We start from the raw sequence: 144,179 nt of genomic DNA on the forward strand, positions 1-144,179 counted from the left end.
TACTCTCCATTTCGTTTTCACTGTTGAAAGGTCATCTTGCCCATAGGACAGAATGGGGGAGGCTGTGTAATATGTTTCCAGCCTATCTTCATAAATGCTTAAGATGAAGAGGTGACGTTTAGTATGCCTGAACTCACAATTCAGTAACATGTCTTTTTGTGAAGGTGTTTTTTGCAATGTGTGTTTAGAAACCACTCTTTTAGAAGTTGCTGGGTTTTTGTGCTCTAACATTTCTGTGTGTCTCTGCTTGGTTGTGGATTGCCTGCCTGGATCTGAAAGTGAAAGGTTCTGGGGAATATCTTGACCCAGGGGAGGAGGTGAGACAGCAACAAGCTGACCTGCATTTGGAGTGGAGGGGGGAGGAGTAGCTCCTGAAGGTGAAGAGGCCTGGGCTGCAGCCATAAAACAATGGCTTCCACCCCTGCTGAGTGATTAAGGATCCTGACCCACACTATCAAAGGAAGAAGGTGTCACTGGCAGGGAGGCACCCAGAACTGGTTTGGACAGGGGTCAGGGCCCCACTAAACACAAAGACTTCAAAGACATTTAGGGGTATAACTATGAGAGCTGAAACCCCTGCACGGGGGCATTGGATTGATCAAGACTGAAAAGAATTGAAAACGACTTTGTGCTCAAAAGGAACCTCTGCCAAGGAAGAAACAGCTGAATAAACTGAAGGAAAGTACTGTCCCTTGCTGTGTGTTCTGGGGCTGGCCTGTAGTTTGCTGCTTTAACCAAGGATGAGGCTGAAGGGACTTTGCTGTGTGCTGTGTCCCCTTACTTGAAAGGACTTTGCTGTGTTGTGTCCTGAAGTAACTTAACCCCAAGGGCCCGAGGTGAGCTGGCTCCCTGTTGTGGAAACTCAGGAACACAAAAGTGTTACTTTGCACTTTAAAAGGGACTTTACTAGTAAGACAAACATACCAATCATGGACAACCAATTACCATTACACTTTACACAGGGAGCACTTGCACTTTGACACTGATCAGCAGTGGCAAAGTGCCCAAAGCATCTAGGTTGGCTATACCATGTCAGAAAAAAGGTCTAGGGGGAAAGCAAAAAGTTTAGGGAACTTTAGCCAAAAAGGGCCAAGTCCAACACAACCCCCTCTAGGCCTAAAGCCAGGGTAGACCAATCAACTACCTTGATGGACTTCTTTGCTTGGGGCAATAGAACACGGTCCCAGGCCTGCTATCACAGGGACACCCTCCGGTTTTATATCTTCCTGATCCGAAGTGGTTCTCTTGGTCACTACTCCCTGGGCCAACTATGCTGCTCCATGGGTACTTCCTGGCAGTCGGGGCCCTCCAGGGGTGCTGGTCCCTTGCCAACTCCCACCTAGAGCAGTACCCCGAGAAGACCCATTGGTCAGGATACTATCTCTAGTTATCCTGTCCTCCAGGCTAGAGGTGGGTTTACCCCAGTCACTTCTAGGGGACCTAGCACGACTGGCTGGGCACTGTCCCACGGGTTTTTCCATGAAGGACACTTCCTTCTCTTAACCTTCCATTTAGATTTCCGTTTCTGCCATTTAGGAATGGCACCCACAAACATTAGGACTGTGGGAGCTCTGGTTACAGATGCCCCACGCCCTCCTGACGCTAGGTTTTCTTCCTCACACAGCTGGCAAGAATAGGCACTAGGCCTCCAACTTGGCGCACCTCTAAGGAACCCTCCAGTCTCTGGGGTGGGGTGGTGAACCCCTGGGGACGCTGCTCACACTCACTCCCTCTCCTTTGAGACTGGGCGCTAGCCCGCAGGCCCCCCCCTCACTACTCTGGGACCTAACTGCTCTACTTCGTTTCTCTTCCCTCTCTAATGCCTCCAGAGACGCTCTTGGCCACTCCCCTTCTGGTAGCGTGAGCCTCTGTCCCAGCTTTTGTCGCGGCCCGTACATGCCAAGGAGTGTACCGGGCCGGAGCGTGGAACTGCACTGTGGTTTACACCAGATCCGCGTTGGGGCATATGGGGACGGAAACGGACAGCGAGTCAGTACGAGGGGCATATATAGCGTCTGGAGCACCATGATTGGTGCTGGAGTGTATTACGCATTGCATTCGTTTGCAGAACAAACTACCTGATTGTTGCATTACGCATTGCATTATTTCTGCATAAAAAACGGTCTGATTGTTGTATAACGCATTGCATTAGTTTGTAGAACAAACTACCGGATTGTTGCAATACAAATTGCATTATTTCTGCATAACGAACTGCCTGATTGTTGTATTACGCATTGCATTAGCTTGCAGAATGAACTACCTGATTGTTGCATTACGCATTGCATTATATCTGCATAACGAACTGCTGGATGGTTGTATTACACATTGCATTAGTTTGCATACAAACTGCATTATTTTTACATTGTAAAGTGCCTGATTCTTGCATTAAGAACTGCATAGCCTTGCATTAGGACTACATAGGATCACCTGGAATTGCTCATTAATACCTCCAGAACTTACAAGAGCTGGCTAGGAGGTATAATACAAATAGGCATATGTTGGATTTTTTATTGTGTGGTCTCATCGTAAATCTTTTTTTATAAACTTATACTTGTTTTTATATGAAACTCATGTGGAGTCCTTTTGTGGTGTCACCATTGGGTAACTGGGAGCGTGGTTGCAAATACTTTACACATTTGCCTTGAAGATAACCCCGGCTGCTTGTGCCAAGCTACCAAGGGGGTGAGAAGGGGTTATCTGAGAAGGTGTCCTTCCTTTCCCTGACGTAGAAGCGAGGGTCCCTACTAGGCCTAAGGTACCTACCTCAGCCAACTAGGGAATCCCGGTTCTAACACATGGATAGATACTTTTTCAGTTTTTTGGGGGGTATAAAATCAATAGGGCAAAATGCGAAGTATTTCCAATGTCAAGCGCCACCACTAGAGACATAATTGTTGGATTCTACTTCCAACAGGTAAGTCGTAATCTTAAATATACAGAGTTTCTGCTATAACAGACCTGACAAGACATGCTCAATAAACCTATTCGAGTTGAACAAAGATAGACTACTTAGTATGATACTCCAAGTTATAAGCACACATCATGTCGAGAGCCCTCAGACTTCCAACTATGGTGAGTTACCAAACAGCCCAACAAATATCATAGTTACCATACTTGATAGGGTGAACAACAACATCATCTCTTTATTGGGCAAAATTAGAGCAGAATAACTTTAAGGAATATTTTGGTTCAGACTATATGTAACACACCTTGATTAAATTGCTAGTGCAGAAGGTTAACCCTGTGACCAAGTCTCTATTGACCGTCTGTGTGACTATATATAAACGCATGAAAATACATCCACAGCTAGATGCGGAGTCTCCAGTTTTAACATTGCTAAAATAAAAATAGGTGACTGTCCAATATTCTGGAAACGTTTGGTTGATAAAGGGATAGTGTCTATCCACCATGTTATCAGACCTTGTACATGTATTTAATATTTTTTTATTTTATTTATCTCAAGGAGTAAACATATAAGCCATACATCAAAAAATGATATTGTACAGCACAGCACATATGTCAAGAAATATCTATACATTGAATAAATAAACATGTGGGAAATAAGCAAAAAAAATACGATAGCACATTAATACCCAGCACTTTTACATTCTGATTTTAACATGGGCCCCAAATTTTTCCGAAGCGGACACCCTTGTGCTTAACAATAGCCATCTCTCTTTCGAAAATCTCCCTTAGCATTGCCCACCATTCCAGAGCCCTGGTTGTTATTTTAGATATCCAAGCGCGGGCAATGCATAATCGTGCTGTTGTTATAATAATAGATATAAAATATCTTAATCCTAGGACAGCATCTGATTTACAGCCAATCATAATCTCTTTCTCCGTTAATTGTATCTTAATCTTTAAACTATCAGCTATTATATACAAAGCATCTCTCCAAAAAGCGGCCAGAACTGAGCAGATGACAAACGTATGCAAACTATCGGCAGCAACCAATCCACATTTTGCACAATTTCATTTATCGTTCGTACTTATGCCATTAGAATCTATCCACCTGCCTATTCGTTCTGGAGTATAGCAAAGAATACATACTGATTTAAACTGTTGCAGCTTAAGATTGATAGAATATACCGCAGTGTCTAAGATCTCTAATGCCTGTTCAATATCCCCTGGACTAATATCTTGTCCCAATAGCTCACTCCATTTTGATGCTAGCTTTAAACTGTCATTCTCTCAGAATTGAGAGAGTAACTGATAGGCCTTGCTAATAGTACATTTTTCCTCTGAATGTAGATAGGTCAATATATCTGACCCCATAGGTTGTCTTCTATCTCTACGCCTTCATAAACAATCACTAATCTGTAAATATTTATAAAATATATTCCTGGGGATACCAGATATCGTCTGTAAATTTGAAAACATGCAGAACCCAGTGGTGTTATATAAATGACTAAGTTGTCTCATACCTTATCTGTCTCAGGATTTAGCTTGCGTATCGCGGAAAATTTCTCGAAGCATAGGGTTATGCCATAATGGCATGCTAAGATGCATCAGAGACAGAAAGCATTTAGCTCTGATCTCACGCCAGATATACGTTATACCGTTGAAAGTCTTAAACCATACTCTTTTAAAATAGTTTGGATCATTAATCCTATGCTGAAACATAATGCTATCACTACCATTAGCAAGGCTATAGCAACAGTGTTGTCTACTAGGAGAGAGGAGGTCTCGTAGGCGTCCAGCGAAAGAGGCCCAAAAATATAATTTAAAATCAGGTAATTGAAATCCTCCATATCTGTAAGGAAGTTTAGAATATCTTATAGCACGTCTCGATTACTAATAACTCCATATAAAGCTACTAATAGCCCCCTCAGGTTTTTTTAAAATAATTCATAACTCGCAGTAGTATGGCCCTAAATAAATAAAGAAATTTAGGCAAAACAATCATTTTTATAATGTTGCAGCACCCTAGAATACTAATAGGTAATTTATGCTAGTCCCTAATTTTAGAGATCGTAAGCTTAAGTAAAGAATCGTAATTCAGTTTTATGATCTGTCTCAAATCTGCAGTAATCCGCACACCTAAATAGGTTGCTGATGTACAGGCCCCGAATACCTGCCTGTCTGCTTGAAAATTAAGAATGGTCTGTGTCTTATTGACATTCAGTTTGTATCCGGAAAAATTCCCAAATGTACTAGCTTAAATCTGGATAGCCTCTATAGCTCTAATTGGGTCCATAGAGAAAAAAGCTATATCATTGGCACATGCTGTTATTTTCAATTCTTCAGAGCCTAATAATACTGGCGGAATAGATAGATTAACAAGCAGTGAGCTAATAAACAACTCTATGTATTAGGCAAAAAGTAGAGGTGATAGAGGGCACCCTTGCCGAATGCCCTTCAGTATCATAAAGGGAGCAGACTGATAGTTTAGGTAGTTAATTTTGCTCTTGGGCATTTATATAAAGCTTTATCCAATCATAAAAACGGCAGTGGATATTATACACCGTAAGTATGACCCAAAGACAATCCCACGTTACACGGTCGAATGCTTTTTCCGCATCAAGCATGACCATCCCTATGTCCAGATTTAATTTCGAAGCAGTATCAAAAGCAACTAAAGCATATTCATGTGTGCAGTCATATCCCTGCCGGGTATAAATCCATTTTGTTGATCTGAGACTAATTGTGTTATAAAAGACGCAAGACACGTTGCCAATATTTTTGAAAAGATTTTTGCATCAATATTTATTAGTGAGATTGGGCGGTATGACTCACACTCTTCTTTCGGCTTATTCTTTTTTTTTTTTAAAGAAGACATTGTTTGTCATATCCCATGAGCTGGGTACCATCCCACTCACACTAATATAATTCATAATTCTAGACATATATAAGGATGGCCAACGTTGGTGCTTATAACAATTAAAACACGGTATCCGACGATTATAGGCAAACTATTGCAATACCTGACTTCTTCTCTGGATCATGAATATGTCATACACTGGGGAGATACAAGGGGTTTATTTTATGACTCTAGAATACAATTACCCCAGAACAGTACTCCAGCCCCATACAACAGGCTCTGCGAGGGAAGCAGCAAGAACTGAGAACAAAAGAGAAATCTGCTCCTTCTTGCTTGAAACGTATGACAGAGGGTTGCGTGAAATGAGAGTCAAATTTACAGCATGCAAAGTACTGCACAAATGGCACTGGATATCATCCCTTCTGAACAAAGCTGGGACCAGGTGTGATTCGAGAAATTGTAGGAGCATTGTGTCTTATCCTAGCATAAATATCTATTTGTCAGATATTTGGGACACTTTATCAAAATACAGTGCCCTACCCCCGTGTGACTAGCCCTCTTACACTACTTTAGTCACATCGACAAGGTATCTTCTTTGTGGTGTCGATGGATGGTAACTTCTTTTTAATCACGAGGTATACATTCTACACCACCGGAAATCCACACAACTGCACACTCAAGAGTAGTTGAAAGTACTTTTTAGATTAACCTCCTATGAAATGTCCATTTACAGGACACATGACACAATGGCCATTTTTTAAAAGGTTTGAGCACCATTACTGGAGAACGGATGATATTCTATAGTTTGTTTCTTCTGTAGTTCATTAGGTATAACATTTCCATTAGTAAGGTTCCAAGTATAGCCCACTTGTTGCAAACGCTCCCTTAAGAAATCAGACCTGAAGTGTTTTGACTTGATGCTACTTGATTTTGATTGTGCACACCAAATAACTCGATTGATGCTAAGGAACATATTTTTTAAGTTTCCCTCTAACCACCTTCTTCTTCACTCTTTCCCTTTTTTACAGTAATCAGCGTTGTATAGGGCAGACCATTTGACTGCGGTTGTGACTAATTGCATTTAGTGTTTTACTGGCTGTAATGATCATAACTGATCTAACAGCTTGAGATGCTGTATTAGGTTGTTGAGATTGCGTATGTATTTCCTTAGACTTGCAGAGACATGCAAATGTTTTAAAAAAATTGGATTGTGAAATTTTTTCTGAAAATGTATGATGGTGGCTATGTTGGAGTATGATGGTGGTTGCTTGGACATCTGTTGGTGGGGGGTATTGGTATTTGACTGTTGGTATGTTGATATATATTTGTTGTGTATGTATGTTATTTTGATGGCATATTGGCATCTGATGTTCGTTCTGAGGACCTATGGTGGAGGGTGTATGTGTTGACATCTAAATGTGGATATGTTGGTGTATGTTGTTGGTTGTGTTTAGTGACAGGCTACTCATTGTAAATATAGCACTCTGCTGTTGTCTGTCATTCGTGCAATGTAGAGCAGTGTAGTTTTTTTTCAAGTGAAAGATAATAAACTTGAGCCAATGTGTGTTGATGCCAATTGGCTTGTGTGTGTGTGACAGTGGGTTTGTTGGAGTATGATGGTCACTGTATTGTGACATATGTTGTGTGGGCGTACAATAGTTGGTGTGTTATTAGAATTAAGTTTATGTATTGTGGAAGTTGTACTGGCCCATGATCGTGGTTATTTGAATACATGAGGTGAGTGAGTGGATTTATGATGTTGGCTGTTTGACGGCAGGCATGCTGGTGTACTATATTGGTTGTGTGGGCGTATGAAGGGGTGTTACTATATAATGTCGATGGTGTGGCTGTATGATGGTGGAGCCACGGGTCTCTATCATTTTTGATACTGCCATTTACACCTCATCTGCGGAGTCAAAACAACCTGAAAGAAGAAGGAACGTTTTTGTGGTTTGGCTCAGCTTGGCAGGCACAGAAGAGAATGCCGACCTAGCGACAGGTATACCGCTCACTGGCCTGTCTTCATGGCATCACTTGTCTCCTGCTTTGACTTTCCACACATGACTGAAGACATGATATTCTTTTTACAAACTCATCTGGATATCAGTACTTACTTGTAATATGAACATAACTGATAGATATTTATTGGAAGATTACACTCTCTTCAAAAGTAATTATCACACTAAACTGCAACTTTCTATAGATCTTAAATTTTTGGTAAAGGTGTATATACAAAACAATCATTGGAAGACTTAACTATATATTTTCTGTGCAGTCATGCACGTTTGGTAGCACCATCTCAGTAATTTTATTTATATCTCTTCTTTTATGGTGTGACCTAACATCCCACCCCATACTTCCCACATGTCTGTTTGTGCCAAAGATGTGGTTATGATTTCATAATAAAATATTTACTTCAATGGATCGTTTACGGATCTCGATTTCTCTAATTATTTACTTCACATCTTTACGGTTGTATTGTTTTTTTAATCATTTCATTTCAGATGTGAGAGAACTGAAATATTTCACAGAGCTTCCATCAAGTAATTATACCCATTCTGCCACTGCTGCGTTTTTACTTGCAAAGGACACTTACCCGCTAAGAACTTACGTGAACTAGAATACTGTTGCAGAAAAAAGTTTGTTTTGTGTTTACATTCAGTTGCTGCAAAGTCCAATCAATTGAATATTTTTTATTATTTTATTTTTATTTTTAAAAGACCTTTATTGAAAGTATTTACAGAGGAAATAGTTACATACCAGGGCCTACAACCCGTTGGGCCGGCCGCTTCAGACATGTTCAACCTCTCAACCGTTCAGTATTATACAGCCGTAAGGCTGACAACCCTGGGGTCTGGCGGCGTATCAAAGGGTCATTTCCTCCATACCATCCTCTAGATCATATTTAACAGTTAGTAGGTCTTATTATTTTGCAATCATATGTTGTCTTTTTTCATTGAACATTACTCAGAACTGTGGCTCAAATAGTTATCTGCACTTAACGGCCATTTCCATGCCTTTCTCTCTCCAGTGCTTAATGCATTCGCGTATCTTGTCGCATTCACCAATCAAGTCACACTCACAGTCATTCTCCCAATTCCTCCATGCGCTGTGCTACCCATCCACCTCTTTTATACATCCTCTTCGTCCACGTCCGAGCTCATATTGTCTCCCTCAGGCAAAGGTTCACACAACTCTCCCCTGTACTTGTTCCAGGCGGACCACACTTTGTTCCATTTACGGGGGCAGGCTCTGATCGTATACACCGCTCTCTCTGTGAACATCAATAAGTCCATGTTTCTACTCCACATGGATAACGTGGGTATTTCTGGAGCTCCCATTTTTGTGCAATGTCTCTTTTTGCCACCGTGATCGCCATTGTGGCCCATATGAGTTCATGTCTGTTCAGATCGTTCGGTTCCCAAACGTTTAGCAGGCATTTGCTTGGTTCAGGGACGAGGGAGATCCGCAGCATCTGTGAGACGGTGCGCATCACCTGACGCCAAAACTCTACTATGCGGTGACATTTCCAAAGTGTGTGGTACAGTGTACCCTCTTCCCCACAGCCACGCAGACAGAATGGGTGCGGTGCTCTATGTATCTTGTGTAGCATGCACCGTGTGTAGTACATGCGGTGTAGGATTTTGAGCTGTACTAGTCTGAATTTTGCCGATATGCCCACTTCTTTTGGGGAGGCTAGCACTTCATTCCATTCTGAGTCGTCAATATCTCCTACGTCTCCCACCCATTTTTCCTCGTAACGCAACTGTGGGGCCCTTCTGGTTGTTAATCAATTTCTTATAGGCAAATGAGGTGGCTCTTTGCTACATGTACTCGGTAAATAACCTATCTTCTAGTGGTGATGAGTCTGGTATTTCAGTGCCCAACGGTATCGCTGGTAGTAGTGCATGCCTAATCTGAATGTATCTATAGGTTTCGTTCGGGCCTAGTCCGTATTGTTGTTGAAGCTGTGCGAACGTTATTACATGGTCTTTTTCCCATAAGTCTCCCACTGTGGAAATACCGATATTATCCCACTGTGTAAATCCCTTACTGTGTCTCAATTGCCCGAGGGCCTTCGTGTCCCAGAGAGGGGTCAAATTGGTAATTTTCCGCTTCCATCCCAGCTTCGCCTCGCTGCATGCAATAAGGTAATTGTATGTTGTGTGGGCCCTATCAGTCGCGAGACCTGTTGTTTATTATATAGCGGTGATAGCATACAGTCCGCTCCCAGCTGCACCCAATCGGCTCTGTACGCAGGGTCGGTTCTTGGCATGTGTACCCACTGGTTCACAATTTTGAGCTGTGCCGCCCAGTAGTATAAATGAATATCCGGTAAGGCAATGCCCCCTCGTACCAACTTCTAGTCAATTTATCATGTGCAATGCGTGCTGGGCCATTATTCCACAGCAAGTTGGACACTAACCCTCTTATTTGCTTAAAGTAGCGCAGCGGGACCAGGTATGGTGTGTTCTCCAAGGCATACAAGAGTCTTGGTAGTGCCATCATTTATACAATGATTCAGAAAAGGGGGTGGTGATGAACAGAGTGTCTGAATTAAGCAGGCCACTCTTACCCAGTCCAAAGATCAGGGCTTGATCCATCACAGTTATTTAGCTCACTGCACCATCCCAGCTCAGAACCTGGCTGTATGCAAATTAGTCTGTCCCTGGCCCAGTGCATCATGGGAACAGGGCAGACCAAACTACCAAGCCAATTCTTCACCAGAAAGGAGACAAGCTTCCGGGGACCGGTTTCTGGCATTTCAGCCGTCATCGGCCCGGCTTGCTTGAATCATGATGGTGCAGTGAGCAAGGGACTCATGTCTGAGTATACCCTGCCACACCTATAGTGGCCAAAAACGATTCAGAAAAGGTGGTGGTGATGAACAGAGTGTCTGAATTAAGCAGACCACTCTTACCCAGTCCAAAGATCAGGGCTTGATACATCACCGTTATTTAGCTCACTGCACCATCCCAGCTCAGAACCTGGCTATATGCAAATTAGTCTGTCCCTGGCCCAGTGCATCATGGGAACAGGGCAGACCAAACTACCAAGCCAATTCTTCACCAGAAAGGAGACAAGCTTCCGGGGACCGGTTTCTGGCATTTCAGCCGTCATCGGCCCGGCTTGCTTGAATCCTGATGGTGCAGTGAGCAAGGGACTCATGTCTGAGTATACCCTGCCACACCTATAGTGGCCAAAAACGATTCAGAAAAGGGGGTGGTGATAAACAGAGTGTCTGAATTAAGCAGACCACTCTTACCCAGTCCAAAGATCGGGGCTTGATCCATCACCGTTATTTAGCTCACTGCACCATCCCAGCTCAGAACCTGGCTATATGCAAATTAGTCTGTCCCTGGCCCAGTGCATCATGGGAACAGGGCAGACCAAACTACCAAGCCAATTCTTCACCAGAAAGGAGACAAGCTTCCGGGGACCGGTTTCTGGCATTTCAGCCGTCACCGGCCCGGCTTGCTTGAATCCTGATGGTGCAGTGAGCAAGGGACTCATGTCTGAGTATACCCTGCCACACCTATAGTGGACAAAAACGATTCAGAAAAGGGGGTGGTGATGAACAGAGTGTCTGAATTAAGCAGACCATTCTTACCCAGTCCAAAGATCAGGGCTTGATCCATCATCGTTATTTAGCTCCTTGCACCATGCCAGCTCAGAACCTGGCTATATGCAAATTAGTCTGTCCCTGGCCCAGTGCATCATGGGAACAGGGCAGACCAAACTACCAAGCCAATTCTTCACCAGAAAGGAGACAAGCTTCCGGGGACCGGTTTCTGGCATTTCAGCCGTCGTCAGCCCGGCTTTCTTGAATCCTGATGGTGCAGTGAGCAAGGGACTCATGTCTGAGTATACCCTGACAGACCTATAGTGGCCAAAAACGATTCAGAAAAGGGGGTGGTGATGTACAGAGTGTCTGAATTAAGCAGACCACTCTTACCCAGTCCAAAGATCAGGGCTTGATCCATCACCGTTATTTAGCTCACTGCACCATCCCAGCTCAGAACCTGGCTATATGCAAATTAGTCTGGCCCTGGCCCAGTGCATCATGGGAACAGGGCAGACCAAACTACCAAGCCAATTCTTCACCAGAAAGGAGACAAGCTTCCGGGGACCGGTTTCTGGCATTTCAGCCGTCGTCGGCCCGGCTTGCTTGAATCCTGATGGTGCAGTGAGCAAGGGACTCATGTCTGAGTATACCCTGCCACACCAATAGTGGCCAAAGACGATTCAGAAAAGGGGGTGGTGATGAACAGAGTGTCTGAATTAAGCAGACCACTCTTACCCAGTCCAAAGATCAGGGCTTGATCCATCACCGTTATTTAGCTCACTGCACCATCCCAGCTCAGAACCTGGCTATATGCAAATTAGTCTGTCCCTGGCCCAGTGCATCATGGGAACAGGGCAGACCAAACTACCAAGCCAATTCTTCACCAGAAAGGAGACAAGCTTCCGGGGACCGGTTTCTGGCATTTCAGCCGTCGTCGGCCCGGCTTACTTGAATCCTGATGGTGCAGTGAGCAAGGGACTCATGTCTGAGTATACCCTGCCACACATCACCACCCCCTTTTCTGAATCATTTTGTCCACCATAAGCGTGGAAGGGTATACTCAGATGTGAGTCCCTTGCTCATTGCACCATCAGGATTCAAGCAAGCCGGGCCGACGACGGCTGAAATGCCAGAAACCGGTCCCCGGAAGCTTGTTTCCTTCCCAGTATAAGAATTGGCTTGGTAGTTTGGTTTGCCCTGTTCCCATCATGCACTGGGACAGGAACAGACTAATTTGCATGTAGCCAGGTTCTGAGCTGGGATGGTGCAGTGAGCTAAAAAACGGTGATGGATCAAGCCCTGATCTTTGGACTGGGTAAGAGTGGTCTGCTTAATTCAGACACTCTGTTCATCACCCCCCTTTTTCTGAATCATTTATACAAAGCCGCGCGTCCAAGTAGGGTCAACGGCAGGGTCGCCCAATGCCTGACGTCTGTTCGGAGACGTTCCAAGGGGGGGTTTCAGGTTTTTGTCGAAGAAGTCTGAGGCGCTGTCCGTGATATGGATACCTAAATATTTAAAGGACTCCAATGTCAGTGTAAGGGGGCAATCCGGTGTCAGCACCAGTCCTGGTCCCTTCAGCACGTAAATCACCGATTTTGCCCAGTTTAGTGTGTAGCCTGATGTCTTTCCGTGCGTGTCGCATAGTGCTAAAAGTTCCGGGATGCTACTTTCGGGCTTCGTTAAGTAAATGAGCATGTCGTCGGCGTAGAGGGACACTCGGTCCTCCCAGCCTTCCACCTATCCTATCCCCTTCAGTAACGGTGTCGTTCTAATAAGTATTGCCAGCGGTTCTAGTACTAGGGCAAAGAGCAATGGGAACAGGGGGCAGCCCTGCCGAGTTCCCCGTGCCAGCGGGAAAGTTTGCGAGATGTGACCATTGGCGGTCACCTGCGCAACAGGTTTGGTATAGAGTAGCCTGACCCAGGAGATGTACTTGGGGCCAAAGCCCATACGGGCCAAGACAGCAAATAGGTATTCCCACTCTACCAGATCAAACGCCATCTTGGCATCTAAAGAAAGGATCACCGCCGCTTCTGACAGGGATTGAGCTCGGGCCATTACTCCATGTACCCGTCTAAGATTAAGGGCCGTGGTCCGATGTGGCATGAAGCCCGATTGATCCGGATGGATCAACAATTGTAAGTGGGTCAACAGTCTGCTAGCCAGTAGCTTCGCCAGTATCTTCGCTTCTACGTTGAGTAGGGATATGGGGCGATATGTGGAGCATTCCGCCTGTGGTTTTCCGGGCTTTGGTTTGGCCACAATCGTCGCGGTGCGTTGGTCTAACAGAAGTTCTGCCCTTTCCAGGCTGTCTCTGTACATTGCCAGGAGGGGCACACTAAGGGTTTCTGACATGCTTTTGTACCACTCTATGGGTATCCCGTTGGGGCCCAATGCCTGCCCCGATTGGATCGCCTGGATTGCTCTTTGTATTTCCTCTCCCGTCAGATCTGCCTCAAGTTCTTGTACTGCCTCCGGCGGAAGTGTGGGAATCTCTACATTATGAAGGGATTCCATTGCCGCCTGTGCCGTGACTTCCTGTTCTGGGGTGTATACTTTCTGAAAATGCTCCACCAGAGTAAGCACTATATCCTCTGGGTGCGTTTGCAACTGTCTCTCTCAATTATGCAGCTGTTGTACGTTTCTGCTACCTCTTTGTCTTTTGTCTAGCCATGCCAGCATTTTCCCTGCCTTATCCCCGATGTCATAAATCCTATGCGCTGTGCTATCAATGCTATTCCTGACTTTCGATTCGAGGTGGGTTCGGTGCTGTTGCTGGCGCAGTTTCAGTATGTGCGCAGTCTCCGTTGTGCGATTAGCCATGTGTGTTATGTTGGCCTCTTGTAGTGCCAACTCCAGCTTTGAGAGCTCCTGCTGGTATGTTTTTTTATGTCCCGTCACTGATGCGATCGCGCGCCCCCGCAGAACCGTCTTATACGCCTCCCATAGAATCGAGGGGGAGGATACTGATGTTGTGTTCTCTGCAAAGTAGTGTTTGGTTGCTATTTTAAGGTCTTTTTTGATCTGGGGAATCATGAGATAGTTGGGATATATAGGATAGATCCTCGCCCGCTTTTTTTCTTTAGGGTGAGGGATAGCAGTACAGGAGAGTGGTCTGAGATTCCTCTCGGCAATATGGTTATGTCGTTCACGTCTCTCATCCCATCACCGAGGAGCAGAAAATAATCTATACAGGACAGGCTGTTGTGCACCTGAGAGTGATATGTGTATTGCGTCTTCGTGAGGTGGACATGACACCAGGCATCCTCCAGCCCCAATGCCTCCATGAAACCTGGGAGTGCAGCGGAGCCCGATGTACGTGTTCTGATGGGAAGCGCGTCCAGTCCCGGGTCCACGATGGCATTGAAATCCCCCCCTATGATCGTATTTCCTGGAGGGAGATTCAAGAGGAATTCCCCTAGTGCTGGCAGTGTCATGGAGTGGAGTGCTGGAGGAATATATACGGACACCACATTCCAGAGCTTACCCTCCCATTGCCCATGTATCGCCGCAAAGCGGCCCTGATCATCAAGCTTGTGTTGTATCATTATGAAGGGGGAAGAGTTTTCACCAAAATACCCGTCCCTCATGACCCTGCTGTAATCTCTGCATGCGCCGCCATTTTGTAGCCTCGTCTGTCGAGTGCACAGCACGCTGTCCCAGTGAGGTGTGTTTCTTGTAGTAATATTATCGCAGGGCCTTGGCGCTTAATCGCCTGTAGGACCAGCCCTCTCTTTATTTTGTCTCCTAATCCTCTAACATTCCATGTGAGTATTCGGAGGGGGGGCACTGCCTTGATGTGTGTTATATCAGCAGTGACCTTGATGTGGGTCCGGCGAGCCATCCCATGGTCTTAGGATCATGTCTGATTGTCGTATTAGCTGTGTTGACGTGTGCCTGCTGTCGTCCGTGGATCCGTATGGACCGAGTGACATGGTGTACCATAGAGTGTAAGGTTTGAGCCAAAACCAAAAAAAACAAAATCCACCCCTCCACCCTCTTCCTTGTGTGACCAACTGTGTGTGCAGTTTTAACTTGCAGTTTGTACTTAACAACTAAACAGCTCCTCCATACCTCCCCCCTCCCTGCCTCCCTGCTTAACGGACCTGAAACTGCCTGCCCCCCTAACTCAGCAGAGTGCTTTACCCATCCCATGAACTGTTACTTGCTTGCTGGGGTGAAGTATGTTCCGGAGCAGACAATTCCCCTGCCCTCTCGGTCTCACCCGGGTCAGTGTCCAAGCCCAGTCTAACCGGTAAAATCTCTTTAAAGTGTCATTCAATGATGTGCCGGGAGTTCATTATTCCACTCCGTCCTCTGCATCCAAGTGTTCCTGTGCTGGCGATCGATCAATTGAATATTTTAATTGAATGAGGAAGTTAATGTTCGCTTACAATATGAATTCTAATGTGGATCAAAAGGGGAATGACCTTGCAGTCGGAAGGCCACCTTTACCAGGGCTATACCCTGTCCCTGTATGAAGATATGCTACCCACAAGTATATGCAACCATTAGAGTGCATTCTCACAGATTCAGCGGACAAGTGTGTTCAACGCTTGCACATTTTTCTCACAAAATAGGTTCAGAAACATCTTTATTAAACAAGTTTTCAGTTTTAAGTTTATCGTCTACTAGCTTACGCGTTGCTGCGATCTCAGAAGAAAGGAAATTTAAGGAAATTTGCTATGATAACATTCAATTTACATTGTGTCATTTTTATTGAAACTTATTCATTTTAATATGGAAAACATTTTAAAGTGTTGTTTTAATTCTGTTTATTTATTCGAGTGCTTGTGGATAAACAGTATTTTTTGTTTTTCCGTCTGGTGCGTACACGAATAAATCAGAAGGTTTTCCAACGCGTGAGCTGGCCACATACAGTTGTCCATGTGAGAAGCACACATTCTCCAAATCTAGTCCACACACTTGGAGCGATTGTCCTTGTGCTTTGTTGATGGTCACTGTAAAAGCGAGTCGCACCGTAAACTGTAAACGTTCAGTATTGGAAAGATTATAAGGACCCTGCGAGGCCGATATTTAACAATTTTTTTTTTTTCAGAAACCTTCATGGAAGTCTACTCAACAACTTGCATAAAGGACAAACAGACATACTTTTGTTTTTATATATATATATATATAGACTAGCAGCCCGTCCCGACGTTGTCCGGGTATGAATTGCTGCCGGCCAGTAGTATATTGTTTTGTAGGATTTCGTTTTGATAGAATTTCTTATCTGTGACAGGCCTGTGAAACGCTCCGATTCACAGTGCACTGCTGATGCACTTTAGAGTGCGCGTTCAGTAGTGTGTGAACTCGAGTCTCCCTACTTTATTTTTCCTTGCAATATTATATAGCGCAAACTCGACAACATGGCATGAGCACAATTTACATTACTGAAGAACACATTCATTTGTGGTAGGCACGAGGACACAAAACAATTTGCCTGGAATCACAGGATGTTGAGCTGATGCCGAGATTCAAACGTAGCTCCCCAGCTCTAAAGTTCGCAATTCTAGAACTTGTGGCGGGAGGTGTGTCTAAAAGTGTATGTCGGTGCTGGCCATCAATGAGAGAGACCTGTGCATTTTTCAAATGGGTGGTGAAAAAATATGAGTATGTTGCTGGAGATGTGGGCCGCCGTGCCACCAATGTACTTACCGGGGGAGGGTAAAAACCCATTATTCCGCAACTTTCTTTACGCATGCCATCACTCCGCATATTTTCATTACGAAAGTACCATGACTCCGCAATGCCATTATAACGCATGGCATTACATTTTATATGCTTTTACCACGCATACGTTTACAACGAAATTCGTTGTAAATGCATGAATGGTAAAGGCATGGTTTTTTTAATGTTTGGATAAGGTAAGTATTGGTATAGGGGAATATGTTTTGGGGTACTGACGTATATGTTTTAGGGTGTTTGGGTATTTTAAGGGTTCAGATATAGTTTTGGGTTTTGGGGTACAGGTGTATTTTAGGGTTCAGGGGTAGGTTTGGGTTTTGGAGTACAGGGTTATTTTTATAGTTATGGGCTAGGTTTGGGTTTTAGGGTACAGGGGTCTTTTTAGGGTTCAGGGGTAGGTTTGGGTTTTGGGGTACAGGGGTATTTTAAGGGTTCAGGGTTAGGTTTGGGTTTTGGGGTACAGGTGTATTTTAGGGTTCAGGGGTAGGTTTGGGTTTTGGGGTACAGGGTTATTTTTATAGTTCAGGGCTAGGTTTGGGTTTTGTGGTACAGGGGTATTTTTAGGGTTCAGGGGTAGGTTTGGGTTTTGGGGTACAGGGGTATTTTAAGGGTTCAGGGCTAGGTTTGGGTTTTGGGGTACAGGGGTATTTTAGGGTTCAGGGGTAGGTTTGGGTTTTGGGGTACAGTGGTATTTTTTAGGGTTCAGGGCTAGGTTTGGGTTTTGGGTACAGGGGTATTTTTAGGGTTCAGGGGTAGGTTTGGGTTTTGAGGTACAGGGGTATTTATAGGGTTCAGGGCTAGGTTTGGGTTCTGCGGTACAGGGGTATTTTTAGGGTTTAGGGATAGGTTTGGGTTTTGGGGTACAAGGTATATTTATCGGATTATGATGGGTTAGTGTTTAAGGATGTTGGGGTATTTTAAGGAGTAAGGGTTGGTTATGATTATGGGGTGCAGGGGTATTTAAAGGGAGCAGGGTGGGATTAGCACACGATATGAGACATGGCATGAAGGGCGGAACGTACCACATGCCCCCAGCGTTTGTCATGCCCCCAGCACACGCCCACAGCACAACGCAGACACGCCCACAAGGGACTACTTTGCTGGCACGGTTCTTTTACCTTTTAAATGTATATGGTGGGCGTCTGCATAGCCTATGTCCTTCTGCTGCAACTGCCCTTTCCAACGCTGTATTGGGTATTGTGATTGGTGCTGTGGTTCCTGAGATTACCCGGCAAAAAACAAAAGTAGGGAGGGTCCGTGGGGAAACAAGGATTAAAGACCCAATAGTACCCTATCCCCTAATCTAACTAACAGAAATACACAAGGGGGTACTATAGGTCTACAAAAGCTGGTGTGTGCCTACTCTTTGGACAATACACATGCTAAAGATCGTGTGTGCAAATAGGTGTGAGAGAGAAATGGGAAGACAAAAGAGAAGAAAAAGAGACCCATCAGCACACCCGTTGGCGGAGCTTTGTCATTTGGGATTTTGATATTGTTTGCTGGTACCAGCTAGGCTCCTCACTAAATAATTATGAGGAAGCGCTGGCATCCAGTCCACCGGCCTTTGTCCGGGTCATACGACCAGTTAAAGGGGCCGTTCTGATTTCCTCCCGTGAATGAGCGCCAGGAACTCTGTTCGTCCTGTGGGGAAGGAGTAAGGGAATCCTCGTCAATATGAGTCCACCAGTCCGTTTCCTTGTTGTTCCCTTGTGTACTGGGCACCTTGTTACACTCTTCTCATTTCTCTCTCACACCTATTTGCACACACAATCTTTAGCATGTGTATTGTCCAAAGAGTAGGCACACACCAGCTTTTGTAGACCTATAGTACCCCCTTGTGTATTTCTGTCCTGAGATTACCCGCCTCAAAGGTTTGGGCTCTCTCTTTATTATATTAGTATGTATATGGATTTACTAATCGTGTATGAACATATAATTTGTAAAAGTAACAATGTAAAATCTTGTTTTAAGTGTATTTTTTAAATATTTTTGTTTGTCTTCATCCTCGTTGTACTCAAACAAGTGCCAAGGCAAAATTTATTAGGAAGTATGCTGAAGATATTAATGAGTTGTTGAACAAACTTCAAGGCTCTGTACTTGGATTGCTTTGCTGGTGCGGCAGGTAATGGTGACCCTAAGGATAGAGGTAAAGGAGGAATTGAATAAGCTTTTTCTGTACTTCTGTCCCACGGATAAAGAGGAGAGGTACCCAGTATAACACTCTTGTTTGTATCCTACATGGTCAATTGGCTGCAGCAGGCTTTGCACTAATCAATGCTCCTTTCTTTCACGCGAGTGTGGTAAACCATATTGTCAGTAAAATGACTTTAGACCTAATGAGAAGCTACACGATAACTAATGGAAGAGACAGATGTCCAACCTACATAGGTCTTTGTCTGTGCATCCTGACTCTCAATGAAGCTCTTAGGCCTACATTTACTCAGGAAATTGCTATCCAGAGAGACAGACTTTCATAGTTCTTGCTACTATAACATATCCGACAGTGTACTGGATGGGCCAGGAGGTTTGGTTCAACATTTTACCACCTTTTGAGTGTGTCTCTTCTTTTCCCAGCAGGAGTGGCTCGTCCATTACGCGTGAGGAGCTTCGCCCCACTGCTGATAGCCAGTAGAGGCACACGTGAAAAATAAAATGATAATAAAACAATGTTCTTTTTTTCACAGAGCCAGCCCAGTCATAGGGCGGACGGAGCCATCCTCAGCTTTAGGGATTAGTGGTGGGCAATGAAAGTGCACATGTCGGTTTGGACAGCTGTCTTACGATGGTCAAACCAACAAGCGCACTTAGCATTTCTCTAACCTGAGCTGTGTTGCACAGCCGGAAGGAGAACAGACACAGGCTCCCAGGCCCTGTCGGAGCGCCCAACTAGGCTGCTCCGACCAATCCCAGCGCTTCTCGCATGCTGAGAAATAGTATTCGCAGCATGAGAGCAGCATCTGGATTGGCATCTGGGGGCATGCGAAGTGTGCACCTGCACGTGGACTGCCGGGAGTCGAGAATTAGGAGAAGCGCCATAGAGGCAGGTAAGTACTATTTTATATTTTTTCATTATTTCGTCCATGCTTTTTTTTTTGTATTTGCCCCGCACTGCCATACCACTTGGCATTGCAAGCTGCCGCCACTGATTCCCAGAGCGGTACCAAGTTAGTGGGAAGTGTAGGGAAGTCAAATAATCACGCAGGAGAAGAAATGAAGATGGACGAGGATTTATTTAGATGCTCTCGTCTTAAGTCCCAAGCTCGTAATGCCCATAACAGTTCACAGCATTTAACTCCCCACATTCCACATATTCAAAAGACAACACAGTATCCCAATGCATGAGCTTGTCACGAGCTACAGACACCTGAGCGCTTGTGACAGCTCATATGAACATTTGTACATACCCAACACACCTTCCCCCATTAAAATGAAAACAAAATAATAAAAAAAAAAAAAAAAACTAGTTCATCACAAAATCATTAAATCGAACTGGTAAACGATGAGAACGTGTAACTCTAGTGTTGTCCGAGTTACATTCAGCACGTACACATTCCCCTTTATCACTCTGTTCTCCAACATCCAAAAAAACATTGCTGTCAAAATCATCCACCGATCGACTAATCCCATTAAACAGAGAAACTCTGCTCAAATTCCACACAGAACCACCATCAACCCTGACCGCATTCCTAAAAACTTCAATCACTTTCCTTGGACTTGACCACACAGGAAAACCTTTACTCACACCCTCTTTCTTTTTAATGCGAACAAGATCACCCACCTTAATAGAACGACTGGACGTAGAGCCAATTCTCTTAATCATATCATGTTTCATTTTATCCTTGTACAACTGAACCCTGTGTTGAACAGCTTCAAAATCCACTTTCAAACAATTCTCAAAACCAGCTAAATTTTTTTTAACCACCAAGGAACTAACTTTGTGCTAGGCTTCCGTCCTCTTAAAAGCTCAAAAGGAGTGACCAAAGTCACTGAGTTGGGTGAAGTCCTGTAAGCTAACAACATAGATTGTAATGCATTTCTCCAATTCAAATTACCCTTGATAGAAAGTTGAATGGCTTCTTTGATCACACAGTTGAACCGTTCAACCTGGCCATTTGCTTTAGGATGGAAAACCGCAATCTTTCTATGAATAATACCACATTTAACAAAAAACTGTTCCATTTCCTTGCTCACGAACTACGGACCATTGTCAGTCACAACTTCCTGAGGAATGCCCTCTCTGCAAAAAATCTCATCCAAAAACTCTATCACCTGATGAGAAGTAATCTCTTTAACCATCTTGACCTCCGGCCATTTGGAATAATAGTCAATAAGGACAATACCAAAAGCTTCCTGTTCGAGTAAACAACCAAACGGCCCAATAATGTCTATCCCCAGTTTTCGCCAAGGACCTGAAGGTAAGTCAATAGGGCAGGGTTCTGGACGTAAAGCAACAGCTGTTTTGTCACTGTTAGAACAATAAGAACAAGAACGCACAAAATGGTCCACACAAGAGTCAATCCCTGGCCACCAGAAAGACTCCTTTAAACGTCTTCTGGTGAAAGATATCCCCAAGTGTCCCTCATGGGCAATCTCAAGCAGAGTGTTTCTAATAGAAAAAGGTAGGACAATCTTGTCTCCTCGAAGAATTAAATCACTCTCCACAGCAAGTTCTTCCTGAACCTTAAAAAAACCCATCATATTTCCAGATAATTTCCTCTGTTCCGGCCAACCATGCACAAGATACTTCTTGACACTACACAATTCCAAATCTTTACTCATTTCTCGTCGCCAGTGTAGGGAAGTCAAATAATCACGCAGGAGAAGAAATGAAGATGGACTAGGATTTATTTAGATGCTCTCGTCTTAAGTCCCAAGCTCGTAATGCCCATAACAGTTCACAGCATTTAACTCCCCACATTCCACATATTCAAAAGACAACACAGTATCCCAATGCACGAGCTTGTCACGAGCTACAGACACCTGAGCGCTCGTGACAGCTCATATGAACATATGTACATACCCAACAGGAAGGAAACTCTTTTTGTTCAGAAACCGTTCCATTAGTACCTTCGTGAACCACAACCTTTCTTTCTCAAGTCTAGTCCAAATCAATGGTGGTCAGTGCAGTATGTGAAAGCAGACAACCTTGCTCTCTGAGACACATGACCTCCTACAGCCTGGATCAATGACTGGCCTTAAAGCACGCCTCATGTCAAACAGAGAGAAACCTGTTTTCTCTCGCTACCACAGAATCAGCTGCTGACACTGCACATAAAATTTAGAAGCAGCACATTTGGGTGTTTCATAACAAAAGACAGCACTAATGGGCCTAGTTCATCACAGGTAAGTCCCTCACTGGTGGAAAAGTAACAGATGTATGAGACAAACCTATATAAAACATACCCTGCCCCACATGCAGGACTAGCATCAAACAGAATAATGAAGATTCCGAAAGCAAATCCCTGATGAACAGAGTTACAACACACCCATAAGAATCAATAGCTGTTCGTGATGCTTCCTAACATGTCTATAGTGCTGCAGTGTTTTTTAAACTTGTTTGGAAAAATGGTCATTGGGGCAGAGTCTGAGTACTAGGCAGCGCAGTCACTCAAGATGGATATTAATGGTGTCTGGAGTTTTCTTTGTATAAATAACATCAACATTAATCCCTTTGCATACTGTCTGCAACTGAAAGCGCCATTCGTTTAATGCCAATTTGTGTTGGTAATGTTATTTAACGCTGTATTATTGTGTTATGTTTGGCTATGGAAGGTTGCAGTTTCGGGTTATCGAAGGCTGCACGGATCCAGGTTATCACATAATATGATACAAAGACCTAAGACCTAATATGATGTCGATCGTCTGTGTCATTATCTGCCGCTTCTTAACCATACATTTTAGCTCACCAGAACCTGATCATATATGTCACAATAGTTCTGATCGCTCTGAACTAACTGGAGAATCTTTAAGGATAAATATTGCAATTCAAAACATACAAATTAAGACTGCAGAAGCGGCGAGAGCATGGGGAAGAGTAGAATAAAATACATAGACACATACGAATCAAAATGAGGACAGAATTTCTCCTTTTAGGCCCTAATTATGAGTACTAAATACATTCTGATGCCACCAGTGACAATAGTTACTGGCCTCATCGGAATGATAAGATCTGTAGCTAACACTGCAAATCTGTTTACTTTCATCCCGAAATTTCAGCAGTGATTAATCTTCAGGTAAACGTCTAGGCTAAATGAGGAATAACGAGGGGAATCGGGCCAGGTAGTACCGTTTCCCCTGTATTTCCTCATTTATTAATGGACATTTAGAAACCAATTCAAATGGACCAGATTTAACCCAACCCTGTAACGGGTTAGCCGAGTTTCAGTAACTCGGAGATGGTGAAATACTGGCCCATTTCCCAGGCCACTCGTGCATTTGCAGCGCGAGGCCATGTGGTATCCCGGAGTCGACATGTCAGCGCTGTGGTCTAGCTTTACAAAATGTACACGCACTCAAACTTGTATTAAAGCTCTTCAGCAAATTCAACTTTGCTGGCAGGACTCCTAATTCACAAATAAAGCCATGCCACCAAATATGGAAATGTTATGCAGCAGCTTATAAAAGAGGCAATAATGAGACCGTGGCTGTGCAAATGCCACCCCAAACACTCACGTGGTAGTTTCATTTGTTTAGGAGTTCTGTGGTTGACCAGCAGGCTATCTGGTGGTTTAAATTCGCATGTTATTATTTTTGGTAGGCAGAAAAATAGACTAAGAAAGTTATGCTTTTTGCATCCGTGCCTGTAAATAGCTGTGCATGTTCCTCTAACACAGTGGGTCATGCAGTTTGAACAGTGGAGACGGTCACTTTAAAACGTACAATAACATCTTCTAGCAGCAGGACTGGAAGGAGAGTGAGTCAATGTTAGTCACTTTTCAAAGAACTCGTGAATTATGTGCTGTGCTTCTTCATGGAAAAATATTTAAACTTCCTCTACCAGTTTCTGCCCAGAGACCACTCAGAGTGACTGAATAACATGCACAGTAGTCATTTGTTTTATCGGGGACTTCCTTTTTGTTTTACAAATTCCTCTGGCTGCCAGAATCCTCCTCCTACTGAGTAAAAACTTGGCACTTTCAAAAGAAACAGGGGGTTTGCCCAAGAACAGAGACAATGATTCATCCAGTGCAAAGTCCTCTCAGTATGCTTATCAAAACTACAAAATAGAACCAGCCATTCCAAGGAACTATTCAGTTCTCACCGAGTCTCATCCCAAGCTGCACAGCGGCTCCCCGCGTCGCGCGCAGTGGGACTCCTTGGCAGGCAGGGCTTAGAGTTATATTCCCCTGCCCAATCACACAACCCTCTCTCCTCCCCCACCACACCTTGGGGGACATGAATCTGTAACTCCAGGGCATCAGAACAAACCCTACCGTTAGGTTATTTCCAGGGTGCTGTGGGTAGGTGTGGGAGGGGTGCTTTAAGGATTTAAATCCAGGACTCCTCCCCTTTGACGTTATGGTCCTACCCACAGATCATTAAAAGGAAGGCTCAACAGTCAATCATGTTTTTGCCCTAATCTACACACTTCCACAAGTTTGGTGGGCAGGGTTAGGTTCACTGGCTTTCAGAGCTGCAGACATGCTTTATTTAGCTGGCTTCTGTCCTAGACAAGACAGTTCCCCTAGATATGATGCAGAGAAGTTACACCTTCTGTTGTGTAAGTGTGTAAAACTTGCTTGGCCCAACCGTTTCAGAGACTGCAAGATGTATGGAAAAACTAATGTATATAAGTAGCAGGTCTGGCTGACCCATAGCTTCACCCTCTGCTCACCAAGTAATAAGGCGAGATTTTGCCACAACATCTGCCAAGTAAACATCTCCAGTGCCTGCATGAGTCACTGGTTCACAGAGCGGTACTTATTGCTTCTTGGCACATTTGCTGTATGGGACCGGTGAGTCACTGATTAATGTTTGTAGTTAAAAATAAAATAAAACTACTGAGTTTCAGTAGTCATAATCGAAAATTAATTGTTTGTAATACCAACTAATAGATTACATTCAGTTTGTAGGAAATACAGATTTACACACATAGCACATCATGTAACTCAATTTCAACAAATTTCATTTAGTTATTAGGATTTCTATACCATGCAAATTCACAGGCTTTGCAAAATGTTTTAGTATGCATTAAACCCATTTTACAGCTCGGGCAAGCATTTCCAACTTGCAAAACAGGCCTTGCGACCGGTACAACCATAGCAGGAAGGAGCATGATCTGGGTATTCCGACCTAATTGCGATTGCAAGTGGTATGTATCAATGGCCTCATTCTGCCTGGTACACCTACCTCACTGTGACTCGTGGTGGCAGACTCTGGTGGAGGAGGCAGTGGCAAGGAACACTGACAGCTTCGAAAACATACGCTTTGAAAATGTAAACACAAGCATGGTGGCGTGAGGTTCCTTGCAGAAAACATCTCCATGTTTTTAGCCAATAACAAGTGTGGTGGGGGGTCACAAATAGCAACCAGCTTAATTAATATTCATTAGGAAGGTTGTTCTGCAACTTCTTGTGGCTGGAGACATTGTGATTCAGTACATAAGATACATTGCAAAATGGAAGACTGGTTGCCAGTGCACACTTTACGACAAATCTTATGGTCCATTGAGCTTTATTTGCACTGTTTGTTTCTTAGCAGTAAGCATTGTGTAGTTCAATTGTAGGCGGTCAGTATGACACAGATTGAACTGAAAGCACAGGCTCCTTCAAAAGTCATCTACCTACCTAATTTCATGTTTAATATAGCGTGAAAGTTAACATAAATGAGTCGTCTACGGAGGACGCAGCAGGTAGATAATCACTTATTTAAAGGAAGATTAGAGAGAGCGGTAGATGCGGGAGGTGAAGTACCAAAGGTTTTAGTGGGGTGAATATGCAGAGATGAGTTTGGTCTAGGAGGAGAACAGAGAGGTATGTTAGAGGACAAGATAGAGAAATGTTATTGTGAGGAGTGAAGGAGAGATGGGAAAGGGATCAAAAAGGCAACATCTCCCGATCTGCCCTAACACCTCATGATGGTAGGGCAAAGTTCAAGGGTGAAAAAGACTAGCCAATAATTGGAATCACAGAAGATGAGAAAGGCAAAATTGAGAGTTGTTGTTAAGTGACATAAGGAAACAAGAAAAGACAAGCCAGCAACAGCGAAATAAGAGAACAAGCAAAGGGATGGAGAGAGAAAGTAGAGGAACAAATATGAAAGCATTTACATTTCAAGGTAGATACTAAATGTGTGGATTTGTAATCTTTTTCAGAACTAAAGACAGTCTATATGTTGATGGAGGTCTTTCAGGCAGGGTTTCCAAAGAGATGGGGCTGACCTTGACAAAGTTTGGGTTGCAGCAAGGTTGTGTGTGTTATGCAAGCATCCTGTGCCCAGCCACATCAGAAGATAGGTTCATCCTGTCACAGTCATAAAAACAGCTCCAAATAATCTGCACTAATACATAGGACCAGCGCATTTGACAATAGCACATTGTATGTGCATGGGTCTTACACAACCACAGGACAAAACACTGCCAAGTCTGCTCTTAAAGGTGACAGCAGATCAGGGGCAAAGCCATCATTAGTGCAACACATGCAATGGAATTGAGGGCCAAATGTGTGTTCAGACGATTCACCTCATCGTCTGTTGTTTGCTACAGAAGAAGTGTCTCAGGCCCATTTACCTTGCTTTGATCAGGACTAATAGCACCCTGGCTGCCCTACAGTTAGTCATTTGAGTGTACCTGTGATGAGCAGATTCACAGAAACTGATGAGCTATTGTTGGAATGTGTGACTGAAGGAAGTGGCCTATTTAGGGTCACCCGGGTCACTCACGACCACATCTCAGCCTTCCATACCCAATGAAGAGTCGGTCAGACAGTAGAGAATACAAACCAAGTATATATTTATTCAGATAAACTAGAGTGGAGCCCTGTCTGCCCAGTCGCTTGGGGGTATTGCAGAGAGGACTGACTTCAGCAAACATAGCGATACATTATGTACATTTCTGAACCAAGGAAGGCCCGCCCATAATGGAATTTTCCAAGCAGGTACAGCTAACACAAAGAAGTACAGTAGGATAGGTTTTGATTCTGAGGCCGGGCACACAGTATCTTCTACCCAGAATCACTCTTTCCGTGCGGGCCACTAGACTAGTGGGAGGAGGCCTCTATCTAGTGGGAAAGGTATGCGCTAATAAGAATAGTGTATTCAAAAGCAGAGGAAAGCCTAACCTTGGAGAAATGAAACTTTCCACAGCCTGCTTCGCGAGGGATCAATAAGCAGCTAATGGCATGATTCAAAATAACAGCTAAACATAAAATAGTGCCACAAATGCTAACTCACATAAAACATTGCACAAACAGAATAGCAAAAACATGTTCATTTCACCATGAGCTAAGGGAAAGGATGCATCTCACCTGTATTATTGGATCAAGGCACCAAAGAGAGCATATCAAAAGAAGCATATAAAGGAGTTGTAGCTAGATGACCTACACCCGACAGGTGCCAATGTGACCTCAGGTGGTATTCACTTACGATGTGCATCAATGGTTTGCATAGGAGGATGATGCTGGTAGACATTCAGATATTATAAACATCTTCAGAAGTCACATTTGCTCCTCACAAGCCATCCTGTTTGTGTGGGCTATCTACACAATTAGAGAAGGTTACTAGACCTGATAAAACTCTCCAAAAGAATCACTCAAAACCATGACATGACTAACCAATCTCCTTCACAATCTTTCCCCAAACTTTTCATGTTTGCTAATGTTTTATGCAAGTTTACTGACCACAAGGGCCACCCTAGAGCAAGAGCCAGGGGTTTCAATAGCTGTTTTTCAAACAATGGCTCTTGAGCTATGTTCACACAGTACACAACTAAATAAACATTGAATTAAATCAGAAAATATAGTGGAGGGGACAAAAACTTGATATTAACATAATATCACAAATACCCATGTACATAAGTGATTATATAAATACATTTATTGAAAGACAAAGGGCACTCAATACACTCATACTATACACTAAAAAACATTTGACATGTGGAAAATCAAAAAGCAGAGGGAAATATACATACAACAATTGACACGGTACACAATCAAACAATAACGTCCTCTTGAATTTAGGCCATGTTAGAGGCGTTGATGGCGTTTCACCCAAAGTTGTTTTAAGGGTCATCATCAGGACAATGGACTTCAAGAGCGAGAAGCGACCACTTAATAAAGTTTCTAAAAAAAAGTCAAAATGTACGTGGGTTTTAAAGGTAATAAAACAACTCATTTTTGATTTTTTTCAGGCTTTATCACCACCGAAAGTGTGCCCAAGAATCTTTGGAGCTAGTGAGATAATCAAGATAAGATTTTTAAAAGGATAAGAGTAGAACCAATAGCCAAAAATAGAAAAGTGAAGTTTAAAAATAGAGAAAGAAACCTTAAATTCTTCATGTGCAAAATACTCCTCCTTTTTTCCGACCAACATTTTTTTTTCTTGTTTAAAGAGGTTTTGTTGAGGGGGAGTCCTATAACAAACAGAAAGGGCCTAATAACGTTTCTAAAAAAATGAAAACATGTACATGAGTTTTAACCCCTTCCATGCTGATGACGGCCCCTGGCCGTCATGCATCACGGTGGGCGTGTGCTGATGATGGCTGGGAGCCGTCATGACCACGCCCGCGATCGGAATTTGCCGCACAGGCGGGGAATTCCGGCCACAGGCTGGGGGTTAAAGGTAATAAAACAACTAATTTTTGATTTTATTCAGGCTTTATCACCACCAAAAGTGTGCCCAAGAATCTTTGGAGCTAGTGAGATAATCAAGATAAGATTTTTAAAGGGAAAATAGTAGAACCAATAGTCAAAGTAATTTGAAAAGTGCAAGTAGTTAAAAAAGGGAAGTTTAAAAATAGAGAAAGAAACCATAAATTCTTCCTGTGCAAAATACTCCTCCTTTTTTCCGACCAACAATTTGTTTTTCTTGTTTAAAGAGGTTTTGTTGAGGGGGAGTCCTATAACAAACAGAAAGGGGTAGACAAATTAAAATTGCTGCCATCATTTAAGTAGATAAAGACAAGGTCAGAAGTTAATAAGACCTATGTTCATACCTGTTGGTGTGGGAGTAACACACTAAGTATAAACTCATCAGTGGAAAAGTCAACTAAAGATGCCGGTTGAGCAATATACAGCCAGGATATATAAATCTTTGCAACATCCAAGCGTTGAGGTAATTTATTTACTGAAAATGAAAAAAAGAAAAAGAAACAAAAACTCAGTACAAAAAAACTACTGCGAAGTCTTTCAGACAATTCATGAGGGCTGTTTAGTCAGAATTTTAAAATTATTTTAATTGAATCATTCAGAGAAACTAATGTCGACAGACCGTGTTAACGTTATTTGGAAATGTAACACGGAGTGTCATGCCAAAATTCGATTTGAAAGGAAATACTCCTCTTAATGTGTCCGATTAATCCGCAAAAAGGTAATTACAATAAAAAAGTGCTACAAAGTAGTCTCCTGTGGCGATTAACATCACCAAAAAGATTTATTTAGCGCATAAGTTAGAAAACAAATCCCTGATACCACAAAAAAGCGATTATTAAACGCATGAGTATAGAAAAAGAGTCACAGACATAGAGACTCAACAAGCAGCTAAATCACTGTGACGCTGTGCCAAAGACCCCTATCCCTGCTCCAAGCGAAATCACAAGTCTGCGAGAAAATGAGCAGACACACGGGAACATTGAGGTCCTGAGTGAGAACAAAGGCAGAAAGCCCAGCCACAAACCCTCAGCTTACTTGAAAAACCCTTGTGTGCAGTGTCCCGTCCTCCAGCAAACGGCAGGCAAAAATGAGCAGAAAGATGTAAATACTACGCACGGCTTTTAAGGCGTGCCTTCAAAAACATAGAAAGCGGACTACTCAGAAAGTCGGCTCTTTATCGTCATACCTATCGCCAATCAACAGATATATGCTCATATGTAAAGAGCCGGTGGCGTTTATGCAAAGTTCCAAAAAACACTCCCCAAAATTAATAAATATGACGCTCCTAAAAGACACTTATAAGTAAAAGAAGTCTTCTTAAAGAAAGTCAAATCGGCCGCATAATGGCGGCCATTTTGGAACAGTTCCAAAGACAGAAACAAAGAACTGACCCCCATCACCAAGATCTGTTGTGGTCTACAACAAACGGAGAAGAAAAGAAAGTGAATTTCAACATACCAATTTACATAATCATTTAAGTTAAAAAAAACAGGTAAAATAAATACCCTTATTCCATGCACATACCATTCCTTGGTCATCTATACATTCTTGTTAATACAAGCTGCTGGCTCTATGAGAACCTAGTAAAATCTTTCTTCACAGTTATATCAACACAATACCGAATGTAAAATGTATATCGCAAATTTAACAATTTTATAATGATATTACATCACCGAAGCTCAAAAATTACAAGTCTAAATGACAATGGTATATATAAAATAAGAGATGTATCAACATTGTTTTAATCAGTATCATATTATTCAATGTATTCATTGCTCTGATTAAACAGTGCAACCGTACATACTTCAAGGCTATTGAGCGACAGTAATATATGTGACATTAGATGTTTCACACATTCCCAAATTACTGAATTTTACAGTCCATTACTCCAAATGAAGAGTACAGCCGTACCTTCTTCAAGGAGATTCAACAACATTAATATATGCATGACAATAATATTTACACATACCCAATCAATATTTTACAGTTTATTTTTCAGTTGGATAGTACCGCCCTACATTCTTCAGGACTAATACACATCAGAATCAGACGTTTCAGTATGTCCCTTTCTCTAGTTGAAGAGTACAGCCGTACATTCTTCAAGACTATTCAGTCCCTTATTGATGCTATCACAGCAGAACATCCACCGGCCTTCTGCTTGGTCTAGCATTCTTGCAATATCACCACGCCTATTTGGACGTTTAATTACCTGCCAACGCAACTCTGATGGGGTGTGGCCATGCTCCAAAAAATGTGCCACCAAGAGTGAATGTTCAACTTTACATCGGATGCGACTTTTGTGCTGAGACAGTCGACTCTTCACACGTTGTATGGTCTGACCGACGTAGACAAGACTGCACGGGCACCAAATCGCATACTGCACATTTTGTGAATTGCAGTTAGTGTGGTCCTGCTAATCATATTTGATATTACCATGTACAAACTGTTTAGTGTTAGTTGTAGAATCTCACATTAGACAGTTCCCTCATCGGTAATGGCCCACAATTTTATTGAGGCCCCATAGAGTAGTTAAATTGGGGGATCTCTTAGAACCGTGGTTCCCAAACTGTGCGCCGCGGCACCCCGGTGCGCCGTAATGAGGAGCCAGGGGTGCCGCGACCACAATGTGGAAAAGTGAAGTTTACGTTAAATAGTCGGATTTAAACCCATGAAATAAGAGTTTTTCTTGTGAAATTCAAAGAAAGCCCGGGCTTCGGGGCATTTCCGTGAGAAGGCCTCTTTCATATAGCTGAGCCTAAAGGGTCTTTAATACAACAATGCCTTTGATGGGCCAAGTGTTTCATCTCCTGCAGGCGGATTTCCAGATAACCCTCCTAGAGATGCTGGGGGGAGGGCGGGGGTTGTGTCCCCTGGTGTGCTGGTGGTTGGTCGAGGCTAACGCCTGCCTTTGCACTAGAGCTCGAACTTTGATGCCTGCCTGTCACCGAGAGACCCTGATAAAGGCCCCATGCTCCTTAGAGGAAGCTCTTGCTCCCATCACTTCTCAGGCAGTGCTGAATCGCCCTCTGTCCACAGGCTACGTACAGAGAGGCCATGGGTGAGAAACAAATGTCACTTTAAAGGAGTTGTGTTTAACTGCAGAGATTAGGGTTCCCCATCTGGCTGCATTGTGTGATCCTGGGTAAGTGACTTTATTTAGTTCCAACAACTAGTCACTCAAATAAGAAGTGGGAAGCATATTTGTGCGTGGGGGAATACCTGATTCCAGCGTTCACTTTCCACACTCCCAGTGTTCTTCGGCGATTGGCCGATACTGACTGGGCAACCTCTTTCAATGAAATAAATTCTTTTTAGAGGGCGTAATTGGTCACCGTTTCACGTGTGATTATCACTTAATCGCTTTCTCTATGGGTACCGTTGTGTGTCTGAAATACTAAACTACTCATTCATTCACTTCACACGTTACTTACGCCTCCTGCTCCTCCTATTAAATAATCAGTAGACTAAGTTTAGCTAGGATTTTTTTTATAGAGTTTTGTATAGCGTGAACTAGACCCGAAGGTATCAGGTATCAGAGCGCTTTACATGAGCACCAATTTTGTTACAGATGGACACCTTCATTTTTGTTAGGCTCAGGGAGATTAAGTGATATGCCCAGAATCATAGGATGTTGAGCGTTGATGCCGCGACTCAAACCCGGTTCCCCAACTTCGAGGTCGACCGCTCTAGCCACAAGGCTACATCCTCTGTTAGTAGTCCATTTGTTTGAAACCTTTTGACAAGGAACCTGAAAAGCCGAATATATGTGGCTGAGTAGGACTAACAAATCTTGATATGCCTCTTGGTCTGGTGCACCCAACAGTGAACAAAGGGGCGCCTTTAGTCACTCATCATGAAGAGGAAGTCTTGTACTAGAATACTGTCTCCAGAATATCATCTGGCATAAATATTGTCCTATATATTCTTTACAAACATATCGCCACATTGGAGTTAATAACAGAAAACCTACACTCATTAGGATATTTTTGTAAACAATATTTTTGTATCCGATATAGTGAGACAACGTCAGCAGATCTCTCTTCCTGCATTTTTTTGTGGTGTGGGAGGGACTGGGTTCACTTGACATCAATGTCCAGCATCCAGCAAGAGGATTCAAAATCAAGGCGGACCTTGGGGACTTCCTCAACGGTGAACCTCTTTGTAGCCTGATGGCGGTGGTTGGGCTGCACCAACACCCACCTACCCAGGCTCCCTAATATTTTGACAGCGGTGGTAATAAGATAATCTAGTCTTCTTTTTCCTGTTATATATGTTATTCTCTGCATTGAACAGTAGTAGATGGGTACAGGGATTACTGAGGGGGGACTGACTGACCTATTTGTATTCAGTGCTTTATGCTTTCAAGAAGTTGGGGGGGGGGGTTTAAGTGTGGCTTCTCAACTTTCTATCAAGGGTAATTTTGATAAAGAGATTTATTTTATTTTATTTATTTATTTATTTTTAGAGTTTTCTATAGCGCGAACTTGAACCGATTAGGTTATGAGAGCGCTTTACATAGCACCAGTTCCGTTACATGTTATCACAGCAGTTTACATAGAATCAGTTACGTTACACATTTCAGGAACTTGAACCGATTAGGTTATCAGAGCGCTTTACATAGCACCAGTTCCGTTACATGTTATCAAAGCACTTTACATAGAATCAGTTACGTTACACATTTCAGGAGCACGTTTCTTTTTGTTCTAGTGAGTAGGGTTATCTCTTCACACGGGGTAGGGATACACCTGGCTATATTCCAACAGTCACACAGGCGACTAGTCGTTACAGCTATAACTCTAAACACAGGGAGGGGATACACATGGATACAATCTAAGAATCACATAGGATACTAGTCATTAGAGTTATCTTCTATCTACACAGGAGGGATATGACTGGAAACATTCTAAGGGTCACATAGGGGTGGTAGAGAGTACAAAGGTCCACTGCAAACACTAGTGATAAGAGTCAACTACATACACATAGGAAGGGATATGACTGGTTAAACTCTAGGAGACGCATAGGAGTGGTATATGGTGTAAGGTCTTCAGCGAATACCAAAGCTTAGCATTATTGCAATCGGTCAAAGGTCTACTGCATACACTAGTGATTAGAGTTATCTCTATATACATAGGGAGGGGATATGACTGGATAAGCTCTAAGAGTCACATAGGAATGGTATATGGTGAAAGGTCTAAAGCAAATACCATTAATTAGAGTTATTACAATAAGTCAAAGAGCAGAGTTCCATAAGTGTGGATGCAGTCACAGCACAAAGGGAGGGTGGGAGGGATGCAAGGGTATGGAGAGAAGGGGAAGCACAACAGGGAGGAAACATTTGAGGATCATCCACGGGGAAAGGGGTTAAGGCCAAGGGCATGGTAGGAGGGCTAGAGTCCAGAGAAACTGTCCGAAAACAGCAGCAAAGTGTGGGTCAGGACAGAACAAAAGTCCAGAAGTCCAGGAGAGAAGGTGGGAGCCCAGGTGGGAGATGAAGCAAAGGGAAGAAACATTTGAGGATCATCCACGGGGAAAAGGGTTAAGGATGAGGGAGTGGGAGGAGGGCTAGAGTCCAGAGAAACTGTCTGACCACAGCAGCAGGGTGTCGGTCAGGACAGAACAAAAGACAAGAAGTCCAGGAGAGAAGGTGGAAGCCCAGGTGGGAGATGAAGTTGGAGGCCAGCCGCAGGTGCGTCGCCATCTTGGAGAGCCTGCGGTCATCCGGCTCGGTGGGCGTGAGAGTGTGCAAGGTGGTGGAGGTGTTGGTGCGGTCACGCGTTGGCCATGGGGCGCTGCCCAGGCATGTTAAGAGCAGGCCCCGCGTGGCGGCTATCTTCGCTCTGTGGTCACTGGCGGCCGCCATCTTAGGTCCAGGCGAGTTGCAAGGAGGGTGGTGCGAGGGGGAGCCGCCGCAGCACTAGGGGCCAGTTGTGCACCCCCTGCCCAGGTATGTTAGCGGGAGGCTCCGCTAGGAACCAGCGAGCAGCCAGCGACCCTACCTCCCGGGTTGTTGTCGTCGGGTGGGCACCTCACAATAAGGCACTGCAAATGTCCGGTAGATCGTAGGGGTAGATGCAGGCGAGGGTCACTGCCAGGGATCCTTGAAGAGAGCTCACCCCCGCAGGTATGAGACACAGAGAGAGTTTGCGGGGTCGCCTATGGGAGAGGCAGTAAGCGCTGGGGCCAGATGGTCAAGTAGAGGCGCCGACCGATAGTTGCAAGTCACACCCGGCCGCCATTTTAAGGTCAGGCAGGTGTGGGAAGGCAGATTGTAACCGGGGCCGCCCCCGGTGTCTTGCCGCTACAGAGGCCCCCGGAGACTATCCTCAACTAGAGGCAGCCCCTGCGTCCCTCAGATTTCGCCCGTCAAGCGTACCTCCCACAGAGAGTTGAGGTCATCGGCGCTCTCATCAGGGCTCCGGCCGCCATTTTGCCCGCGGCCGTCCTCTCCTCGCGTCTCCTCACAGATCCCGCCGCTACAGCGGCACCAGGGGCGATCGGAGCAGCCCCGCAGGTGCCCTGCACCTTCCGCTTCCTATGGGTGCCGAAAACAGCCCCCGGGCCACTGGGGAACCGCCAAACCAAGCTCCCGAGCAGCGCCGGAGCCGGGAGCCGAGATGGATCACGACTGCCCGGCTCGGCTCCGCCCCCTCAATTCAACTTTAAAACTAAAACAAAAATCGCCAAGAATGCAAAAAGGGAGCACAAAGCTTTGTGTAAAGATTTAGTACGATACAAAAACAGCTATACCAAATTTAGATACAGTAAATGTCATTCAGTAATTCACTATTGTATGCAGAAACTGGTCTGTGCTGTGCGAGTTTAATTCTTTGGTTAAACGAGTTAACAGGTGAAATATAGTACACAAGTTCTACCTCTGTTGCTGTGTTTGGTTTTTATTATTTTTGGGATACGGTACCCCAGGCCGGCAGGGTACACCATGTGGCTCCCTGAAGACTGGGTGTCAGACTTCAGCAAATATGCTTTTCAGCTGCTCACACTGCTTGATAAATCAAACCGCTGAGAACTAAATGGGTTTTTATGCATATTCTTTGTTGGCATTCTGTGCCTGCCACAGAGGAGGGTGGAGTAAATATGAACTTGTTGAAGTGCTTTATGCTGTGTTGTGCTTACAGAAAATATCGTTGTGCAATTTACAAGTGGTGTTCATGACTAATGGCTTTTAATTTGTTTCAATTCAATTCAAGCAACGTCCTGTTGAGCATCCTTACAATGTGTCTCTGTCTATTATTTCTTGCTGGGGTCCCCGAACCTATGGTTCCCGCAGTTTAATTATGGTTGAAGGCAACAACATTGCATGACGTGAACACACCATTACTGGGGCTATCTTCCTTTCTCTTTTAAAGATGTTCCCTACTTTTTTGGTCAAAGGTAAAACATGTGTAAGTGATATTCTGCACGTCTGTGTATGTCATTTTATATACACTAATGATTTTGATACATGGCCGTGAAAACATTCACATTGCATGTCCCTGGGGCGCTCTATATTTCCACCCTCCCTTGTACCCTGGGGTGGATGGCAGCCGGATTGCAAAGGAACTCTAGAACTCCTGCTGCTCCTATATAAGAAATGTAAAGCCTTGCACTTATTGGAACGGTAACTTGAGACTATGACATGTATATTTAGCAAAGCAAAAAACTGTCCGTCTAATTTAACCGCATCGCTGCGGCGGCTTTTCGCGCTGTGTGCGGTGTTTTTTAAAATACCTCGTTACATGACGAGCTCAGCTCGTCATCAGCATACGAGCGCCGTAGCTGATGACGAGCTGAGCTCGTCATCAGCTTCGAAGGGGTTAAATGTGCAGTGCTATCGGGAGTATATCCTTCACACACTTCAATTAAAGGTTGCTTCCGCCTTTGAAATGTGTGGCAGGAGAAAGAACCACCCTCCATGAGATTCAAATACTTCACCCGGCCCAGCATTACCTTTGAACTTCTCCTTTCCAGTGTTTGACCCATATGGACACACACCAATACATAGATATTGTCGGTCTGTTAGCAACAGTGAGATACGGCTAGACTTAGCCATCGGGAAGCTCTCAGTGCTTTGTGGGAGTCCAGCAGAGTACGTTTAACTGCTGGACTCTTGTGAGACTATCAATCAAAAGTATGCAAATCAGTGTATAGGACATGTTACATAAGACAAAGGATAACAAGGGGTGAATTCACATGTCATCCATATTGGTAGGCAGTATAGTTGAAGAGTACTTGGTCTGGATAAGCACAAACTCTGAATTTAAAATGTAACACAATGGATTGGGGCTCTCTTTAATGACAAGAACAGATTTGTACACAAGTGAACCCTTTTCACAACATTAGAACCCATATGTTCTAATCTATACCTTGAAGTCTGCCAGCAATTCTTTGATGACAGATATTAGCTCACTGTAAACTGCAACTAACAAAAGGAAGTGCCTGAACACTTCTAGAGGCCAGGAACAGGGCAGCAGGTGTTTTTTCGCCCCTGTGCGAAGTCAGCACCCGGTGCAGTGGCACCAGTCGCACCGCCCTAGAGTCGGCCCTGCCTTCACTTTTATGAGTGACGCTATATTAAATGCATCTGAGAGAGAGTGATTATGGAGACAGTTAAAGGGTATTAGGAAGGGAATCCGTGGCGGAAGTGGTCATTGGGAGGGGGGGGGGGCCAAAACATTATCACACTGGGCGCCACCAGTGCTAAAGCCGGCCTTGCTGCTGTGCAACAGACTCACAGAATGAACAACCCAGGAATCCAGCACCGTTTTATCATTTATACCCGCGTACTGATTAATACATTTCTGAGCCTGCAAAATGGTACTGCGGAGAATACGGACAAGTCAGCCTTCCAAAGCGGCATTTATTCCTCCTGGCACAGTAAGTAGCCTTTCTAAATTATTTTCCAACCATCCATGACACTTGTGTCTTTAAAGAAAAGGGTATCAATGCCTCAGTTTTTCAGCCCTAAAGATGTCCCATGCATATGACCGGCTGCAGCTGGAGTTAAAATATTTGATACTTTCTACAGCACCACACATAGGGAGCAGCTCAATATCCGCAAGCCACAGTGTTATTTCTTTAAAATAGGTTACTCAAGTAAGGAGAGTGTCTTACAGTTTTTACAAGAAGAGATAATAATTCCTGCTCACTCTACTCCTGTGGGACATACAATGACTTGAATATAAGCCAATCCCGCGCCGTTATGAATAATAATGATGGTGATACAGGTGTAAACTGGAGGTTGGGCAGAAGATCGAAATGGCATTTGTTGCATGGAAGCATATTTGGCTATTATTCTTGTATTGTTTCACACTTAACGAGTTTTTATTAAACAACTGTTATCTTCTTATTTTGTTACAAATATTATTATAATACCTTCATTGCATTCCAATTAATTTAAGGAAGACAACAGGAAGTCTCCCGAGGTTGGCTTTGCATTCCCCACACCCCCACCCCCACCCGCCCACCGGTAAAAAAATGATGGTAAGCCACAGCCAACTGCCAATTAGGTCAAGGGAGCCACGGGTCAAAAAAGTTTGGAAACCACTGTCTTAGAAGGTAAATCAGCTCTGACAAATGGTCATGTATAATTTTTTTTGCAAGGCTGCTGTGTGAGCATGCACTAAGTAATGATTAATTGCAATTGTTTCCTCTCACATTTCTGTATGCATTTCACCTTTTGTTTCAAACAGGCATAATAACTTTCACCCAGAAATAGCCACACTAAAATCATCTTAGTCCAAAGCATTTTCAGGTTTCACAACAAGGTGTGCACTTATTGGCGGAGACTCTTAATCGCCTTATTCCAATCAGATCCTTTATTGAATTTTGATTCACTTAGTTTTGAGGCTGTCTCTTCACGAAGGAAAGGTCACATCTTAATGAATAATGCACCCAACAACTTGTATACAAATTCATATATTGAATAAGATACCTTGTGGCAAATATAAAATATAATTTTTTATACTATAGAGAATAAGAGATGGCTAACAGAGCTGATGAATGATTCTAAAGTGCAATAACAATTACAATAGTTTGTTAAACTTACATTACAATTGAAATGGAAGAAAACGTGTGTTTATCAATCAAGCAATGTGTTAAAATTAATGGATCAAAATCAACATGATTAATAGTTATCATAATTTTACTACTTTTTGAAATGCCCTTTGACATAGTTCAGGTACGCCTCTCAGAGAATGTGGATGGTCAAAGAGTACCAAAGGTATGCCAATTTCTTTGGTGACAAACTATAGAACATCCTCCACAAAGACCCTATCATTTAACAAGCGATCTCATTCCCAGTTCTTACATTCTCTCTCGGTGCATCAGCCATTTTCTGACATGCAAAGAAAAACATTATGAATTATACCCAACATAGCGAATGAATATTTGTATTATACATACCACTGCTGTACGTAATCCACAAAAATGTTTTGTCGCTAGCAGCTATGATGCTCTGAGAGCCTTCTAGGGAACTCTTGTACAAAGACATAACAGGAATTGTTTACGAGTCAAACATGGTTTATGCCTCCTCAAGGGACCAATGGTGCCCTAATTCTTATTTTTCTGACAACTTTGGCATGTGTCAATACTCAATAATTGTTTACAGATATTTTAGCAGCCTTAAAATACATCACTTCATTTTAACATACTCCCTGTACTTTGATGACTGCAATTATGCTAAATTGTTGGAAATACATCTATGATAGCAGCTGCAATTATGCTAAATTGTTGGAAATACAATGTGCTTGAAACACTGGTTTGTGTTGCAGAGTAGACCATCAATTTTTATGCAACAGAATGACGAATTAAGTTACTGCTTACGTTTTTACCAAGATGAGGCATTCCTTAACCTGTTAAACTTTCTACATTTCATTTGACTGCACAGAAGTTTTTGCAGCTCTTTTTCAATTACTGACCTTTCAAAGAAGAATATATTTGAAAGAGGATGGATATTCATATCAATGTTTTACCAGTTTATGCCACTTCCTTAAACTTAAAGAGACCTTATCCTTTGATTGAGATTCACAGACTAATGATTATAATGAGACAAATTCTTACAACATTTCGCTTTATGAATGCTTCATAAGTATAACAGAATACACAGAGTGGGACATCGGCCTTCTATCTATAAATCCCGCCTTCCAATGTCGCATTCACTAAAGTATTTGCCAAGAGTATCGTCAGGCCTCGTGTAGAGTATGCCATTGAGTGAACACCGCTGTAAATTGACAATGATCCAAGTCTGTCAAACACGTGGCTCCCTGCTCTATTTAGAGTCAGAGGAAGCACCAGGCTTACACTGGCGGAGTCTCTGCTGATTCTGAGGGTGTAAACATTTGATATGGTGTCCCGTCCACAAGGAGCTACCAGGTCTCAGTGCCTGTCACACCGGCTTACTGGGGATAGGACCACTTTCAGTGATTTTCCCTGCTCATTGGAACATTTACTTATAATTCATAGAAAATAACCTCCCACTTTGGGAAATTCTTTTACTGAATGAACACAAATACTGCCACTCAGGCGCTTTAAACATGGCATGTGCTTGTCAAATCGCCAGTGTGGTAAGAGGGAGCTGCTGTGTTGGTGGCTCTCTTCACAGCAAAAAATCTCTTCCTCACAAGCATGGAAACTCTGAATTGGGCAGACGATTCTGAGCCAGAGCGGTGGAAGCATATCTGCTTACCGGGTGGGGGTCTGTCTTCCAGGTCTAAGGGGCCCTTCGACTCTAAGCTTTCAGATACACATAGGACAAATAAACAACAAATAAGCAATATCATAACCATTGACTAGAACGCGTCACTTGCTTACATTCTTGTTAACGTAACTGATCTTGAATATACAGCGGAGCAGATAGAAAAGATCTCCCTTTCTTATTAATAATTCCCAGTTTTTCTACAAAATTCACAGGACCTCTCCAGTCGTCATTGACCATCCACACAAGAAATACACTCCGGTTAACTGACAGATGGAATGGTTCTCTATTGTCATTTGTTATGTAACGGACTGGAGCTTCAGAAGTTAGACAGTACTGCGGTAGCAGAGCGAAGCACAGTGAAAAATGTTATAAATTGTCACTGGGGAGTCCTTCAGACATTCAGCCGCTCCCCCGCATGAGCCTCATAAAAATAGTTGTAATAATCAGTATGGGGAATCTCCTTCAAATGGCCACAATTGCCACTTAGAGATTTGTATCTGTAGGTGGTACATACAATGACATCATGTGTATTTGTAAAGCGCACGTTCACCCAGAAGGGATGAACAGATGTTTATTGTTACGTAATTCACTGGAATTCCTTTTGTTGGTCTCAGAAGGATGAAAAGCTGAGAGGATAAAATTGTTTTAAGGAGAATACAATCAGTTATTGGAAACTACCTCCGTCTATGCAACATAGTATTAAAAATAAGAGCCAATTTCTTCCTTCATGTATTACTCTATATAACCAAGAGCACCCTGCATTAACAACACGGATCAGATAATACGGTAATGGGCTCAGAGGTGGTGTGGGATTGTCAGCCGATAGTACGTACAGCGCTGTTGCTCAAGGGCGCATAAAAAAATCCCAGCAGTAACTACTGTACTGAATGGGCCTCCATGTATTATTAGTAATTCCTGCATTCACTCTTGCCCATAGCTACTGCTGCAGATCTCCAGTGTCTTGGTGTGCAAATCTTGACTGCTGCCAACGAGGTTGCAACCCATCTTTGCTTGTGGTTAGGGTACCTTGCAACGCATGCTACAACGTGTAGGATGGCCAGATGGGCCAAAGAAAGGTAAAGGTTAATTACTTAGCAGTCATAATATTCCAAATCTCTGATCAGTATTGATAGTTTAGTGAAACGTCTTCGTATATGTAATGGAAGAAAATCTACAACAGAATGAGCATAATAATAGCCTACTATGCACGGTTCTATGGAGGGCCATTAGAAATTGTGCAACAACTTTAAATATTGGAATTTCAGTCTTGCTTCTCTTGCACATTGATCCTGATATCTGAGGAATGTGGACTGTTCTTGTTCAGTGAATTCATAGTGCAGTATTATTTGCCAGAAATGCCTGTATATATATATATATATATATATATATATATATATATATATATATATACATACCAAGGCCGCTATCCTACTTCTACCCTCCTCGGCAAGTCCACACCCAAGTGGATAACTGGTCATTGGCACAGCATCGCCCATGGAATAGTCACCCGATGAGGCAAAAGAATATTCTCCCACACTGGAATGGCCTCTCAACCTATAATAGATTTGGTGGTTTAGAGGAGGTTGATTGACTCTCTATGCCCCCCGTCTACCCACAATTGGAAAAAGCAACGATATTGCAGGCTGTAGACATTGTTGAAAATCAAACTCATGGCTTCCCAAGAAGCCAAAGCGGGCCTTTGAACAGCTTGTCCTTTGACAGGGGGCCAACCATAATGAATACTTTAGACCACAATAGGAAGACAGACCTACCTTGTTTGATCCCCCCTCTTCCCGCTCAATCTGAACCAGTGGAGAGACAACCCGCTTGATAAAGCCGCGACCCCAATTTTCCAAGAGACTGGGATTCTTCCAGGACCATTTACACCGGTTGTGATAAACCCTCCCTTGCTTATCCACTCACCTAAACACTCTACATCAGGCAAACCTTTTTTGAAGATTTTAAGCTGGAATGTGGCAGGTCTCGCGCGTAACTTTGATATCCCGGAATGGAATGCTTTCCTGGCACCTTATGACATTTGTCTCCTACAGGAAACCTGGTGCCAGGAACCAAGACATAGAGTGGGTTTCTCGACCTACTTTGTCCCGGCTGTCCATCACCAAGGATCTAAAGGACGCCCGTCCGGCGGTCTTTCTTATATGGATCAGTATAGCATTAGGTCTTAGTGTATCCCAAAGGACCACTCAATCATCTGACCTTCAATGGATATCACTACACTGTAAAGGGGGAAGAAATCTAGAACTATTTAATCTCTACCTGAGGGGCACCAGGAGCGGAGCATCATCTTTAAATCCAGTAGGCTTAAGCAACAACTTGGCTGCCTGTAACACTGACTCTCTTGTCCTTCTTGCAGGCGATTTTAATTGCTGTTTTGAACCCTTAGCTAAGGAAGACATTTTGGATACCTATGATGAGGATACCAGGAGGGGTATTCCCATTTTGAACCTTTAACCGATCCCTAAATGGACACAAAGCGCGATTGACATAAACGCTCTTTGTATGGAACATAACCTGAGACCAACGAACGGTCGTTCCAAATCGGATTCCATGGGTGCCCATACATACAACAGGACGGGACACTCATCCAGAATTGACTTTATCATGCTCAACTATAACCTCTGGCCAAACCATCACGACATGGAGGTTATAGAGTCCTGCGATAGCGACCACAACCCCCTTTCCTTAACCATCTCTATCCCCTGGCAAGCTGGGAATCAAGACACTCCAGACCACATATGGAAAGCTTTGCATGAGATTCTTCCCTCAAACTGTGGCAGGCGCTTGAAATGGGCTAGATTTACAAAAGGGGGTGGTGATGAACAGAGTGTCTGAATTGAGCAGACCACTCTTACCCAGTCCAAAGATCAGGGCTTGATCCATCACCGTTATTTATCTCACTGCCCCATCCCAGCTCAGAATCTGGCTATGTGCAAATCAGTCTGTCCCTGGCCCAGTGCATCATGGGAACAGGGCAGACTAAACTACCAAGCCAATTCTTTACCAGAAAGGAGACAAGCTACCGGGGACCGGTTTCTGGCATATCAGCCTCTTCGGCCCGGCTTGCTTGAATCCTGATGGAGCAGTGAGAAAGGGACTCATGTCTGAGTATACCCTGCCACACCTATAGTGGCCAAAAACGATTCAGAAAATGGGGTGGTGATGAACAGAGTGTCTGAATTGAGCAGACCACTCTTACCCAGTCCAAAGATCAGGGCTTGATCCATCACCGTTATTTATCTCACTGCCCCATCCCAGCTCAGAACCTGGCTATATGCAAATCAGTCTGTCCCTGGCCCAGTGCATCATGGGAACAGGGTAAAAAACGGTGATGGATAAAGCCCTGGTCCCCGGTAGCTTGTTTCCTTCCCAGTGTAAGAATTGGCTTTTGTAGTTTGGTTTGCCCTGTTCCCATCATGCACTGGGACAGGAACAGACTAATTTGCATACAGCCAGGTTCTGAAACTGGGATGGTGCAGTGAGCTAAAAAACGGTGTTGGATCTAGCCCTGATCTCTTGACTGGGTGAGAGTATTCTGTTTAATTCAGAGACTCTGTCCCTCACCACCCCTTGTTGTAAATATTTTTGTCCACCCTAAGCGTGGAAGGGTATACTCAGATGTGAGTCCCTTGCTCATTGCACCATCAGGATTCAAGCAAGCCGGGCCGAAGAGGCTGAAATGCCACAAACCGGTCCCCGGTAGCTTGTTTCCTTCCCAGTGTAAGAATTGGCTTTTGTAGTTTGGTTTGCCCTGTTCCCATCATGCACTGGGACAGGAACAGACTAATTTGCATACAGCCAGGTTCTGAAACTGGGATGGTGCAGTGAGCTAAAAAACGGTGTTGGATCTAGCCCTGATCTCTTGACTGGGTGAGAGTATTCTGTTTAATTCAGAGACTCTGTCCCTCACCACCCCTTGTTGTAAATATTTTTGTCCACCCTAAGCGTGGAAGGGTATACTCAGATGTGAGTCCCTTGCTCATTGCACCATCAGGATTCAAGCAAGCCGGGCCGAAGAGGCTGAAATGCCAGAAACCGGTCCCCGGTAGCTTGTTTCCTTCCCAGTGTAAGAATTGGCTTTTGTAGTTTGGTTTGCCCTGTTCCCATCATGCACTGGGACAGGAACAGACTAATTTGCATACAGCCAGGTTCTGAAACTGGGATGGTGCAGTGAGCTAAAAAACGGTGTTGGATCTAGCCCTGATCTCTTGACTGGGTGAGAGTATTCTGTTTAATTCAGAGACTCTGTCCCTCACCACCCCTTGTTGTAAATATTTTTGTCCACCCTAAGCGTGGAAGGGTATACTCAGATGTGAGTCCCTTGCTCATTGCACCATCAGGATTCAAGCAAGCCGGGCCGAAGAGGCTGAAATGCCAGAAACCGGTCCCCGGTAGCTTGTTTCCTTCCCAGTGTAAGAATTGGCTTTTGTAGTTTGGTTTGCCCTGTTCCCATCATGCACTGGGACAGGAACAGACTAATTTGCATACAGCCAGGTTCTGAAACTGGGATGGTGCAGTGAGCTAAAAAACGGTGTTGGATCTAGCCCTGATCTCTTGACTGGGTGAGAGTATTCTGTTTAATTCAGAGACTCTGTCCCTCACCACCCCTTGTTGTAAATATGAAATGGGCTAGAGTCTCAGCAGACGAGGCAAGGATGACGCAAGCCGGAACCATCTTAACAGAGGTAGAACCTCGGCTTGACGCCCTAAATCCCACTAGTAAGGTCTTACCGCTATTTACAGAGACTATAACGGCATTAAGCGGGCTGTTCATCATTCCCAGACCCAGCTCCAGAACTGCTTCAAAAGGAGCCCCAAGGGCAAGAGAAAAGTGGTTTACATCCAAATGTCGAACCGCTAAGGGTGATCTTGTTGCTGCAGTAAAAAAAAAAGATCAAGCCAACATCAGATCCGCAAGGAAACTTTATAGGAAAACTGTGACTGAGGCCAAGCAGGCTCATGATTTCAACTTTTGGCGGGAATTAACGGAGGCAAGCACAAGGAAAGATGCCAAGGGGTTTTGGGACTTGCTAAGATCTAGGGAAAAGCCCATTGACCAGCAGTTGACTTGTAATATCCCTGGCGATGCTTGGTTTGCCCACTTCTCGAAACTGTATTCGGTTCCTTCAGGACCATCTCAACCAGTTTTTGTCCCACTGCCCAGCCCCACAGATTTCCCACCGAATGATGGCTTATTCACTAGCTTGGAAGTAGAGAAGGCAATCAGGTGTATTGTTCCTAATAAAGCAGCAGGCCCTGATGGGATCCCGGGCGATCTGATTAAGAATAACCCTCCATTTTGGAGCAGATTAATTGCTGTGCTTCTTAATGAGGTTACGCTGGGGGGGTCTTTCCCTGACTCATGGAGGGGCGCTGAAGTCGTCCCCATTTTTAAGAAAGGCTGCAGGGACGACCCAGCTAACTATCGCCCCATCAGTTTGCTGGATTCGACGCAAAAGGAAGCGGGGAAAGTGGTATCGGGCAGGATTCTGCAGTGGGTGGACGAGAATCAGATTCTGTCTGATTTCCAAGCAGGTTTTAGAACGGGGACAGGCACCGTCGAGCAGACATTCCGCCTTCTAATGCTTTATTGGAAAACAGTGGTGCTAGGAGGGGGCAGCTTATATCTAGTCTTTATAGACTTAAGAACAGCCTTCGACCTGGTCCCACGTGCATTATTGTGGAAGGTCCTCGATGGGTTAGGTCTACCTCCCTACTTGCTGGCCTTGCTCATAAAATTTCATGACAGCAATTTTGCCCAAATTAGATGGGGTGCCCAGGGAGAAAAAACACCTCGTATCCCAGTAGACAGGGGCGTCCGCCAGGGGTGTGTGCTTGCCCCCACTCTGTTCTCTCTTTACGTCAACGGAGTGGTGGAGCATCTCCTTCAACATCCAGCAGATGCACCATCCCTGGCTGGAAGGAAAATTCCGACGCTCCTGTTTGCGGACGACACCCTTCTGATTTCGAAATCACCTACGGGCATACAGTCATTGCTCTCCAGTTTCAAGGCCTTCTGTGACGCCAAGGGATTGGCTATAAATATTGGTAAGACCAAATTCCTTGTCCTCAACCCCCCCAAGAAATCTGTCAAACCCCCCGTTCTAGACTCTGTTCCATTAGAAAGAGTCAAAGAATTTGACTATCTGGGCATACGTCTTAGCGATAGTATGAGTTGGAAGGCACACCATCAAAAAGTGTTTTTGATCCACAAGAGGGTTGTTGGTGCCCTGCTCAAAGAACAGCATGCTTCCTCCACAAAACCAATTGGGGCACTTCTTGATATTTACAGAGGAAAGGTTGTGAGTGCAGCACTGTACGGCGCAGAACTTTGGGGCACTCAGAGAGTGGACACTTTGGCCCATTTAGAAAATAACTTTCATAAAGACCTGATGAGGCTACCCCACAGTACTCCCACAATCCCCCTCTTGCTTGACGCAGGTACCCGCCCAATTTGTGAGCAAGCCAAATTACGCCCTCTCTTACTATGGTCCAGAATTTGGAATGTCCCCGAACTCCACAGCTATGCAGATGCCCTAAACGATCTACTGTCTCTACCAGGTTGGCATAAGGTCACCTGGCTTAGGGAGGTCAAGGGGCTACTGTATAAACTGGGCCTAGGAGCTGCGTGGGAAAATAAAACAGCACCTCCAAAACAAGTATTGAAGAAGGCCTATTGGTCATGGGTGGACAATGAGAGAATAGGCAAAACTAATCACCCCAAATCTGTTGCCAATTTTTTGATAGCTAAAGAAATGCCCTATAGGGAACCCTATTTGGATCTGATCCATAGTTCACACGATAGGGCATTGTATTTCAAATTAAGGGTCGGGGTATTACCTTTATGCTAGTTTACCTCTACCTGGAAACCACCCCTGCAAACTGTACCCTATTGCCCATTCTGCGAGTTAAAAGTTGAATCTGTTGCCCACTTGTTGTTTGGGTGTAGAGCCTATGCGGCCCCTAGACGGAGGTGGTTGAAGCCTCTTTGTAGGAGCCTGGGAACTCGCTCACATTTGGAAGCCATAAGAATACTGCTTACAGATGCTAGACCCTTTTTTGCAATTTGTTTGGCAAAATTCCTAGGCTGTGCTTGGCGCATAAGAACTGCGAAACAACTGACGATCCAGTAATGTGCTCCCTTCTATTTTTGCCTATTTATTGCTTTTTATTTGTGGAAAACCAAGAGATGCTTTTTTTGAAATGTAGGTTGCTTTGTTTTGATTACTGTTAAAGTGTTTTTATGCTATAATGACTTGCTTTTATGATATGTTTTTATATCGAAATAAAGCTTACTACTGCTTAAATATATATATTGCGTTATTAGAGCATTTATGACATATTAAGAAGTTGTACGAGCCTGTGTTAACCTGCTTGTATCTGTCCCGTTTTAGAAGCTATTCTCTGATCAGGTCTTTGTCCAAAGTTAAAGGGCTTTGTTCAGACATCATCGTAAGCAGCAAGGTGATTAATAATATTGCCTAAGATTTAATTCCAGAATGAATTCTTTAAAGAATCAGTCAAAAGGTTTTAGGTCCCATCTTTTATTAGCTGATCATTGTTCGTTCTTGCTAAGTCATACTATGTGTTCAAAGTAAGTGTTGTATCACCAATTTGAATCCCAACATTTCACCAAGTGGGTGCATTACTGTGAAGTTATGGGTCAGGGCACAACAACCATAGTGATAAGTGGAGTTGCATCCAGCAGGGAAATCATGTTGAGTCTTTGCAATCAGGGCATCATTTCTATCCTCCTGTCTTTTCATGTCCTCCGTTGATGGCAATTCCTAAGTACTTGAGGCCTTCTGGTATCCACAGCCAACTAGGCAGCTTTTGGCTGTGTGGCATGAGATTAGTGAAGCCTCACACTCATCTCCAGCGATTTAAAATTGATAGGAGTGTGAAAAGCTTTGTACTAACAGCATTAATACAAATAAGGATGTTTCAAGCGCAGTAAGAATGAGCAAAAGGTCATCTGATTTGAGGAATGATTTTACCATTGGTTAAGATGATGTGCGAGTTATATCTCCGGAGAAGCATATTGACACCGAGAGTGCTTTCAGAGCTAATGGAAATAGGTGTGAAAATAGTGAGTAGCCTAGGTCTCTACTCCGTTTGATTGTAATTGGGAATGACACAAAATCCCCAGTTTACTTGTGCAGTCGGTATGTGGTATCCCCATTTGGCCTTGGAGTTTAAGCTCAGTTCCCAGTGTTCTAAAATGATACACACATTGTACCAAATCAAAGGCTTTTCCCTCATCAAGTGATACAGCAACCATTTCTTGTGGACTGACCTTTACAAGCCACAGGAGGTGCGCCCTGGTTCTGTAATGGTTCCTGAATGGGCGGCCTGGGACAAAACCTGTTGCTGAATTGTCAACCAATAAAGATCAGATCTTACTGGGATTCAAGCCCAGGTTTTCATGTCATAGATAAGGGACAACAACTGTTGCACTCCAGACTGCTTCCATTCCTTAGAGAAGGTTTATAATAGCATACTAGATTGATGACTCGCTATCCACAATGATTTTTCTTCTTTATAGCATATGTGCTTAGTGTGGGGCACAGATTTAATGAAAAAAAGATGCCCACAGAATCCATCTATTTCCAGTGATCTGCATGTTTGTAGGTCTGCTATGGCTGCATTTATTTCATCTAATTATTTCACATAATGAAATCTCACCTTCCAGTAGCGCTCATTCATCAGGCGAAAGGGAAGGTAGTCTGTTTAGGAACTAGACTAGTCAGATTGTCCAAGCAGTAAAGAGCATCATAGTAAGAGGTAATGCCTCTGCTATGTCCAAAGAGTTATCTTTAATTGTGCTTCTTTGTTATGCATGACAAGAATTGCCAAATGTGCCTCCCTCTGTTGATATTGTAAAGCTTCCTAGCGCCATAGCTGTCACCATTAGGGGTGTGAGAAAACTGAATAATTACTGGAAATTATGTGTAATTACACCATGCAAAACTTGTATTTATCACTGTTTTACATCGAAATGCGCCCTCGCATCCACGTTTGACACAAAGATGTATTTTGCGCTAAAACAACAGTGCAATACTAAAGTACGATGAACAACCATTGCACACATTCTGTTGTTCGGGTTGTTCCTGTGCGTTCACCGTAATATTTTCTTTTTTTTTAAAACAGAAAACGGTGTATGTATGGTAACCTCCCCCCATACATTTGTATTGGATTTTTCAAGGATATAAAGAAAATACAAAACATTTGGTTGTATATTATGACATAACATTGACATTTTAAGCAGACCCAGGATTATAATGTAGGCATGTATATTCAAAGCACTGTTGGTTGTAACAGTACAAGGTAAAACAGGGGATGGGGGGGGGGGGTGGGGAGGAAGGCAGGTGTAGGGTATTTTGAACTGTACTGAGCATCCTGTGAAACCAGCCGTGAGACTCGTGTAGTACCATTTACAGGAATCACACTCATGGGGTTTCTTTTAGGGAGATAGGGTGGTGAACAAGATATATGTTAAGTTTGGAGGGCTTAAGACTTAGATTTGGTCTATGTAGGTGAATTGGCAAGGCTGACTATTATGGTGGTTTAAATTTTTATATATAAAAAGTCCAATTTATTCCATAGTTTGAGTGGAATTTGTTTTATTTTTTATTTTATATGCTTGTAAAGCGCCAGAATAGACCCCCGAAGGGGTATCTCCGCGCTGTTGCTACTTGGGGATTAAAGCTATCCTTGAGAAGTGAATTATATGCACTTCTTGCATAGCAGACCCACGCCCACCATGTACGATGGGACTCATTTTGAAATTATTTCCACTCACATAGGATATTCTTGATCCCCGTTGTTAACAGTAGGTCTAAGAGACTCAGATCTTTAGTTTAGTTTTGGAATAGGTATGAGGGTCCATGAACCTAGAGTCACTGTGTAAAAGTTAAGGGGTCACTCCATATCAAAGATTTCTTTTACTATATTGTGGATTTCTTCCCAAAATAGTCTCAACTTTTTACAATGGAATAGCATATGATCGAGAGCGCCTGACACTTTCTGGCAGTTCCAGCATTGTTCAGTCTATAAGGTACATCCTGAAGAGTTTTTCAGATGTCCAGTAGGCCTTCTGCAGTGTTCAGAATTTCCTTTGGGAGAGAATGGGAGATATTTTATTACTTGGTGAGAATTTCAGAATGTTTCCCCAGGATCTATCAACTAAAACTGTGGAACTTTTTCTTTTTATCTCCGATGTTAATGTTGCTGGAGTTTTGTATTCTGTAGCTTTTAGCTGCTGCTTGTGGTAGACTGGATAACTTTGTAAGAAGGTCGATGAAGTCCGATTTGTGGGTTCTATTGCATTTGCTCATAGCAACCTTGAGTTTTATGAAGTTTTAAAAGTCTATATTGTTTAGGCTGTGGGTGGCCTGTATCTTAGCATACGTTTTGGGCTTATCTGAACTGCTGAGATCTTTGACGTATAGTATGTTCTTGTCCGCCCAATCCTCCCACATTCAGGATTTCCCTTCTATCTTGATTTTTGTGTTGTCCCAAAGGAAAGCATTATCTGACTGTTACATTTTCCCAAAACGTTTTTTTTATCGAGGACCCTTGCAGGCCAAGATGGTCTCCTTGATAATGAGTTGATGGGCATTAAAGGTATTCATCATTAGTATACAGAGCAGGAAGAATGTTTTTAAGATATTCTTCGATGTGTAAACAAAAGGGTTTATCGTCAGTATTGGGATGAGACCACCACGTAGCTTTTGAATTAGAAAGGCCAGATAATATATGTAAAAGTTACCTATATTGAGACCGCCTTCAAATTTGTTCAGCTGTAATTTGAGTGAGATTATGCCTCTCTTACCCTTCCACATGAAGTCAGATATCAAAAGCTCTCAGTTTTTGTAAACGTAGGTTGAGAATTGAAGGGTTAGCATGGAGACTATAAAGTTCATTTATGGGGTGATCATCATCTTGATACATTCTGCTCATACCCACCAGGCCATGAATTTAGGCGTCCATGTAGAAAAGTTGTTTAACTTTTTGAAGGAGGCTATCTTCAGCCTACTTTCTTGTGTCTTCCAAATTGTTCCTAAATTGTATCCCAAGGTATTCGATTTGGGTTTGTTGCCAGCGTAGTTTTGTATTGTTTAATATTGAGGGTACACATAGATTGTTTAGTGGGAATACTTTGGTTTTGTCATGGTTTAGTAAATACCCCGATACCTCAGCATATGTTTTAATTGCATCTAATATTAAGGGGACAGCAGCCCCACCCTCTTCTGGGAATATCAGTACATTGCCAGCATATGCAGCGACGTTGTATGTGTTGTTTGAAAAAGGTTTTCAGTTGGTGTTAGTATTTGACCTGATTGCTGTTAGGAGGGATTGCATGCATGGTAAATTGGTGTAATGACAGGAATTTAAGAGAACGAGAGAAACCCGAAATTACACTAATTATGCCAGTGTAACACAAATTTCACCCCTGCCACCATATTAGCTGCATAAGAACTCACTAAGCTTGGCACTGAAGTATTTTGTGCTCTCTAGACAGTTTTTATGATAACTGAGGAACAGTTCACAAATTGTTTTGTGAAGTCCCCCACAATCAGTTCTAGCCTACCATGTTGCTTCTTGGTTGGCCACATCATGACACCTCTCCAGGTTACCATTGTAGCAGCTCAGAACAGAGCAGGTGTTCTCTGGTCCACAGTACCAAGTGATGCGCAATTTTAGGTTGTCATTAGAATAATTGTATTTACAACTCTGAACACATCACATTGCCTGGGCTTGGATGACACATCCTAGTTCTAGATTTAACTGCGTGCTACTGATCTAATATGTATTAGTATAGGGGGAAATGTAATTGCAGAAATTTGTCACTGAGAATTAGGAAGATGTGGATGCTAGACGTAATGGAGTGTGACGATTAGAGGTAAAATATTTTTCTGTGGAGTTTTACAGTGTCTATATGTTCAACAAACCAAGGCCAAACATCATCTTTCTGGGTTGCTATGCCAGAACTATAGCAACAGTCGACCAAGCCTGTTTAATCAAAACAGAGATCAATCACAAGGTTCATTACATCCTCTATGTTCACACTGGTACAGCTAAAGCCAGTCAAATGTCTAGATAATAAAGAGGAAAAAGACCACCTCCTCTCGCTGGAGACAATAATAGATCCCTATTTGAATGCTCTATCCAGTTATTTTGTTATAATGAAAGCATACCTTCCAGCAAGATTGATAAAGATCTGTAGAACCTAATTTGAAAAGGAACAGATGAGTATGTCAGCACTGCATTTTTGAGTAGTTAGAGGGGCCCATCCCCATTACAGTGTGAGGGATTGGTTTTGATGCTGCTAACCACTGTCCCCACCCCATCCGGTCCCTTCTCTGTTTTGCTGCTTCTGCCCTTGACAGGTGGGTTTCCTTGATAAGGGTAATGCCAATTTATTTTTTAGTACATGAATAATGTTATTCTTTTGTTAAAATGGGCCATCCAGTTTACATTTAGAGAGCATTACAACTGAGTTATGCAAGGATTGAGATTGGTTCATCATGCGCAATTAAATATGAAATACACTATAGCAAGCAATGAAAATCTACATGTATATATATTCAAGAAGTACTATTTAAATAACTGAGGTTGGAGTATAGGATTGGAAGAAAAGAAAAGGAGGGGGCATAATTTAGAAATGGAAGGGTATAAGAATGTACTAGTCATGGCCTGCAGTAGCCTGTCCTTAAGGGCGGAGGGGCCATGTCCCCAGACCTGTTGGACATAAAGAGCGTCTGTCAGGCTGAACAAAAGTCAGCCTGACAGACACGGCTCCTAGCTACACGAGCTGAACCTTGCTGGGCTGAGGATGGCACAACTTATATGGGCTAGACCTTCTCAGCTTGGCAAAGGTCCTTGAGGCCCTTCCTCTCACGAAGAGGGGGGGGCGTCAATGATAGCCTGTTACCTGGGCACTTCAGTTTTGTGTACTGCCCAGGGCCCTGTCTCGATCATGGACACCTCGTCACAGAGTGGGTGGGGTCAGCACTCTCACAGACCTCATTCTACTCTATGACTATGTAGGGTCTGCTTCCTCCCATCATTGGCTGACCTGTCAGTCAATGTTGGGAGGCAGCCGTCCCAAACCTTCTGGCACCTCTGATGCTTTTCTCCCAGAGAGCTGCAGTAAGTAAGTGTTGTGTTTTATTGACTTTTGGCATGTATGTATGTGCATTTGTGAGTATTGTGAATGGGTATGTGAATGCATGGTTGTGAGTAAGCGTGTTGGGGGGAGGGGGACCCTGCACTCCTCCAAGTTGAACTTACCAGCCACCACTGGTTATGGTGAGATGTATGAATCCTCATACAAAGGTGAGTGGATATGCTATGTCTGAAACAATGTGGCCGGTGTGTGAAGGGGGGTTCCTAGATAGAAGTATTTCCTATCAGAACTCCTGACTGCAGGCCACACGCAGATGTCAAAGGCCAAGACATTGCAGGGACATCCTTGCTACATGTTTATGATAAGAGTGATGGCCTTGCTAGGATAGTTTGCAACAGCATGGGGAGCGCAGAAGGTGTTTAAGTAGTTTACAGTAGTAATTTGTTTTCTTCTACTTCCCCCACCCTGTTGATCGGTGCGTGTTATGGTGTTACCAGGATATATTTCTTTATAGTGCGGTAATGTGGTAACATGGAAAAATGTGGAGAAAAGTCAATTAGCAACGCATAAGTTTCAGCTGTACATTCTTGCATAAAAGATAACAAGACCACGGACATCCAATTTAACACAGTATGACTCTAGATTTGTCTGGATAAAGTGAAAAAATATTGGTGCATAAAAAGGATACAGAAGATATGATCCGCAACAGTTTCATTGGGCAGCATTAGACAGTCCTCTGTGATGACCGTCTGAGGTGGTGTGGTCCTTCAGCATTTATCTTAATTATGTCTCTCTTCATCTTCAAAGTTTCTACTACAAGGTGAAGGTCATCTCGATCGGAAAGAATACATCTTTTTTTTTTTAATACATTTCAAGACTGCGACAGAAGTAGGAGCACCACATCACTGTCTGGGGCTGTGGTCTCAGACAATTGTTGAGCATCTGTTTTTTTACTTCTAAGTGGTGGATGTTCCATTGTTCCGAGTGGTCAAAGACTCCTGGATCATTTTTGTTTCGTATTAGTTTAGTGTCATGGAAGAAATCGGTGGACATGGTATGAACATATACTTCAGGTAGACCAGACCATTTTTCTTTTCTTGCTGCCTGCTAAACTGCCCTGACATAATTTTGTATGAACTGAGGATTGATTTTCAAGTTATTCATAATATGCTGTACTCAACTGTCTCCATTACTTTACTGTGCATATGTAAAATATATATATAAATAGGTATGTATATGTATGTATGTGTGTGTGTATGTATATATATGTATGTATGTATGTATGTATGTATATATATATATATATGTGTGTGTGTGTATATATATATATACATATATATATATACATACATATATATATATATATATATATACACATACATACATACACACCTACATACACACACACACACACACACACACACCCACACACACACACACACCCCTAATATACTGGCTATAACATTGTCACTATGTTTTGTGCTTTAAAATTATTACTTCATTTTGATATGTCTGCCTTATTGGTATAGTCAATAACTAGATGGTTACATTTTGAGTGGCATGATAAGCTCAGTGTCATGGTTTAAGTATTATAACCAAAGTAACATTACAGCCATGCTGCAACATCTCTTATAAGTACATATAAATGATTAGTCCCCAGTATGTAGCACTTATATTTCCAACTTCCTCATTTCTTTTCTTTGCAGCTCAATTTACTGCCTGTCCTTGAGCCCTTTTCTGTCCCAAAGCTGCTTAGCTTCTGGAAAGCCATTCTGTTTTGTGAAAATGATGTTAAGGACAAAATTATGATTTTCCATAAATATAACTAAGCCGCTCTGCATGTAAGTGCATGTTGATCACTGGAAGAAAAAGTTATAAAAAAAATTGGGGGTATGCATTTCTCTAGATAATAACGCTGTAGAAAGATCACTGGTAGTCATACTGTTTGGCAGGGATGTGTTTAAACTAGGTATAGCTACAATAGTCAAAACTAATGATAGCTTGTATAAAAGGAACAAATACACAAAAAGGGGTAAGGAACTGGGGTTACATTTTCACGGGTCAGTGGTGAGACCATCATCATAGTATACTTTCCCATTCTGCTAGACATATGCATGAAGGGAGAAGGATACAACAGAAGCATTCTAGGGACAGAAGACCAACAAACAGCATATGGTAAAGCGTAAAAGAAAAGTCCAGAATGGAACTAAGTACATTCTACAGGCAATGTGAAAGGGGAATAGAATGGGGAATTTGAAAAACAAAACTCAACACTAGGCGCATACTTTTTGGGAGGAAAAAAACCAGACAGGCATAACTTAAGACAAACTATGGCAGACGTACTATATAGCTGCTTTCAAGCAGTAGTAAAGGCAAAACTATGGAATGCAGTTGATAAATTACTGGGGGGAAAAAGCACAATATCATTTTCTAAGTTGGATCTGCATATCAGGACTACAAGGTTTGATAGTTGATGCCTAGGTTTATAAAATGGCTTGCAATCATTGGGTCTGTGGCCACGGAGTACTTATTATTGATTCTAGACAATGATATGGAAAGAAGCAAGTAACTAATGAAACAATCACTAATCCTGCGCCATGCAATCTACAAGAGTATAAATGGAGAGAGATTATGGATAAATGCATGGACTCAAGCTGGTTAGGAAAATTAGATAGTGGATGAGAGATACATTTGAAATCAAAGTTGGAATTAGTAGGTGGAATGTTAGTTTAGTATAGGATAAAAGGGAAAACATGGCAAATTGATCAAGCACATTTAGCACGAAAACAAATCCTGATAACCATAAGGATATTGAAGATGTTTATTGAAAGCTATAGTATTTTGCATTTCATTCATGCAAGGTCCTTGTTACAACATCAGTCGTGAATGTATCTTACACCATGTATAGTAACTTAGACTTTTTCCTTCTAGTTAAGAATTACCTTTCAAAATCTCTCTTCATGTTAAGTGATATCCTTACTCAGACACAGGCTTAGGAAATGTTTCTGCATAGAAGTTAAATTGGGTGTGGGAAAGAGAGAGGGAACAAGCGAGAGAGAAATCGTGTTTCAATGTATGGGGAGGACTCGAGACTCCCAGAAAGCATTATTTTTCTTCCCACTAGAGTCCAGACTAGGATATATTCACCAGGATCCGGCTAAAGACCTTTTGAAATATATTGTGCCATGATTGTTAAAAAAGAGGAATTTTGTTTAAGTAAAAGTAATAAAGCCATACATCAAATGGTGCTATGCGTTTCTGAGGTGGAGAGTCTTTATTTGTATGTTACTCCAAGGTCATTTATACAGGTCTATGGAAAATCGTTTCCAAATTTAGATTTTGTCAACAGCAGTTTCCAAACCACAAGTTACAAAATAAATTAAAACAAAATCTTCAGTTCCAGTCAGTCCACAGCGCACTCTCTGTGAAGTCAGCAACCTGTGAATCACTTGCCTGCACATCATTTATAATACATTTAAAAAACTGGATAAAAGTGAGCAGGCTCCGCTGTACATCCAAAGGAGTTATCCGAATGCATTTTAAAGTACTTATGGCAGTAAATCAGTTATTACCCCTGAAAAGCTGCTAAATTTGACAAAGATCACATAATCTGTGAATTTACATTTAAATTGGAAATGCGCTATCGTTGCATATAAAAACAGCCTTTACATCAAAATGATCACTCATGCACTATCCAGGGAGAACTCGAACATTAGTGATTTTGTGCAAATTACCCTACAGAAGTGATAATCTTGAGGAATACTTTTAAATGCTTTGGAGTAGATTTACCAACATTTGCACAAGTGCTCCTATTGCGCAGTGCAATTTTGAGCTGCACTCATTGGGTCCTCATAATGTACAATAAATCTTGCGTCATACTGTACTTCAAGGTCATGAAAAACTTTCTTTCGTAAATCTATACATACATACATTTATAAATGCAAAGTATTTGGTTAAGGTGCTCATCAACAAATACAGAATCTGTCGTCCAACAAAATCTTGGTTTCTCATCCCGGAGCATGACGTTTGTGTGAGGTCATGATGGCTGCCATCCTTCAGTTATCAGGACGCTTTTGTGAGGTTAAGATGGCTGCCATCCTTCAGTTATCACAGTACTGTACCTTTTGAATGGACAGCATCAGCACGGTGATAACTGAGCCAGGGCAGCCTGTCAGTACAGTCAGTTCTTTATATCACTGACGTTCAGAAGATTCCCTCTAGCTCGTTGCACCGTGGAGTTGAAAGGAAAGACACAATATTTTTTTGGCAGCAGGGAATCGAGAATTCACTGAACTGGATGGGTGAGATTTTGGCGCGGAGCAAAGTATTCTGAACAATATTAATTTATCATGCGTGCTGCATAACAATTCAGCAATGGCTCAGATATTTACAGTCCTTCCAAAATGCACGACCAGGGACCTGAAATACAAGAATGCAGCTAATCTGCAAAAAAAACCACAACTAAGAATTCTAAGCTCCCACATTTATGACTAGGCATCAATTTAGAGTTCTGAACATTTAAAATTTACAAACGTTTCCCGCTGTATGATCAAAAACCTGTGAGGGTAAAGATTTCCAGATTTAAAGGCTTATTCTGCATACAACCATACATAATAGTTCTGCAAGCATAATTCAACGTTGTGTACATTTGCACATGAGGAAATAAATACCTTTCCCTCTGGGCAACTGCACTGTTCTGTTGCTTTGTTACTCTGTAGGGAAAACACATTAACCTAAGACCCCACTAACTTTGTAGGTGTTTTCTTTTATTTCACAACATGGGAAAGGATTTACTTCTAACATTGACAGGAGTAAATCTCCACTCGTTCCCTGGTTTGGAACGAGTCAAATAGTTTTGTAAATAACCACAAACTCAAATGTGAACGACGTTTTTAGGGCCTTCCTGCACTGTGGTTCCCTCTCCCTGGGAATGGTTTTATTCACACACACAAGTCTTTATGCGAGCAACTCTTTTTCGAACGGAACACCATCTTTTAAGAAACAAACGGGAGTCGCCACATGCAATCTATTATCGAAAACACAGATTGTTTTTAAAAAATTGCTTAAAAAGGTAGTTGTAGCAGTGCAACTGCAAAGACAAAAATCACATGTACACAGCTCTTTCAGACGTCAACATGCATAAATGCTCCTTTAAATGGAACTGCATTAATACGTTTTACACAACCATCCAATTTAAACATAGAGTAGCTAAATGTATCTGCTCTTAAAACAAGTTTTCCTGAATAACATTTTTTTATTTCCCAAGTAAATACAAGCGTCTGGTAAGTAAACAAGAAATAACACAATAAAATGTTGTTATGCTAAACGCAATTCTGCCAGAAGAGAGTGGGAGAGTACCACATAGGGCAATCATTTTTCATACAATTGGTCTCGCATTTGTGAACGTTAGAGCTGTTGGCACTGAAAATTAAAAATTTTTTTACTTTTTTTATTAGCAGTGTAATTATCATTTCTCATAGCGCCATTGCCATTTTTTTGTTATTTACAATTTTAATAGAAGAGTAAGACAGTACAGGGAGTTTCTAAATGGTAAGAATGAAAAATAAAATATTTAAAGGTCCGGCAGAGCCCGTGCTTCATTAGCTGTAACAATTATGCTAATTGCGTTTATAAACATAACTGATTACATGTGTTCGATGTAAATATCCCTTATAAATGAATTAACTGCCAGTTTTCTACAGCTGCCCTGCCACAAAGAAAAACAAGTGTTATGAGAGTGCAGTACCACAGACTGTCACTAGGTGCCCCTTGGGACCTCTTTTAGCACCATATGGTACTGCACCATGCAACATGGCTAGGGAAAGGATATGGGGCAGCAGTGAGGGCTGCTGACTGGCGAGCTGGAGATCCGTGTTCAAGTCTTTTCCTGGTGCCACTGCACTCATGCATGTACGGCAGCAATGCTTATAAATGCCAAGCAGTTACAATGCCTCCTAGCGCTTTGGTGCGGGTCTGTTCAGAGCAGGTTGCTTCATGTTAGTGCAACACCTTTTTATCAAGTGAACAGCTCTCATTTTACATATAGTTATAGATTTTATGATATAGGTACATGTGTATCCTAGGAGTGTAGCAGGTGTGGCCTTTCAGCACATTCAAGTCATCTAGGGGTTTAGTCCCATGGTCTTTCTAGATCAATAAAATAAGTATCAATGTAACAGATTAATAAATACGTAAAGTGCAAATAAACCTAAAACACTGTAGGGAGTGCTGCATACATTAATACCGCAAAGGAAGATCACAACTTCCAGAGTACAACGACTTGTTTAATGCACTCACGTATTGTGCACACGTTTTCCTGCAAACATAGGGCAATGTTCTATCCATAGAATGATTATACCCAGCCCATCCTGCGGCGAGCGGGTAGTGTTTACTCAGCCTTCTCAGCAGAGAGCACATTCACCTGTTCTCCTGCAGTGAACAGACTGGGCACCTGAGCATGGCACGAGCACAGCTGCTGGCAGCTGCCTCCTGTCCCCTCTGGCAGACCGGTCCGGCAGAGCCTGTGCTTCATTATCCATAAAGATTATGTGAATTGAGTTCATGAACATAACTGATTGCATGTGTTAGGTGTAAATATCCCCCAAAAAAGAATCAATTGCCAGTGTTCTAGACTTGCGCTGCCACAAAGAAAAACAAGCTGCGCTGTGATGGTGCAGTACCACAGGCTATCAATAGGTTCCTCTTTTGGCCACATATGGTAATGCACCCAGCAACATGGCTAGGGAAAGGACATGACGCAGCAGTGTGAGCTACCAACTGTGGAGCTGGGGGTCTGTGTTCGAGTCTACAGACAGCTCAACATCCTGTGATAATGGGTTGATTATTTAATCTGCCTAGGTGGGCTATTTTAATAAAATGACTAATGTAAAATAACATATGAATTAAATTCATCGATCTCAGGGCAGGCAAGCAAAGCCATGCGCGGGGTAGACGGCAAAGGAAGATTATGCTCTGCAAATCATGTATAAATTAGCTAACAAAAAAAATGGAGGAATACGAGCAAAACAGCAGTGGCCTCAGAGGGGTGGTGGGGGTCTGCGAGCAGTGTTGTGGGAGGGGTGAGGAGAAGGCAAGGGAGTGAAGCGACTTTTGCACAAGTACACCGAACAGTTAACGAGCAAAGAGGCAGACCAACTGAAACAAGCATTTGCAATGCAATAGGTCTCGCTTTTTCACAAGTTTGAGCTATTGACATTGCAAATAACAATGCCTTTTATTTGTGTTTTAAAAACATAAATAAAAGGCATTGTTATTTACAATGCCAATAGCTTAAAACTCGTGTAACTGCGAGACCTATTGCATTGCAAAGGCTTGTTTGTTTTTTCTGACGCGGAAAAATATCGCCAAAAAGCAGTGGCAAAACTAAATGTTCAGGTGATGCCATTAAAACCTGACAATTATTGGCTTCGCCACTCGTGGTTACATGCGGCGTCGGGGAACAGTGCTTCGCAAGGGGAAATTGTCCCATATAGAGGAAACAAATAAGACAAATATGCAAATTTACGTACCCCTCCCTACCCGTGCAATGGTAATTTATTCTCTCCATACACAGTGCTTATTTGTAAAAGTAGGTATCACAAAAAGAGGTTGCTGTCCATGGTGTTGAGGAAAAATGAGTGCAGGAATCTGAAGTAAACAGTACTTGGATCTGCTTATGTTTTGTACGAAGTAGGCATACTTGTGAAATGAAAGTAGGATTTTGTCACGGTGACGCTTGGGGAGCAAAACACTTTTGTGAGTGGGGTCCATCCAATCCGTTCATTTTCTGTTTTTTTGGATTAAACTAGTATTTTTTGCCCCATTTATATTGGTACCAGGTACCAAGTCACTGACATTCCACTCTTTAACAGTCCTCAAATATCAACACGTCGCTGATGGAAAACGCCTTAAACGTTCTAATAAATATTAACGAATACACAAAGGTAGCAAGACGATATCCTGGTATGCAGATCATGTGGTATTTGTTGAATTGTCTTATTTAATTTGGTGTTTTGTGAACGCACCACGCTTTACAGCATCTTTAGAGCGCTCAGATATATGGACTACTTCACTATACCAGGGCCTCTCCCCTAACTGGCACCATCTAGTTGCCTGCCTCACATCCCCATCCCCCTCGACACTGCGTGACCCCAGGGCGGGTCACAGCTCAAGCTGCAGGGCGAGAATGTTTGAAGAATGCCTGCAGCTGCAGTCCACACCCACCGGTTTTCTATAGGTCTTGAAAAGAACAAAAGAATATTCTGTGCCCACTCTCCTTTTAAAAAACAGCTACACCTTGAGGTTGTGCCTTTTACTGCGGAGGGCGTCACCTGCGCCAACCGTTCCAGCGGCTGCACCCCTGGGACCATTTACACGAAGTATCGGCACTGAATTGTTTGTCGAAAATTAAGCGGGTGCCGTAAATCACCACAGCCCATGCAGCTTTAGTAGTACGTTTTTACGGCGTTGCAGGGGTGAAGGCATAGACGCTGCCTGCAATACACTATAAACAAACTTAACCCGCACTTCTGCCCCCTTTGAAAAATAAAGGGGCTTTAAAACCAGTGATGCGTTTGCAAGGCATTTACTGTTAGGGCTGAGCACAGCATGGAAGCAGGGCGGGAGAGACGCAGGGAAGGGGGGTGGAACAAACAAGGGGAGGCTCGCAGCTCAGTTCTGAGCAGAGCACATAGTGAATAACTTCTCTTGGCGAATTATGGTTTTGGTGTCATGTGCCACACAAGGAAGACATGTGTTTCTGAGAACTGAGTATCATTGTGGTTGCATCGTAGAATGAAGGGGGCCCCGTAAATCGCCATAGCCCATGAAGCGGGCGCGTTGTCGAAGTGTTGGTATTAAAAAAAAAGCCCAAGTAGTCCCAAAAAGAAACTGACAAAGCCCTCCCTACAGCGCAATAGAACTGTAGTTGGTCAGTGCTGCTTCAGATAAAAACGGAAGTGATGCATCGGACCAGCAACCAATAGGGAGGTCGGAAAATCACAGTAACGCTAAATAAGCTAATTCCAAGCAGGGGGCAAGCAGCAGGCGGGAAATCTCTCGCTATATGGATTACTAGATGTCTCGGAGAGACAGCGCTTGCGCACTGCCTACGCAAGACCGAAGAAAAGAAAAGAGTTCTAAATATAAATAACCTGAACAGTAAGAACACATCTAAGAGGAGAAGTCCTCATGGGAGGACACATAACCCCAATAGGAGAGACTACCAAGTGTATTCATCAATGAAAAGTTAATATTTCTAAAGGACAGCAAGAAGAACCAATGAAAGATAGGTGTTTTTTAAAGCCTATTTCCTAGATACAGTATGTATCGAAGAGACAACATATCTCGTAGAGACCTCACAAGCGCTGCCTAGGTGAGACCTAATAAAGGACAAAACAGTCTCCGAAGCACTATAAATGAATAATTTTTACAAATTTGCTATTGTGCCTCTTAAAAAGCCGACTCTGCTTAATGCACGTCAACACTTGGAATGCATTTTTCTTTTTAACACTCAATGCTTATCATTTAAGTTATGTAATTGCAACTATCTTTCAATGTCTGCTGCGTGCCTATTAAGAAAAGTATATGCATATGGCTGCGACATTTGTGAAAAAAATCAACCTTTTCTGAAAAATATTTTCACTTGGTAAAATATTTTCCACTTGTAGAAAAATCAAGATGATATGTTGAGAAACTTCTAAACATCACTAAACCAATCATCATTTCATTTATTTCATTCTTTCATTCTTTCAATTGGTCTGGATCAATTCGACACGTATTCCCGTGGAATTATAGCAACTTCTGGAATAAATGTACAACTTATTTGGAATTTACAGAGATTTCCATCAGCACTTCTGGAAACTTTGACAGTTCCAGTTTTCCAGCAGCAGGTATGATTATTTTGTGAATTCCAAATATCTCAAACACGAAGGCATTTGGACCTGGGTATATGCAAAGAGTACCCGTTACGCCCAATAACAATATTTGCAAATGATTTATTTTTATCCGTGGAGAAACTCCTTCGTCTACACTCACTCCAAATACAGAGATACGTTCCCTCCTCATTTCTACACTGTACATGATTTCACTCCTGCCCTTGAAAGAAGTAAATGTCAGTGTAGCATATTTGCTCACCCATAAATTACACCACCCAAATAGGGATGATATAAAGATGCCTTAATTACTGAGAGTTGAGATTTGTGGTGGGGTTTCAAAGCACTTTATGGTTTGTAATTTTGTGTGTTAGGATAAAGTTTTGCACATGAAATTTATGCACAAAGCAATGTAACATGTATAGTGTAACATTATGCATCGGCAAACTTGCTCGGCGGAGAGGGAGTGGCTTTTCCAAGGTGATAATGCAGAGGAAAGCAAGCAAACAGCCACAACTTGCAAATGTGACAGTTGTCAAGCGGGTTACACCCTGGACAGGTCTGGTAAATAGTCCTAACAAACACAGAAGTAGGTCTATATTCAAGTTGGGAATGGGGAGAATACATCCAAAATGAGTGGGGGTGTAGACAGACTTGGAATTGGAATATGGAAGTGCAGATACTCACTATCCCAGAGCACTTCTTCGCTGCAGGCAAGTGCTAGTACTCTTCCAATTTATAAGATATCTAACTGAGCTGAACAGGGAAGGTTCTTACCCCTTAAGATTAAAATGCCGACACTTAGTTTTTCACAGTACTGCCCAAATTAATCATTGGATGTGTGAAGAGGAATTTCTCTATGCGGAAACTTTTCAGCACTGAGAAAAAAGTTAATAAAACAAGTGTTTTTGTACATGTATATTCTCTTATATTTACACATTCAACATGCATTTTTAAGATAGGAATATATAACATTCACAAACTAACCTTGTTTAAAGCTGAAACAAATCCCTGAAGCGAGAAATGTTATGAGACAGTCTTCTAAGAAGAACTGTTATGACATCAAACAAAAAGCATATCCTCTCAACAGAACAGCCAAGACAAGTCTCAAGCTCCATCACACAGAGCATGTGTATAAACAAACACCCTAGTGATGTAAAGTCAAATCAGGCATAACCAGATACAACAAACACTCTGGAAGTATGGAGTGATCTACATAATTTCTACATGATTGCCACAGATGATGTCACAGTCTTGCTTATATATATCAACCAGAGAACTTGGATCAGCATGCAGCCGCCACTACAGCGTGTAGAAACTCGGCAGTTTCATTTTTCCAAAGACCAAAGCCATAGGAAACAACCAAAATCCACCACAGCAGATGGCACAGAAACACACCCGTGCCAAGTTTAAAAATAAAAATACACATGTCCTCATTTGCTTACCTTTGAACAGTAACTTCAAACTGATATGGTTTTAGGATTTCAAGAGGGGTAGGTTAGCAAATTAAGAGATAGATAGTGATTGAACCGTAGCTTCAGAGTAAGTAAGGTGACACGATGTAGCCTAGGAAATAACAGCTGCCGACTTTGGAATTGGTGAACAAGGATCGAATCCTGGCCTTGATTCAACATTCAACAATTCTGGACAAAGCACCTGGGTCTGGCGGATAGGTTACTCTTCGAAACAAAATGGTTATCTTGTCAGTTGTATTACAAGTGCCATGGGCTATGATGCACCTGTAAAAGAAAAAAAAAGGACAAAAAAAATAAGCATTGTAAATGCAATAGGTCTCGCATTAGAAAAGTTGGAGCTATTGGTCTTGTAAATGACAATTTTTTTTGTGTTGGTTTTTAAAATAGCTAAATTTATAGCTTTGTCATTTACAACGCCAATAGTTCTACCTTTCGTGAATGTGACACCTATAGCATTTGTAATGCAACATGTTTTGTATTTACGTGACTTTGATGGCAGCTCTTGTTGTTATGCCACATCGCTAGAGAGCAGGAGAGTGCAGCAGGGGAGAGAAGCACAGCAATGCAATATGTCTCGCATTCATAGAGCTCCTAATCCCATTACTTTACTTAGTATCTCGTGCGTTTCTATTGAGGATTATGACTTTAACCCCACCCCCCCCCCATACGACAACCCCCAAAGTAGACCAACCTCTGTCTAGAAATGTCGAAAGCTCAACAGGGAAGAGGACATGTGACTAATTTAGTTCTCAACCTTTGCCACCTCACCAATGTGCATAGTCTTGTGAAAATCGTGAATTATTGGGGTTTGAATATTAGTCATAACTTTTTTTATGCATGCTTTTGCATTATGTTCACTATTAAGATCCTGGTTTGAGCAGAAAATGTCTTGAGGGAATACAGTCAGTCTGCCTTTGCTGTATGTGTGGCGCTAGCAATATCCACCTCATCACTTCAGCTATCTCGCCTGACCTTTGTATCCAGTGGAACACTTCTTGTAAAATGTTAATAGATAGCAACCTTGAGAAGGTTTTTTTTTTAATTCTGATCTACAAGTTAACAATGAAAACCACATACATTAGTTCCTTTTGATTGTAAAGTACCCTTGTGTATCTGTGAAATGGGGTGGAGGAAGCAAACTGATTACCCTGCAAGCTGAGGGTCCTCCCATCGCACACCCATCTGTGGCTTGAGGGGGGTGAGGGGTGTGAGCGTGATGGGTGGGAGGGTGAGGGGGTGTGAGGGTGAGGGGGTGTGAGTGTGTGTGATGGTGAGGGTGAGTGAGGGGGTGTAAGGCTGAGGGTGTGTGATGGTTTGTGAGGGAGAGGGTGTGTGAGGGTGTGTGAGGGTGAGTGAGGGGGTGTGAGGGTGTGGGTGTGTGACGGTGTGTGAGGGAGTGTGAGGGGTGAGGGTGAGAGTTAGGGGGTGTGAGGGTGACTGAGGGTGTGTGACGGGATGAGGGTAAGGGTGTGTGAGGGTGAGGGGGTTGATGGTGAGAGGGTGCGAGGGTGAGGGGGTTGAGTGTGTGTGAGGGTGTGCAAGGGTGTGTGAGGGTGTGAGGTGTAGTGAGGGTGAGAGGGTTGTGAGGGGAGCGAGGGTGTGTGAGGGTGAGGGTGTGAGGGTGAGGGGGTGTGAGTGTGTGTGAGGGTGAGTGAGGGGGTGTGAGGCTGAGGGTGTGTGAGGGTGAGGGTGAGTGAGGGGGTGTGAGGGTGTGTGACGGTGTGTGAGGGTGAGGGTGTGTGAGGGTGTGTGAGGGTGAGTGAGGGTGTGTGAGGGTGAGTGAGGGTGTGTGAGGAGGTGAGGGTGAGAGTTAGGGGGTGTGAGGGTGACGGTGTGTATGTTTATATGTAATTTAAATGTGTGTGTTTTTTTAATGTGTTGTATTAAATAAAATGTGATTGAGCTTCCCTTTTGAATTGCCCTGCCTTATGTGTATGTTTATATGCAATTTAAATGTGTGTGTATTTTTTAATATGTGTTGTGTTATGTGCGTGTTTTGTGTCTGTTGACTCCCGTATGAAATGGAATAATTTTAAAATGGTGGACGCAATGAGTCACCTTGACGCTACTTACGTCAGCGTTCTAGTTTTTTTCCTATTGTCACTGATTAGTTTTGATTGATGTTTATTTTAAGCCAATCGGAGCGCTAGGTTTTTGACGTAGCGTTCCGATTTGCTTACGTCAACGGTGGAATTCCCCAGAAGATCGAGAATCGTGGGGCGCGGAAGGCGTGTGCTTGTTCGTGTGCTGTTGCTGCGTTGTTTGACAGGTAAGAGTTTATTTATAAGTGATTTTTTATCTAATTTAATGTAGTATCCAAAGTATGTATAAATTAATTAATGATTATGAGTGTATTTATATAAATAGTGACATATTTTGTTAGCGATTGTAATTATTTTCAGTTATTTATTTATATTAAATTTAATTAAGTGTTTTTATCGTTGATATATAATGTATATGTTAGCGACAACTCTAATTTAATGCTTTTTGAGCTGGTGTTCGTTATTTTACGTACATGAACTGTTTTTAGCACTTAGAAGGGCTATTTTGTTTCGAGTATATTTATGTATTAAGAGGATGTACTGTGATTTAATGTGTTTATTATTAATTTTTTACAAACTGTTATTTTGTAATTGTATGTAATAATGTTTTGTGATATTTTTTATTTAGGGTATGTAATTATTTTGTTATTGTTGTGTAACAGTCTATTTTAATCCTTACTGATGGGATGTATTTCTGAGATCGTGTAGTGAAGACAGTGTTTTTTATGCAGTCTAACTGTATTTTTTCTTTTGCACTTTCTAGAAAGTTATTGTGAAAAGCCAGTTATAAATGTTCTGGCCCTTGTTAAGTAAGCTTTGTTCCGTGTACCTTTGCATGTTAATGTTCACTGTCTATAACCAGCTTTCCTAACAATGTGCAAGTTCATCCATCTTGTGACTGATGATTAGTTAAACGTGTATTGTTTATAATCATTTCTCTTTGGAGTAGACCGTTTATTATTGGACTCAAGTTGTTGCTCGCAGACAGCTGTGTCAATGACGTGAAACTTAACTAGCGGTGTATTTATTGTCTTTTACCTGTCTTAAGAACTAAACAATGACCTTTTTATCACAGAGATCTTTGCATGTGCATGAAGCTTCTTGTTAAATTTGCCCATCCACTTGTATCTTTACCCCACTTTTTGTGAGGCTTGTCTTGAAGGGTGAAAGTTGTCTAAATCTGTCTGTAGGTGATATGCTGTCTTTAGTCAAGTATTTAAAATCCTTGCTTGTGTGGTAGTGGACTTAGCCCTATTACTGAGATTTAGATGCCACTGGTAACTTCCGACTTTCAGAGAAATATTACCACCTAAATTCTGGCGATTTGTCTTATTTGGTATAGGCAAAAAATCAGGGAGTTACAGTGGATTTAAGGTGCGGTAATGTACGATTCCCGCTGTATGTTTTTGTTTCCAAGGACACGCTCAAAGTGTTCCAAGTCGGAAGAGGATGTGGCTTAACGGATATAGTGTTGGATTTTGAAGCTGTGTAAGCAGGTTCGTATTTGGTGAAATTACTTATTCTCCCCGTGCTTTAAATGAATGTTTCCGTCAGTAATGCAAGTGGTGCTCATGTAAAGCATTGAGATACCCTCGGGTCAATTTGTCAGTAGTCAAAATTACAGTTTCCCGTAGGAGGATTAATTACTCTGTATTCCTATTAATTTTTGAACTGAAAAAGTTCTGCTGTGGAGACAGGTCAGTTGTTTAAGATAGGATCTCATCATCTGTGGCAAATGCCCGTTTTTGCGCTATGAATTTTTATTTTCTTTATTAGTAACCTTGTGGGCATCTGTTTGGACTTGAGCACACATTGCTTCCTATTAAAGATGGCAGTAAATGCACTGTTTGTTTTTTAGCTATCTTTGAACAGTACACCGAAGACTGAAAAAACTTGCACTTATTGCTGTGTGCTTTGTTCGCGCGTTTCCTGCCTTTTCATAGTTTAGAAGTGGTTACTGTTCACTGAAACCATATCCGGTTTGCGAGTATACAGGGCAGCTTCTTTTCCTTAGTTTTTCGAATACCTTAATGCATTGTTTAGATTTCTTTGGTTACTTTGAGTGGAATACTTTATTGTAGTTTTGGAAGAATTGCAATTAGGCGGTGAAGTCTCGTGCTTTTGTGATTACGCACTTTGTTTGTGGTTTTGATTTATTCCGGCATTGTTTAATGGTTTATTCTCCCTTACTTTAGTAGGTGCTTTATGTTGTGAATTTGTGTCCTTTAGATGGCTTTGTCCACTTTTAAATTGTTGTATTATTTGCTGTGTATTCAGAGGTTTCCCTATTTTGTGTGCATTTATGTTTTTTATTAAAAATTTTTTTTATTTTATAATCCCTTTCCGCATTTTTGTGTATTAATTGCTGCACTGTCCTTTCGTTGCATGAAGTTTTAATTTTTGAATAGCTACAAGTGTGTAATCCGATTTTTACTTATTAAAATAAATGTTGCCTAACGCTATTTATGTGTGGAGTTGGAGGGTGGAGTTGTAGTTGGAGGGTAGAGTTGTAGGGTGGTATTGTAGTTATAGGGTGTGGTTAGAGGGTGGACTTGGACGGTGTGAGTGTGAGGGTGAGTGGATGTGAGGGTCCGGGGGTGTGAGGGTGTGTGTGATGGTGTGTGAGGGTGATTGAGGGTGACGGTTTTAGTATGAGTGAGGGTGTGAGTGTTGTGAGTGTGTGTGAGGATGAGGGGGTGAGGGTAAGGGGGTGTGAGAGTATGTGATGATAGGTGTTGGTGAGTGAGGCTGAGAGTTTGAGGGTGAGTGTTGTGAGGGTGTGAAGGTGAGTGAGGTTGTGCGAGTTTGAAGGTTGAGTGTGTGAGTGAGGGTGAGTGTTTCTGAGGGTGAGGGTGTGTGAGGGGGTGATGTGGGGTGATGTGGAGTGATGGTGTGTGAGGGTGTGAGGGTGTGAGAGTGAGTGAGGGTGTGTAAGGGTGAGGGAGTTGAGGTTGTGAGTGAGGTTGAGGGTGTGTTGCTGAGTGATGGTGTGTGAGGGTGTGAGTGTGATTGAGGGTGTGAGGGTGTGAAAGTGTGTGAGTGTGTTAGGTAGGGTGATGATGAGTGAGGGTGTCAGTGGGTGTGAGTGTGAGTTGTTGTGATGATGCTTTTAATTGATTATTTTTTATCCGTGAATATTGTCACAGAGACATACAGTCATTAGAACAGCAAAGCACAGGGACAAGGAATCATATGTAGCATGAGATCCGAAAAGGGAAGTGAAAGAGAGATAGGGATAGGAAAGTAAGGCAGAGAATGTGAAACAAGGGTGACCCAATACAGGAAGAGGAGGATAGATAATAAGTGTATCCAGCAGGTGTTTGTGACAATTATACCTTGTAAAGAGCACATTTGTTTGTGAAATAATCGACATGGGGTGTTGAAATTTTGAACAGATGTAGTAATATACATGTGAGTGTGAGTGTGTTGCATGTTTTTTTGAGTTTGAACGCGTTTGTGTATTTTTTATATGTACGTATTTGCAGTGTGTGTTAATGTATAGTGTTGTAATGTTTTTAATAAAGTTTTATTTTTTTTAAATGGCGGACGCGATGTGTGCCCTTTACGTTTGTTACGTTTTTGTTTTAGCGTTCTAGTTTTTGTTGAGATTTTGTTATTAGTTGAGGTATGACGTAATTTTGAACCAATCGCAGCGCTACGTTTTGTGACGTAGCGTTGCGTTTGACGTCCGTAAAAGTTCACTTTCGTAGATATTTGTTTGTAAAAAACACGCTCCCTTATGACCTAAAAAACATAGTGAGAACTGGATGGGAGAGAAGCTCTGTGGTTGTTTTGTTTGTTAAAATCAAGCTCCCTTATGACCTAAAAGACATAGTGTAAAATTTTGCATGCAGTTCTTGTTGCAAAGCATCCTAAATGTAATTATTTTTTATTTGCAAGACTCTAGATAAAATCCCAACAATATCCATCGGACGCTGGAGAGGGAGGGGGGGGGGGGGGGGAGGAAAGAGTAGGAAAGCTGAATGGGAGTGAGTCGAAAGAGTATGAAAGCTGAATGGGAGGGAGTCTGTGAGTTTCATTTAGTTCGTAGACAAGTCTGTTTTTAAGTAAGGCTGTGGTGAGTGTGTTTATGTGAAATGAATTGGAGAGTGATGAGCGCATGCTGGAGAGTGTTTGCTTTAGTATGCAGCAGAATTTTATGTTTGTGTGTGTCAATCGTGTTATAAGTGTAAGGTGAGGCTGTGGCCACAGTGATCCCCTAGCACGCTGTAGAGGGAGGGGGTCCCTAGCACGCTGTAGAGGGAGGGGTTGAAAAACTAGGCATGATGAATGGGAGTGAGTCTATGTGTTTAATTTTATTTCTACACAAGTAGTTTGTAATGAAAGCTAGCCATCCCTACAGTGACTCGAAGTTGTTAGCTTCTGATGCAAACCTCGAGCCTAGAGTATGAATGTATCCAATGTATGCTGAGAGGCGGCCAGGAGGGAAGAGACGGCCCGGCGGCGATTTCAGTTTGAAGTCGTTTGCATGTTTTTTTGGGACTGTATGAGCGTGCTGGAGAGAAAGGGGAGAGACGGCCCGGCGCCCGTCAAAGCGAAAGCCGTGGCAGTGAATAAATTAGGGGAGGAGAAATGCCTGAGGCACAGCGCATGCTGGGGATAGCCGTGGGAGGGAGCCTTGTCGCTTTCATGTGCACGCGCTTTTAATGTCAATGCGCTTGCGCATTGAGCTTGAATTTCACGGGCACTGCAAGGAATCGCCATGAAATCGCAAGTTGGTTAAAGTCTGTTTAAGCCCCCATAGTCTCGCAAGCTCAATGCGCATTCGCATAGACAGGCGAGACCTAAAAATAGGGGGATGAGTGATCTGCCACGTTTTTGAAAGAGAACACCGTCCTCTAAACTCTACCTATTGCCCTTGTGCCTAAAAACGTGCAACGGAATCTGGTTCTTTTGAAAAGTGCTCCAAAGCCTTTGGGCAACGATCGCCTCATCTAACACTGCCATTTATGTCAAAATACATGTTCTTTTCGTAACAAATTCAAAAAGCCTCGATAAAAATTAAGCACCCATATTTTTGGGGGGATAGTAAACTGTTTAATTGGCAGGTAATACTTTGACTGTAACCAATGGAAGAGACTCGTCTGTTTTATTAACATGCAGTTAGGTAATGTCCCTGGGACAGGAGCTGCTCTGCATCACAATGGCTGCGTCTCCATGAAATTCCAACCACTGACCCCTTTCTTTCACTGGTTTGGAGTCAAAGGGGCCAGATCTGCCCCTTACTGGCTAGGGTTCCCCCTAAAGTGAAGAATAATAATGCAAACAGCGTGGTGGGAGGAGGTGTTACCTGCCTAAAAAGTAGGCTTCGGGAGGATGGTGATTCCGAGTACTGGGAGCCATGCCAAATTTAACGTGTCACTTTATCTAGGTATACATTATGCACTTGTTTTATACCAATGAACAACTTCTGAATACGTACTTGAATGATGCAAGTTTTAACCCCTTTGGTACTAATAACGGCTCCTGGCCGTCATGAGTTACGGTACTCGTGTACAGATGACGGCCGGGAGCCGGCATGACCACGCCCACGATCGGAATGTGCCGCACAGGCGCAGGCGCAGAATTCCGGCCAAGGTGTTAAGAAGTGCAGTATATTTCACTGGGATTTCAGATCTTTATTATGAGGTGCCAACCAATGGTAGTTTGTAGGCAGAAATAAAGGGGAAATAACGGAGTACAGCAAAACCCAAATGACACCAAGCCCTTTCATTCTGTCCAATTTAAGAACTGCTGTAATATCAGCACATTCCCGCGCTATCGACCAAAATGGATAGAGTGCATGTCTGAAACCTTTGAACACGATTCTTGTTTGGTTTCAACCTTCTCTTCTGATGCCCACTTAGAAGGCTCTCAATTCTGTGCACCGCGGACAAAGCCATGGGTATATTTGGTGAATGTCCTAGATTAGTCAGTCTTGCAGAACGTGGAGAGAGTGGGGTGAGAGAAAAGTGTCTACAGGGATGTCAAGACCCTAAATTATGGTGGCAGGGAGAGAATGTGGGGAAACGGGATGACGGTCTTCTGGATTAATGAAATTGGTATGTTTTTGGCTGCTGTAATTATGAACACAGTCTGACAGGCCTAGAACATATGTGGAATCTCAAGACCAAAAGTTTTTGCAGTCTGATTACTAAAAATTATGCTCTGCTACTGCAAAAGCTGATTGTGAGAACTCCATTTATGAGGCTCAGACAGTGCCGCTGCCACAAACTGCTCCACATTTCTCCTTTCTGCTTGATGCTGCTTTTTTTCTTTTGTGGGAGACATGTCTCCCGACAAGTGCTATACATGAATTAGACAGGTCAGTCACCAAGCGAGCGCCAACCTCTTTAGAGATATGGTTACACCTAAAATGGTGTCCCTTTCAACATGGGCAGCTACAAACCCATGATCCGACCATGACAGTACTAGCAGCGGATGGAAAGTGATTACCAGTAGTAGTTTACAAGTCTCTTTTAGGTCGAGCCTAGTGGCAGCGCACATGCACTGCTCACTTTACGAGATATGCTGTAGTAGAGTATGCAGTGAAAGCCCCGCCCACTCTCCACCCATATTTTTAATTGGCTGGTGTCTTTGTCATTCGTAAATGTTGGCTTCTGATTCATTATGAGGATTGTTAGTCCCTCCTGGATACCGCCTTGTCTCCTTTTGTTCCCTCCCATAACAACTGGACTTTTTACTGGTGGCGTTACACAGTCTGCATTATAAGATGGTGAGCACTATTTTATTTAATGCTCTTACCCTATCCCACCCATGACCTTGCAGCATCTGCCACTTATATTAATGTATTTTTTACTTCACAGCGCGGTCCGCTTCAACTTTAGCAGCCGTGCTTATTCGCTTTCAAGCAGGCACGTGCCTTTAATAGTTTTTTTTAAATGTAATTTACGGCGCGGTCCGCTTTCAGGCAGCCACGCGCCTGTAATCATTTTTTATTTAATTTACAGCGTGGTCCGCTTTCAAGCGGTCACGCGCCTTTAATAGTTTTTTTTCTCTCTTGAGCAGCTCAGCATACTATTCTGAGGGCCTCTCTTGTTTTCTTTTAATTATGGCAGACACTCTTACCAGTCGGTTAGCCCCACAAGTAAAACCAAAATGTTGACATAAGACTTGTTTGGATATATATATATATATATATTTGTAGTTCTAAAATATTGATTGCGATTTTTCTCATTTTATCCCGGTATCCAATACTATGACAGTTACAGCAGAGAAGACATGTGTCACAGGAATGGCATTTCAGAAGCTGCTCGCAGCCTGGGTCTGGCAAGGGTCGTATGACGCCCTTCTGTGCCTGTGAATAATATATACGCGATGAAGTAGAAGCAACAGGGTGTAAGCCAAGTGAACAACACACATACATACACACACACACACATATACATGGAGAGCACTGGTTTTCAATAAGTATAATATTTCAGACAAATGTACTTATAAAAATTATCAATTGGAAAAAATAGTTTTTAATATTTATGAGAAAAAATAGTATAAACCTCAGTCTATGAATTTATACAAAAACAGTTACATATTCATATAAAAATTAGACACATATAAATGATATTCAATGAACACAGGGAAGTCCCGGATTCATAACCCCGGACGAGCTGTAGTGGATTTAAAAATTTTGTTAACACTGATGATTATGCTTCATGGTCGACTGTACTGATTGGATTATCAGGGTTATATCTGTGTTCTTTGGGTGTAATGTATGTGTCTAACGTTTGTATGAGACAGATTAGAATAAAGGAAGCAAAAAAGAGCCGCCTATATCAGTGGTCTTGTTAGGTCATTCCCGGCAGTCTGATGAACCCTCACCCACCTTGTGTGCCACCCTTCATCATCGGGATCCCCATCTAGAACGCTGAGGCATCCTGGGGATGCCCTACCTATTGTCTGTCTAGCTTCATTTTAAAAGGTCGGTCTGCTTTGTGTAGTAGGGTGTGTAGTGAACTAAAGTGCATGTAAAATGGAACAAAAAGTATTTTAAAATGTGCGCAGAAATAGGCCACCAGGTATGTAGCAATTTAATAGTGTGGTTCCTCTACCACAAAGTCAAAAATAAGGAATGTGTGCAAATTAAACTCCACCAATCATGGGTGTCGACGTGTTTAAGCACCCCCAAGATATGACACTTTCATTGGGACAAGTTCCATATGGTTTACATACAACAGAAACAGTGGCCATCATGGTCTTTTGTGGACAAGCATCACAACTGCTTCTGCAAATAAAATCATCTTATTGTTACATAGCTATTATTGGCCATTACTAAATGCAATAGATGATTCATTTTCAAGCATCTTCTGTACAGCACAGTGGCCAGCACTCTCCTGCTGGTGCAGTTACCAATGTTAAGCTTAAATACCTGTAATGTTAACCGTTGTGATACTTAAATATTTTCTACTGTCAAGGTCCATTTGCCAATAGTACATAGGCAAGTGCTCTTCTACTAGTGGAGCCATCAGTGCAGAGCATGAATAACCTTAACTTTAGCCATTGTGATGCCATAACAATTATTTGCAGTAGAGGCCTGTTTGCCAGCTATCAAAGTGCCTCAACATTGGCATAAGGTGCTATGAATGTGCGCTCTTAAATCTGTGAAGAGGGTTTGAGACACACATGGATGATTGCATGGGTTAAGTACATGGGGGAACAGAATAGTTAATTCTATATTTACTCCCTGGAGTCAATGTACCTAAAGATTCGCTGTTTCTGAGTCCTGCAGCGATTTACACAAAGTCAAGAGCCAGGGCTGTGATCAAAAAGAAGAGTACAGTAACCTGGCAATGGGGCGCCTCCGACTTACCACTAAAGACAACCACTCCCTCCGACACCACTGAGTGCTGCCGTGTGATACAGAATGCGATATGGACCTTCAAGCAGCAACGGCTGTTGCTTGGGATGATGAAGTGGAATGAAGCAATGTAGTCTCACATCACATGATTGCAAGCAGCACTGTACAGTTTATTTGTTTCAATGAGGCAGTTGCCACCAGACCAATAGGAAAGAGAAACTCTGAGTTTGTTTCAATGAGGTGGTGGGTTGTGTAGCCCGGTTGGTGTATTTCTGAACCAAACTTTTTTGATACAGTAATCTTTTGGTGGCACCAATGTCCCAATGGTCCATGTGAACAAGCTTCTTTTTCCACTTGTTTCTGAGTGCCCAACAGAACGAGTCCTTACTGGTGATGTAGTAATTGTTTATAGAATGTTTTTTAAAGCCCTCCGGTCCAAAAGACTACAGCATCTGTGTCTTTGGACAGAGTCAGTCAAGAATACAACAACAGTAAGAGTTGAGTAAACAAGTGAAGCCTTGATATATTCCTTGCTTAGAGTAGCTGGAGAACCTAATTACTGATCCACCCAAGATATTGCCTAGCAAAACCAAAAGTGGAGTAGAAATCAAGAGACAAAATAAGCTGTGTTCTGGGTTTTTTAATAGGTGGTGAATCACCTTGATTTCACAGTCTTCCAGTTGGAGATCCCACCTGTCAAATTGCAAGGGCAACCTGTTTTTTTTTTACTAACACATATCATAAAGACAGCCTAATGATCCATAATGACAATGAATAGTTTGCCAAAAATGAAAGTGTTTAGAGACCTGAAGCACATTTAAGCTCTCCTTTTCCGCCTAGGAATACTTCTTCTTAGACCTAGTCAGGCTACGACTTGCATGGGAAATCAACCAGTGTGGCGCTTCTGGGTCATTGTCATGCTGAGCAAGGATGGCACCAAGACCGATCACGCTAACATCAATGACAATCGAAGGGGCATATTTACAAGGGGATTGCGCCACCGGATCGTCACTTTTACCGGCGTTACGGTAGCTCAATACCCTGCACCATATTTACAAAGTGGTGAATCACTCTGTGGCTTAATGCCACTTTGTAAACATGGTACCCATTAACGCAGGTATCTGCATAAAATGGGCGTACAATGGGTATTGCTGTGGGCGATCCACCACAACACCCATTGCTTTTTGCCGCTGCCCCAGATTTATAAGGATCTATAAATCTTAGGCAGCGCCAAAAATTAACTCCATGCAATAGTAGGCGTTAGAATGGCACAACAAGTAGAAATACTTTTATTTCTCCGTGTTTTTAGGTCTATCCTGGGCAGCGCACGTGTTACTCAGCGAGGCATGCTGTATTCAGGTATGGACTTGAAGCTCTGCCCACTCTCCTCCCATATTTTTCATTGGCTTGGGTCATTGTCCACTGCAAACTGTGGGATTTCATTGGTCAATAGGCTTAGTAGTCCCTCCTTAGTACTGCCTTGTCTCATTTTGTGACCATATTTTTCTGATACCTACTACACACAGTCAGATGTATATGAACAACAACCTTATCAACAATCCTATCAACAACAGTATACACCATACAACAGAAAAGTGGCCACTTCTTCAGACACGTCAGACTCTGATAATGAAGGAACGTCTGCTCCCTATTAGAATAGAGTGGTGACTGATTGGCTATAGTCTAATTTTGGTCAGAAGTCTATCTTTAAAATAGAATTGTGCCACCTTTGGTCTAATTCAGTGCCTTGACCTTTTGCGACAATATTATCAACAAGCATTGCCATAGCCAATAGGTCTCGCATTGGGGCCCTTATAAGTGTTTAGCCATGCACCAGTTGGTGTTGTTGCACCAATGATATTCTGCTGCATAACTAAATACTTATAGGGTCGAGAAAGCGAGACCTATTGGCTATGCCAATACTTGTTTGTTTTTTGTTGCCGTTTTAAGTTGCCAGATCTACAATAGCTGGAAATGTTTTTTGTTAACAGTTCTTTGCATCAAATGAACTTGTTTTCATTGCTCTGAATGTGGCTTCATTTCTGGTTGTAGGAAGCAGTCATTACCGGGGGTGTAGGGGCTGCCTAGCTGTGCGCATGCACCAAACTTTGCAAATGAGAAAAAGCCTGGTGCAGGTGCAGTTTACAAGTGTGGAGTGAGTGAGCCCCAGGCAGCATGACTCACTCACACAGGAGTTCATGCACTGCACCTGCACTTGCATACTCAGCATGGTTTAAGCAAACTCGACCCAACCCCTCCCAGGCATCGAACACATATTTGCCTGCTGCACTGACGGCTGGTGGTGTGTGTGCCTGGTGAAAGAGTGCACTGACGGCTGGTGGTGTGTGTGCCTGGTGAAAGCGTGCAGTGACGGCTGGTGGTGTGTGTGCCTGGTGGAAGCGTGCACTGACGGCTGGTGGTGTGTGTGCCTGGTGGAAGCGTGCACTGACGGCTGGTGGTGTGTGTGCCTGGTGGAAGCGTGCACTGACAGCTGGTGGTGTGTGTGCCTGGTGTAAGCGTGCACTGACGGCTGGTGGTGTGTGCGCCTGGTGAAAGCGTGCACTGACGGCTGAAGGTGTGTGTGCCCGGTGGAAGCATGCACCAACGGCTAGTAGTCTGTGACGGCTGGTCATGTGTGTGCCTAGTAAAAGCTTGCACTGACGGCTGGTGGTGTGTGCCCGGTGAAAGCGCGCATGGACGGCTGGTGGTGTGTGTGCCTGGTGTAAGCGTGCACTGATGGCTGGTGGTGTGTGCGCCTGGTGGAAGCCTGCACTGACGGCTCGAGGTGGGTGTGCCTGGTGGAAGCATGCACCGACGGCTAGTGGTGTGCGACGGCTGGTAGTGTGTGTGCCTAGTAAAAGCTTGCACTGACGGCTGGTGGTGTGTGCCCGGTGAAAGCGTGCACTGACGACTGGTGGTGTGTGTGCCTGGTGGACGCATGCACTGACGGCTGGTGGTGTGTGTGCCTGGTGGAAGCGTGCACTGACGGCTGGTGGTGTGTGTGCCTGGTGGAAACGTGCACTGACGGCTGGTGGTGTGTGTGCCTGGTGGAAGCGTGCACTGACGGCTGGTGGTGTGTGCCTGGTGGAAGCGTGCACTGACGGCTGGTGGTATGTGTGCCTGGTGGAAGCGTGCACTGATGGCTGGTGGTGTGCGTGCCTGGTGAAAGCGTGCACTGACGGCTGGTGGTGTGTGTGCCTGGTGAAAGTGTGCACGGATGACTGATGGTGTGTGTGCCTGGTGGAAACAGGCGCATTCACAGTGATAGAAGACACAAATGAAACTGACGAAGAGGGAGGGGGGAGTGCAAGCAGAGGAGCATGATTCACAGCTAGAAGACACAAATGAAGCTGACCAGGAGGGAGGGAGAAAAGGGAGGGGGTAGTGCAAGCAGAGGAGCCTGATTACAGCAATAAAAAACACAGATGGCAGCTGTGCACGTACACGAGCTCGTGAACACAAGCTGTAGGCCAGCAAAAGCCTCTGGTGGCACTTTTAAAAGCCACTTACTAAATGTCTCGAACAGACAGAGCATGCGCTATCTCAGGCGAGACCTAAAAAGCGCGTCATGTCTACATAATATTGTATTATCACTATGAGGCTTCATTGCCTTTGCAGTTTGGGGCTTCCATCCCAGTCGCCCATTTTCATTTAATATTGAAATTGTTTTCGCGATAGACGATTTCCTGACGAAGGCAGAAGTGCTGTAACGCGTGTAGTCGTCATCTACCGCTAGCCTTCATCAATTTTATCCAGAAAGAAACTATTATTGAATGCATAAATTGAAATAATCTCATCCTTTTAGGTATATATTATATCTGTGTATGATTTTGGTGAATATGCATAGTTATGCAATTGACTAAGAATATACATTTATATAAAAAACGTATCCAAAAAATATATTTAATAACAAACTAAAAATATATTTTTATAATAAAAAATCAGTTATTGTTTCAGTCAGTTGCTAATAATGTCTTTCTGTGTGGTTACACTTTAAGTCATGAGGCGTAGAATGTTTTAACTCCATATCTAATTGAAAGCTTGCTATTGTTTTTTAGGCCTGGGTGGTAAATTCTGTACCGCTTGCGGAATTTGGGTAATTTCGCGTTCTGTGGAGAACGAGAAATTACCCAAAATTCGGCGTTCCGCGTCTTCGCGAAATTTGTTGCTTGTTTGAGTTATCAAAATGCATGTTCGCGAGATATTCCCCCACCCCCCAGGACGCAAACAGCAATTAGGAACAAAACATCGCGAAGAAGCAATTCCGCATGCTCGTGAAATTTTTGCGTGTTCGCCGAGATTTTTTACCGTTTCGCAGAGATTTGCGTAACGAGATTACGCAAATTCCGCCCAACCCTAGTTTCTTTACTTAATACTCATTTTGTAACCGCCCATGAGGACACCCCCTGTTACGTGTGTTGTTACTCTGTAGGCTTTAATTAGAGCCTCTGAGCACTATTTTCTCAGATACTTTGTCCTGTCTACTGTTGCAGGCAGGACATCCTCTTTCCTAACATTTTTTTTTTGTGCCAAACGTATTTGCAATGCAATAGGTCTCGCATTTGCGAGAGTTTAAGCTATTAGCATTGTAAATGGCAATGCCTTTTATTTATCCGATTTAAAAACAACAAATAAAAGGTATTGTCATTTACAAAGCCAATAGCTCAAACTCTCGGAATGCGAGACCTATCGCATTGCAAATGCTTGTTATTTTAAAGCTGTAGGTATACTACCTACTGGCTCTCTCTGGTAGACTGCTGCTGTAGGTCATTACTGCCTCCCACCCCCTCGATGCTATGTGAAGTGCACGTTTTCTAACTGCATGTTGGGAGCATGAGTGTGCTTGGGAATATGAGCTGTGAGGTACCTGTGTTGTGCTGCCATGGTTCTAAGAGAGCCTTAAGTTTGTACGGTGCTCCACGGGGTTTAGTGACAGTCAGTACAGTTCTCTCCTCTTCTCTGTGCTGCTATCCTCATTCATCCTATCTCTCTAGAGTTCATTGTAAAGCTAGGTCAATGGTTTTGGGTTTGAAATCAGGTTGTTTCATGGAAGATGAAAAGAGTGCCTTTTTGCCCGATGGAAGTTACCAAGGCAGTTTTAACAGGCCGGACTGTGGCCTAACACGAGCAACATCTGAATAAGGACTGTGGAGATGTGGATACTAGAGGACTTTACACCTTATACGAACAGCTACCTGTAACCTGCCCAGTCCTGCTTCTTTTGTTGTGTACGGATAAGAAGGCAGGGACCAAACAACAGCGCCTGATAGGCCAGACGCCATCTGGATTCTAACTCACTTCCTGAGAATGATCTCTCCCATGTGGGTTGTTGCCATCAAGTTGTGACACACCTGGAAAAAAACACATTTTGAGATAACTGGCTCCCCACAGACATTTGGGCCAACTTTCAATGAGTAATTGGTTAGGCAGAGTCCAACTGCCACCGTACAGGATACAAGCTGACCTCTTTGGCTTATCCAAAGTTCACATTTCAGTCGTAGGGAGCTCTGGGCACCTGTGTAGAAAATGGCTGGAACAAGAGACATAAGTGTTGGCTGTCTCCCATAGAGGAGTAGGGTTCATACCCACGACTGAGGAAGAAGACCAGCTGTTGCACTACAGAGGAAAACCGACTGGCATATTTCGACCAAGCTTTAATTTGATTGTGAGCCCCAAATCCCAGCTGATGTAGCGATGTATGGTTGCAGCAACACATCTAGCAGTTTTGAAACCATGACCTGCCCCATGCCTCCAAGCAATTTATATTGCTGGTGGTACCCTCATTCCAGTAACTCAGTCAGTCCTATCTGGAGGCCCAGCCCATGCAGAGACGCCAAAAGCCACTTGCTCTCCAATGCTACAGCAACCCATCTGAAAGTCCTTGACAAGCGCTGAGAGCCACAGGTGTTCCCGAGCTAACCTGATTAACGTAGCTACTTCTCCGCAACTAGCCCCGAACAAACTCTCCTGAAGGGACACCAGAGTCATCCCGTGTTGCTCCCAAAGCAAGACGAACATCTGAACTGAACAAATTGAATTCTAGTCATATTAGCCAGTGCAAGATATCCAACACTATTTTTGATTAAGCCCAATTCTAATTACATTGTCACTTTACCACTTGCTTTTACACTCTTGTTGAAGTTAATGATACTGAGGATCAATAGAAACGTTACTCCTTGAAAAGATTGACATAAAGCACCCTAAACATACGAAAGATATTTACTTAAAATAAATGAGTCAGGTCTTTAACAATAATAAAAATAAAAAAATGTAAAAAGTGAATATCACTTTGTGGACAAAATAATAAGTTTGAGTGATATACACACTATCTGAATTAAGTGTTCTAAACTATTCCACTTTCCAGGGGTAAGCCTTGACTGTTTGGCTCACTGCCCAGTTGAGTAAGCTTGCAAGAGTATCTGGGACCCATGTTTCCATGGACAACAGTAACAGTTGTCACAGGATTGCCGAACTGCCCTTGAGTCACACAGGACTAGAGAAAGTCCGAGAAATTACTACATGTTCCATAGTCTGGTACCACCAAGAATTAGTGAAATGCGAAATTCCGTTGTCCATCTGCCTGACTTGTGGATCGTTTGTAAACCTCCATCTAAATTGGTGCCTCGTTTTCTAAGTATTTCCTCTGATTATCTATCTAGGGTATGTGCCCCCTTCATACTGCACTCATGCGCCAGTCCTTCCAGTACCCAGCAGGATGGAAGAGGAGGGGTGGGCTACCGCACTGTCGAGGGGTGCTTTGCCTCTCTTGATATACAGTACTTTCTGACTTCCCTAACTATGTGCAGACTCCATCAGGGCCACCGTACATGAGAGACAGCTCTCCCGATTCAGAGTGGGGTCCTAACTGAGAGACAGGCAAGGGCTCACGAACCACACTGCTTCTAATGGGTGAAAGAAATCTGAAAACAATAGACAGAATTCCAAATTATTGTTGCTGGCTACTGCTGCAAAGGTCAGCTTAAACAGTCACGTGACTGCAGAGAATGAGAAGCGGAACTACAAGGTTCTAATCTTCAAAGAGTGAATGGATTCATTTCAAAACTTGGCCATTCATCAACAGCCGCCTCATCATGTACCGGTGGCTTTCATCATCTCATTGGAATATAGACATCTTCTCCCACCTTGCAAAGTTGAACTATTGACTCGTTTTACTGTAGCTATACTTATAGGTTACAATACTGCCCTGCACTATAAGATGTCCTGTCGAAGTAGAAGAATTGAGTTTGTGGAAAATGTGGCTGCTTGAAAGACGGCTTCACTTTTTCACTTTTAACATATCACTCTCTTGACGAGCCACAGTGGTTCTTGTGATCTTCGGAGACAGATTCAAGATAGGTTCTATTCAAGGACAACCTACTCATTACAGAGCTGAAGGACAGTGTCTGAAGTCCCCAGTCTGTCCATTCATGTGCCTGATGGTATTATTTTTTAGGTTGGGAGTATATGAAACCCTGCGATTTTTTTAGACGTTCAGGTTCCTACTGAGTGGCAACATTTTCTGTACCAGTGTAAATGTCATTTGTGAATCTCACCTCCCCAAAGGCGTTTTAAGTAGCTTTTATTTACTACTGTGATGGAATTGATGATTAATATATTATAAATACCATGAAAGTGTTTGTATTTGAAAGACCGGTGGTAGCCCTCTAAAATGATTGCCATTTCATTATTAAGATAAAAATGTACATTAAATGTGTGTTTTAAAAGGAGAAAAAGAAATTTCCAAACTGCACTTGCCACACCCAAAGACGTTATGTTAAAAACAGAAGTGTCCTAAATTACCCTGTAATGTTGGAGGGTGTGAACTATTTTGTATCTCACATTGCACAAGAATAATCACAGTTGGCAGCAACAGTAAAAAAGAATCTGTGCCAAGTAGAAGGGGTGTTTCCCAATGCTAAGACTGTATTGGCTGAAAACAACCACAAGCATGCATTTATCTTTGACAAATGTGACTTACCTTGTGTTTTCCCCCATTCTAATATCAGCAAAATAACAATGTGGAAATGCTCCAGGGGCCGAAGAACAAATGAAGTAGAAGACGTCTTACAAACAAGGATACACGTTGGCATCTGTGTCAAAGAAATGCCCCCGACTGTGAAATTCAGGCTGTAAATAAAAACTATAGAATGTGTGAGAAAAAATGTTTATCTTATAAAAGGATACAATTGAGAATTATGGGTGGAAAAAACTGTTGAGGGTGGACTCATGGGTCTAAATACATTTGACCGTATCTCATGTTGCACAAGGTTCTCAAGCAGATCATGGTGGTTGTCAGAATCAACTTCCAAATTTGCCCTCCAGCCCACATCAATTGTCGTAATCCGATATTGTAAAAACAGTGACGAGAGGGCCGCAGTGGTTTATGTAAAATAATGGGGGTGGGAGGTACAATTATTATTAACAGTTAATCCCCAATTCTTGTGTTGTGCTAACAAGTATCTCAATCATTCCTCTTAATACATGCTCTGTAAACAGCTGCAGTGTTTGCACAACCATCAGCCATGCTCTTCTGGCCTCCCATGGCACAAAGTGCCAACATCTTAAATCTGATCCACGTGCTCAGGCTACGCTGCCACTCTAAGAACTGGACATCAGTTAAAAATACAAGTCAAAGCTCTTTGGGATTTTAAAGTGTCTGTGGATTTTTATTTTCGAGACTAGAACCAAAAATAAACATTTAATTGAAATTAAAATAAAGGAATCGATAAGACGCCTTTTAAAATGCCTGTGCACATAAACAAACACTTGTTTGCATTCAACAAAGTTTGCCTGGGCTGGCCCTTTAAAATGAATGGGTAACCGGGCAGAGGAACGCTGCCTACAACGTATGTGTACATCCTTCCCGCCATGTAGACATTCCGTGGGCAAGGCACGTTTCTCTCCCCCCGATTCACACATAATATTTGGGAAGGACGTAGAATAATGTGCCTACAGTAGAACACGCCAAAAAGTGCAACTGATGCTAAAAATAAACTGGCCAATTACCTTGCTGTAAACAAGGCCTAAAGTCGGAGAATGATTGTATTTCTTCACCTATTTAACATTATGACTGCACTCTTGGCCACTTATTTTGTTGCCTGTCTCTCCTAGGATGTCTCGGATTCTCCCTTTGTCCTACCATCCACTCTCCAGCCCTTGCAGACTGTCTGTTCAACAGCGCCATAGCAGCTCCCTGGATCCCCGTGGGCTTGACAGTCGCCTTGGTTTGGCACGTATATATGCCCGAAAGGGCGTTTGTTTTTCTCGTTGCTGGTGATGTCACTGCAGCGGGGGCTATAACATAAACTGCAACTTCGGGAAGAAGCCGCCTGCCACACAACCGCACAACGCCAGCTGCCTACCTACAAACGTGGTGTACAGTACACAACTCTAATTCATAAACAAAAGAGGGACGGCGCGCTGAGGCCAGGGGTGCTTAGCGCCCAACTGGTGGTAAACAAGGACTAAAGGAGCTGAACACATGCCGTAAACAGAGGTGGGCGCCCGCCTGCAGCCCTCCCGCAGACCCCCTGGGAAGTCGCGAGCCGGGGCAGGGGAGACATTCGGCAGGAAGAATAGAAATAAGCATGCAGGTGTGCGGTACGTACCCTAGCGTTCCCCACATTCGGGATGCTGCACAGCGCGCGCTGGCCCCTCCTCCCGGTCTGGGATCCACAGCCTAGTCGTGGAATGCTCGCCCCGCCGAAGCCCCGCCTCCCCGGGCTCCTCCCGCTGGCTGCCTGATGTAAACAACCCTCGGCTCTATTTACAATCACTTGACTGGACGGGACTCGTGCCAGGATCCGCTCGTGAAAATAACAGTGCGCAACACGGTAAAAAAAAAACAACACGCATGGATTGGCAATTTAAAGAAACGCAGAATAGTTGGAACAGTGTTGCAGTAAAACATGCAAATGATCGATTACAAAAAATATAAATGCACGTGGAAATATTCCTGCTCCGCAAATGCTGTGGCGCTGGCTTCGCGGAATTTTGCAAACAGCTAGCGACCTACTTTTTTTTTTAAATAAAAAGGATGTGCAGCGGTGCACAATGCAGCATTGTTCATCTCGCTTGTATATGATGGGGATTGGCATTTAAGGATGATGGATCCTGGTGCGAAGGCTGCGACGCCCTGCCGTAACCCTCACAAACACACCCACTCCAGGCGAGACACATCGTATTCTGTGTCTCACCAGTGCTGCAACCCTCGCGCTCGGGTCCGAGTGACACGCACGCGCCTTCCGAGACCCACCTGCGTTGTCCCCGCCGCCTCGCGCCTTTGTTCTCATCTTGCAATGTTTGGGTGCCGAGTAGGGAATGACGCAGCAACACTCGACACAACGTGACTGTCGCCATTTTTCTGTTTTTATTAAATCTCTCTCCCTCTGCCATGTGATGGAGATTGAAAAAAAAACTTCCGGGTCTCATGACCAACTGAGAAAAACAAAGCAGACGAGCCAAAGCTGTCTAGGAGGGTGCCTACATTATGCATAATGTGTTATAGGCAAAATAACATGTTTCCCTGGCTTTTCTTTAAGCTCATATAGAGAACGATCATTCCTTCAGGGTATATATGTGTATTTAAATATTGAAGGGATACGCGTCATATTCTGCCAAACCATTTAGTAACCTGTTTTTTTTTTCGGTGAATACACTTTTTTTAAAGATGGGCGCGTGAGCTAATCGGCAACGTATTGTTTTTAGGACCGTGAAGTGGAATTCTTGAAAATAATTTCCTCGCTATAACTAATCATTTAGTTTGGGGTATAGAAATTCAATTTTTAAAGATATCATACTGCTTTGCCATCTCCCTGAAATTGTTTCAATTGTCTTTCTAGAGATAGCCAATAAGAAATAGTCTTGAATCGTTTTTACCACAGCAATCCCACCTCTATTTGCTTTAAACCCCGTTTAAGAACAGCCTAGCCAGCATTAAAACTCGCCAGAAGTGTTTTAATCTTGTATGTGTTTATTTACTTTGATATATCAATGGGAAAACAGCAGATTTTAATGATTTTCCAGACTTTTTTAGTACCTGTTGTGGCATGAAAATACCACCCAGGCCTGTGAAATGCTGCTCTGGTGGCAACCCTGATGCAAGTGATCATCTTTGTGCAATTGTGCATAATTTTGAGGGGCATTGCAACTTTGAGGCAGTATAGGACCAAACTGTGCAAAAGCTAGACTAGCTTATGCACCAAGAAAAAGTAAACTATTGTCTGCACCTTCAGTGGCAGTATTATCTTTCTAGCGGGTCATTTTACCAAAAATTGAGACCATAGTTTGCAAAATGCACAGTTTTCTTTAAAAAAAAAACGATATTATTGATTGTCAAAAAAACTATGTTAAAATCTAATTAACTCATAACAATTTTACCTTGCATAGAAGCACAGGAGTTACATTTTGTGTTCAAAACTTGCACTGTTGCACGCCAAAGGAAACAAACAGGCTGCATGTGCACACGAGTAGTACAAAGCAATACCTCTTTTATTCTGCGCATTCCATTTATGTTTTAGAATTGTTATTCATTTTGATTTTACTCTATGTTAACACCATAGATTGGCGAACTACCGGTTTTCATTATGAATCAGCATTCCAAAATTATACATTATGTATGAATGTGAGAGTCTTTCTAGAGAAGGTACTCTAAGTGTCTGGATAGGATACCAGATTATAAGCAAAGAAGTGAATTATTCGAGATTTTATTGTACTCGGGTGCCAATTTGAAGTAACTTTTGTTTTAAAAACATCATTTGTGGTATAAAATGAATTTGCACAAATGATGACAGAAACATAACTGACAAAGAATGAATCACTAGTTCCACCTTGTTTAAATTGCATTGACATATATCAAAATATATATCGTGATGCTGGCAAAATCTCTTTCCTGCTCCATCAGTTGGGGATTTTAATACTCTCAAGGCAAAGGCTTTCTCTCAGTAATGCCAGTTTTATACCTGACAACAGCAATCAAGTGAAAGGGGAACAGCTACCGTTTGCAATGTGTTGTCACTCAGCTGCACCAAGTGTGGCACATTTTCTTTAGTAACCTTTGACTGGTTTGAGCTAGAAACCTGAAAACATTTTTTGGGGCCAATTGTGCAACAAAAAGTGGCAACTATGGTAAAACCCTGATTACACAGAAAACGCTGCAGCTGCACAATCACATTTTCTAGTTGCTCTAATCAACTATAACTTGCACCCCTCCATGCACTGCTTATAATCTCACAAATTACACCACTCATAACATATTAAAATAACATCTTTAATAACATATGAGATGAGATTTCAGCTGCCATTATTGATGGAATCACTGATGGTCATTGCCTTAATCAATTTCAGCTGCATCCTTTTTTATCTGCTTCTCAATATTCTAACCCCCAGCAACTGCAGTTTCCAAACCCTGCATCCATTAAGAAGTCACCAGGTAACTTATCAGTATGTATAAATGATTTACACTATGACAACGTCTGATTAGAATACTCCTTTACAATCAGTGACAATACTCAAAAGTTATGCAAAACAGCATGGTTTCATATGAATTCATCAACAGCCATTCTGTCAGCAATTTTGTCTATAAACCCCTATTGACCATACAATATACCAAGAAACGCACCATACAAAAGTAAACACCCCTGACACCCAGAATACTCGTGTGCAATCTAATAAACTATTTCTAATAACCCCTCACCATGACACATGTGTTACCTGGAATATGTGTTCAGTAGAAATCTTGCACTAAATACATTAAATACCACTGGCTTGTGGTAAATACTAACGGATTCATAAATACAGCTGCGTTCAAATCATATAAACCTTGTGTGGTTTGCAGAAAATAGATCGTTTATGGATCTATGTGATTTAAATGAAAATACTGCAATAGATTCTTTCCTTTTGTTATTTGTTCTTACAGAGGAAAGTTCCTGTATGCTATATATAGCAATTACACCACATCAACTCCCCACCTTTCCCTCCACTTTTTAACACCTTTTTTGTGGGCTCATCAACAAGGACCTTTGAGATTTTTATACAGTGATTGACAGGTATCAGGAAGATGATTGTGATGATTTCGGGATTGTAATGGCATGTCATGTAGGTGTAGGTAGGGCCCCTTTTCGGAATGTTCTACATTTGATGTATGGATATCATTGAAGAATGAGTTTATTCCTACCCAGTTTACACATTGTCTTAGAATGATGGACAGTTTGTGGCAGACAATCGTTGCTGTACAGTTTTATTACAACACCGAATGGGTCGCAAGCACCTATTCTAAAAAGAACTCATCTAGCATTACTAAAGGCTCCTCCAGAAATGTTGGGACATTGGACCAGCTGTAGCATTCTCATTTATAAACCAGGGACATGAAATTAGCACACTGACTGGTTTGTGAATAGGGATACAATTCATATGTAACTTGGTCACACCACAAAATGTCCATTTGCAGGGAGTTGCAAAACGATCCATCTAAATATTAATTAGGTGTGTGACAATTTGCGACCTTCTAATATGGCACAAAACATAACCATGCTTGGTTAATTCTCAAGGTAGCACCCTCAATCTATATTTAGGTTATTTGTTAAAAAATAATTATTTTAGATTGAGTTATGTTGGATAAGGTTAATTAAAGCTTTCTTTGCCTAAACAGTTCACAACAGGCTTTGATCCGTTGCCGAAATATTTAATCTAGGCATTTCATCCAAATACAAATGTGATAGTTCATAGGATAGTGCACACTCTATTCAAATCTTATCTGAAAAGTAGTTGGAAAAAAGGTTTTCCTATTATCCCAATTGTATATGCATGTACATATTGTGAATAATAGAAAGCTCAGTGTAGGAAAGTGCACTTTCTTGACATGGTCACCCCTCACTTTTTACCTGAAAATTGATGAACTTTTGAAAGAAGTGCATTGGGTTACTGTTATCCAGGTCCCCAGTGCCACATCTGTTTCCCCAAAACTGTCGAATTGTTCCCCCAATACCTTTAGCAACCTTGTAAGTGATTATATAGGAAGTGTAGTGACCCCAAGGTTAGGTAGCCCATTGGCTACTAGTCTCCACTCTCTTGATGCTCCTAAATTTAGTATTTACGGGCTCCCTAAATCCAGAACTTCAGATTTCACTGATTACAAAGAAGAAGAGCGCAATGAAAAGCCAAACCCACAAGAACTGAAGACTGCTGTGGACTTTTGGCACCAAACTCTGCTTGCCGCACGGAGACTGAACAAGTGAAAAAACAAGACTCATCCTGCAGCTGTGCATTTTCCACTAGCCCCAGAGGGTTGCCAGCACTTTGCCGAGCAACCAGAATCTCCCTTGGACTAGAGGAGCTACTCTCCTGCAGCCTGGAGGCACCAACTGCAATGTCTGGTTTGAAGAAGTCGCTGTTCACTGGGTCCACCGAGCAGTAGTGACACAGGAGAAGGTCAGCGCACTCAAGGAGGTCAGACCTGTCTTCTTCTAAGCCTGAAGATGCCAGGACCTCCACAAACTCTCCTGCAATACCAAACTTGTTGAAGGTCCAATCTGGACTTCAACAACATCAGTGACCAGCCGCAGAGGGACGTCAGCAATATGTAGGCCGGCTCTGAGAATAGCCCAACTGACCTGTTGTTATCCTCTTTGCTGGTCCTGACTGACAACCGTGAGTACCTTGACGCACAACAGCAAGATGACCAAAAAAACTCTCCACCCAAGCCGCTAGGCCTGGGCCGAAAGTAACACTGCTCCCAGGACCCTCACAACCCGAGCCTCCCATTGTGAGCATCCAGCCTTGACCCCAAGCCCCCCTTGCACCCTATTCCCAGATGGCACCTCTTCCCTTCAAACGCATAGCGTGCAAGGCTATCAACACATCCAGCACCTCTGCACCCGGACTCACCAGGGCAGATCCAACCCATCTGCTGGTGGAACTTTGGTCCTTGTCCCTCTACCACCTCACAACCAAAAGGGGTCCCATGGAAAAACATTGCAAGTCTATGTAGGCAGTAAATATTATTTCTCCCATAGGAAAGTATTACGCATAAAACACAATGTTGGATAACTGTGCTTAAACTATAAAAAGTCTATTACTAAAAAGTACTTACCTCTTTACAAAATTCTTGTTTTCCAAATATACATAAAGATATCTGTTTTTTTTCCAAATTGGTGTGGCTCTCCTTTTTAGGTCTCACCTACGCAGTGCGCATGCTCTGCATAGGAGACCTTTAACCGTTGTGCAGCTCTTTTTACAAAGCACATACTCGTGCTTGTGGCGGCCTACGGCTTGCGGGAGTGCACAGCAGCCGCCACAAGCACGAGTATGTGCTTTGAAAAAGAGCAGACTGCTCTCAACAGGGCGCACGCACCACTCGCGGGTGCACCCCTCTGCCTCTCTCTCCTGCTGCAGCACGAGGCGGGCGCGCTTGTTCATGTTTGCTATGCTCGCAACAGGGTAGAAGGAGGCAACACTCCTAGAGAACCGTCACTGGTCAAGCCGGCCCACTTGTGGGACACCCCCGCGCCGCACGGCCACCAGCTGCTGCGTGTGCCCCTTGCCTGCCCTCTGCCTCGCTGCTGCCTCGTTTGCCGGTTGCCGGCTGCCTCCGCTACGGGGATTGTTTTTACCTTGTTTTTACCTTGTTTTGTCGCTAATTTGTGCCTGTTCTGTGTAATCTCATCTTGCCCTTGTTTTGTCGATAATTTGTGCCTGTTTTCTTTAAATCTCCATTTTGCCCGTGTTTAGGTTTTTCCTTCCTTGTTGTCCGCCTACCTCGCCGCCCTCCGCCCTCCCTTCCCGCCACCGCCGCTTTTCCCCGCCCCTTTTTCCATTCTGTACCCTCCCCGCTCCCGCCTCCCAGCTGCTCCGCCCACCCGCGCACTTGGCCTTAAATGGCGACCGTGCGACGCAGGTGAGTGTGACCCACTTGTGGGACACCCCCGCGCCGCACGGCCACCAGCTGCTGCGTGTGCCCCTTGCCTGCCCTCTGCCTCGCTGCTGCCTCGTTTGCCGGTTGCCGGCTGCCTCCGCTACGGGGATTGCTTTTACCTTGTTTTTACCTTGTTTTGTCGCTAATTTGTGCCTGTTCTGTGTAATCTCATCTTGCCCTTGTTTTGTCGATAATTTGTGCCTGTTTTCTTTAAATCTCCATTTTGCCCGTGTTTAGGTTTTTCCTTCCTTGTTGTCCGCCTACCTCGCCGCCCTCCCTTCCCGCCACCGCCGCTTTTCCCCGCCCCTTTTTCCATTCTGTACCCTCCCCGCTCCCGCCTCCCAGCTGCTCCGCCCACCCGCGCACTTCGCCTTAAATGGCGACCGTGCGAACGCGCAGCGGTCACGCGCAGCGGGCGCGCCGATTGTGCGCCGAAGGCGCGCCAAAGGTAAGCCCGTCTGCGCCCGTCCGCGACCGGATCGCGACCAGTGCCAGGACCCCTGGCCCACGAGGACCCCGACCGACCCGCCTGACGTACTCCGCCGCCACGCTCACCGCTCTCAACACCGGCCGACTCCCAGAATGCCATCAAGCCACTCCACGACGTACCCACGGACCTTTCAGCTGCCACGCCTGCAAGTTCACCTGCATCCGGGCCAGCCTCGCACCAGCACCCGCCAAGTCGAACACCAGCAGCACCCACCTCAAGTGCATCCTGCTCAACACCCGCTCCGTCCACAGACACGCCATCGAACTCTGGAACCTCCTAGACGCCACAGCCCCTGACGTTGCCTTCCTCACGGAGACCTGGATGAACGCCTCTTCAGCTCCCGACATCGCCATCGCTATCCCAGAGGGCTACAAGATCGTCCGGAGGGACCGCACCGCCAACCAGATGGGAGGAGGCATCGCCATCGTCCACAGGAGCACCATCCGTCTCACGACCAGCACCGACAACACCCTGACCAGCGCCGAACACCTGCATTTCCAGATCCACACCAACCCGAACACCACCCTCAGAGGCACCCTGATCTACCGACCCCCTGGACCACGCACGCAATTCAGCGAGGACATCGCCGACTTCGTCAGCCCGCATGCCCTCCCCTCCGCTGACTACATCCTCCTGGGAGACCTCAACTTCCATCTGGAGAACAACAACGACCGCAACACCAGCACCCTGCTCGACAACCTCGCCAACCTGGGACTCAAGCAACTGGTGTCCACCCCCACCCACCTCGCCGGACACACACTCGACGCAGTCTTCTCCTCCAGCACAGACATCGACTTCAGCCACGCCACAGAGCTTCAATGGACGGACCACAGCTGCGTCCACTTCACCTTCAAGAGAACGACGACCCACCAACACCAGCAACAGGCCGCCCGCAGAAGCTGGAACAAGATCACAGCAGACCAGCTCGCCACCTCCCTGAGCCAGCACCCTCCTGCCAGCTCAGCGAACCCCAGCCAGGCCGCCGACAACCTCACGAAGTGGATCAGCAACTGCGCGGACGAACTCGCCCCACTGAGGACCCCGCCTAGCAGACCCGGCAGCAAGAAGGCCCCATGGTTCACCGACGAACTCAAGAGCTCCAAGAAGAACTGCCGAGCCCTCGAGAAAGTCTGGAGAAGGGACCTGACACCGGACAACAGGACCTCCTTCAAACTGGCCACCCGGAAACACCACCAGCTGATCCGCGCCGGCAAGAAAACAGCATTCAATGACCGGTTGGACAACAACGCACACAACTGCAAGGAACTCTTCAACATCGTGAAAGAGCTTTCCAACCCCAGCGCAGGAAACAACGACGTCACCCCATCGCAAGACCTCTGCAACTCCCTCGCATCATACTTCCACAACAAGATCGCGGACATACACAATAGCTTCAACAACCAACCAACGCACACCATGACCGAGCAACCACCCCCCACCACCACCCTCCACGCCTGGACCCCGATCAGCACTGAAGACACCATCCGCACGATGAACTCCATCCACTCCGGATCACCGACCGACCCCTGCCCTCACCACGTCTTCAACAAGGCCGACGCTGTCATCGCACCCCACCTGCGAGACATCATCAACACATCCTTCGACACCACCATCTTCCCCGAGAGCTGGAAACACGCCGAACTCAGCGCTCTACTCAAGAAACCAACAGCGGACCCCACCGACCTCAAGAATTACCGCCCCATCTCGCTCCTCCCGTTTCCAGCCAAAGTCATCGAGAAGACCGTCAACAAGCAGATGGCCGCCTTCCTCGAGACGAACGGATCCCTCGACCCCTCACAGTCCGGCTTCCGAGCCAACCACAGCACCGAGACCGCCCTCATCGCCGCCACCGATGACATCCGAGCCCTGATGGACAATGGAGAAACAGCGGCCCTCATCCTCCTAGACCTCTCCGCGGCATTCGACACGGTCTGCCACCGCACCCTAGTACGGCGCCTCAGCAACATCGGAATCCAGGACAAGGCGCTGGAATGGATCATCTCCTTCCTCGATGGAAGAACACAGAGAGTCCGCCTACCACCGTACAAGTCAGAGGCCTCCGAAGTCATCTGCGGCGTCCCCCAAGGATCATCTCTGAGCCCCACCCTCTTCAACGTCTACATGAGCCCCCTCGCGGCCATCGTACGCAAACACAACCTCAGCATAATCTCCTACGCCGACGACACCCAGCTGATCCTCTCCCTGACCAACAACCCCGCCGCCGCCAGAGCCAACCTGCACGAAGGGATGAAAGAGGTAGCCGAGTGGATGACGACCAGCCGCCTGAAACTGAACTCGGACAAGACGGAGGTCCTCATCCTGGGCTCCTCACCCTCCGCCTGGGACGACTCCTGGTGGCCTCCCGCCCTGGGCACCGCACCCAAACCGACAGACCATGCACGCAACCTGGGCTTCATCCTGGACCCCTCCCTCTCCATGACCAGGCAAGTCAACAACGTCTCCTCGGCATGCTTCAACATCCTACGCATGCTACGGAAGATCTTCTGGTGGATCCCCACCGAGACCAGGAAGACCGTCACCCAGGCCCTCGTCACCAGCCGACTGGACTACGGCAACGCCCTCTACGCCGGTACCACCGCCAAGCTCCAGAAGAGACTCCAGCGGATCCAGAACGCCTCAGCCAGACTCATCCTCGACATCCCACGAACCAGCCACATCTCCGGACATCTGAGAGACCTTCACTGGCTCCCCGTCAACAAAAGAATCACCTTCCGCCTCCTCACCCACGCACACAAAGCCCTACACGACCAAGGCCCGAGCTACCTCAACAGCCGAGTCAACTTCTACGCTCCCAAACGCCACCTCCGATCAGCCAACCACGCCCTCGCCGCCATCCCCCGCATCCGAAGAGCGACTACAGGAGGAAGGTCCTTCTCCTACCTGGCCGCCAAGACCTGGAACTCCCTCCCGACCGACCTGCGCCTGACCCAAGACCACCTCTCCTTCAGGAAGAAGCTGAAGACCTGGCTGTTCGAGCAGTAGCGGCCCCCCCCCACCCCCCCAGCGCCTTGAGACCCTACGGGTATGTAGCGCGCTCTATAAGTGTCACTGATTGATTGATTGATTTATATGTGAGGAGTTGAGCGGGGTGTAACGCAGCTTTCTTCACTCCGACACTGCTCTCAGGCCGGTTCCATGTTCAAATATCGTTAACATAAATATCGTCTGATAAAAATATCGTCACTAAAACATCGCTTACATAAATATCGTCATCCTATACTTAAACTAGAATTCACACAAATATCGATATTTTTTTATCGACAACCCTAATATCGTTCACACTAATATCGACTACTTAAATATCGACTACTACATTATCGACTTTAATTTAAATAACATTACCTTTGACATATATATCGACTACACTAACATCGACGACCTATGTGCTCTAAAAAAATACAAAAAATATCGTCTTTTTATTTACAACTCGAAATGCACTATTCTTGAATTTACTCACTTTTTTTTGCTATTTTATTTACAAAACTATTAACACATATTATTTTTTTGTTTTCCTATTACTTATTTGTAACATACAATATTTATATAGGGAAACTTATTTTACTTTTACTGATACTATATTACACTCCGATGACCTAAATATGAAAAACATTTCTTTATTTTCAAAATATAAACGATTTAAATATTACACAAAAATGTAACTTATAACACGTTTTAATATATTGTTTTACAAACAAATAGTGAAACAACATAGTCTTACGAAAATAACGGTTTTCCCTTGCCAAATAACGTTCTCAACCAATGAATTTGAATTTTCACTAATTGAACCAATCAAAAAGTACCATTAATTAACTCACTAATATAAATACAATGACACACTTAACGTAATTTACCATTTTTGGCCCAACCTTGGAGAAAAACGGTTACCTTGCTGAGAGAAGAGAATACAAACCAACGACTACAACTACAATACATCACACTACACTTCAAGTAAGTTAAATACCATTTTTCCTTCGAAGTTACTATAAGTAGATAAAGTCCCTATTTTTAAAACTGTTGATCTTTAGAGTGAAAACTAAACATGTTGAACTTATCAACAACGACAATACAGTTAGATGTAAAAACATTTATAAACTACCTTATCCATGTCTATTTAGATAGCTGATAAAAAAATTTTTTACTTGCTAAGTAAATGTACAATGTAAATAATATGTATCCAACTACTATCATCCAAATACTACAAGTAACACAATGATAATTGTTTCCACAGACTCTACAAAATTATTTGCCTATCTACAACTACACTACCAACATCATCTACTACATCAAGTAAGTATAGTCACTATATGTATAACAATTCAGAAAGTAAAATGATACACCTATTACACTAAAGTATTTCTTTCTATTATTCTTTAACACTACTACAGAACTTAAAAGGGAAACAATTCTGAAAAAGAAATAAGAATAAAAGGTTTACCAGTGAAGCCACATAGTAAGTATATGTTCACACTTTTGCCTAGTCTTATACACACCTCTAAAATGGTGTTCAATGTCCTAAAAAAAACATATAAATATTTCCACAGATCTACCTTAGACATGGCAACTGGAGCTACTTTCATTACTTCGCAAAAAGGAAAACTAATGCTGAGCTACATGGGTTACACCTACACCCAAGAAAGAGTGAAAGCTAATAAGACCCATTGGAAATGTAGTAAATATTACTCTAATGCATGCTATGGTAGAGCAACAACTGTTGATAACAATGTGGTAAATGTACGTGAGCATAACCACCCACCAAATGTAACTGAAGTGGAAGTGAGAGAAGCACTAGAAACATTGAAAGATGCTAGTACAGGATCACAAGAAACAAGCACTAGCATTTTGAAAAATGTTTTAAGCAAAGTGCCTGAACATGTGACAGGACAGCTACCTTCTATTCCCAACTTAAAGAGATTAATTGCAAAAACTAAACGTGCTTCTGATCCAACTCCACCAACACCAGAAAGTTTTCAGGATATAAAAATATATCCAGAATATACCATTACACATAATGAGGATAAATTCTTAATGTATGACAACAACAGTCATGACAAAAGAATTTTACTTTTTGCTACTAATAGTAACTTGCAAAAGCTTAAATCATGTGAAACATGGATGATGGACGGGACTTTTAAAGTTTGTCCCAAACCTTTCTATCAACTTTACACCATTCATGGGGAATACCAAGATACAAATATCCCTCTAATTTATACTCTGCTGCCAAACAAAACAAATACTACCTACGTTGAAATTTTAACAACGATCAAAGAATTAACTGATAATTACTATCCTCAAAGAATTGTAATTGACTTTGAAATGGCCATGATTCAAGCTATCCTTAAAATATATCCCCATACCTCCATACAAGGTTGTTATTATCACTACAACCAAAGCATATGGAGGCACTTACAAAAATCAACTTTAAGCATTGAATATTGTACAAACAGTAACTTTGCTTATCAAATAAAGAAGTTGATTGCATTAGCATATGTACCAACAACAGAAGTAGCTAACTACTACAATTTATTAATTGACAGCCCTTTCTACCGCACCAATGAAAAAAAGCTAACTCCCTTCTTAGACTACTTTGAAGATACCTGGGTTGGAAGATTACATCGTTCAGGCCACCGTAGACAACCTAAATTTCAAATTCCATGGTGGAATGTCTATGCTAGTACAATAGCCCAGAAAGCTAAAACTAATAACGCAGTTGAAGGATGGCATAATGCCTTCCAAGCCACTTTAGGAAGAAGTCAACCAACACTTCACAAACTGATCCAAAGCATTAAAAAAGAGAAAAGCTACCAAGAACTCAGAATAGAGCAATCACTGTCTAAAATTGGCCCTAAACTAAGTAAACAAACATTAAACATGTACGAATATCTCCAGCAAAAAACTAGAATGTACCCAAGTATAGAAGGTCTAGCATACTTAGATCTAATAGCTAAATCAATCCTTTAAATATAAATTCCCAAAAAGTGAGCAAAGGATAATTAAAGATAATATGTAGTTAAATGTCGTAATATTATGTCATGTAAAATGATCAATAATATATTTTTACAAGACATAATAATATAACATTTAACTAAACAGTACACTATACCACAATGCAACCCAAAAGTAAATATCACTTTTACTTACGGTTCTGCTGCTGTAGAATATGTTCCATGGTGATGATTTCCACTGTAATAATACCAAAAGCTATCCATATCCAATGTGGAAAAATCCCAACAAAATGCAAAAAATACAACTGTTTGATAATACTCCCGTTGCAATCCTCTCGAATTTGTACCCATAAAAAAGGTGATAAATCTTCACGAGTAAAAAAAGTAGAGACCCGGAAAATGCAGGACATTGTTAAAAAAATGTACCTGCTTAAAAAAAAACGTCACAGTCCATCTGCTCACCAAAACGAAGACCTGTAAATTATCGAAAAAAAAAACAAGCTCAAAACATTGGAAATACGCATAGCCTATACATAGCATATAAGACATAAAAACAATCTGAATTCATCCATTAATACAACAGTAAACGTTACTTTTCTTCGAAGTACCTCACAAAGTACGTTCTCCATAACGACGCTAAATAACACGTAATTCGCACATAATATGTAAAGTACTACACATATCGACACGTACACACTACAACTATCACTAAACTTAAGTTAAATATCTTAAAAAGTAATGTGAAACAAACTTACCTTCACCAACAAGAAACAGCTCCCAACCGCGAGCTTCCGTTTTCTAAAATGACCCAAACAACGATGTTGATAGAATAAAAAGTGAACTTCCAAAAAAAAAATGGCTGCATAATAAAAACTAAAATAGGACAAATTAGCCTTTAAATAAAAAATAAATTGTATTAAATAGCATAATATATGCAATATGTATTAATAATTTTTTTTTTCTTGTTAAAAAACATATGAATATTGTAAAAGATACATTAATATGTTTAAAAGAGTTATGTATTGTTTTTTATTAAAAAAATGTATTTCATTGTTAAATATTTTTCTCAGATGTTACAAAATGTAAATTTATGTTATGTACATATCTTGATAAAAACAATGCCATAATAAATATGTAATATATTAAATTGTAATAATAATTATTAAAATTTAATATAATAATTTGTGTATAATACAAACTGTATTTATGTTAAAAAATGCTATATAATTTGTGACCAAAAATTATGTAAAATGTTTTATGAAAAATTGTAATATCTTTGCAATACCAAATTAAACTCTCAATAAAATTTTTTTTTAAAAAATTTGTTTCTTAATTTAGACTTGTGATATTAATGTAAAAATGTTATAGAAATGTTTTTAATGTATATTTATGAAAAGAATATTACTACATAACATATATGAATCTTATTAACAATAATAAATAGATACTGCTGAATAAAATATAATAATAATTGTGCTGGATAGTAAACAATAATAAATTAATATTCTAACTCCAATCCAACATAAGTCAGGGACAGTGCTGGATAATAAACCATAATAATTTACTATTCAAACTCCAATCCAACATAAGTCAGGGAAAGTGCTGGATAATAAACCATAATAAATTACTATTCTAACTCCAATCCAACATAAGTCAGGGAAAGTGCTGGATAATAAACCATAATAAATTACTATTCTAACTCCAATCCAACATAAGTCAGGGAAAGTGCTGGATAGTAAACCATAATAAATTACTATTCTAACTCCAATCCAACATAAGTCAGGGAAAGTGCTGGATAATAAACCATAATAATTTACTATTCTAACTCCAATCCAACATAAGTCAGGGAAAGTGCTGGATAGTAAACCATAAAAATTTACTATTCTAACTCCAATCCAACATAAGTCAGGGAAAGTGCTGGATAATAAACCATAATAATTTACTATTCTAACTCCAATCCAACATAAGTCAGGGAAAGTGCTGGATAGTAAACCATAATAAATTACTATTCTAACTCCAATCCAACATAAGTCAGGGAAAGTGCTGGATAATAAACAATAATAATTTACTATTCTAACTCCAATCCTACATAAGTCAGGGAAAGTGCTGGATAGTAAACCATAATAAATTACTATTCTAACTCCAATCCAACATAAGTCAGAGAAAGTGCTGGATAATAAACCATAATAATTTACTATTCTAACTCCAATCCAACATAAGTCAGGGAAAGTGCTGGATAATAAATCATAATAATTTACTATTCTAACTCCAATCCTACATAAGTCAGGGAAAGTGCTGGATAGTAAACCATAATAATTTACTATTCTAACTCCAATCCAACATAAGTCAGAGAAAGTGCTGGATAATAAACCATAATAATTTACTATTCTAACTCCAATCCAACATAAGTCAGGGAAAGTTCCGGATAGTAAACCTTAATAATTTACTATTCTAACTCCAATCCAACATAAGTCAGGGAAAGTGCTGGATAGTAAACCATAATAAATTACTATTCTAACTCCAATCCAACATAAGTCAGTGAAAGTGCTGGATAATAAACCATAATAATTTACTATTCTAACTCCAATCCAACATAAGTCAGGGAAAGTGCTGGATAGTAAACAATAATAAATTACTATTCTAACTCCAAACATAACTTAACTCAGGGAATGTGCAGGACAGTAACATTAAAAAAATTACTATTCTAACTCCAATCAAACTTATATCAGAGAATGGGCAGGATAGTAAACAATTTACATATTAAAATTAAAATTTCGTGACAATTTCAAAATTTGAATTGTAAATTTCGAATTCTTATTAAATTTCTAATTTGTTCATAATTTTCTTATTTTTTAATACTTAATGTTTAATTTACTACCCACCCTTATCCCCTATTATACCAATAACCCACTACTAAAATATTAATATGAAATTTTACACTATCATTACAAAAATAATTTCGTGTAAAATTCTAAAATTTATTTTTAAATTTCTATTTCTGAATTATTTTCGATTTTTTAATTATTGTACTTATTATTTTGAGTAAATTTCTAATAACTACCCACCCTTAGCCCATAAAATACCAATTACCCACTACTAAAATTTAAATATGACTTATTAATTATTGATTACAAATAAAATTTCGTGAAATATTCTAATTTGAAATTTTAAATTTCGAATTCTGATTAAAATCCTAATTTGTTCATTTTTTATACATTTTTTATATAAAATTTTAAATTACTACCCACCCTTATCCCCTATAATACCAATAACCCGCTACTAAAATTTTAACAAATCTTTTGAAAAAAACATTTTTTTAAAATTATTATTACTACAAGATTTTTTTCTAAAATTTTTATAAACATAATACATATTATTATTTTTTTTTAACACATTATATTTTTTTGTCGATATTATATACAACGATTTTTTAGTCAACGATATTCTATTCAACGATATTTTTGTTTGACGATATTTATGTCATTCTAAAAAAACGATATTTTTTACAACGATATTTACTAAGACGATATTTTTTACTTTCGATATTCTTACCACGATATTAATGCTAGTCGATATTTTACCGTCGATATTCTATCTTAATACCCTCAGGCCTACACCACTGCTGTTTTGCTCGTTCTTCTTAATTTTGTTACTTCATGCATTTACGAATCTCGCTTAAATTAACTTGTAAATCACTCTTTTTTTGAGCGGGGCGTAACACAGCTTTCTACACTCTGACTCTGCTCTCAGGCCCTCACCACTGCTGTTTTGCTCGTTCTTTTTAATTTCGTTACTTAATGCATTTACAAATCACACTTAAAGTATCTTGTAATTCTTTCATTTTTTTTCTTTCAACAGCTCGCCATGCAGCGCATTAACAAATACACACAAAATATAAGTATTAGTAATGTAAGTATGTAAGTGAGTAAAAACACTGTGGAAGGAGGGGCACGAAAGAGATGGAAGAAAGCAAGAGACGAGTACGCACACATGTACTCCTTCTGCCCCACCTCAAACACTCAGTTTCATTTTGAACACATCTGTGCTCTCTTGCCTGCAGCAAGGAAAGGGCCTACGCTGCTCAGAACAACACACCATGGCTCCATCACATCTTATCACTCAAGGCGAAGCCTAGGCTGCCCGATTATTCCTACCCGGTCCTAAACATTTCATAAGTGTACAAGCTAGAAATAACTCTCAGCGCTCCACCACTGCATTTAGACGCAGGACAAAGACGCCCACAGTGTGTCAAAAGCAAAGGGCTGCAGGTACATGCTAAAGTAAGTGACTTAATAATGAAATAGGATCACTGCTTTTCAGCATGTTTATTTCCTTTCCCCCTCTCCATGTCGCAGTGCTGCTTCCACTTCACATTCCCACCTCCCTTCCCCCAACACCACCTCCCGCCCCGGGCCCAAGTAAGTGTGTAAAACACCAGCTACATGCTACAGCTAACTACATTTCTTAATAAATAAAAGCACTACTTTTAAATGTTTGTTTTTCTTTCCACCCTTTTCATGGCCATGGTGCTGCTTGTTTTAATTACTTTCTCCCCACCTCTTGATTGTTTCTACACCCCTCCCACCTGCCTTCCGGGTTTCTCCACCCACCCCCGTCTCTGCTCATTCTCCAGACAGAAGGAAACAATTTTGGCATAGCCAATAGGTCTAGCTTTTGGGACCTTATAAGTATTTAGTTATGCAGCACAATACCCTTGGTGCAACAACATCAACTGTTGCAAGGCTAAACACTTATAAGGTCCCAAATGCAAGACCTATTGGCTATTCCAAAGCTTGTTCTGTGTGGGCATCGTTATTGACCCTGTGTGTGCAAAAGATGTCGAACACTCTTCTCTGATAAGCCCAATGCTGCTCAACCACACTACCCTAGATAGAGCACCTTGGAATTGCTAGACTAAGCCCCTGTCCACTCATAAAGGATACCTTGACTCTTTACACAGCGTAACTCTTTCTGGTATACTATACTATATAAAGAGCCAGCTTCCTACGCTTAGGTCACTAATGTCTTGAAAGCTTAGTTGGAAGATTGTCAATCATGCATTACGCTGATACAACGGTGTTGTTGGATAAAGCTCTTCCAAAAAGGGGATTGATTTCTCAAGTGTTAAACAGGATGTTAACTATAATCTATATAAATGAAAATGTAAATGTTCTTTTGTTCAAAATTGCAAATCTCCGAAAGTTCTTCACCGATTGCTTTGCAATTTTGACACACCGTTGGATTTGAATACGCGCCTGTTTTTATATACACAACGTTGAATTCCAATACGCACGTGTCGAATACGCTCGTGTTTTTAATCGAAATCCCGAACAGACAGATAAAAATGTCAATGTACGTTTGTTCAATATCTTAAATCTCCAAAAGTTCTTCACCGTTTGCTTTGAAATTTTGACATAACATTGTATTTGATTAAGCGCATGTTTAAATAGACACAATGTTGGATTCGAATATGCGCGTGTTTTTAACCGAAAGGCCGTACAGACCCTATTGATTTGGTTGCTGCGCAACAACTACAAGTGACGCATAGAGACAATAGTCTACATATATTAGGATGGACAGTTGGAGTCAGGATGGCAGACCGGGAAGTGGGTGGAGGGAGAAGGGAGGAGTTGGTTCACTTTGCAACATTAGCGCATGTTTATATATACACACAACGTTGGATTCCAATACGCGCGTGTCCAATATGCACATGTTTTTAATCGAAAGGCCAAACAGAGCCTATTGATTTGGTTGCTGCGCAACAAATACAAGGGACGCATAGAGACAATAGTCTACATATATTTGGATGGACAGTTGGTGTCAGGATGGCAGACCGGGAAGTGGGTGGAGGGAGGGTGGATGATTTGTTTCACTTTGCAACATTAAGAAAGGATGCATAGAGACAATAGTCTACATATATTAGGATGGACAGTTGGTGTCAGGATAACAGGCCGGGAAGTGGGTGGAGGGAGGGGGGAGGAGTTGGCTCACTTTGCAACATCAGCGCATGTTTATATATACACAACGTTGGAATCGAATACGCGCATGTACAATACACGCGTGTTTTTAATCGAAAGGCCAAACAAACCCTATTGATTTGCTTGCTGCGCAACATCTACAAGGGACGCATAGGGACAATAGTCACCAAAACATATTGTATGCCCACAAGCATTGTGAAATTAAACATATTATAAACGTGTGCTTACTCTTTTCTTTCTCTTCCATTTAACCAGACTGAGCCACAGCAACGTGTGGCCGGGTACAGCTAGTACCTTATAAAATACTTAACTCAATCTCTGTTTTAACCCTATTTGATGATCAGTAAGTACCTCATCTCGAGGGCATCACTTGCAATCATTGTGGCCAGCCAAAACTTCTACAATACTCAAATATTCAAGAGTGTTGTCAAGTAATCAGCATTAGTTTATTTACAGTAACTCATGAACCAAACGGTATAATAATATATTAAATTACCATAGCAATTAAGATAATTTTAACGTCAGATTAATGGTGAAGTACCGTGGTACAAAGTGGCCACCGCTTTTGCAAATAAACACATGTGGAGGTTGAAAACATCCTAGGATTCACAACATTCCAGTCTTAATTCACACTGTATCATAACCCAGTGACATTGATGATAGCTTCCTGCTGTGGTTTTGGACAATATGATGCTGTCTCGATATTATAAATATAGTCACTCATTAGACATAACAATCAAGCTGTGCAGTTTATAAAACGGTGACTTGACCATGAGCACCGGATCCTAATTTCACGACTGCAGAGTTGCAACAGAAACAATAAATGCTGAATTCCAGCTGTAACAAATTGGATAAGACTGAAAGCTACACTCACAGAATATTCTGTACCTCAAGCATCAGCCAGACTTACAGTGCCTAGACAACATAGACAAACAAGAATACTGAGAGGTTCCTCTATGCCCCACATGCTGAATTCAGCTGCCACTGAACAAAAGGAGTATTCCGGTGTATAATTTGTTTCCGGCACATGTAATCTCATATAGATCCCAATCAAGGGGCTACTCTTGGATTCCATAATATCCTGTTTTTCTCACGCCTACACTAAACACATATTTGGTGAGGACAGAGCTGTGACAGGTTTGAGAGAGGGCAGATCAGTAACTGTTGAAGCTAGGAACATGGCACTCAGAGGGCTGCGCAGTGAGGAGGTGTGATCTGACCCCCTTACCTGCCTCGCAACATGCCTCGCAACATCGCCATTCTACGGTCACAGACTCGGAAGCATCTACAGTAACCGAAGCCCCGCCCCCCTTTCCTCTGTCGTTCCAGAGACCAATACCCATCCGAGGAGAAACGGAAGTGACTCCAGCCTACCCCGGAAGTCCAACCCTCCGGGAATTGAAATCAGGAAGCCGCGAACCAGAAGAGGGAAGAACTGCGGGAGGAGAGACGGAGTGGCAGGAGTTCCAGACTGACGGAGGAAGAGGTCGAGACACGGAGACGGAAAGAGGAGAAGAAGAGTGGAGCGAAGAGTGGTGGTGTCCCACGGAGGTGGCTGGGGAGCGGCCGTATCTCAGGAAAGCTACGGCGCAGTCGGGGAGTACACGCACCCAGGGTAACCACTGTAGCAGGGCACCAGAAGGGGGTGGGGAGCACGACTTTTGTAAATAGAGCAGCCACCCATAGAGAACATCACAAGACACTGTATTCGTTGTATAGCACTTCCTCAGCCCTACTACCTTTTCCTTTCCCCGTCCTGCACACGCCACCTAATACCCGAGCATGGTTAGCACGCCAGGAGAAAACGCCTATTTCTTTCTCTTCTCGGAATTCCCTTCCCCTTCTATCGTCCTGCTTACCCGAGCCCAGACCTTACACTTCGCTTCCTTATATCAATCACTTCCCGGGTTTTGATGAATGGCATTCAGTTTGGACCGTCCAACAGGACTAACGACTCCTTTCTTTACCTCCCACACGCCCTCCACGGACTACCCGGAGCCGTTGCAGAAGAAAGGAGACGTGGCCAAACACGACACCCGAAGATGACTCTAGGAGGAAGAAGACCGAAAGCGTGGACTGTTTTGTTGCTCTCCTCAAACTGGCTCTATAACCTCAATAAACATAGATAACAATTCCCACCTGATATGGCCTCCACGCCTATTTTTCTGGCCTGCACTCCCCCCACGTTCACAGGTGGTGTCAGAAGTGGGATCTGCCGGAAGCATGGAGGCCACTCTCAAACAGATGGCGGTTACCCAGGAACAACTGGGACGAGTAATGGAACGGTTCCTTAAAACGGCGGAGGAGGAGCGGGGACAATTACAGGAAGTTATCAAGCGCCAAGGAGAATAGCATGTTCAAGCTCTTGGTAAACTATTGGATGCCATGGGACAACATAGACCTGTTCCCTCCTCCCCTCAGTGGTATTGCAAAAATACGTACCCGGAGAAGACCCGGACTATTTTTTCACCAACTTCGAGCGAATGGCTCAAGCCGCCTCCTGGCCAACGGAACGTTGGGGTCAGTATCTGGGGCCCCTAATGACCGGCGAGCTCCAGTCCGCCTATCAACAGGCGTACATACAGGGTACTACCCCTTATGAGGACATCAAACGCTGTATCCTTGAGAGGTTAGGGATCGATGACGAAACATACAGGACACGGTTGAGACAAGCGAAAGAAGGACCCCAAGAGACCACTAGGGTGTTATCCTTTCGCATCAAGGACTTGACTGGTCGATGGCTCCGTCCTGCCACATCCACCAAAGAGGAGATATTGTCAAAGATTTACCTAGAGCAGTTCCTAACCTCCCTACATCCATCCACCAAGAGATGGGTTCGGCAGCATGACCACCTCACACTAGCCTCGGCTGTTGACATTGCGAGTGCCTTCAGCCGGGCCCAAGAAGTCCAGAAGGGAAAAGAAGATCATCCCCTTAGGCCAGGTATCCCAGGTGGCCACCGACCCCATCGTGGCCCCATCCCCAAGAAACCAGAGCCGCTACCCTTGTTGCCAGCACCTATTTTCATCAGACCCCCTACCCCTGGACCGCAATGCTACAATTGTGGGGTCTATGGGCACATAGCCAGGATGTGTCCCCAAAAGGAAGAGCCCATGGAGGTGGGCCTAGCAAGAAACTATGTGTGTGTCAATCCACACACACGTCCACCACCCTACCGCTGCGAGGTAAACATCAACGGACAACAGAGGTTAGCTCTAGCTGACACAGGATGCTGACAGAGTGTGCTCCGACCTCAAAACTCAGGCATACCGTTCGGTCCCTTTACCAGTACTTTTGCGATACAATGTGTCCATGGTGACACCAACCATTATCCTACCACGAAGGTACATATTCAGCATCCCTAAGATCCAGGGACCGAATTGACGGTAGGCCTGATTCCCCGACTACCAGAACAGGTCATTCTGGGAAGTGACTATCCTGGCCTCCCTGATCTCCTGAAAGACTCAACCAACACCCTGTGTCGCTGGTGGACTGAGGCTCCATTTTCCCAGGATACCAATTCCCCGGAGCAGTCCTCCAAAGAACGGAAGACTCGTAATCAAAAGAGAAAAGAGAAACGGCAATACGTCACAGCCTGTCCAGTTAGGACGGAAGACCATCCCTGGGAAACAGACCGAGAATTCCGAGCATGCCAAAGGGAGGATCCTGTACTACAAGAGGCTTGGGGGAAAGCCCTGGACCACGAAGCCCCCTTACAAGTAGGTCCCTACTTCTTTAACAGAAACGGAATGCTATATAGAAAGAGTGGACCAAACCAACAGCCTCAATTACTAATTCCAGGACCCTTCCGCGATAAAGTACTCTTCTTGGCTCATAGTCACCTGTTGGGAGGGCATTTCAGTAACAAGAAGACAGAACAGGCCATAGTAGATGAATTCTGTTGGCCTGGGGTGTACCAACAGGTACAGACGGACCTATTGCCGCGAATGCCCGGTATGCCAATGTAATAGCAGATATCGCCCCCCAAAGATACCTCTTCAGCCCTTGCCGGTAATAGACGTCCCCTTTAGCCGGGTGGGCATTGATATCATTGGCCCCCTGTTACCCTCTCAGAGCGGGTGTCGGTATGCTTTAGTATTGGTCGATTATGACACCCGCTTCCCGGAGGCAGTAGCACTATGTCACCCTACCTCCCAAAACATAGCCAAAGCCATGATCTCCATATTTGCATGAGTGGGGTTCCCTAGAGAGATCTTAACGGATCAAGGGACTCCCTTTGTTTGAGTCCTCATATGACAGGTATGTTCCCTGCTGGGAATCACACAGATTTGTACGTCTGCCTACCACCCACAAACGGACGGGTTGGTGGAGCGGTACAACGCTACGTTAAAGACGACCCTGAAAAAGTTGCTGGCCCTGGAGTCCAAACGGTGGGAGGAGATGTTACCGCTAGCCCTCTTTGCTATTAGGTGCAAGGTGCAGAGCAGCACAGGTTACTCCCCTTTTGAGCTCCTATATGGACACTCGCCCCGAACCTTACTAGACATGGCCAAAGAAGCCTGGGAGGCAGAACCGGACCGGACCCACACCCTCCCGGAGTATGTTGATAATCTCAAGACCCATTTAGGTCAAATCAGGGATATTGTGAGACAGAACCTAGAGACGGCCCAAGCCACTCAAAAGACACAATACGATAAGGGCACCAAACCCATATGGCTGATATACCCGCCACCCCCTCTCAACACAATCCCCAAAGGAGGGAAACCGGAAACAGTTCTTGAAGTTTTTGGAAGAGGGAGGGAGTGACCCTCCCGGCCGTATTTATTAAAACAAAATTAAAACATTAAAAATCAACATTTTTATATTATGTACAATTTCATTACCACATTGCGATGTTGGCTAACCTTAACAGATTCTCTAATACAGAGGTTCTCCTAGCCGAACTAACATCCTACAAACATTTACTTGAAATTATGAAATTGTACATCCTAACGTTTAAGGGCCAACGGCAAGGTCGTAACCGGTGTCAAGATCCCTAACCACAAATACCCCCCCCACTTGTGAGGGGCGACAGCACTGAGGCGTACCTCAAGTGCAACTACCAATTTCCCTTTGACTTGACGGGGGCACCAATAAAACTCGACGCCACTTAAAGGTCGTTCGAGGACTCGTGTGAGGTATCTAGAAGGTAGCGTAGACCCCCCCCAAACCCCGCACAACTTACCACATCTGCCGTCGCAGACGTCACTGGCCCCGGGAAATTTCCCAGGAGGGGGCTGTAACCCCTCCTACACAGGAAGGGGCCTTGACCGCCTTTCCTTTTCTTTCGGCGACCCATCCTTAGAAGGGACCGCCTCCCCGTTGAGGGGCCAATGGCCACCTCTCCCGAGCGCTCCCATCCGTGTTGGGTGACGCCCACTCATAGGGATCTTCCAATTAGTGCTCACCGATCATGACCTTACCGCCCGACCAGAATAAATACGACAATGCTAACTAAAAGACTAAACTAAAAGACAGTAGCAACTACACTTTCATTAAAAGCATGCTTACCAATAAACACTAAAGCAGAATTACTTTATTCGCGAAACGTAACACAAATCGACCATTCTTTATTACATACTCCAAATCATCACGATAATACCGCAACCTGTAAACGAAAATCAGAGTTATCCATCAACTTTATTCAAAACCACTTGCTGTCCTCAGGGGCTGGTGGGTGGGTCAAAAATTGGCTCTTCGTTCCGTCTCGAGCTCACGTGCAGCGAGGAGGTGCAGCTTCAGAGCACAGGAACAAGAGGATGCCTTCGGATCTTGCTTCTCCTTTTATCCGTCTTCAGGGCGGGCGTAAACCCGCCCCTACCTGCCCCGAGGGCGTGGCCAGCTGCGTCAGTGTCTAGGCCAGCCCACTCTAGGGCGGGAAAAGGCGCGCCCCGGCTACGCCGCTTCGGGCATACCAGCCGAGACACGCCTCCCGCCCAAGATGGCTTCCCGGGGGGATCGTGGTACTCTGCCATACGTGCGGGGGGACCGAGTGGTCGCCCCTTTCCATATGGCTGAGATACCCGCCACCCCCTCTCAACACAATCCCCAAAGGAGGGAAACCGGAAACAGTTCTTGAAGTTTTTGGAAGAGGGAGGGAGTGACCCTCCCGGCCGTATTTATTAAAACAAAATTAAAACATTAAAAATCAACATTTTTATATTATGTACAATTTCATTACCACATTGCGATGTTGGCTAACCTTAACAGATTCTCTAATACAGAGGTTCTCCTAGCCGAACTAACATCCTACAAACATTTACTTGAAATTATGAAATTGTACATCCTAACGTTTAAGGGCCAACGGCAAGGTCGTAACCGGTGTCAAGATCCCTAACCACAAATACCCCCCCCCACTTGTGAGGGGCGACAGCACTGAGGCGTACCTCAAGTGCAACTACCAATTTCCCTTTGACTTGACGGGGGCACCAATAAAACTCGACGCCACTTAAAGGTCGTTTGAGGACTCGTGTGAGGTATCTAGAAGGTAGCGTAGACCCCCCCCAAACCCCGCACAACTTACCACATCTGCCGTCGCAGACGTCACTGGCCCCGGGAAATTTCCCAGGAGGGGGCTGTAACCCCTCCTACACAGGAAGGGGCCTTGACCGCCTTTCCTTTTCTTTCGGCGACCCATCCTTAGAAGGGACCGCCTCCCCGTTGAGGGGCCAATGGCCACCTCTCCCGAGCGCTCCCATCCGTGTTGGGTGACGCCCACTCATAGGGATCTTCCAATTAGTGCTCACCGATCATGACCTTACCGCCACAGGCCGGATAGTTGACCGGCTATCCGGACCCCCCACAAAGCTCCTACCTAAAGGTCATGTTTTAACGTCTTCAACCATGCTACGAAGTCTCCTATGAGTAACTCATTCCCCACCCGAGACAAGTGCACACCATCCCCCAAATACATACTGTCATCATTAATACAGCCATGTGAAATAGAATGCAATGTCCTGGAACGGAACAACCTACTCACTTTGTTATTAAGCTTTCTCACAGAGTGATTCAAAGCAGGAACAGAAATAGCCCCTCGCCACACTTTTCGTGGGACCATATGTGACCACGCAATTGTACACCCCGGAACTCTCCTCGCCAACCAACTTACTGTGGAAAGCATTGCCTCCAGGAGAAGTCGTCTACCGGTGGTGACCAAATCATTGCCCCCTAGATGTACTATGACTATAGACGGCGGTGACCTCGTCCACCCTAACAAACCCTCGAAAAATTCTTGAAACTGGTCAATACAGAGCCCGCCTCTTCCGTAGAAGGACACCCTGTACCCGTATTCCCCAGCTACGTGAATCATGTCACCTGCTGTGAATACGTCCGCGGCACGCCTCACGTATGAGTGGCCCACGACCCACACCTCCTTCTTCGCAGCCGGTGATGTCTGACCGCTGGCCCGGTGTTGGGTCGACTGCATAGTTCGCCCCGCCTCGTAGGCTTGCGCAACTGAAAACCAAACAAAGACAAGAAGCGTGAGTACATCATTACAGCTTCACAACATGTGCAACCGCACATACCTCTTATAACACTTGGAGGACCAACGCCCCACACGTTTCACTTGTTCAACATTAAGACCCCTAGCTGTAGCTTCCGTAGCAGCCCCTATCCGAAAGGAATGGGTCCCAAACTCGCCCGGGTTCAAGCCCGCAGCGGCAATTGACATCGCAAGCACCCGCTGAAACTGAAACTTCGTCAGTGGGGTGGCGTCCGCGTGTCTTAACAAGGTCCCTCCCCATGATGCCACCCTTCGTGCTAGGTAGTCTTCTAAACACTTTACCGGACACATGGAGGACCCGGGAATTCTGCGTATGAGTACGCAGTCACCCATCCCATCTTGATCGGTCTTAGACCTGACAAAGGAGACAGTCATTGTCTCTCCTCTGATCTGAACGTGTTCCTGGCACAAACCCCCTGTCACATCCCGTTTGTTCCTTGCCACCAGTTCGCTTACCCGCATCGCTCCATGAAATGCCAGCGTAAAAGCGGCTCGGAACAACACCGTCTCAAACTGAGATGAACATGTGGCAGGGAGTGCGGCCAACAACTGAGCCAACCTATCCAAACCTATCGGGCGCCTCTCATCTACTCTGCGACCCTCAAGGCGTTGCCACCCACGCAGCGCTTTCTGTACAACGAAAGACGCTGTCGGGTCCTGGATACCATGAGCCCTGGCAACAAAGGAAATGGCAGCACGATGCCTCTGGGCCGTCGCCACCGATTTCCCAGCCCTACGTAAGGACATCAGAAAATTCACTACCCCTTCCTCGCGGCCCCAAAGCCCCTCTCTATGAGTCCCCAAAAAGGCTAAATAGGACCGAAACGCCCCTTCATATGCCTTCCTTGTCCTTGGTGCTAGGCTCTCTCCCACGAGGTGACGAAGTTCGGGGCACCGAGAGACCAGAGAGCTTCGGGAAAGGGTGCCGGCTCTGGGTCCGCTGTGGGAAGGAAACCCGAGAAAGCCTGCATATGAAAACGAGACAGTGCATCAGCCGCCTGATTCATCACCCCCGGGACATGCTTTGCTCTGAATAGCACATTCAGTCGCATACACAGTAAAACAATTTCTTTGAGCAGTCGTAAAAGCAGTTTACATCGAGCTGCCTGGCTATTGATGCACTCGACCACGGTCATATTGTCAGACCAAAATATCACAGAGTGATCTTTGAACCCTTCGGGCCAGGTTCTCAGGGCCACCAAAATGGGGAAAAGTTCCAGGAAAGCAATATTATTTGTCAGTCCATTGTCATGCCACCATGCCGGCCATCTTTGTGCCGACCATTTCGTGCCGAAGATGGCACCAAAACCTATGCTACCTGCCGAATCTGTCCATAGCCCCAGCTCTTCAGAGGACACGGCCGGTTTGTTCCAGACTACTCGACCATTAAAATCCGCCAGAAATGCTAACCAAATGCGCATGTCCTGGCGGACCTCAGCCGATAGCCTCGTGCGATGATGACCCTCCTTTAGGCCGACCATAGCTTGGGCAATAGAACGGGAAAAGGGGCGGGCCATCGGTATCACCCTCAGGGCAAAATTCAACTGTCCCACCAACTGCTGTAACTGATGCAGCGTAACTTTAGATCCATTTATGCACATTTGCAGGGCTGCCCTGAACTTCCCCACTTTGTCAGCTGGTAAACGAAAACAACCCTCACTGGAGTCTAACTCGATCCCCAGAAACTCAAGGCAAGTCGCAGGACCCACCGTCTTACCTGGTGCCAATGGCACACCAAACTGCTTCATTAACACACAAAATTCGGCCAAGGCCTGGCCACATTCGAGATCCCCGGCTGCCCCAAGGAACAGAAAATCATCAAGGTAATGCATTACATGTTGGAAACCCGTCCTCTTTGTGAAGACCCATTGTAGAAAACTACTGAATTTCTCGAAATAGGCACAAGATATAGAGCACCCCATCGGCATACACCTATCCATGTAATAATGACCCTGAAACATGAAACCTAGGAGACGCTGGTCGTCTGGGTGTACCGGGAGCAGTCGGAACGCTGACTCGATATCTGACTTCGCCATCAGCGCTCCGGGCCCCAGGCGATTCAAAATGGCTACGGCCTCATCGAAGGATGCGTACCGCACCGAACACACTTCTGGATCTATTGCATCGTTCACAGAACGACCACGTGGAGCTGATAAATTATGAATCAGTCGGAACTCACCCGGGTCCTTCTTGGGGACCACCCCTAAAGGAGAACAAACAAAATTCTGCACCGGGGGTACACTAAACGGGCCGGCAACCCGACCTTGATTAACCTCTTTCCGGATCTTATCCTGTACCACGGTCGTATGCTGCAGGACCGAAAGTTGATTTTTACCCTTCTCCACACCCTGAAAGTCCCCTACTGGGATGCAGAAACCGTACGAAAACCCGTTCCGCAGCACCCCAGCAGAAGTACGATCCGGGTATTCACTGAGCCATGGAATCATCGCCAAGGTATCAATCGGGGTAGGTAAAGGCGCCCCTCGGACTATGTTAGACCTGTTTGGCGCCTCCTCTACCGCCGTTATCACCCGTTTTGGCTCTGCACGTGGACTCAGGATGGGACGACCCGCAACCACTACATTCGTGTTTAAATTTACATGATCCCTGGGGCCTAGTACATTTACCTCTGTTGAAATTCCAGCAGAACCCCCTTTTCCCTGTATTGCTGGCAGGTCTCGAGTAATCGTCGGTACCCGTACCTGATCGAAAGGGCGTCCCCGCATATTGGCGGGAGGGATCGCCAACATTACTCCCAACCAATGGCATTTTCAACCTACCTGTCTCCTTCATTTTATCCCATGTCAAAGAATCGTAACAGTCCCAGGTTAAGCTTTTATTGTGCTCTTTAGCCTTTCTAAAAAGATTATCGTAGCAGAACCAATGGTTACCCTGGTGTGACGTCGAGTACCCCATGATTCGCGACTGATAGGTCGGTAACTCGGAAAGCAATTCGGGCCTACGTTCCCCTAAGATCGACGTAAAAATCCCCCATGCTTTGCCCCAATTGCCAATACTCTCATTCACTTTAAAGGCGGCCATTTTTGCGCGCCAAACACTCGGATGCATGAGGTCTTTCTGGCCCTTAACATGCTCCACCTCATAATGATCAACAAGCAACGAGAAGATGTTCACATATTCCCCCGCCCAAATCTTCTCCTTAATCGCCAAAGGCACATGTTGACCCAACTGTTCTCTACGAGAGGGTGCTGACTCATCCCTCGCAATCGGCAATGGCCGCTTACCTGCACCGGACGCTGCCTCTGCGGTCGTACTCGCCCCTTGTGTCTTGTCAACTACTGCAGCCGGCGCGGACACCTTGGCTGCCTCCCGTTTCTCACGCAGTTGCTTCATCAGCGCCTGCGCGTCAACAGCCGTGGCGCCCTCACTACCTTCGCCCAACCACGCTGCAAGTTGTGCTGCCAGCTCGGGCGGCATATCTTCATTGGACACCGGGGTGACCACCACGGGAATCGGATTCCCCTCCACAGGTACCGGGGTTGGCGCCTCGAGCGGAGTCCGGGGAACCGGGACGTCTCCCCCAGCTGGTCCCTTCCTTGGCCTCTTGGCTCTCCCTCCTGGGGCTGCTCCAGCCGAAGGACGTTCCGGACCCCCTTCCCCCTCTCTCTCCGCCACCCGCTTCTTCAGCTCGGTCATCTCCTTCATGAGGACCCGAAGCATCTGTTCAGTAGTCATTCTCTTTCCGCTTTTCTTGGGCATTTCTCCGACAGAGTATCTGTAAGACAAAAGAAAGATTAAAACGCTCAAAATTGGCTCTTCGTTCCGTCTCGAGCTCACGTGCAGCGAGGAGGTGCAGCTTCAGAGCACAGGAACAAGAGGATGCCTTCGGATCTTGCTTCTCCTTTTATACGTCTTCAGGGCGGGCGTAAACCCGCCCCTACCTGCCCCGAGGGCGTGGCCAGCTGCGTCAGTGTCTAGGCCAGCCCACTCTAGGGCGGGAAAAGGCGCGCCCCGGCTACGCCGCTTCGGGCATACCAGCCGAGACACGCCTCCCGCCCAAGATGGCTTCCCGGGGGGATCGTGGTACTCTGCCATACGTGCGGGGGGACCGAGTGGTCGCCCCTTTCCAGAAGCTTCTCCGTGGGTGATCTGGTACTTCTAATGATGCCCTCTTCCGATCAAAAGCTTCTGGGTCAGTGGCAAGGTCCTTATGCCATCCTCCAGAGAGTGACTCCGGTTACTTATAAACTAGAGTTGGATCGTAACCGAGGGACAACACAGATATACCACGTTAATCACCTTAAAAAGTGGGAGTGCCCCAGTCCCGTATGTCTAGGAGAATACCTGCCTCCCAAGTATGTCCCCTGTTTTGATACTGAGTTGACTGTGTCACAGAGACATGATCTCCAAGAAACTCTTCTACCCCTACAACATGTATTTTCCGACCTGCCAGGACATTCAAGCATTGTAGAGCATGCTATCTATACAGACCCCGGAAAGACAGTGCGGCTCCGGCCCTACCGGACACTGGAAGCCCGCAGACCAGTCATAAAAAAAGAGATAGAGCAGATGCTAAACCTAGGAATCATCGAGCTGTCCTCTAGCGATTTGAATTCACCTATTGTGTTGGTTCCAAAACCCGATGGCTCAATACGCTTCTGCATAGATTTTCGCGAAGTGAATAAAATCTCAAACTTTGACACGTATCCTCTTCCCCGGGTCGAGGAGATGATAGAACGGATAAAAAAGGCCAAGTACATCACCACTCTCGACCTGTGAAAGGGATATAGGCAGATCCCCTTAAGAGAACAAGATAAGAAAAAGACGGCTTTCTCCACCCCCAAGGGTCTGTTCCATTTTAAAGTGTTGCCCTTTGGACTCCACGGGGCAACAGCAGCTTTCCAAAGGGCCATGAATTTTGTCCTCCAACCCCACGCTCAATATGCTGGGGCCTACCTGGATGATATAATCATATACAGAGATACGTGGGAAGAACATCTGTCTCATTTGTATCAGGTAGAGCAGTCCCTAGGCTCATTCCGCTTTACAATCAATCCGGCTAAAAGTACCCTAGCCGCCCAAACAGTACAGTATCTGAGATTTCTCCTAGGTGAGAATAACAAAATTGTTGCTATAGAAGCCCTTCCCTTCCCAAAGTCCCGAAAGGACCTCCGTGCCTTCCTAGGTCTTTTAGGATACTATCGCAGATTCATCCCCAACTTCTCCCAAAGAGCAGCACCCCTCACAGACCTCCTGAGAAAGTCAGTTAAAACAGAAGAAATCCTGAAAAACTCCACCGCCAAGTTATGGCAAGCATTTGAAGGACTCAAATCCTCTCTCACCTCTAAACCCGTTCTGGCCAGCACCGACTATAACCGACCCTTTGTACTTTAGACTGACGCCTCGGATCAGGGCTTACGAGCTATTCTCTCCCAGCTTGACACCAACGGTGACGAGAGGCCTATTTTATACCTTAGTAGGAAACTGTTTCTGCGAGAAAAGAACTATGCAGTGATAGAGAAGGACGCCCTGGCCATCAAATGGGCTATAGAAAGCCTTCGCTACTATCTAGAGGGTCGTGAATTTAACCTCTATGCAGCCCTTGCCCCTCTGGAATGGATGGCTCGCAACAAAGTACACAATGATACGGTCCTCCGTTGGTTCTTGGCCTTACAGCCTTATAGGTTTCGGACTATCCACAGAAAAGGTATTGAACAAGGGAACGTGGATTTTTTGTCCCGCTATCCCATCTCCCCATTCCGTACAAGAAAGACAGCTAGGGGAAAGGGATGTGATCTGACCCCCTTACCTGCCTCGCAACATCGCCATTCTCCGGGAACGGACTCGGAAGCGCCCACAGTAACAGAAGCCCCGCCCCCCTTTCCTCTGTCGTTCCAGAGACCAATACCCATCCGGGGAGAAACGGAAGTGACCCCAGCCTACCCTGGAAGTCCAACCCTCCGGGAATTGAAATCAGGAAGCCGCAAACCAGAAGACGGAAGAACTGCGGGAGGAGAGACGGAGTGGCAGGAGTTCCAGACTGACGGAGGAAGAGGTCGAGACACGGAGACGGAAGGAGGAGAAGAAGAGTGGACCGAAGAGTGGTGGTGTCCCACGGAGTTGGCTGGGGAGCCGCCGTAGCTCAGGAGAGCTACAGGGGAGTCGGTGAGTACACGCAGCACGGGGAACCACTGTAGCAGGTCACCAGAAGGGGGTGGAGAGCAGGACTTTTGTAAATAGAGCAGCCACCCGTAGAGAACATCACAAGACACTGTATTCGTTGTATAGCACTTCCTCAGCCCCACTACCTTTTCCCTTTTCCGTCCTGCACACACCACCTAATACCCGAGTACGGTTAGCATGCCAGGAGAAAACGCCTATTTTTTTCTCTTCTCGGAATTCCCTTCCCCTTCTATCGTCCTGCTTACCCAATCCCAGACCTTCACACTTCGCTTCCTTATATCAATCACTTCCCGGGTTTTGGTGAACGGCATTCAGTTCGGACCGTCCAACAGGACTAACGACTCCTTTCTTTACCTCCCACACGCCCTCCACGGACTACCCGGAGCCGTTGCAGAAGAAAGGAGACGTGGCCAAACACGACCCCCGAAGAACGACTCTAGGAGGAAGAAGACCGAAAGCGTGGACTGTTTTCTTGCTCTCCTCAAACTGTCTCAATAACCTCAATAAACATAGATAAGAATTCCCACCTGATACGGCCTCCACGCCTGTTTTTCCGGCATGCACTCCCCCCACGTTCACAAGAGGTTCTTCTGCTTAGGGGATGAGGAGGAATGCGGAGATGTGAGTGGTAGGGCAGAGGAGAATGATGGCTGTCGGGCCTCTCTGCACATAGCAATGGATGATGTTGTGCTGGGTGTGTGATGGTTATGATGCTTTTAAGTGGGGTCTGGGGCTAGTGAGGGAAGCTTGGCGACTCCAAGGGTTAATGCTGAGGTGAGTGACAGTCACTGCTAGACTTTGGATAAAACTATGGCTTTTGAGGTAGAGTTAGAGTGTTGCAGTGGCTGACCACCTTGAGAACCGTAGTTGCTGGGCCTAGAGACTGGACAAAGAGGATAAGCACTTTCTGCTGTTGTGAAGAACAAGGGGATATTGACTGTTCTCAGTAGTGATGGAAGAGTGGGGACTTCTCTGGTTTAACCCCACTGAGGTCAGTGAAGGGACTGAGATTTCTGGTTTTAGATTGATAGAGGGCTGAAGTCAGGCTCCCCGTCAGATCCCTGCCCTGCTAAATGTTTGGCTGCAATGGCAGAAATATTGAATCCTACAGTCAACAGTATCCTGAATCTGTCCTTGCGTACTGGTCAGGTCCCGGAGAAGTGGAAAAGGGCAAAAGTAATTCCACTGTTGAAGAAACCCCCAGCAGACCAAACAATACTTTCTAACTACAGACCTATCTCCCTCCTCCCGTTTTTCGCTAAAACATTGGAAAAATATGTACACTCGGTTGTCTCCAACTTTGGGGAAACAAATAACCTTCTTCATTCTAGCCAATCAGGTTTCCGTTCCAACTTTAGCATGGAGACGGCCTTCCTTGAGGTCTCTGAGACCATCAGAGAGACCCTTGATAAGGGAGGAAAAACTGTTTTGATCCTTCTAGACCTCTAGCTGCTTTCGACACTGTGCCCTATGGTCGTCTACTGCGGAGATTGCAGGGGTGTGGTTTTGGTGGCACGGTGTTGAAATGGTTTGCTTCCTTCTTGAAGGACAGAATGCAAGAGGTCTGGTCTCCTCCCTTCACAGCCAGGATTCCTCCGCTGAATGTGGGGGTCCCTCAGGGCTCTATTTTGAGCCCAGTATTATTCGTTCTGTATATGTCCCCCCTAGCTAAGTTAGCGGAGGCAGGCGGGGCGAAGATTATATCTTATGCGGACGAGACGCAGTTGTTGTTCACTTTTAGGAAGGGGGAAGATTTTAATGGACAGAGGATTAGAAACTGTCTGACAGAAGTGTTCTCTTGGTTTCAACTTCACCAACTTAAATGCAATCCGGAGAAGTCATAAATGATCTTCTTTGGTTCCCCTCCTCTGGATATTTGGAAACATTGGTGGCCCGACGAAATGTCCCCACCCCAGACGGCAGTCAATACAGTGAGAAACCTGGTAGTAAGAATGGATGACAGGCTATCCATGAAAACTCAAGTTCAGTCAGTGACCGGCATGAGGAAATATAAATTTTATGGTCAAGAAATGTTCCCTAACGTGTACCCCACCGTCTCCATGTACCAGCTTAAAGTGCATGTAACTTCCCTCCTGTGCCAGCTATGAAGATGCAAATACATTTGCGTCCAACGTTAACATGTCCTCTTTCAGATCCACCCTGAACGGGTTGAATATTCCGTTCCTAAGTATGCCATGCCAACGTCTTTTTGTGGTGTACTTTACACGTTTTTCAGCTCTGGCGAAGTAGGCCCTGAATTCTGCCATCGAGCCTTTTTCCTGCCTTCTGACTCTGAACGCCTCAGCCTGGGCTGCCTCTGTACCCGTGACCTCTGCCTTACTCCCTGTGCGGCTAACGGCGCTTAGCTCAGCCTGCTGCCTGCCAAGACTGTATTCAACCTTCGAATTATCTGTTCCGCTCCTCAAACATACATTCCTGCCTACTAGTTCAAGTAAACATCCTTCCAGCTGCAGAGCAAAGGGCCCGGCCTCACTGTCTCCGTGCAAGTAATTCATAGCTCCGTTACCATGGTAGGCCCATGCTCCCTCGCATCTCATGCAGACACGTAGACGCTTATACACGCACTCACAGTCAGTATAGAATAGCCTCTGCCCAAGAGACCTTTCCCTCTAGATAATATGGTTCCCAAACATCAGATATCAGATATGATATAGGTACGAGTTGATCTGACATGCCAGACTTCTGTCTCTTTCCGCTAGTGTAAATGTCAAGTCCCCTGCACCCTCCAGCTCCACGTCAATCCCACGTCATGCAGCTGCGCGCGCATCCAGGCCTCAGATTTCTGCTGACATTGCAAAATTCTGCTTTGTACCCACCTACTCGTGACACTTACATGTGACGTTTCTAGCACACACCTCTATGTTCACGCCCAGTTCACGCCTTCTGATTACGTATTGCTAACACGTGTATGCTGTTATCTTGTTTCTCTCAGCTGTTACGCCTACTGTATTGGTATTCATTATATGGTTTAAGTATAAAAGTTATGTCTTGTCAATAAAGTATGCTCTATCCCTTCCTGCTCCCCAGTGGTGTCAGGAACACGATATCCGGTACCAGAACCATTCCTTTTTAAGGAATAAAACCCCTAAGAACTCTAACACCACGGACTCTGCGTCTTTCTTTCCGATTGAGTTATTTTTGTTAAGTACTTACCTGCATAGAAATTAGGACGGTAAATCAAATATTTACCACATTATTTTGGCGCCCGAATAGGGACCCCTCCCCCACCTCACGCGCCGGTTGGTGCGTTGCAACCTTTGCCTCCTGCCATAAGTCAAGACGGACCACTACGCGTACCCGCAGGATTTCCTGTATCTCCCTCTGGCCCACGGAGGTGACGGAGACTGCGATCAGCACCCAGACGAGGCGGTGAGGAGTGCGGAGGATCCCGACCAGAGCCTAGCCGAAAGAAGCAAGGTCCGAGGTGTCAAGAGGCCCACCAGTTTCCGAAGTATCCACGTGTCGAGTCGAGTCGAGTCCAGTCCGGTCCAGTCCAGTCGAGTTTTCCGAGGCCTTCTGTTCCGTGCTTCCCGGTGAGTACCATTGCTGGGACGTATCTAGACGGGTGCATTATTATGTATCCGGTAAAGATGTGTTTGGGTACACAAACGCGGTCTGTACTGTTTTAGACAGTGTATCTGTACTGTTTAGCAGTATATCGAGCATTCAAGTTCTTGCACTGTTCACAACAGTGTATCTGTGCTGTTTAGCAGTACATCTAGTATCAAGGGTAGTGATATATGTTCAAAATGTTTTCATGTGATTAATGTTGTGGTATGAGTGACTGTTTGATGTACATTATTGTGTTTTTGTGTAACTAGCTGTGTTCAAAGTAAGTAACAAGTATCGAGTATCCAGTACTAAGCAACAAGATGCCGTTCTTCAATAAACTAAGACAGATAGGAACTAGGAAAGGGATGCTAGAGGAAGAAATTCCTATCCCCCCTAGGGACACTCCTGGAAACTTTATGTACCATAAGCATGGCTTAGATGCCATATTGTATCTAGATTTATGGGCCGATTATACTAAGCATCTAGACGAGAGACACAGGTGGCCCGTTACAGGAACATGGGATGCCGAGTGCATCGTGAAGGTAGAAGAAGCGCTATGGAAAAAGAAAGCCAGACAATCTCAGAAAGACGCCATAGAATTTTGGCGTAAAGAATCACATAAACGTGCTGAAAGAGCACTCCGTAGAGAAGACAGACATAGAGAAGAGTCGGATAGAGTCCGAGAAAACGAATTAGTTAATGAAGGGATCCGAGTAAAAGCAGAACAAGTAGACCGCGCGCGAAACAATCTTGTAAATGGCATGTACTTAGTGGCCGAGGGTTTGCCTGAAGCCACTTCAGAAATACCAGAAAATCTGCCGCCGCCATTGGTTCCGACTAAAGTAAATCACAGGACCACCAAAGATATATTCCTTGCTTCCTATCTAGACGATGTAGCACCCGCTTACACCAATCCACGTGCCCGCGTCCCGCCTACTGACGGTGACGGAGGTGGCAACACGCCTCCAGACCATATCCCGCCATTACCGCAACAAGGTTCCCCCGTTCGACAGCCTGCTCCACTTGTTCCTCCACCTCCACCACTTCCCGCACCTAAGATTAATATACCGAATCCGATTGTGCCTGATCCCAGTAAGAGACAAGTTCAGATACACATACAGACTCCACAGAGAAATAATGCTCAAGCCTCTGGCTCAGGAGGTGCGACAGGGGGTCTCCAGACCCCGCCAACAACACACAGATTACACCTTAGAGACCTGCTGAAGCAACATACACCCCAATCACCCCGTCTCGACATACTCAAAGAACCCCTTCCAGTTTGCAGATACGATCCAGTACCCGGTAAAGAAGATAGGATGTTGATAGCATCACTACGCTTGCGACAAGCTACAGATTACCTAGTGTTATTCCCAGGGATGACTGATCACCTAGATAGAATATATCATTTTGTCCAGACTGGGGAAAATCCCGAAAGTATTAAGGAGGCCCTGGCACACCAGAAAGTTGACACTCAAGCATATGTATTACGTTTTTTCATAAATTGCTTAATAAGAGACCGAGACAGGCCTGGGGTAGACCAGGATGAAATGGAAGCACTAAACAAGTGGGGTCAAAATATAGCCGAAGGAAAGCATGATAAAATGAATAGTATATCAAGCATGTACAAGAAAATCAGAAAGGCAGTAATAGAAATACATGAAAAAGAAAAAGAAAGTGACAGGAATGCCTCCTCCGAGGAGGAGGAAGGACCTGAAGAACCAGAAACGACTACAGATACGATAGCGTATGTAGGTAAGGGAAATTACCTTAAGAAAGGCATTCGTCCGGAAAGCAAGAGAGTTTTTCTCTCTGGCATATCAAAACAAAGTTCTCCTGAACATCTGTTTCAAGTTACCGATAAAATGCTTCAAGAACAAATGGGGTACCATGTACTCAATTCTATGGATGAACAAGAACTAGCCCGGTCAGCAGTACTATGGGCTGACAATTCTAACACGTACAATGATGACACAGTAGCACAGACATTTCTGAACCTTTCCCCAGACGAGCAGAAATTAGCTGGCATATACATGATTCAGCATCTCATCACGTTATACAGACAACAACATTCTGATCCAGGTCCCTTACCTGATACATTAGAAGCACTACTCATGAATAGATGGAGAGGCCTAAGTACCAGATTAATTCAAATAATTCTAGAACAACGACATAAATATAACACTTTCTTAGGCCCACAATATGTTTCAGCTCAGCCACCAGAAAGAAAAATGTGTCATTTTGAACATTTCGACAGACAGAATTCTTTACGAGAAGTACACCCAGTTATGGGTACCGATAATACCCTGAAACGTGTGTATGTATACACACCTCTGACCAAGTTAGAACTATTAGAAATGAAGAAACTAGTACCCTGTCATGATAAAGACCCTGCAGGTTTTCACCGAGAACTTAAAGACATGTTACTCATGGGAGACTACACATATACAGACATTATGAAATTGTTAAAGGTACTGCTGCCCACCGGCATCTATGAGAAACTCAAGGAAAAGGAATGGGAGGTGGGAGATAAAAAGATTATATGGACAGAAATAGAAGACGAGGAAAAAATTCGTACTCCAGGGCTAGGCCTTGGGGACAAAGCAAAAGCATTACCAGGTTTAATAGTACAGGTCTTGCCAAGATTATTGACAACTAAAAAGGAAGACTGGGACGCAATCTCAGCCTGTAAACAGAAACACGATGAAGATACCAGTGACTTCTATTCAAGATTCGAGAAATGTTTCATTATCAATAGTGGCCTAAAACCAGGTAGCGAGTCCTACCCGCATCTTTTTGTAACAAAGTTAGTCGAGAATTCCCTGACAGCAGTTAAGAACCGTGTATATAAAGTTGAAAGTACATGGCAAGCAAATACGCCATCCCAGATGTTACAAATGTTACAATATCACCAGAACAGAATTAGAGAAGAACAGGATCACGAACAGAGACGTATGAAAGACACGAACATGAAAATGTTAGTGGCCCAGTCGGTTCCAGCCGACGGCCAGAGAAAGGGTACGACCCAGACAGGTAATGCAGCAGCTCCCGTTAAAGGGACATGCAACTATTGCAAGCAGCCAGGTCACTACGTACATGAATGTCCAGTCCTGAAACACAATATAGCAACAGGTAAAACTAAAGAAAGACCGCATCCGCCTAGACAAGACCAGGTCCAGCAACAGACTTCACAGAATTCACAACCTATGCATGCTCCACCACATACAGCACAGACCGCAGCGGTATCACAGCCACAGCCACAGCCCATTGCCGCGACACAGCAAGTCTCACGACAGATGAACCAGTATGCCCAATCTGATTATCCCGATTATCAGCGATACACATGAAACAGCCTAGAGAGGGAGGTTGGCTTGCCTCTTATTGAGATTCCTGTAGATCAAGAGGGTCCTTATGTACACAGTCAAGTATTGGGAAAAGACAGAAAGTTTTTAATTGACACAGGGGCAAGCCGCACAACAATCAGCCATAATGAAGTCCCAGGGGCACCCCTCTCAGGCTCACAGAATGTTTCCCTTGGTTTTTCAGGACAGCCTATTGTAAATGAGGTATCGAAACCAGTCCCCCTGGCTGTGGGTCCATTATCACGTGTTACAGACTTGTTACTCACGAAATCATGTCCAGAAAACTTGTTAGGTATCAAAACATTGAAGGCTCTAGGAGCTGTGATATGTTGTTCTCCGGAAGGAGTTAGACTTTTCCTGCGTGACTTTAAGGGTCACTATGTATTACGAGAGTTTGATGTCAGATTGAAAAATGTACCGAAGCACCTGTGGGCACAAGGCCCAACTGATGTAGGTTGCATGCACATCACACCATACCGTGTTACACTCAAACCAGGAGTTGTTTTACCGAGAATCAGACAATACAAGTTACCACCCGATGCTGTAGTGGCTTTACTGGAAATCATTGAAGAGCTCATTGCCCAAGGAGTGGTCGTAGAGACCGACTCCAATATCTGTAATTCCCCTATCATTCCGATTCTTAAACGTACTGATCCCAATGCACCGCCAGTATATCGGCTGGTGATTGATTTACGAGAACTAAATAAATGTATTGTTCCACAGTACCCTGTGGTTCCCGACATCTCTTCCCTATTGACTGCTATTGATTCAGAAGCAACGTTCTTTACTGTAATTGACCTCAAGAACGCCTTCTTCAGTGTGCCCATTGATCCAGAGAGCCAATACCTCTTCGGATTCAGTTTAAATGGACGAAGTTTCAAATTTTCACGCGCACCTCAAGGATTCACAGAAAGCCCCAGCATCTATAGTCAAGCACTGAAAAGACAACTTGATTGTATTCAAATGCCAGTTAACACCGCCTTACTACAATACGTCGATGATCTGCTGATCACCGCACGAAGTGAACCCGAATGTGAACAAGCATCACTGACAGTTTTACATTTTCTGGCCGACAAGGGACACAAGGTGTCTCCTTCGAAGCTACAGTTCTGTGTTCAGCAAGTTGTGTACTTGGGTCACTTGCTGTCCAAAGTGGGGAGACAGCTCACTCCTGACCGCATCCAGTTAATTGTAAATATGCCACAACCCCAGACACAAAAGGAAGTGCGGGCCTTTATAGGCCTCACCTCGTACTGCAGACAATGGATTCCCCAGTATGCATTTCTAGCCAAACCACTCATTCAGTTGACAACACAGGAGGCAGCGACTTCGACTGCCCTTCCTTGGACTCAGGAACATACACAGGCCTTTGAGGAATTAAAGAAAGCTTTATGTCAAGCACCAGTTTTAGCAACACCATGTTACAGCAAACCTTTTACACTTTTTGTTACAGAACGTGATGGTACAGCATTGTCTGTCCTCACTCAAGATCAAGCAGGTTCACATAAGCCTTGTGCTTATTTTTCAAGTACATTGGATTCAGTAGCCCAGGCACTCCCTGCGTGCTTAAAGTCAGTCGCAGCGACAGCCCTAGCAATCAGACAGAGTGATTCAATTGTCTTAGGACATCAATTAACAGTACAAGTTCCACATTCTGTAGAGGTTCTTCTAAACCGAACCCAGACTCAACACTTGACTATAGCACGACTGACAGGTTATGAATTGACGCTATTCCAGCCACACATAGAAATCAAACGCTGTAACATTCTGAATCCCGCAACATTGTTACCTTCGATTATGACTAATTCAGCCCCGCATGATTGTATAGAGATCATTAATGCAGTAACAAAGCCCCGACGAGACTTAACAGATGTTCCACTGACAAATCCAGACCTGACACTTTATGTGGATGGTTCATGTATGAGAACAAACACAGGAGAATTAGTGGCCGCGTATGCAGTGACCACTGAAACTGAAGTTAAAGAAACATATCGTATTGATACACTGTCCGCTCAAGCAGCAGAGCTCATCGCTCTGACCCGAGCCTGTATACTAGCCAAGAACAGAAATGTTAACATATACACAGATTCACGTTATGCTTTCGGAGTCGTACACGACTTCGGAGTGTTATGGCAAGAACGAGGTTTCTTGACCTCTCACGGTGCCAAGATCCAACACGGTCCCCTCATTCAAGCACTATTAGAAGCAATACATCTGCCTTCAGGCATATCCATCATGAAGTGTAAAGCACATACTAAAGTTACAGATTCCATTTCCCAGGGTAACGACCTGGCAGACCAAACAGCAAAACATACAGCATTGACTCACACCCAGACAACTGATGTGACAAAGACAATAGTGCCGACACATTGTATGACAGTTAGGGATCCCACACTAGATGTAATCGATATTCAGACACATGCTACTCCAGATGAAATCAAGAAATGGACTGAACTAGGAGGGATCCAGAAAGATCAGGGTTGGATGACGAAGGGAAAATCTACATGGTTTCTCCCCGACTCTATGGTTCAAGTCATAAAAAATACAGCACATAGTCCAGCACACCTAGGAGAAAAAGCTATGTTAGACAGTTTACAGAATCTCTGGTACAACAAACATTTACGAGCAGCAGCAAAACAGAAAGTGCGTACTTGCATGATCTGTTGTCAGTTCAATCCAGGTAAAAGCGTCCCTGTAGAGCAAGGTGGATTCCATCCTCCCGATCACCCTTTTGAAGTCCTCCAGATGGATTATATCCAGATGGACCGTTGTCGAGGATTCAAGTATGTCCTCGTAGTTGTTTGTGCACTTTCCCGTTGGACCGAAGCATATCCAGTCTCAGATTACACTGCCCCGACCACTGCCGGGCAGCTGGTTCGAGAATTCTTCCCACGGTACGGCTTGCCTCGTATCGTGTACTCAGATAACGGACAGCCATTCTCATCCGAACTCATGAAACAGGTTTCCCTTCTGCTAGGATATCAGTGGAAATTCCATTGTGTCCGACATCCCGAGGCCGCTGGCCTTGTAGAAAGGCATAACCAGACACTGAAAACACGCCTTGCTAAAATCTGTAAAGAGAAAGGGGTCGACTGGATAGTCGCCCTGCCAGTTGCACTGTTCTATATGAGAATGGTCCCCCATTCGAGATCAGGACTATCCCCGTATGAAGTGGTCTTTGGCCGACCACCGAATATGTGGGGGACGCCCATGCCTAAGAAAATAACCGATGTTGATTGTAATATGCTGACAGATTACCTTGCCTCCTTGATGTCTGCACTCCAATCATGTCGTTCACAGGTTGCCGCAGCCTTCCCCGACAACACTGATGTAAAGCCACACGATGTCCGTCCCGGGGATACTGTGTTGATTCGCAACTTCGACAGGAAAAGCCCGCTGGAGCCCCGCTGGAAGGAGCCGAAGATCGTCCTTCTGACCACGAGGACGGCGATTAAAGTTGAAGGACAAAAGGGGTGGATCCACACAAGTCATATTAAAAAATGTAATGAACTGTTGCCAGAGACTGACTCGTCCACCCCCTCAAAGGACTGCCTCGATACTAGTGACTTTAAAGTTCCCAAAAGAGAGAAAACTCCCCAAGAGGAGTACAAAGCGAAACTACGGTCTAGCAAGTCAGACAGTTTAATTGTTTAAGTCCTCCCCTAGGTGAATCGGTTAAATAGTTTCTGACATGTATCCCCTAGATCGAGATAGAGAGAGAGAGAGAAAATTCAAGAAACATGCATATTGTAAATCACTCCGTAGTCACTGTATAGTGACATTATTGGTTATGTTTTTTCTAAGTCTTTTGATTATTGTTGCCAGTATATTGCTGCCTATATACTACCCTATCTTCAAGCGTGAACAATCTGCTTACAATGTCACTGCCGAACATTCTTTTAGCGAATTACCCCCTCATGAATTATCTTACAGACTTGCGCTGCGCAACAACACATTCATTAGTATGTTACATCACTCCCATCAGACTAATAATGCTACAAACTGTTGGATATGTGGCCGACTCCCTCCCTATCAGAAATACAAGGGAGTTCTGCCCCTCTTTCCGTACCCGTTCACACACAATGGCTCATGTGGAGCATGGTTTAGAATAATTAATTCCTTAGATCCTGATCTTGCTGTTTTCGAAGGAAATTGGGTTTGGGGAAACCTGAACTTAGTTCTGCTTAACGCCTGTTATCCTGACAAGAAGGGAGTTCCCACTAGAATAGGAACTGATCTAGAAAATGAAGTATATGGATTAGGTAATTATACAATTAACCTCATGATTCTTACTGTTGAATCCGAAGCTGCACCAGTTCTCCCTGCTATGTCAGTATTACCAGTCACAGGTGACTTATGTGTCAGAAAGAAGGGTTCAGTACACTTAGGTCATAGTAAATGTACTACTGTGGTCGAATTCAGTGATCAAGGCAAATCGTCCTTTAGAGCTACTCGTCATTCCTACTTTGTTTGTGGCCATACCGCATACATACGCTTACCTCCAGATTGGGATGGTACCTGTTACATTGCATTCCTCCTGCCACCTGTTTTTCTAGCCCCTCCTGATTATCACAGAAATACAAATCTAGTAAAGAATAGACTCCGAAGAGATCTCCCGATTGTCGACTATACTGAAACGGCATGGGAGCAATACACAGATTTCAATAAAGGATTCTTTTTCTTCACAGGTCCCGTCCAAAACAGTAAACTAATACGTAGATTAACTAGAACACTCGAAGCAGTAGTGAATGAAACTACCTCCGCTCTAGGCAACTTAACCGAGGAGCAATCTGCCATGCGGGTTGTTGTTCTCCAAAATCGTCTTGTTATTGACGTCATCCTAGCAGATAGGGGCGGAGCTTGTAAGGTCATCGGGTCAAGTTGCTGTGTTTTCATTCCAGAAAACGTGCCAACGGTATATAAAGCTATCACATGTCTTCATAAAATTGCAAGTTTGATACATCAGAATCCAGGCACCTGGACTTGGTCCGGTTGGTTCTGGACAACGTTGACCGCTTGGGGATGGAAGATCCTATCCTTCCTAGGCATTGCCCTTGTTATAGTATTCAGTTGCTGCCTGTGCCTACAGTGTGGGCCAGCGATTTGTGGACTGTGCGCCACTTCATGTATTCCACATTCCAGTTTTCACTCAAAACGCGAAAAGAAGAAAGAAGAGCAAATGATGTTACAAGAACAGACTGATCGATTCATGAGGATCGATATATCATGAAGGGTCCGTAGGGAACAAGGAGGGAATGAGGAAATATAAATTTTATGGTCAAGAAATGTTCCCTAACGTGTACCCCACCGTCTCCATGTACCAGCTTAAAGTGCATGTAACTTCCCTCCTGTGCCAGCTATGAAGACGCAAATACATTTGCGTCCAACGTTAACATGTCCTCTTTCAGATCCACCCTGAACGGGTTGAATATTCCGTTCCTAAGTATGCCATGCCAACGTCTTTTTGTGGTGTACTTTACACATTTTTCAGCTCTGGCGAAGTAGGCCCTGAATTCTGCCATCGAGCCTTTTTCCTGCCTTCTGACTCTGAACGCCTCAGCCTGGGCTGCCTCTGTACCCGTGACCTCTGCCTTACTCCCTGTGCGGCTAACGGCGCTTAGCTCAGCCTGCTGCCTGCCAAGACTGTATTCAACCTTCGAATTATCTGTTCCGCTCCTCAAACATACATTCCTGCCTACTAGTTCAAGTAAACATCCTTCCAGCTGCAGAGCAAAGGGCCCGGCCTCACTGTCTCCGTGCAAGTAATTCATAGCTCCGTTACCATGGTAGGCCCATGCTCCCTCGCATCTCATGCAGACACGTAGACGCTTATACACGCACTCACAGTCAGTATAGAATAGCCTCTGCTCAAGAGACCTTTCCCTCTAGATAATATGGTTCCCAAACATCAGATATCAGATATGATATAGGTACGAGTTGATCTGACATGCCAGACTTCTGTCTCTTTCCGCTAGTGTAAATGTCAAGTCCCCTGCACCCTCCAGCTCCACGTCAATCCCACGTCATGCAGCTGCGCGCGCATCCAGGCCTCAGATTTCTGCTGACATTGCAAAATTCTGCTTTGTACCCACCTACTCGTGACACTTACATGTGACGTTTCTAGCACACACCTCTATGTTCACGCCCAGTTCACGCCTTCTGATTACGTATTGCTAACACGTGTATGCTGTTATCTTGTTTCTCTCAGCTGTTACGCCTACTGTATTGGTATTCATTATATGGTTTAAGTATAAAAGTTATGTCTTGTCAATAAAGTATGCTCTATCCCTTCCTGCACCCCAGTGGTGTCAGGAACACGATATCCGGTACCAGAACCATTCCTTTTTAAGGAATAAAACCCCTAAGAACTCTAACACCATGGACTCTGCGTCTTTCTTTCCGATTGAGTTATTTTTGTTAAGTACTTACCTGCATAGAAATTAGGACGGTATATCAAATATTTACCACAGGCATATGCTTCGGACTTCTGAAAATGATCAGGAAATTTCTCTACCTGCTACCAATGATGCATAGGAAGTTAGTAGTGCAGGCTCTTATTACCTCCAGATTGGACTATGTTAGTGTCCTATATTTTAGTCTGCTGGAGTGTTTATTGAACAGGCTGCAAATTGTTGAAAATTCTGCGGCCAGAGTAGTCCTGAAGTTAGGGGCAAGGGACTCTTGCTTTCAAAGCTCTCCATGGGCTGGGGGCACCTTACATCAGGAAAAGAATTTCCTTTTACACCTCCCCGTAGATCGCTCAGATCAGCTCACCAATATTTGATCATGGCACCGAATTTCCGTAGAGCCCGTTGTGGAAGTCGATCCTTCCATGTTCAGGCGGCTCATGTTTGGAATGGCCTGCCTCTATTGCTGAGACAGACCACAACCCTTCTGGAGTTTAGAAAACAGTTAAAAACCTGGTTGTTTCAGCAATCACCTTAAATTATTGGTCCCTTTCGCTATCCGTAGCTCTGGTTCTCACCTCTCTTCTGTCATAGCGCCGGGACACTCTGTTGAGTAGCTGTGCGCTCTATAAAACTTTGATTAACATAACATAGAGCAATGACTGCTGAGGCCTGAGCCACAGAGTTGTGATGAAATTTGACTTTTGAGGGGGATGTGCAGTGCTTTTTGAGCATGTAGAGAGAACACCTATTGCTATGGAGGATGAGCAATGGCTGCTTGGGTGTGGCAGCGTTAGACTTGGCATCTTTGGCGTGGTTTCCCCCGACGTTTTGCCGCTGTTGTTTTGATGCCATGCTGGATTTCGCTTTTGCTAGCTTAGATGCTTTGGGTACTTTGCCGCTGCTGTTCAGTGTCAAAGTTCAAGTGCTCCCTGTGTAAACTGTGTTTACAATTGGTTCTCCCTGATTGGCATATTTGATTTACTGGTAAGCCCCTAGTAGAGTGCACTGAGTGTGCCAGGGCCTGTAAATCAAATGCTACTCGTGGGCCTGCAGCACTGATTATGCCACTCACATAAGTAGCCCTGAAAAGGTATCTCAGACCCACCACTGCAGTGTCTGTGCGCAGTTTGTTAACTGCCATGTTGACCTGGCAAGTGCACCCATTTGCCAGGCCCCAACCTTCCCTTTTCTTACATGTAAGGCACCCCTATTGTAGGCCCAAGGTACCTCCCTGGGCAGGGTGCAGTGCATGTGAAAGGTAGGACATGTACTGGTGTGTGTGACATGTCCTGATAGTTAAATACTGCCAATTTCGTTATTCACTATTGAAAGGCTATCTGTCCCATAGGATAGAATGGAAAATACTTTGTAACATCTTACAAGTATAACTTGGGACAAGACAGAGAAATAAAGTTTAGGCTCTCTAAATTCAGAATTTAATAACACATCTTTTAATAAAGATTGTTTTTAAATTGTGTGTTTGAAAATGCCACTTTTAGAAAGTATTATTAAACAAAAACATTGGCCAGACTGGTTTGATTCCACACAATACCTAGCCTAGTATACAAATTACTAGGTTGGACAACAATTTGATTTAGTCAGTTATACTTTATAAAAACTCTTTTCAAAAGTTATTTCATATGTCATAAAGAAAAGACACGATCATTGACAGGTACACACATTCAAATAATTATTCATAAACAAAATACATGAATGCACAAAATTCATACAACAAATTACTGTACCTATCACATGGACAACTGTGTAATGCCTCTAATTAATCAGAGGCAATTAATTAATTAGAGGCATTACCCAGTTGTCCATGTGATATGAACAGTAATTTGTTGTATGTATTTTGTGCATTCATGTATTTTGTTTATGACTAATTTTTTGAATGTGTGTACCTGTCAATGATCGTGTCTTTACTTTATGACATATGAAATAACTTTTGAAAAGAGTTTTTATAAAGTATAACTGACTAAATCAAATAGTTGTCCAACCTAGTAATTTGTATACTAGGCTAGGTATTGTGTGAAATCAAACCTGTCTGGCCAATGTTTTTGTTTAATGAATTGTAGTGGTCCAGTCCAGTCAGTGATAGGACCCAAGCCTCCCCTTTTTTTGTTACTTTTAGAAAGTAGGCATTTTCTTGTTTAACCATTCTTTGTGCCTCTGCCTGTTTGTCTATTGACTGTCTGGTTTTGGAGTGACAGAGGCTTGGGATGTGAATTCATTGTAAACAGCCACCAAAGAGAGAGAGTGGGAGGGGGTTGAGGTGTGACTAGCCCTTCCAGTATAACTCAGAACTGAGCTGAATAAACCTTGGTTGGATTTAGAGTAGTGGGAGGAGTTTTCCTCGCACCTGAGTAGGGCCTGTCTCCCTTGCACAATGCTGTCTCTACCACCTGTGGACATACTGCACCAGTGAGGACAGAATGGGTTTGGACTGGGCTCAGAGATCCTTGCACAAAGAGAACAAAGACATTTTGGGATATAAGTATTAGACCTAAAACAACAGAACTTTAGATCACTACTGGACTCAAGGGAAACCTCTGACAATGAGAAGAGCTGAAGAGCTGTGAGGAGGAGTACTGCCCCTTTGCTATGTGCTGTGTGGGGTTGGCCTGCAGTTGCTGTTTCTACTACGGAGAGGACAAAGACTGGAACTTTGACTTGAACCTGCTTTAAGATGATCTCCAAGGCCTTGTAGATGCTGGCCTCCTGTTCTAAAGTCTCAGGGCCACAAAGACTTCAACCCCAGCTCCCCTGAACTCTGCTCCTAAAAGTTCTGACCTGCCAGGAGGTGCCTGTTTGTGTTCTGGCCCTCTGAAGGTTGTGCTTGCTTGTGGGAGCTGGAGGAAACCTGAAGAACTAAGAAAATCGACGCATCGCTCTTCTTTTGGCTGTTTTTCCGACACAGCGCCGTAGTGCAAGAAGAAACTTCATGCATCGCCGCCCTGCTGCTGAAACCGACACAGTGCCTGTCGCCACTAAAAGAACTGACGCTTCAAGGGATCATGGCTGAAGAAACTGACCGAGTGCCGCTCGATGCCTCCACATCGATTGCCGACGCATCCCGGATTTCCACGCATTGTACCTGTGCGGAAAGTTTTCCCGCCGCATGACCCATGGACCAGAATTGTCTTGGAGTTGACGCATCACTTCTCCTTATCGACCGGACACTATGCATCACTTCTCCTTCATGCAGCAGAACAGTCGCTTTTCCTCCCCAAGGTCTCCGGCACTAACACATCTCTTTGTTTCTCGACACTTCCCATCTCTGCTGCTGTTTGGCCTTGTGAATTTTGATGCATCTACAGGTACTTTGTGAAAAATCACAAATCCATAGTTTTCCATAGACCCAGTTGCTTGAAACCTTTTTAAAGTCATGTTCTTATATGTATGTTGGTTTTTTGTCATTTTGGTCTGTTGAGTTTAGATAAAGAAACTTTTTTTTCTAAACTGGTGTGGTGTCCCTTTTTGGTGTTATCACTGTATTACTGTGTGTTTTGAGTAGAAATACTTTACACATTGCCTTTGGGATGTCTATCTACTCATGCCAAGCTATTCAGGAGGTGGATGGGGTTATCTAAAGTGTGTATCCCCTTACCCTGACTAGAATCAAGAGCCCTTATTTGGAAAAAGGTACCTACCTCTGCCAACTAGAGACTCCCATTTCTAACAAAGCAATGGCACCTGCATTCTCACACAAAACACAACTCTGTCCTATACCACTAACGTATCCACAGTGCTGCACATACAAATATTTCAAAGAAAACCATTACATCGATATCTCCTCTCAGTACTGCTCAAAAACAAAACACACAAATCTCAATATATTATATCACATATACATATATTTCCTTACTAGGTAATCATGTATCTATATATTTATTATTTTAGTCATATTGTACAACAAGAAAATACTCTCTCTTTACTCTGTCCTAACATCACCCTACATCCCTGTCAATTTATCCTCTATATTCACTCTCTCTCAACCCAAACCCTTTCCATTACTAGGATCTCCAAAATATCTCTTCCTAGACTCCTCCCTCCTCTACACCTCCTGGCTTACCCCAAACATCAGTTTACTACTATGATCTCTCAAACAACCCCAATAAATGCTCCCCCATGTTATCTCTCCTTTGACTCACCCCAAACCTCATTTTTCTAGTCTGATTCTCTTTTACCCCAATCCCTTTCTACAGTTGTTTCCCTCCTCCATCTTACCTTTACTCATCCCAGACCTCAACTTACTACTATGATCTCCCACTTAGCACTTCTGGTGTTCTCCCCTCCTCTATCCCGCCATCCAACTAACCAACTCACATGTCCTCCTCTCAAATTAACTCGTACCTCCCTATACCAATACTACACTAATATTTCCCTATACTAATCCACCTCTAATCCTTCTGGGTTCTGGAGTAGCGTGCAACTCACCAAAAAGTGCTTTGATGCCTCATAAGGGGTAGTAAGCTCCATATAAATACAATTACAATATAATTGATAAAAATGTATTTAATTGTGAAGCTATCACATTTATGATCATTTTTTGTTCTACATCACCAAGGAAGTAGCCAGACAATTAAAATATCCCCCACTTTAAACCAAAGCTCTTATGGCACCAATCAAATAAAGTATGTGTAGCAATTCTGAGGGCTTCCCATAGGCACAGGAGTATCTGCACGACATCCAGAAGCCACCGCACTACGTCTACCAGCATGCCCTGGGCCCTAGCGGTTCGGAAGCAGCAAATGGCAGCTCGTACTTCCGTACTTAAGCACCTCCCCCGGAAGAGGAAGGTCCTTGTCAATCACTCATGATTTCCTTGTCATAGTACTCCCTCGTGATACTATCCGTGACCTGTGCAAAGACCTTCTGCGCGGACGCTTTCCTTCCCGCTGGACCCCGTGAAGCCTGTGGCGCGGACGCTTTCCTTCCCGCTGGACCCCGTGAAGCCTGTGGTGCGGACGCTTTCCTTCCTGCTTTGCTGGACCCCTCAAGACTTGCTGTGTGGACACATTCCTTCCGAGGTTCAGGTAGGATCGCTCCACACCTCATTTCTCCCATAACGCGGCTGCGTTATCAAGTCACCGTTAACCCTTTATTCACGTTTATTTTGCTGCTAACATTTCGTGGTACACTGACTTTGTTACCTATACGAAAGGCACACGACATTTCCTTTTTGCTCTTTGACAATAGTCCTGGGCTGTGACTAAAACAGCTGAGACCAGTGCTTCTGAATTAACTCCTGAACAAATGGGCAGCTTAAGGAAACCGTTGGTAGGGCTTTGAGTGAGTTCCTTAGTTCCTTGTTACGTTTCCTAAGTCGAAGCATACCAGTGCTATTCCTTTATTCTGATGTGTCGCCCTTCTGTTCTATCGTTCTAGAGCCCTTTGTATCCCAAAGACCCCTACGCCTTAGACCAGACCTCGGACGAGGGCTATCTCAGCAGCACTCTTTTCTTGTTATATCCCTTCCCCTTTTTCCCCGGGGTGCTGCCTGCCTGAGTGGTGTGTATCCCACTGAGGAGGATTGCATCTAAGGGAACTAGGGAGCTCCTCTTCAAGCTGTGGTCCCTGCTGGCAATTCAAAACAAGGTTAGTGGTATATGCATCTCTGTTTGGGCTACTAACCATCTGGCAAGACTTGACAGTATGTCATCCCAACCCTCCTCAGAAAAGCGCTCTCGTATCTTAAATACAAACATCTATCCATTCTTCCATCCATCCACCTGCTGATATCCTCTATTTCACCTTTACATTCTGCCATCCATTCATTTGTCATTTATCATTCAGTATTTCATTCTTTCTGTCTGTCCATCCCTCCATATCTAAACCTACCCATCCAGCCATCTATCCATCCATCCCTCCATCCATCCATCCATCCTTTCACTCACTCATCTCTCCGTCCACCCTTTCACTCATCCATCTATACTTTCATTCATTCATGCAGCCATCCATCCACCCTTTCATTCATCCATCTATCCACCCACCCTTTTACTGCATCCATCCACCCTTTGCTCACCCTTCTACTCTCCAACACATCCACTTATCCATTTACTCTTCCACTCATGCATCCATACATGCTTTCACTCATCTGTCCTTACATTCTCCCTCCCTTTTACTCATCCATCCATTCTTTCACTCCTCCATCCATCTGTTTCATCCACCCACCCTCCTTTTCTCGCGTCATTCTCTCACTCATTCATCCATCCACCCTTTCATCCCTTTATGCATCCACCCACCCTTTCACTCATCCATCCATTCTTTCACCCATCCATCCATTCACTCGTTAACTCCATCTATTGTTTCACTCATCCATCCACCCTCCCTTTCGCTCATCCCGTCCAACTTCCCTTTCACTCAGCCATCCATCCATCCTTCCATCCACCCAGCCACCATCCATCCATCCAGCCTCCCTTTCACTCAGCCACCCATTCTTTCATTCTTACATCTATCCATCCATTTTTATCTACCTTCTTTTTATTGAATTTTTGTCACAAGGTCTTGCAGTACATTCATAACAGAACGCCCATAACTTCTCACATTATCACTATATCTAGAAACAGTTTTCCAGTGCATTTTATGGCTTCTTATATACATAAGTCAGCATTCCTCTTCAGCAAGCCCCCTCCCTTCCCCCAAATAACCTCTCCCCAGTACAACAAAACCCGGGCAAAATAAATAGAAAATCAGGTACTCAGATATGATAGGAGTGGTCTGTAGTGAATGGAGGATTCTACCTAGGTACAGGCATGTTTAGCAGGGTTGGTTAGCATTAGAGATACAACCATGATTGATGTGGGGGTCTATTCAAAACTAGAATATGTATAATGCCTGCATTCTCGGCGGACAGGCTATGAGCGAAAGTTCTTTCGATAGATAGTTAAATAAAGAACACCAAGAATACTCATTTTTTTAACAGTAATCTGTGTCAGATTTGGAGCTTTCTACTTCTTCCAAGCAGCTGCTATCGCGGTCTTTGCCGCGCCCAAGCACAGCCACAATATGCCTTTATCTGCGCTCGTTTGATATGTCAGGGTGTCAGCTCAGAGCTCCAACAGCGCGAATGACGGCGTGTCCGGCACCGGATACCCCTAAGTGTCTTTAATCTGAACCAGAATTTTAGACCAGAATGATCGGATAGTTGGGCAGTCCCACCAAAGGTGGTGAAAGTCGCCTAAAAGGCCGCTGCCCCTCTAGCACAAGTCCAACATGTCTGGGAAGCATTTATTTCAGTTTGGTGGGGTATAGGTACCAGTCATATAGAATTCTGTAATGGGCTTCCTGTAGGACTAGGGAATGGTTGTTTCTGGATATGTCTTTCCATAGTGCTTTCCAGTCTCCCTCTGAAATGTTGTGATTTAGTGAGCGTTCCCAAAGGCAATTAGCCTACATGGCTGAGAGGGCAGCGTGCGGAGTAGTAAATCATACAGCAAAGCAATGGTTCCTTTGTTGCCCTTAGTCCCCTTCACAAAATGCTCCAAATGAGTGAGCTCCCTCGTGGCTGATTCCAACGTAGCTGGTTGTAGTGCACAATGATGCAGTTGCTGGTATCGGAAATATTCCCCCCCAGCAAGATGGAATTCCCGTTGGCAGTATTTGACTGTGAGTATGTCTGTGTCGTGAAAGAGGTGGGCTAGTATATGGCAGCCACCCTCCCTCCATACGTCGAAGGGGCCTGGGCGAGCTATTGGGGGGAACGCTGGGTTGGAGTGAATTGGAGTGAAGGGGGAATTGAATGTGGTCCATGTCATTTTCCTCGTCCCAGGATCTCAAGGTGACCCCTTTGGGTGTTCTAAGGTAGGCGGTAAGAGGACGATCTCCCTTTGGCTTCAATAGTAGATCCCAGATGACCCTCCCTGCAAAAGCACTGTCCATGTAAAGGCAGTGCTTACCTGACTCCCTCTGAGACCATTCGGTTATAACCCTTGGTTGGGCCGCCCTGTGGTAGAGGTAGAAATCCGGGAGGGCCTGGCCTTTCTCTGACTTAGGTAGACAAAGCAGTTTAACGGGGAGACTGGCTCTCTGGTTTTGCCAGATAAATGTAGGGAGTAACATCTTTAGTGCCTTCAAATAGTCTTTCCCCAGGTCAATAGATAGGCTTTGGAACAAATGGAGGAACCTAGGCAGCAACACCATCTTGATCGCATGGATCCTGCCAAGCAAGGACAAGTAGATAGGAGTCCATCTCTTAAGTTCTACTTTCAAGCTGTTCAAAAGTGGTGGCTAATTAGACAGAAACAGCTGTGAGATCCTTGGGGTCAATTTAATTCCCAGATATGTGAGGTCTTTCTTCGCCCATTGGAAGGGTGTTGTTGTCATCAGCGCCTCCAGCTCTGTGTCAGGGAGAGTTAGATTGAGCAGGAAGGATTTTAGCATGTCTATAAGTAGGCCTGCCACCCCTTCAAATAGTCGGAGATCATTTTGAAGAGGGGACCGAGAGTGCTGTGGATCCGTAAGTGTTAGCAGGATGTCATCCACAAATTAGGAGATCTTGTGCTTCTCCGTACCAAAAATGAATCCACTTGATTTAGTGCTTGGCCTGTATTTTTGCTGCAAGGGCTTCAATACTCATAACAAAGAGAAGGGGGGAAATTGGACATCCTTGTCTTGTCCCGCTTTCCAGCTGTAAAGACTCTGAACTTACTCCACTGACCAATACCCTAGAGCATGGTTACTCACAAACTTTCTCTCTCGGGCCAAAATGATGGTGTGGTTTGTGGCCGATGGCCGCACCAGTCGGGGTGGGGTCAGTTGGGGCGGTCTAGAGAACAAAAGCAAAGTCTTCTCAAAACAAATAAAAGTGGCACTGTTACCTTGTGTGTCCATATAATATCTGCATCGGCCCCTGTTTACTGGTACAGGCACTGTAACCTTGGTGTCCATATAATACCTACAAGGACACCTGCATACACTCAGAACACAACCAGAGCACTGAGATAGTCCATAGTTCAACTCAACAGCAATTGAGAAAAATGTATATCTGACCAGGTAACAGGTAACCTTGAGGTAATATATGGACACACAAGGTTACAGTACCTTAACCCTGTGTGTCAATATAATAACTGCAAGTTACCTGTTAACTGGTCAGATATACATTTTTCTAAATGGTTGTTGACTTGAATGTATGCTGTTTTGCTAAACAAGTTCCTCCATGCCCTCACCCACACACCCCCATCTGCTAAAATGCTTTCAAACGCATGGCACCCTGGCCTCTAAATGCTGGGTATCAGCATTTGGACATGTATTCACACATATATATTATTTGCTGAGTAACATAAACCTCTGGAAGGCCAATCACATTCGTCTTGTTACCAGGGATTATCAGGACTAAAAGAATGGGAGCAGAGGAGAAACAGCAGTCCTCACTGGCTTATTGACAATGTGGCCCTTTCACTAAGATAGTGGCACACATTAAGAAAACAGAAAGGAACACGCATGGAGAAACAGTGAAAGGGGAGGGAAAAGCAAAGAAAACACTCAGAAAACAGGAAGGATGGAAGATGAAAGCAGTGAAAAAAGGAAAATCAAGCAGAAAGCACTCTTCTAACCTACAATGGACCACAAGCAGTTCTGTGGGCAGAGAGGAGGGAAGCAGCCTGGCCTGATCCAGAGAGGCCCCCTACAGCAATCCTAATGGCCTCGGAGGCTGCAGGCATGTTTAAAGAGCACCAAGCGGTTCTGCCGGTGGCGAGGAGGAAAATAGGCTGGCCTGATCCAGAGAGGCCCCTTGCTGCAGTCCCAATGGTGTCCAATGGTGCAGGCGAAGTAAACACCGAAGAGGGCAGCTGGAGCATACGTAGTGAATCTGCTATTGCGCATGCTCCCGCAGACCTCTTTAGTGTTTGCTGACAATCTTTAAAAAAAACACCAGTAGATTGCCTGCAAGGTCTGCGGGCCGCCAAGTGAAGGCTGTACTATAAGTACCACTGCTCTAGAGAGTGGCAAGGCATATTTCCCAAATATTTTCACCTTGGCAGATGGTATAAAGTAATATAGAAGTGGACTGCAGTGTGTAGCCTATCATCAGATTCAGGAGTTGAGCATGACAATGTTACAAGATATGTCTTGTGAACCACAGCTGTATTGCACATCAATGAAAACCAGCAATAAATAAACTAAATGAAATCAGTGGCAGGAAATTATTATTTGTGTTTAAATGGCCAGGTGAGTCTATGTAACACTTTTTGCACTAAACCTGTTGCTTTTTTCCGCATTATGTTGTGCAATCCTATAGGAGGCTAGTTTCCAACACCACCTAAACAGTGACAATGCCCGAATACTGACAAAAGATTCTAACTGCACCAGACTTCAGGGGAAAGGGGAAGTGGATTAAAGAAGAGAAATGTCTTCTGTTTAGTCTTGTACTTGTTAGTGTAGGTACTTCACAAGGGTTCCCTCTCAGGTAGCTAGAGGAATGTGCCAGTGTGTATCTAACAAAACAAAACAAAATGTTGTAAATTATGGGATACTTCTAATAGAGGGACTAAATGGATAACTCCACCCCCTACAACTCAACTTAACTAAAACTTCCCTCTTTCCCACCTAAGACCTTGGTGCAAGGGAAAACAACATATGCATTCAATGATCTCTGGAGAGGAACAGATACAATCAGATGAGAATGCTGGGAATATTGTAGCACAAAATAATTACCCTTAATGGGACAGAGATGCAGACGTGAAGACAAGGCAAAAGACACACAATTGATGGACGGAATGCAGAACAAATCAAAACATTCACCCCCAGTCAAGAGATGTGGATTAAATCCATCATTCTTTTGCTCACCATGCCACCCCAGTTTAGACCTGAAGTTCAGGCTGGACTGTTCCCACTGGGCACAGGATCAAGACTTATATACATACGGCTGGGTTCAAATTGGAATGGTATAGTGAGCAAAAAACGATTAATTTAGGCCCAGATCTCTGTACTGTGGTGAATGTATGACATCATTCTGCATTCTGTCCGTCAATTGTTGTTTTTTGCAAATTTCACCCCGAGTGGGACAGGTATGCTCAGACATAGTTTCATGCTTTCCATGCCACTGGAATCAAGCTATCCTGGCTGATGAGGGGTGAAACCCTGAAACCGGTCCTAGGATGCTTGTTTCCAGTCCAGGGAAGAGCGGGCCTGGCAGTTCGGGCTGGACTGTGCCCATTGGGTACAGGGTCACAACTGATTTGTATATGGCTGGGTTCAAACTGGAATGGCATGGTGAGCAAAACAACAATGGATTTAGGCCCAGATCTCTGTACTGGGGTGAATGTATGACATTGTTGTGCATTCTGTCCATCAGTTGTTGTTTTTTTGCATGTAGACAAGGCAAGCACGAGGACTCCATGCAAGGAAGGAAGACAAGTAGGCACCAAGACTCCAGGTCAGGGTGAGCAGCATAAATGAGAGCGTGGGTGCAAGAGTTTTCAACATGGTAAGTATAAACTGGTAAGTATATCACAATAACAGACAACTGGTGGGTGTCCAGAAGCACCTTTTATTCTTGCTGCGTCCGAACTCCCCGACTGCGAGGTACATGGACTTTCATGTAGGGGCATGGCCTTTGATGAACAGGACGCAGCCATAAAGGCTGAACCGCGGCCTGTGTGACGAAAACCACTTCATGTCACTACTGTATCAGCGCACTCACAAAGGAGCTGCAGAAGCTTGAGAGTCTGCCTGGCTGAATGTCACTGGCACTTCTGGGAGGAGTCAGGTGTATGTATGTATTTATGTATGTATGTATTGTATTGTATTGTAATTGTATTTATCTAGCACTTACTATCACTGGCGAGGTGCTGAAATGCTTTTCAGTGAGTAGCACACTACTCCAGAACCCAAGGGGGATTAGTGATTGATTAATAGAGGAAAATATAGATTATTGTTGAGAGTAGAGTGCGTGGTGAGAAGGGAAGACCGCGAGTGATTGAGATACTCTTAAGATCTTTATCCTTTCTGCATACCTTAATAATGTCTAATTCACAGTCCAATGTTTTCAGACTTTAAACATTTTCAATTCTAATAATTCACAAGAAAATTATTGTCTTTATTCATTTAGCTGATAATGCTAACAAGCACTGGCAATGCCAAAAGTTCTGTTCACTGTTGTGTGAATGCCTGAATGTAATGACAGAGGACTGAAAAAGAGGCACCCAATTACAGGTCCTTGTTTGGATTTACTCGTAAGAAAGTGTCACGCATTTGGTAGTAGAATGTCAGTCACTCATGCACGGAAACAAAAATGTCAGGCAAAAGCCACCTGAAAACTTGGCACTATCTAAGATTACCAGAGCACTCCAAATCACCATTTTTAATTTCCGGGAAGTCCAAATGGTTCATAATATGTGAGCTGAGACTAGAACATCCAGAATGTACTGGTCTGTTAAATGTTAGGCCAGGAACGGACTCTAGGTTTCTGTGATGCATCTGGAAACACTGCCCATGAATTACGTTAATCTTGGCCGAGGGGTGTCAAATAGCATTGTTATTAACATGCCATCCCTTGAAATGTGCCACAGTCAGTGGGATTAATGTTCACAAGCTATTTACATGCCTTGAGGAATTTTAACACACATTGTAGTAAAAGCGATCCCACGCCCAAATGTTGTACTCCAGGTTCTCAGCTATCTCTTTCTTATGTTCTACTTTTATTGTCGGCCCAACCTGCATCAGCAAGCAGTAGCCCTTGCGCTCATAGAATCGATCCCAATAGTCCTGCGGAAATGCTGGGAGGTTGTGTGGGATGTTGGGGTAATACACAATATTAACTCTGATACCACACAGAACCATCCTGAACACCCCACTTACCTGAGCCTGGTCCAGCTTTTCTGCAGCCTCCTCCGCCACCACGTTTACAATACACATGCAACCCTCAGTAGCAATTGCACAGACCCTTAATATTTGTATGTATGTATGTGGTATTTCTATAGCACAAACCTACCAATAGGTACAGTACTGTACAGGTTCAAAGACAAGCA

At 43.9% G+C, this 144,179-nt stretch overlaps 1 protein-coding gene across 1 annotated transcript; it reads right to left on the reverse strand.

Annotated features, from left to right (window-relative positions):
* Positions 1-25,546: 25,546 nt before the first annotated feature.
* LOC147747344 (uncharacterized) lies at positions 25,547-85,536 on the reverse strand. The gene is made up of 4 exons (XM_086953651.1): positions 85,483-85,536; positions 83,853-84,001; positions 29,173-29,303; positions 25,547-29,076 (listed from the first exon to the last, which is right to left on the reverse strand). Exons 1-4 carry the CDS (start codon positions 85,497-85,499, stop codon positions 29,050-29,052), a joined length of 324 nt encoding a protein of 107 aa, XP_086809777.1. The 5' UTR covers positions 85,500-85,536; the 3' UTR covers positions 25,547-29,049.
* Between the last annotated feature and the right edge of the window lie 58,643 nt (positions 85,537-144,179).

This window comes from Lissotriton vulgaris, chromosome 1_1 (genome assembly GCF_964263255.1).
Source record: "Lissotriton vulgaris chromosome 1_1, aLisVul1.2, whole genome shotgun sequence".
NCBI lineage: Eukaryota > Metazoa > Chordata > Amphibia > Caudata > Salamandridae > Lissotriton > Lissotriton vulgaris.

Coding starts and splice junctions, on each gene's coding strand:
- LOC147747344 (XM_086953651.1), bottom strand. Junction 29,304..83,852: donor AGAATGGGGGAAAACACAAG/GTAAGTCACATT, acceptor TTTCATTTTCAG/TAAATAAATTACCTCAACGC. Junction 29,077..29,172: donor TGTTACTCCCACACCAACAG/GTATGAACATAG, acceptor TGTTTGTTATAG/GACTCCCCCTCAACAAAACC.